At 39.1% G+C, this 101,488-nt stretch overlaps 6 protein-coding genes and 1 long non-coding RNA gene across 13 annotated transcripts; 3 read left to right on the top strand and 4 right to left on the bottom strand.

Moving 5' to 3' along the window:
- Positions 1–334: 334 nt before the first annotated feature.
- LOC122819755 (3'-5' RNA helicase YTHDC2) lies at positions 335–37,528 on the bottom strand. Of its 2 annotated transcripts, none has more exons than XM_044096746.1 (31): positions 37,409–37,528; positions 36,038–36,203; positions 34,430–34,520; positions 33,918–34,114; positions 33,424–33,626; positions 32,720–32,886; positions 31,817–31,919; positions 31,387–31,543; positions 29,821–29,928; positions 29,595–29,740; positions 28,330–28,465; positions 27,589–27,715; positions 27,298–27,363; positions 25,023–25,201; positions 23,004–23,100; positions 22,219–22,306; positions 17,119–17,199; positions 16,936–17,018; positions 15,821–15,926; positions 15,291–15,410; positions 14,885–15,157; positions 13,627–13,753; positions 12,804–13,009; positions 11,656–11,845; positions 9,998–10,089; positions 8,991–9,110; positions 8,745–8,896; positions 4,976–5,135; positions 4,407–4,616; positions 1,843–2,025; positions 335–1,392 (listed from the first exon to the last, which is right to left on the bottom strand). In XM_044096746.1, exons 2-31 carry the CDS (start codon positions 36,195–36,197, stop codon positions 1,321–1,323), a joined length of 4,200 nt encoding a protein of 1,399 aa, XP_043952681.1. In that variant the 5' UTR covers positions 36,198–36,203; positions 37,409–37,528; the 3' UTR covers positions 335–1,320. The 2 variants fall into 2 exon arrangements, with proteins under 2 accessions (XP_043952681.1, XP_043952684.1); XM_044096749.1 differs by having other exon boundaries at positions 33,942–34,114.
- A 1,208-nt stretch (positions 37,529–38,736) lies between these two features.
- Positions 38,737–52,158, bottom strand: dcp2 (decapping mRNA 2). 2 transcript variants are annotated; one of them, XM_044095792.1, is made up of 11 exons: positions 51,914–52,158; positions 50,045–50,196; positions 49,769–49,896; positions 48,762–48,860; positions 48,519–48,671; positions 48,316–48,428; positions 47,702–47,803; positions 46,413–46,521; positions 44,485–44,574; positions 42,202–42,253; positions 38,737–40,389 (listed from the first exon to the last, which is right to left on the bottom strand). In XM_044095792.1, the coding sequence occupies exons 1-11, from the start codon at positions 51,979–51,981 to the stop codon at positions 40,259–40,261; spliced, it is 1,197 nt and encodes a 398-aa protein (XP_043951727.1). In that variant the 5' UTR covers positions 51,982–52,158; the 3' UTR covers positions 38,737–40,258. The 2 variants fall into 2 exon arrangements, with proteins under 2 accessions (XP_043951727.1, XP_043951728.1); XM_044095793.1 differs by lacking the exon at positions 44,485–44,574 and having other exon boundaries at positions 51,914–52,141.
- A 2,270-nt stretch (positions 52,159–54,428) lies between these two features.
- On the bottom strand, positions 54,429–58,773 carry LOC122819299 (histone H3.3). The gene is made up of 5 exons (XM_044095922.1): positions 58,635–58,773; positions 57,550–57,681; positions 56,013–56,134; positions 55,459–55,533; positions 54,429–54,704 (listed from the first exon to the last, which is right to left on the bottom strand). Exons 2-5 carry the CDS (start codon positions 57,674–57,676, stop codon positions 54,576–54,578), a joined length of 453 nt encoding a protein of 150 aa, XP_043951857.1. The 5' UTR covers positions 57,677–57,681; positions 58,635–58,773; the 3' UTR covers positions 54,429–54,575.
- Positions 58,774–58,858: 85 nt separating this feature from the next.
- Positions 58,859–66,832, top strand: psmb10 (proteasome 20S subunit beta 10). Of its 2 annotated transcripts, none has more exons than XM_044095921.1 (9): positions 58,859–59,006; positions 60,412–60,607; positions 60,723–60,816; positions 61,059–61,156; positions 61,607–61,747; positions 62,832–62,947; positions 63,770–63,828; positions 65,901–66,052; positions 66,654–66,832. In XM_044095921.1, exons 1-9 carry the CDS (start codon positions 58,964–58,966, stop codon positions 66,763–66,765), a joined length of 1,011 nt encoding a protein of 336 aa, XP_043951856.1. In that variant the 5' UTR covers positions 58,859–58,963; the 3' UTR covers positions 66,766–66,832. The 2 variants fall into 2 exon arrangements, with proteins under 2 accessions (XP_043951856.1, XP_043951855.1); XM_044095920.1 differs by having other exon boundaries at positions 58,859–59,027.
- Positions 66,833–67,479: 647 nt separating this feature from the next.
- LOC122847132 lies at positions 67,480–70,049 on the bottom strand. 2 transcript variants are annotated; one of them, XR_006373342.1, is made up of 4 exons: positions 69,681–70,049; positions 68,612–68,748; positions 68,264–68,507; positions 67,480–68,174 (listed from the first exon to the last, which is right to left on the bottom strand). It is a non-coding gene; the product is annotated as an uncharacterized LOC122847132 (long non-coding RNA). The 2 variants fall into 2 exon arrangements; XR_006373341.1 differs by lacking the exon at positions 69,681–70,049 and adding an exon at positions 68,852–69,505.
- A 212-nt stretch (positions 70,050–70,261) lies between these two features.
- il6st (interleukin 6 cytokine family signal transduce) lies at positions 70,262–88,030 on the top strand. 3 transcript variants are annotated; one of them, XM_044144508.1, is made up of 16 exons: positions 70,262–70,357; positions 70,700–70,777; positions 74,888–75,193; positions 76,500–76,644; positions 77,199–77,365; positions 77,452–77,612; positions 77,916–78,078; positions 80,533–80,606; positions 81,073–81,313; positions 82,619–82,789; positions 83,788–83,889; positions 84,370–84,513; positions 84,596–84,739; positions 85,303–85,399; positions 85,670–85,751; positions 85,959–88,030. In XM_044144508.1, the coding sequence occupies exons 2-16, from the start codon at positions 70,708–70,710 to the stop codon at positions 86,565–86,567; spliced, it is 2,676 nt and encodes an 891-aa protein (XP_044000443.1). In that variant the 5' UTR covers positions 70,262–70,357; positions 70,700–70,707; the 3' UTR covers positions 86,568–88,030. The 3 variants fall into 3 exon arrangements, with proteins under 3 accessions (XP_044000443.1, XP_044000442.1, XP_044000444.1); XM_044144507.1 differs by having other exon boundaries at positions 70,274–70,414; XM_044144509.1 differs by having other exon boundaries at positions 70,275–70,414; positions 77,452–77,606.
- A 1,894-nt stretch (positions 88,031–89,924) lies between these two features.
- Positions 89,925–92,995, top strand: purg (purine-rich element binding protein G). Its single transcript, XM_044095799.1, has one exon. The coding sequence runs from the start codon at positions 90,234–90,236 to the stop codon at positions 91,269–91,271; it is 1,038 nt and encodes a 345-aa protein (XP_043951734.1). The 5' UTR covers positions 89,925–90,233; the 3' UTR covers positions 91,272–92,995.
- The last annotated feature ends 8,493 nt before the right edge of the window (positions 92,996–101,488 follow it).

Raw genomic sequence — 101,488 nt, 5'->3', positions numbered from 1 at the left:
TGATCATGTGAAACAGGGGTCCCCAAAGTTGGTCCTGGAGGGCCGGCATCCTGCATGTTTTAGTTCTCTCCCTGGTGGCACCAACAACCTCTTCAGCAGGTCAATGTTCTTCTTAGGTCTTCTAACGAGCCATCAATTGATTCAGGTCCGTTAAACCAGGGAGAGAACTAAAACATGCAGGATGAGGACCGACTTTGGGGACCCCTGAAACAATGCTCCTAAAAACAGTGAAACAGATACTGGAGCAGCTATCTGAGTAGAACTGGAGAAGTTGTAAAGAAAGACTAACGTACACAGTCACAGCAACACCTGCTACAGTGTTTCTCTGTCTTCCCCAATATCCTAAAACACAATCTCAATGCTTACAAGCTGTTCTTGGCCTCGATTAGTGGATGAACCTGGCTGGGGTGGTTTTAGAAAAAGTAGGACAACTGCTAAAGATGTAACATGTTAATTGAGTCTACTGACTCATATTTGAATAAATTTGACATATTGCTTATGTTAATACGGTAGCATTTAGCAAATCATTTTCTTAATTCTAACTGAAGCTTACTCATTTCATTTCAGATGATGGAGAGTAAAGATGCATCTGTCTTAACTCAGTGAAAGTAAACCCTATAGATAATGTTTCCTTATACTTGTGATGGGATTCGAGGAGAGATTGAACATCAGCACAATTATGTATTATACTCTGGCTCTTGGGGATAAAAGGACATTCACTCAATATTAGGACATCCCTAACAGGAAAGTTACATCTTTGAGGCAATAATAAGTCATAATTACAATACAGCATTTAAACAGATCTTTAATGAACAAATAAAGCAGACTTTGAGTATTCTCATAAAAATAAGTAATGTGCTTTAAATAGAAACAAGTCAGTTGGATAAAAACAGGGCAATTTCACCAATTAGAATAAAGCATAACATTGAAAAACAATAACAAGAATAAGGTTGCTGTCAGATGACCATGAATCCTGTTTACATCTACAGAGCCACATTCTTTTTATTGTAAACTTATTGTGTGGAGACCTTATACAACAAATCCCATTTCAAAAACACATTTAATGGAATAAGAAATAAATGAAGAAGTGAAAACTAAAGTTTGAACTGAGAGCAGCACAGAGGAGACATTTCTCTGGTTATCAGGTCTGAACTGGTGGTGGAGGGCACTTCAGGTGGAACACAAACAAAACATGGCACATGTGCAACATTAGTGCCCTGAGTGCCCAGTAAACATATTTCCTTCCATGGTCAGTAAGTTTGGGGATTCCTAGCCGGTCACAGAGTTAGAATACCTGTTAAGTTAATGAGGAGTCCAACATTAATGAAGCTGATTCCCAGAATTCCTCTCCCACAGAGACAGCAAGTGACTGCCAGCCTGGGGCTCCAACTCCTACACAACACAAAATATCCACATAATCACAACATCAGTTTTCATTTTATTGGCATCTTTATGTTTGCTTCCTCTGATAAAGTTGTCTCAAACTCCAGTCCTTGAGGGCCGCTGTCCTGGAACATTTACATGTGTCCCTTGTCCTAAACTATTGAATTAAATGGATAAACAGCATCACTAAAATGCAAACAGGTTCTACAAAACTCTGAAAATAAAATAATACTGGATCCAGGTGTGAAGAAGCAGAGACGCATCTAAAAGTTGCAGGACATCAACTAGAGTTTGATACCACTGCTCTAACACAACCTAAGCCTTGGTAAAGAGAAACTTTAACCACCTCATACTGTAAATCCCAACACCGCTTACTGTTTCTGGCAGTTCTGCCAGTCTGAGACGACAGAATCTGCAGCAAGCAGCTACAGTGTGTTTGAGCTTATGATGCAGTCTCACCTGTCCATCCCTGCTGACTTGAACTCGCTTGTTGTCATTCCATGGGTTCAGGATGTGCTGGGTGAAGGGGAAGGGAAGACTCTCTTTATGGATCCACTCTACACTGAAAACTCCTCCAAGGCCCATGAAGCCCCAGTCCTGGCAGCTCTCCTGGCTGACGACAGATGTCATGCGAGCGTAACCCTGCAAACCACACATCTTCAGTGGAATGCTTTTTATTAAAAAAGCTTACTGCAATGCCATCTTCATACATCACATTTCTGGGACAATCTTCACACTTATTTTTGACATGTAACAATAAAATTGTTATTAATCTCTTAAAGTGACAGCATGCAGTCACTAAGACACTGGATAAATTCTAGAAATGTTCCTGTTCTTCAAAAGTTTTGAAAATTCCAAAACCTTAAAGGGGACATATCTTGCAAAATCCACATTTTTAGTCTTCGGGACATTTATTGCATACTTTGAACGTGTCAGAGTGTAAAAAATGTAAATTTACTCTTTCCCGGTGCTGTGTAGATATCTTTATACTCTATTTGGGTTACATTTTTCAGTCTGTTCATTTTTCTCTTCTCCCTGTTGCATTTTCTTGCTAAACAAGGTCATGGACTTTGGGCTAACCAATTTTGTGAATCCGCCATTTGTTTTCTTGCAGCAATTTTGTAGTCCAAGTTCAGTTATACCAAAGTTCTAAGCAAACAAGTCAAAATGTTTGGTTGTAGCATGTATTAACGCACATGGCAGTAATAACACCACTGTGATGCATTTATTTGGATATGTGGTTCTGCAGGATGGTCGTCTTCATTCTCCTGTTCTGAGTCAGTGTCTGGCTCCAACATGTAAGGTTGGATGGACAAGTTTTTTGTTGCTGACATGTTTAATAAACTTTGGTATAAAAAATTTCTTTTCTGGTGGATCTTAGTATCCCTGCTATGATTTAAAAATGGCTTTGTGACCTGGAGGTGGGTGGGTTCAAAGTATTTACAATTAATATCAAACCTTACAGTTGCCTACCATGGACCTTACCAGAGGGGCCGCTTTTCATTGGCTGATGCTCATTCTACGTGGTCACGTGGTTGGCGGTCTCACAAACACACGCTTCCCGTTAACTAAGTACAGCATAATAGCAGTACTGATACAACTTCTGCACAGTCTTACGTTAGCTAAACAGCTCAATATGCAATGTATACTGTATGTGACATACACTAAAGATTTTATTTTAGCAGAGAAGGCTTTGGACTAAACTGTTACTCGTGTTAGCCACAATAGCACCAAGTGCAGCTGGTCAATCAACCATCGCTGTGTTCAGGGAAGCGCTGATTAATAATCGAGAAATAAATATCAAGCCTGGAAACTTGATATCGTAATGGACTGAATATTAACGTAATCTTTGCTCGTCTTGCGGGGCGCAGGCGGTTGCCATGGTAACAGGTGTGCTTAAACTACAAAGAGAGAGAGAGTAAAAAGGTACGAGTGGTTTTGAGTTGATCACCTGTTCGGGTTATTTTACCTTTGTTTACCTTTGCTGTGGCGCATTACAGCCGCTGTAGTTTTTAAACGTTGGACTACGTTGGACTCATTTGTGACTATACGTCATTCACGACAAATATTAAATAGAACAAATATATTTCATAAATTTTTAACAAACAAATGGCTTCTACCGCGATAATTATGTGAAATTAAATTAATTATATCCCAGCTTGAGAAGATTTGCCTTTACCTTAACAGAACTCTTTGGATCCTTCTATCAGTCTGTAGCTTCTCATATTGAAGTCATCAAACCAAAGTTCAGATCTACCATAACTGACTGACACCTGCTAGCCTCAGGTTTGCAACCAGCTTGTGACTGAGAAACCAGTAACTTCCTCCCAGATGATGATATGAACTTGTTACCTCCTCTGTCCATTGTAGTAGCTGATATATTGTGAAAATCCGGTAGAAATTATGCACTAATGGAGTCATTTTTACATAGAAACAACGCGCTACGAGGCTTTGCTTGTGAGACTTGTGGTCACGTGGGTCGGTTGTGGGCGGAGCTTGGTAAGGTCCATTTGGTTAGCCCTCTTCAACAGTTGACTACTTCCCCACAGGCCTCGTCGATAAACAATGACATGTTTATTAACATGTCATTGTTAATAAACAATGACATGTTTATTAAACATGTCATTGTTGCTGACATGTTTAATAAACTTTGGTATAAAAAATTTCTTTTCTGGTAGATCTTAGTATCCCTGCTATGATTTAAAAATGGCTTTGTGACCTGGAGGTGGGTGGGTCTTTAAATGTCTCATTCACATTTTTAAAAACCGCAAAAAGCGAGTTGCTCTGAAACGCCTCAGAACAGAGGTAAACCAGGGGTCTGTGGAGCTACAACAGCCAAGAATTCAGACCAAAGCATTGCAGTTCTACTTAATAGATCATAAGGAAGGATATAAATCTTCAAACTCACTGGCGGCCTCTGTCTCCAACAAATGGATCCTACCACAAACCTCTACACAACATGACAGTCTCATATTCAAAGACATGTACAGAGGAGACCAACAATGTCAACTGAAATCAGATACCTGGAAGTGTCCAGATCCCTGGACAGAGAAGATGAGGATTATGAAGCTATTTGCCAGGAAAGCTTGGGTGAGTTTGGTCTCGTTGCTCGGTGTAGTAGACCAGATGCCTTTCTGCTGAGAAATTTCTATGTTTCTGATGCTGTTGCTCTTCATAATGAAGTATCGGACTGATGACACAGTAGGCTTCTGAGACACAGACTTTAAGACCAGCTGGGAACAAAACAAGTAAAAGAAATCCTTTAAGCTCGCACAATCCTCCTTTTATCGAGTATACACTTTACATTAGTGAATGAGATTACAATGAGTAAAGTTTGTGTTGGAATATGGATGAAAATAAGATACTTTGTTTCAATTGGGGTAGGCAATTATCTCTGGGGCTACAAAAACAACTGCTGTTTTCTAGCAACAATAGATCTGTCCTCACGTCTTGCTCACTTAAATTCACACAGAATAAATACTTAACGCCTGCTTGATATCAAATTTTTATATCTGGGACACTGAAGGACATCTTAAAGGACCAGATGAGACCCGTGGGTCATTAAATGTCCTACGTAGCACCTATGTCCTACCTTTCCTGAGGGAGACTCGGGAGGCCCATCCAGAGTTACAGAGCAGGAAGAACTACTGGAGGAAGATGGATAATCCCACAACTTCTTGATAGCCAGTGAGACTTCATCTCTGCTGTGGGAGTTAGTCTTCAGCAGGTCAGAAGACAGCAATCGACGAGGCCTGTGGGGAAGTAGTCAACTGTTGAAGAGGGCTAACCAAATGGTAGGCAACTGTAAGGTTTGATATTAATTGTAAATACTTTGAACCCACTATTTTCTATCTGGCCTGGAGACAGACTTTTCTAAAACTAAAAAAGATCAGACACTGTAGAATACATGATGTGATCTCCAGCTGAATCAGACTGCTGCATTTTAGCAGTACGTTGAAAAACTGTCTGACATTTATCTCATGTACAGTTGTGTTCGAAATAATAGCAGTGCCTCAACAGCAGCAAGAAAATCACTGGTTTTATTAACATTTCAAACTCTATACCCCAGATAAGTTTCTGGGGGGTAAAATAAAGGTATAGAAAACCAACAAACCCAACAGGACAGCCATGCATACTGTGGATTCTGTGAAATTGAATGATTAACTGAAAAGGGTGTGTTCAAAAAAATAGCAGTGGTGAGTTCAATTAGAGAGGGCATCAATTAGGGAGGGTATTCTGGGAAAAAAGGGTGTTAACAGGTGATCCGTATTTAAGGATCAAGACAACTGGCATGCTGGCTGTGCATTTCTCCTGAAAAAACAATGAAAATGGGTCGTTCAAGACACTGTTCTGAAGATGAGCGTTTCCTAATAAAAAAATTGATTAAAGAAGGGAAAACATACAAAGAGGTGCAGAAAATCATTGGCTGTTCAGCTAAAATGATCTCAAATGCCCTGAAATGGGAGCAAAAAACTGAAAAACGAGGAAGAAAAAGAAAGACAACCCCTCGAATGGACAGAAGAATAGCCAAACTGGCGAAGACTCAGCCAATGATGGGATCCAAGAGGATCAAGCAAGACCTTCAGTTGACAGTGAGTACTGTGACAATCAGAAGACGTCTTACTGAGGTTAACCTTCCAGCAAGAAGCCCCCGCAAAGTCCCACTGCTGAGAAAAAGACATGTGCAGAAGCGTTTACAATTTGCCAAAGAGCACATTGACTGGCCTGAAAAGAAATGGCATAATATCTTGTGGACAGATGAAAGCAAGATTGTTCTTTTTGGGTCTAAGGGTCACAGGCAGTATGTCAGACGCCCTGCAAACACAGAATTCAAGCCACAGTACTCACTGAAGACCATTAAGCATGGTGGTGCAAGCATCATGATATGGGGATGTTTTTCATACTATGGTGTTGGTCCGATTCACATACAAGGGATCATGGATCAGTTCCAGTACATCAGGATCCTGGAAGAGGTCATGCTGCCATATGCTGAGGAGGAAATGCCTTTGAGGTGGACCTTTCAACAGGATAATGACCCCAAACACACCAGCAAGCGAGCAAAAGCATGGTTCCAGATGAACAAGATTCAACTGATGGAGTGGCCAGCACAATCCCCGGACCTTAATCCCATTGAAAACTTGTGGGCTGACATAAAAAGTGCAGTGCATGAGGCAAAACCAAGAAACGCTGAGGAATTGTGGAATACAGTGCAATTATCCTGGGCTGCAATACCTGTGGAACGATGCCAGAAGTTGGTTGACTCCATGCACCACAGATGTGAAGCAGTCATCGGAAACCGTGGTTTTGCAACAAAATATTAGTTTAGGATACTCAGCTAGGTTCACTTATCAAGAATTTCTTTGTTTGTACAGTACATTTTTGAGTTTCCAAGGAAAGATGGCAACACTGCTATTCTTTTGAACATGCCATTTCTTACTTTATTTGAAATATTATTATTATTATTTAAGTTTTGATGACTTTGCGCAATTGTTTTGCTTTGGAATAGAATGTACTGTGTCCCCAATGTATCTGTGTTCATTAAAGTACAATTTCTTTGAAGAATTTTGACATTTACTCATTTTTCTAAAGGCACTGCTATTATTTCGAACACAACTGTACATTGAGATGCAATTTCTCATCCATGTCTATCACTTGTACTTTAGTAAATACAGTAATATATTTATTGGTTTGTATGTTTATGCTGTCTAATTAGTGTCATTTTAGATGTTAGTTATAATGCCTCTTCTTCTTCTAGCTATTTGTCAGGCCAAAGTTGTAAAAAAACAAACAAACAAACAAAAAAAAACATTCTTAATGTTTTCTTACATTATTAATAATAACATGATTAATTATTATTTCAATCTGTTTTTAAATCAACTTATATCAGTTCTTGTTCCAAATTTAGGATACTTGGTTAAACAACTTTGACCTGATTGTTTAAAGCTCAGTTATTAACAATGGAGTGTGACGCTAATTACATATTACACAGATTTTAAAGCTAAAGAAAAAAACACAACTATATCCTCACTATCAATTTTGTTTTCTTGAGTTATTTTAATAAAGGGCAATAGGATTCAGAGGTGTAAAGTTTGTCCTAAATGTTCTGCATATTCAACTGTAATTTATTATCTTGTAATACGTATCAGTTTTCTCCTCTCAATAGAACATTTGGAACAGAATAATAACACGTTTCACTGTCTCTTCTAGAAAACAAAAATCACATTTTCCTGTAGGATGTTTTCCATTGATATACTGTTTAACTGGGTATGACCAAAACATAATCTGGATAAAATCATTTCTTCCTTTCTATTTCATCCTGTTCTCTTCCTTTGAGTGACATAAAGCCACCTGCCTGTTACTTCTTCTTCTCACCCTTGATTTTTCGTTTAATGACCGATTTGATTTCTCCTTTTGCTGAATGGTACCAACATGTAACTTTAACTATTTTCTGTTGATTACTTTGCACATCCATCCATCCATTATCTGAACACCCTTCTTCCCTAATGGGGTCGGGAGGGTTGCTGGTGCCCATCTCCAGCTGCGTCCCGGGCGAGAGGCGGGGTTCACCCTGGACAGGTCGCCAGTCTGTCGCAGATTACTTTGCACATTTATCTGTCAACTCATTTTCTTTTATTCCTATGTGTGATGGTATCCATGTAAAAGTAACTAATAAACACATTTCCTGAATTTTATATATTAACAATTGAATCTCTAACAAAAGCTCTCATCTGAAGTATAAATAATTATTTGTCAAGAAATATAATAATGAACTTGAATCTGAACAAAATCCTCTTCTTAATAGACGGACGTCCTTAATCTAAGATGTCTCCCATCATAAATCCCCATTATTGTTTTCTGATTTTTTGAAGCATCTGTATAAATTTGGACATAGCTGTAATACTTTTATCTAGGTAAGATTGGACTGAATATGGGTCTGAAAGGTTTTTTACATTCTCCAACAAAGTGAAATCAACAATACTATTAGATAACAGAGATGGATGAACTGGTGACTCAGGAACTGTGACTGACATTTATGTGAGATAATAAAAATTCTTTAAAAAGCCTCACTAGAATGCAGACAGGTCTGTAGGGCAAAACTATAGTCCAGCCAAAAGAATTTAATTACTTTTTTCTTTTTCCCATCTAGGTTTTAAAAACTCTTAAATTCAGCTTGCAGCAGGGCAACAGTGCAACATACTGTGAAGCCCCCATCATAAATCAGAAAATTGTAGAATCTAAACACCCAAAGCATGATTATGTCATTTTGTCACCATTAATAGTAAACTGAGAAAAAACTGAAAAATCAAAAGAAGAGAAACCAGCACAAGACACTACCATCAAATTGATAGTTATTGGCCTACTTGTCATTTGTGTTGTGAGAGGGCAGCTGGGGGCTGGCCTTGGAGTTCCTCCCTGATGACCTCGGCCCATCCTCTGATGTCATAGGCCTAGGCCTCTGACCAATCCCTGTAGGCTGCTGCAGGCCGGCTTCCTGCTCCTCAGCACCCAGCACCTGGAGGCAGTCAGCGTGAACTGCAGGCATTAAACTCAGGAATAATTCCCATCCGGAGGCAAACTGCAGAGCAACGATGAAGTTGACCACGTACAGACACTAAGGTCTGGATGACTGCCTCGTCCTGCTGAGACCAGGGTTTGGAAGGACAGCGGATCCTCTTTATAAACAAGTTCTGCCACTTCTGTCTGAGTTCAGACACCAGTGCTGCAGTCTGACAACAGTAGAGCCAACAGGAGATAAGCATAAGGACACGTCTGTTAGAGGCTGGGTAATCTAAACAAACATGAAGATTATATGATGAGTCAGCAATAAAAAAAATCTTCACAGAATGTTCTGATAACATACAAGAAAGTTTGTCATCCTATGCTATGATTTCAAATTTTTAAAACAATAAGAAGAATTCAATATTATGCTGGGTCCCTTCTGCCACATTTACATTTTGATTCACCAGACAAAACGTTTAAGAACCGATGAAACACATGAAAAACTCAACGCTACATGTAAAAGTTTTTAAAACTGGTCTTAAGGCCTCGACATGCTTCATGTGAAGTGCTGAAACCACTTCTCATTAACATAAACGCGTGATAAAAATTGTGTGATTTTGTTTGCAGAGAGGCATCTGCCTGTTGAACTCGACATCAGGCCAAGGTCAAAGTGTCTTCACAGAACTCTGTGCGAAGCGTTGTCTGATTGTTCAGAAGTTTTTTTACTGTACTTACAGTATGCAAATTAGGTATATTTGTACTATTCTTCACTAAATTATTATGATAATAAGACTGGTGGATGGTTAATCACTCCTGGCTATGAACCATCCAGGAGTTAATAGCCAGGAAATCCATTGTTCACAGAAGAGGCTATCTGGAGAAAAGTGCGACATAAGCTCAGTGACCATTTCCTAAAACCAAAATAGAGAATGTATGGTGGGAGGAGAGACCTCCACGGACAGAGGCGTGACGTGTACTGAAGCAGGAGGGCTGCCACAGGTGGTCTGCGCTGTTGCATGGAAGGTGTGTGAGAATACAACCAGTCCGAAACCACGTGACTGTGTGTCTGCTGTTCGGCTTTAGATGAAGTATGTCAGGGTCTTTATTTCTTCACCTCTCTCTCGAGCCCAAAGACAAGCCAGTCGTCAATCTTTATCTCCACTAAGTCTTCTGTGTCGCTGTCACTCATGTCATCAAGAGGATTTTCTGCAGAATAGAACACAGAAACCTGCTTAATTTGCAGAGGCAAGCTTTGTAAAACATCAGAACATTTGATCTTTTTAGGCTTTGGAAAAAAAGTTGACGATTTCATGGAGTAATTAAGAAATAGATACCAATTCTAATAGTTATTTTGTCAGCAATTTGAGACAGAAAGTTGATCAATTAAAAGAAGTGATTTTTGGCACACGGAAAAAATGCTTAACTTAAGAAGATGATGCAAAGTGATCGAACAGCATAATGATGAGAAGTTAATTTGTTGGTACAAACACCACAAACAGGACAGGTGACAACAAGCTGCCCAGATGAAGCTGTCCTTATTTAGATTAGATGGGAACTAAAAAGCCTTCACCACAGACCCTGGATTCATATAGTGGAGGTACCCCCACAAAGTCCCACACTGCTCAGAAACACAAAATACATGTGGATGGGACTATCAAAGTACCACAACCTCAGGAAAAACTCTACAAGGGAAACAGTTTGGTGTGCTATTCAAACACCTGGATGAAAGTCATCATTTATGCTTCTGTTGGCCAATCAGAGACTTCCTTCTACCAGTAGATCTGTGTAACTGTTCCAATCATCTATGCTACACTGAATAAGGTCAACCATGTCAGTCCAATAAAAATAGTACAATAGAGAAAATAAGTAGATACATTCAGCCACAAGAGGAAAGTGAAATTCTCAAGGGGCCCCAAGTCTTCTCTATTTGAAATGAAGAAATAGAGAAAATATGAGGAAATTCACCAACTGCCATTTTCTGACTGATCACTGATTACTGATGTTCAAAATGACAATTCCGATTTTGGCCAATGTTGATTTTTTTTTTTTTTGTCTGAATGTTGATAAATATAGCAAGAAAGTTGCTGAGTTGACAACCGTGGGTCACCACACAGTGGGTTATGTCTGCATGTTTCCAGTTAACAATAGTGACCTATTGTTAGTCATGTCTGCGAATGTGCAGACATGACCTGGTAGACAGGTCTGTCGGTGAAACCTCTCTCATATCAGAGCAAAAGAGGACAGTTGCTGATTTGTAGATCTTTGCAAAAGTAGATAATATCAGTGGATAAGATTCACATTTAAGCATTGGCCAATAACCAATCTCCCAAAATGAAGGTAATCGAGACTGATTTGACGGTGCACCTCAAATAAATATCTTTGGACATAAAAAGAACAATCAAGAGTCAGCAAAAAGCTTCAGTTATTAAAGCTAGAGACTAGTGATCAGGCCTGAAGTGATTGACTCTGAGGAGGCTCTGAGGCTGCCTTTTCTACATGGCTCCAAGGAGGAGCCATGTAGAAAAGGCAGCTCTTGGTCAGAGCAAGTATTTATGCACCCAGAATGGTTGCTACAGGAAATTAAAGAATTTCCCAAAAATGAAGGTGGCATTTCAGGTATGTTTTTGATGATGGAATGACATTATAAAGTGATGTAGAGCTCAAGTCAATTTTACATTCTGCAATTTTGCACCTTTAAAAAGGCTAAGTGCTTGAAATATACAACTTAAATAAGAAAAAAAAGATTTTAAAAAAGGTCTTTGATTTACTTACCATTTCTTTTTTGTACAGCACTTTCATGGAGTGTGGAGCTGAGAAGTTTGGTGCCACCTCCAAACATGGCCACTGTGATGGAGGTCACCACTGAGCAACAGCGGACACTGGCCATCCTGTGACCTCTGCTCATCTCATCATAGATCAACCAGTCTGTAGGGAGAGTCTGACCTGATTTGGAGCTGTTGTTCTAAACACAATGAACACAAAGAATCATATGCCTAAGAATCCTTTCTTTAACACAGTTTATATCTCATAATTATAGAACGAATGACTGACCAGTTTTAGATAAGCACATGCTCAAAAAAGTGCAGCCTGATTAAAACAGCTGAATATTAGGAGGAAAAGTTCACCATATCAAAGCCTTTCTCTGGACATTCCAGTTTTGTAACCTTAGACAGCCAATGAATCATTCAGGTAACAAAAGGAAGTCTTGTGTTTACAAATGAATGGAGAGAGAGAGAGAGAGAGGGAGAGAGAGCGAGAGGGAAGGGCAGCTTTAACATGAACAGTTGGAAGAGGATCTAATTGCCAGATTGGATATTTTGATTTTTAAATTAATTTGGAGATGTCACTGATTGAGGGGAAACTGAAAGTGAATTAGTAGGGGCAACTGGAACTGTAACAGATTATATTAAAGCAATAGTCGATAGAGGTTGCTAGTGGATATGTTCTATTTTTGAAGAAAACAAAATGACACGAGAATGTTACAAAAATCAGAGGATACAGATAGGGAGGAAGTGAATCTAGTAGTTTTGTCAGTGGTGGGATGTACTTGATTACATTTTTATTGTATCTGTAGTTTACTTGAGTAGATTTAATCGTGGGTACTTTCGATTTTTACTTCATTACATAGTAAAAAAACAGTAAGTAGCTGTACTTTCAATTTAACTACATTTCTGTGCAGCACTGCGTTACATAATACATCCAAGTCACATTGTGCTTTTTTTATTTTACATGCATAGGGAGAACATGCCAATTCCATGCAGAACAAACCCAGACTGGGATTCTAACCCAGGACCTTCTTGCTGCAAGGCAATAGTGCTTTAAACCTATTAACCTTAAACACATCAAAAACAGAGCGGCTGCTCCATGTCAACTTTCTCTCTCTGATTTTTGTGTTTCGGTGTTGGCAATTAAAGTCCTACCTCCTTCAACTGCAGCTGGCTCAGGACTGATGTAGGATGGAAATGAACCTTCTTCTCTCTGTTACTGGAGAGCAAAGAGGTCTTCTTGTTGACATGAACCATGTTTGGATACATTCCAGCCACCAGGGCTGCTTTCACGACAGCCCAGTTTTCAGAGTTCAGATTAACATCCCGGATGTCGCTGCCCCCACGGGCGCGCACAAAACCTGGCAGACCAAAGAAAAGGCTCCATTAGCAAAAATAATCTAAGTGCTTACAAAATTCATAAATATTGCATATGTCAACATGCCAGGGGCTAAAACACAAAGAAATGAACAGGAGGAACATTTCTAAGGCAAACTATTGCCAATTCTGAATTTTTGATGTTCCTTCTCAAGTAAAAAGTCAAAAATGCTTAAAAATTTAAAACTAATTATTTACTGTGTGAAATATCCATCCATCCATCCATTTTCTAACACACTTGTCCCTTAGAGGGAAGGAGGGTTGCTGATGTCTATCTCCAGCTAATGTTCCAGGTGAGAGGCGGGGTCACCCTGGATAGGTCACCAGTCTGTCGCAGGGGAACTGTCTGGAACAGTTCCCCACAATAATACTGCGACACCAAAGATCAGATCAGACAGTTCGACATAAATATCCACATACATCATTAACTTAAGATCACACAATGGGTCATGAAGTGTTCCTAGAGAAGAGATGCAAAAAACCTCAAATTACATTTTAAGGATTTTAAGGATTTTTGCTGCCACTTTTCAATGGTTTTCATTTGATTCTAACATTTTGCAGAGTATGAATAAAATGAGAGGAAAATAAAAGTCAAACTCACCAATAGCACGAAGTTGTCCTAACAGTTGTGTCCTCATGCCAAGAATCATGTCCATGGTAGACTGGGACAGGAAGTTCCTTTCACAGAAGGATCTCTCCCAGCCTTCACTGCGAGCTTTCTGCCATGCCTAACACAAGGGAGGTTTAAATTTCTCCCACTGTGACGTTCAGCTCAGCTTGACATATTTTCATCAAAGTAGACCAGAGATTGGAAAGACTACTAATAGTTGGTATGGTGGACCTCATCTCTTCTATGGGTAAGTTACTATTAATGTAACTGGATAACACGTCTGGTACAGTTTCTCTTCGCAACACACTTTTTGTTTGGTGTAAGAAATCAGGTCTTTTCAAGTTGAAGGGGCAAAATTACCGTGAAGTCATGAGTCATTGGTGGAAATCAATGACTCATTGATTTCCACCATTGATTTCCACATGAGTCATTGGTGGAAATCAATGACTCATTCAAAAGGACAATTTCTAAAACCTTGATGAAATTGTCATTTTGAATTTTGATTTGGTGAAATTGAAATTTTGAATGTATCCTTCGACTCTAACTCACATGACCCAAGTCCACATTTGTGCTGTTTAGCACAAAGGTATTCTGGAAGTTGTTGTCACACCATAAATAACCTCACTGACCCTTTACTCTTTACTGGCTGCCTTTGCCACAGTAGATGAGGAGGATTAACACATTAGTTCTTTAAAACATTTGGAGTTGTCCTGGCCAGCCGTGTAGCAGTAGAGATGGAAAGCTGCAGCCTATCTGACTAATTTAAAGGCTGTGAATCACTCTCAAGTTTTTTTATTAATGAGATCTATGGTCCATTACTACTCTTCAGCTCAATAATATGTCTACTGTGATTTGATACATTTTGTGTGGGCTTGGTCATGTGTCTCCCAGAGACTTTACATCAGACTTAAGAAGTTAACTTCAGCTGTTTTATGATTTTAAAAAGAAAAGGCACACATTTCTGACTTCTGTCCTATGCTCAGCCAAAATCATTTGTTTTAGGTTGAATTTATTTACATTCTGAGTTTAAACACACTTTCGGAGTTGAAACACAATTCATAATAATAATAATAATAACAAAACTTACAATACATGACAATTTTAGTGAGAGCATTCTTTTTAGCCAGAAAGAAATTTTGTTTTGTTTTCACTACATTGTTAATATGTTGGTATTCCCCCTGTACTTTATTTTCAATTGTGAATAAGAAAAAGATTTAGCATCAGTAGTGAAAAAGGCAAACATCTGTACCTGGAAAGCTCTGAGCAGGGCCATGTGGTCACTGAAGGTGTTGGACGTGAAACGTTTGCGGCTCTGCAGAGCAGCTCTTTTCTGGGAGCTTTCAGCAGGGAGAGTAAAAGGGTCACGATAGGCCAGAGTACAGGCAATGGTGAGAATGGGATCCAGACACTTGAGCACAACAGCGCACAACACCATTTTGCCCAGGTGAGGCTCCACAGGTAGATCAGCCAGGTGGAAGCCCAGATCAGTTAAGTCTTCATTCTGGTCCAGAGCATCTATTGTCTGAGAGAAAGGTTGACAAAAGCAATGCACCTTTACGGGCTGGAATACATTAATGGGCACACCGGCTCATTAGCATGCATTCACAGCCACTTCATTATCAGTAGAACGATGAACCTTGGGAAAAATTTTTTACCTTTAGCATCTGGACAGCACTCTGGATTGCATGTGTGGGAGGTGGTTGTGGAGCTTTAGATAAGAACTCAGCAACGGGGCAGGATGAAGGAGCCAACAGCTTGGTCTGTAGACACAATTCCTGAAAAACACAATGATACCTTTCACTTAATGCCCTGTCTGTTCTAGAGCCTCTGAGTTTCCACGACCTGCCAACAACTGCTAAGATACTCCAAACTCTCACTATCAGAGCTTATTCTTCATTTTTCATGACTCAGCTTTTCACATTTTCTAGTCATTTAGAGTAATTTTTACACCCTAGAAAAAATCTCTAGACATGACATTTCTTGTAAGGGGTCCGCTGTAAGCAAATATGTTTTAACCTTGCATTTTTCTGAAAATGTTCCTACTATAGACTTTTAATCTGTTGAGTAACCTGAATAGCCTTCACCACAACATTTCACACTTCCGCATGATTGTATCCCATTAGGAGCGAATAAAAGCACTGCTCAGAGTTGTTGCTGTGCTGGTAAATATAAAAGTAGTGTGTACCTGCAGTGGCATCCGCAGCAGCTGTGGAACCTGGAACTCTTGCATATTGTTGAATCTGAGACGACTGAAGAGATGGAAGCAAACCCCAGGTCTACAGCGGCCAGCTCTGCACAGAGACCAAACTGAAACTGAGCTGGAATAATTTTTCAATTAAAATGTTTACTATTACTATGCCTAGAAGCAATTATAGAAAGGCTGGATGATTCGTCGTGGTTTTGTATGAATCTTCTTGCTACTGAATTCATAACATCTGAATGCAGGCCCGGCGGCATGGGCAGGCATTGCACACCCACAGAGTCAGCCGAGCCCCACTGGACTGGAAGCTGTTTGTTGTTTTTACCTTAAAGTGGCCAACTCTCTTTTATTCCTATATTGATTTGATACAGTAGGACAGTGGTGTCCAAAGTCGGTGCTCGAGGGCCGGAATCCTACATATTTTACTTCTGTCCCTGGTTTAACTCACCTGGATCAAATGATAGCTCATTAGAAGGCCTAAGAATAACATTGACATGCTGAAAAGGTTGTTAAGGAAGTAAAAAATGCAGGATGCCAGCTCTCAAGGACTGACTTTGGGCTCCCCTGCAGTAGGAGCTTCCACACTTCCTAGCTTGTTGACAAGTATCTTATAGGCTACTGAGGTTCAAAAGTGGGCATTACTTGTTACTTGTTACATTCACTTGAGTAAATCTTTTGGAAAAAGCTACTTTTAAGAGCAGTTTTACTGCAATGTACCTTTTCCTTTTACTTGAGTAATATTATTATTGCTACGTAGATTCATTTTGCCCTCCCAAAATAAGCCGATGCCCCCCTGTTAAACTTGTCTGGAGCCGAGGCTGCCTGTGTGTTCCAATGAGTTGTTCAATCATGAAATCAACCCTTAAAAATAACATGTCAAAGTCACCAAACACCAAGTTGCCCACTTATCAGGGTGTTGGTGTATGGTCAGTAAAAGTAGTCAGTTATTACAGTCGGTTCATTTACTTATTAAAACTTGCTAGCTGAGAACAGATTTATGAGAGCAGCTCCTGCGTTTCTGTTTCCAAGTGCCAATTTTTAAGGTCAAGGAAAGGTTGAAATGGGATTCAGTCTAGGAAAAAGTAATATTCCATTCTTACCTTCCTTTTCTTTGCAAAACACTGGCTTTTGAGATCCAAACCGTCTTTAACATAGAAACCCGACTCAGTGTATCAAAGGACTTCTACAACAGAAAAACCCACACAAACAGCATTAAAACAAACTAAAACAACCAGGTAACCATTCGCTTATTATGTTTTTCACTGTTTTTCTGGGACCAGTACCTCTTTGATCTTTCCTGAATCAATAACAAAGACCACATCATCAATAGTAATGCTTGTTTCAGCAATGTTCGTAGAGAGAATCTGAAAAGAAAAGATGAGCAGAAAGGTCAGGCTACACACACACACACACACACACACAGGTTTCCATGGGGAGTGGGGACTAACTTTTTTAAAAAATCATTTGTGAGGACCACTCTTTCTAGTGGCTCTACAACCTCAAAAAAATATTTGACAATATTTATAGCTGTATTAACCTATACACAGCTTCAAATAACTCAATTTCAAAAGTAAGGTCATCAACCTGTCTGGACAATGCTTCATGGGGACTCTTAACTTTCTAAAAAAACAAGTCAGATGGAGACCAGATTTACATATTATTCTCATAAATTACACTTACTTACTTACCTAGAAGAGATCTTTGTTCCATTTCCTGACATATTACGTCAGCTAGATTTATTAGATTTTAACAAAATCATCAATAACTTATGATCGACATCAGAAAATGATTACAGAAAAACAAAACATTGCAGAGCACTTTTTTATTCAACTACAAGTACAAAGATGCCCAGTGGCTGTAAAAGAATAAAAAAGAAACCACCTTATCTTTGGTTGTGAAATGCAGTGCGGAAAATGCAGTGAGCAAAATCCAGTACGAAAAATACATTGCTGCAAAATCCAGTGAGAGAAAATGCAGTACGAAAAATGTAGTGCGGGAAAATGCAGTGCAGAAAATGCAGTGTGCAAAATCCAGTACAAAAAATGCTTTGCGACAAAATCCAGTGCAGAAAATGCAGCACGCAAAATCCAGTGTGGGAAAATGCAGTGCGAAAAATGCATTGCAACAAAACCCAGTGCGGGAAAATGCAGTGCGAAAAATGCAGTGAGGGAAAATCCAGTGCAGAAAATGCAGCGCGCAAAATGCAGTGCGCAAAATCCAATGCGGAAAATGCACTGCGAAAAATGCAGTGAGGGAAAATCCAGTGCGGAAAATGCAGTGCGCAAAATCCAGTGCGGGAAAATGCAGTGCGGAAAATGCACTGCGAAAAATGCAGTGCAGAAAATCTAGTGCGGAAAATCCAGTGCGAAAAATGCACTGCGAAAAATGCAGTGAGGGAAAATCCAGTGCGCAAAATCCAGTGCTGAAAATGCAGGGTGCAAAATCCAGTGCGAAAAATGCAGTGTGGGAAAATGCAGTGCGCAAAATCCAATGCGGAAAATGCACTGCGAAAAATGCAGTGAGGGAAAATCCAGTGCAGAAAATGCAGCGCGCAAAATCCAGTGCGAAAAATGCAGTGTGGGAAATTCCAGTGCGGAAAATGCAGTGCGGAAAATCTAGTGCAAAAAAATGCAGTGCGGAAAATCCAGTGCGGAAAATGCACTGCGGAAAATCCAGTGCAGAAAATGCACTGCGAAAATGCAGTGAGGGAAAATCCAGTGCAGAAAATGCAGGGCGCAAAATCCAGTGCGAAAATTTGCAGTGTGGGAAATTCCAGTGCGGAAAATCCAGTGCGGAAAATGCAGTGCGGAAAATCCAGTGCGAAAAATGCAGTGTGGGAAATTCCAGTGCGGAAAATCCAGTGCGGAAAATGCAGTGAGGGAAAATCTAGTGCGCAAAATCCAGTACTGAAAATGCAGTGCGAAAAATTGAGTGCGGAAAATGCACTGCGTAAAATGCAGTGCGGAAAATCCAGTGCGGAAAATGCACTGCGAAAAATGCAGTGAGGGAAAATCCAGTGTGGAAAATGCACTGAGGGAAAATCCAGTGTGCAAAATCCAGTGCGGAAAATGCAGTGCGGAAAATGCAGTGCGCAAAATCCAGTGAGGGAAAATCCAGTGCGCAAAATCCAGTGCTGAAAATGCAGGGTGCAAAATCCAGTGCGAAAAATGCAGTGTGGGAAAATGCACTGCGAAAAATGCAGAGGGATAATCCAGTGCACAAAATCCAGTGCAGAAAATGCAGTGTGGGAAAATGCAGTGCGGAAAATGCAGTGCGAAAAATGCAGTGCAGAAAATGCAGTGTGGGAAAATGCAGTGCGGAAAATGCAGTGCGGAAAATGCAGTGCGAAAAATGCAGTGCGCAAAATCCAGTGCAGAAAATGCAGTGTGGGAAAATGCAGTGCGCAAAATCCAGTGCTGAAAATGCAGTGTGGGAAATTCCAGTGCGGAAAATGCAGTGCGGAAAATGCACTGCGAAAAATGCAGTGCGGAAAATGCACTGCGAAAAATGCAGTGAGGGAAAATCCAGTGTGCAAAATCCAGTGCAGAAAATGCAGGGCGCAAAATCCAGTGCGAAAATTGCAATGTGGGAAAATGCAGTGCACAAAATCCAGTGCAAAAAATGCAGTGAGGGAAAATCCAGTGCAGAAAATGCAGCGCGCAAAATCCAGTGCGGAAAATCCAGTGCAGAAAATGCAGCGCGCAAAATCCAGTGCGGAAAATGCAGTGCGCAAAATCCAGTGCGGGAAATAGCAGCGCGCAAAATCCAGTGCGGAAAATGCAGTGCGAGAAATGCAGTGTGGGAAAATGCAGTGCGCAAAATGCAGTGCGCAAAATCCAGTGCGAAAAATGCACTGCGGGAAAATCCAGTGTGGGAAAATGCAGTGCGCAAAATCCAGTGCGGAAAATGCAGTGCGGGAAAAAACAGTGCGCAAAATCCAGTTCGAAAAATGCAGTTTGGGAAAATGCAGTGCGCAAAATGCAGTGCGGGAAAATCCAGTGTGGAAAATGCACTGCGAAAAATGCAGTGAGGGAAAATCCAGTGTGCAAAATCCAGTGCAGAAAATGCAGTGTGGGAAAATGCAGTGCGGAAAATGCAGTGCGAAAAATGCAGTGCGCAAAATCCAGTGCAGAAAATGCAGTGTGGGAAAATGCAGTGCGCAAAATCCAGTGCTGAAAATGCAGTGTGGGAAATTCCAGTGCGGAAAATGCAGTGCGGAAAATGCACTGCGAAAAATGCAGTGCGAAAAATGCACTGCGGGAAAATCCAGTGTGGGAAAATCCAGTGCGCAAAATGCAGTGCGGAAAAAGCAGTGCGGAAAAAGCAGTGCGCAAAATCCAGTGCGAAAAATGCAGTGTGGGAAAATCCAGTGCGGGAAAATGCAGTGCGCAAAATCCAGTGCAAAAAATGCAGTGTGGGAAAATCCAGTGCGGAAAATGCAGTGCGCAAAATCCAGTGCAAAAAATGCAGTGTGGGAAAATCCAGTGCGGGAAAATGCAGTGCGCAAAATCCAGTGCGGGAAAATGCAGTGCGGAAAATGCAGTGCGAAAAATGCAGTGCGCAAAATCCAGTGCGGAAAATGCAGTGCGGGAAAAAGCAGCGCGCAAAATCCAGTGCGGGAAATAGCAGCGCGCAAAATGCAGTGTGGGAAAATGCAGTGCGAAAAATGCAGTGCGCAAAATCCAGTGCGAAAAATGCACTGCGGGAAAATCCAGTGTGGGAAAATGCAGTGCGCAAAATCCAATGCGGAAAATGCAGTGCGGGAAAAAGCAGTGCGCAAAATCCAGTTCGAAAAATGCAGTGTGGGAAAATGCAGTGTGCAAAATGCAGTGCGCAAAATGCAGTGCGAAAAATGCACTGCGGGAAAATCCAGTGTGGGAAAATGCAGTGCGCAAAATCCAGTGCGGAAAAAGCAGTGCGCAAAATCCAGTGCGAAAAATGCAGTGTGGGAAAATCCAGTGCGGGAAAATGCAGTGCGCAAAATCCAGTGCAAAAAATGCAGTGTGGGAAAATCCAGTGCGGAAAATGCAGTGCGCAAAATCCAGTGCAAAAAATGCAGTGTGGGAAAATCCAGTGCGGGAAAATGCAGTGCGCAAAATCCAGTGCGGGAAAATGCAGTGCGGAAAATGCAGTGCGAAAAATGCAGTGCGCAAAATGCAGGAAAATCAGCGAAAATGCAGTGAAAAAATGCGTGCGAAAATGCAGTCAGTGCGAAAATCCAGACGGGAAAATGCAGTGTAAAAAATGCAGTGTGGGAAAATGCAGTAAAATCAGTAAAAAAATGCAGTGTGGAAAATCCAGTGAATGGGAAAATTCAGTGCGAAAAATTTTCCGCATTTTCCGCACTGGATTTTGCGCGCTGCTATTTCCCGCACTGGATTTTGCGCACTGCATTTTTCGCACTGGATTTTGCGCACTGCATTTTTCGCACTGGATTTTGTGCACTGCATTTTCCCGCACTGGATTTTGCGCACTGCATTTTCCCGCACTGGATTTTCCCACACTGCATTTTTTGCACTGGATTTTCCCACACTGCATTTTTTGCACTGGATTTTCACACTGCATTTTTCGCACTGAATTTTACGCACTGCATTTTCCCGCACTAGATTTTCCCACACTGCATTTTTCGCACTGGATTTTGCGCACTGCATTTTCCGCACTGCATTTTCCCACACTGCATTTTCCCACACTGCATTTTGCGCACTGCATTTTCCCACACTGGATTTTCCACGCTGCATTTTCCCGCACTGGATTTTCTCGCACTGCATTTTCCTGCACTGGATTTTCCCGCAGTGGATTTTTCGCACTGGATTTTTCGCACCGCATTTTCCCGCACTGGATTTTGCGCACTGCATTTTCCCACACTGGATTTTCCACACTGAATTTTCCCGCACTGCATTTTCCAAACTGCGTTCTTCGCATTGGGTTTTTCGCACAGTATTTTCCCGCGCACAAAATTCATTTTGGGGACCCGGAAAAGGTGGTAGCCCACCATATTTGGAAAAGTATGTGAATTACAATGAGGTGCAGTACCAATCTGAATCCTTAAGGGAGTAGTATCAGGTCACACACCCTAACACAAAAAGTAACAGAAAAACATGTGATATGGGCCATTGCTGAAACTTCACCAAAACCTTTAAAAGGGCTTATACGGTCAGTTAGACCCATCTTCCTTATGGGGACCAACTTTTAGGTCCTCATGACATGACTGTGTAAACAGATTGAAGTCCCCATGATGTGATAAAAAACAAGATCACACACACACACACATAAATATATATATAAGCTAAATGAATCATTAATCATTAAGTACAGACAGATAAATATAGATGTGCTTCCCTTTTCCCTTCATACAGCAGAGAGGAGTGAACAAAGTGACTCACTATCTTCCGGACACCAGATGGAGCTGGCTTCATGGCTCTTTTCTGATCCAGAGTCTGCATGTCAGAATGCAGAGTGAAAACCTGGTAACTGAGAGGTAAGACACATCAACCCCACAAGCAAGGCCTAGTGGTGCAGGTCAATACACTCAGAACAAACAGTGAAAAAACACCTTATACAGAAAGATTTACAAATACAGAGAACTTGTCCAATTCAGAGAAACGTGCCTTGTGCCACTAAATGTGTCTGGCTCTTGAGTCAAACTTTGGTCAGAATAAAACTATGTCCACAGTCCAGCATTTAACAACTGGCAAAGGACTAAACAATTAACAAAAGTATTCCCTAATCTGCAACAGTAAGTGGTAATGTCCTTTTTTCAAATGGTTTTGAGTTCATAAATTACAGCAGATTATAACCAGTTCAGCAGGTGATCAATTATTATTAAGTGAAGAAATTATATTTACAGACCTGCACATTGAATTAGTGCAGGTCCCTAATAATCTCTGTATAGTTGTACTTCTCCTATATCCTGGATGTAGAGAGTGGGTGCGCTACGAGTCCTTGAGGGAGTCCCAGTCTGTGTCCAGAGAGGCTACATGCACGAATCTCTGCAGCATAGCTGCTCATGCAACCATCAAAGCATTCATTTAGTACTTATTACTGCCTGACTAAAATCACTATGACTAAATTTAGTTAGATTACAGTAATAACTTTTAACAGTTTTTGACAGATTTTTACAGCTATATGGTATTATTAGACCTTTGCAATGCTTTCTTTGCCTTATTACCTCTCAGAGTGAGTGGAGAACCTCTTATCATCAAAGAGGATCCGATCCCTCAATGACACAATTTCATCATATCCAGGAAGAAATACGAGGACAGCACCTGCAGATCAAAAGTTAAAATTTCACATTACTGCACAGTTTATGTTGTGGTGACTGAAGCTGAAAACTAAAGGTAACTCACAAAAAAAGTATTCTTTACTACAAACAAAGAAAGAAAACAACTTCTAAGGGGAAGCGTTGAGAAAGAAAGTAAGCAGAACATAAAGTTAAATTGTCAGAATACTATACATAACTCCCACAGCCTTCCGAGTTCCCACAAACAATTGGAAAACTCAAAATCAGACAGAGGAAAGAACCAACTGGTCTAGACTGTGCCTCAGATTTGGGAGAAATTATGAACATTTTTGGCGTGCACCGATAAATTGGCCAGCAGAGAAATTTTCTCCAATTTCCTTAATTTTAGGAGCTTCGCAATTGGCTGATACATACTTACTCGCACCCGGACAAGGAAAGTGGCACTGCCAGTACTCTCTTCCTGCAAAAACTTACCAGAATAAGAGAGGACTCATGCCTGGTTGACTGGTTTTCCAGCTACCTCTTCGACAGACTACAATTTGTCAGGATAAAGGACATTATGTGTGACACTGTGGTCACCAGCACCGGAGCCCCTGAGGGTACAATACTCTCACCCATCCTCTTCAACCTACACACCTAGGACTTCTGTAACACCTTTGACATGTGTCACATCCAGAACTATGCCAATGACTGCCATCATCGGGTGCATCAAAGACAACAAAAAGACTAGAGGAGTCCAATGTGGAACTTTGTTGTCTGGTGCCATATAAACAGCCTGAGGCAGAGGCAGCGCAAGACCGGTTCTGACAGGAGGGGATGGAGTGGAGATCGTGCAGATCTCTAAATATCTTGGTCCGTGCTTGGACAACAAACTTGACTGGACAAGTAACACCAAGCAGCTATATAAGAAAACCCAGACCAGGATGTACTACCTGAGGAGGCGGAGATCTTTCAACATCTGCAGAAAGATGCTGAGGTTGTTTTATCAATCTGATATTGCCAGCGCCTTGTCATACATTGTTTTGTAAGACCAAGCTTAGCCAGATTGGTCAACTAGCCAGTTTGGCTAAGCTTTTAAAGCTCTAATGTTTTAAGTGTTTTTATGTATACCTAAGAATGTTGTATGGGAGACGGAGATGACAATTTTCCTGAGGAAAAATCTTAAATCTGTCTGGACATCTGCCTGTCTAGAGCTTATCCAATGATCTTATAAAGGATTTGAAAGTAAGCAACTGCCCCATTTTAAGAAGGCTGATTGACAAATCCGCCGCGCCCCCCCAAGTCTCATCTGCATGTAACAATAAGCACCCAACTGTTGCAACTTTGTTGCTACATTTACTGGCTCTTCTGACAAAATTTTTTTTATCAAAATTAAAATCATAATCTGAAGGTCAGGCTTTTTAAAGATCTGTGTTCAGCCACAAAACTGTAATCGGTGCACCCCAGAAAAATTTCACTGTGGTCATAAAGCAGATGAATGAATACTGCCTTGCATAGAGTTTCAAGTTTCACCATCTCAAGACCGTATTATTGCTTTGGTATATGAAATTGCCACTACAAAGCAATCAATACTTGAAAAGTGAAAACCTACAATTTTCATGTTTGTTTGATGAAAAAAACAAAACTGTACAAAGAAAACTCAGAATAAAAACTGTAGTCATGAAATAAGTATATACTCATCTTCTTTCAGACAGATTTCATCCTACCATTATTTTATGCACCCTGATTATGGGTGCATATAGTAGTAGAGATTTTTCATTATGTGCACATTGTTCAGTTTTTCTGCAGTCACAGAACATAGAACAGTCTCAGGCGTAACACTTTTTTACTGACTTGTAATACAGAGGTCCAAAAAGCAAGCTGTGAGACTGCAATTGAACCCAGAGTGTAAAGAAAACAGTTCAAACTGGATGGAAGGGGTTTGTCTGCCTCAATGCTAAACCTCACCCTCATTAGTGGTGGTGCAGATGTTGTGGAGCAACGTCATGATGAGATCCAGGTCCACCCGCTGGTCATCAAAGCTGTGGTGGTACTGTTTGAGAAGCTCTTGTTCTTCACTGCTCAGCTCTGTATGACTGCACTGTACCAATGCTGATTCCTCCAGGCTGCTCACTTCCCCCAAAGGTCTGCACAGAAACAAAATACCGTAACTTTTTTGCTTTTAACTGTTTATAGTATTTACAATTATCCTAAAACATGTACTGGTAAACAATCATGTGCTTCTGCAGGAACAAGGCTTGTGTTATGTTGATGTGCTGATGTCACTCCAGGAATCATCCCAGCAATATAAGAGGCAACTAGGGCAACAGGCATGACTAGTGCAGATCAGGGATCTTCAGTTTCTTTGAAAATGGTGAAATACATGGTTGTTGAATTTGGTTTGTTTTCACCAGGGTGATGGGGGAGGCAATTTTAGGAAAGGCCAGAAAACTGCTTTCACGCCCTTTACTTGAGAATTCCAAAACAATTAAGCTACAGTTATTCCAAATATGATTTTCATTGAACCAAGAAGTTTGTTTCTGAAAGGAAGGAAACGGGTATCTTGAAAAACATACGGTAATAAAGTTATGCGATGATGGTATCCATTTGGGAAAGAAAAATCATTTGTTTATATTTTATAAATTTAAAAAATAATAATTTATGTCCTATGCAAACAGCTTTGTTAGCATTATAACAATCAATCTCTTGTTATAATTGCATGTTTCCTTTGGTATTTTGATGGATTTATGTTTAGCGATGAGTTTCAAGTCTTTGAGGTTGGAAGGTCTCCTTGCCATCATCCTAATCTTTAGCTCAATCCACAGATTCAGTCAGTACACCGAGTGGACCACTCCGAAACGTTAATATTACTATTATTAGACCAGAGCAGTTCAGCATTAAGAGCCAAATATCACCGCAAAGAACTACACAACAATTTCAAGATTAGCTTTATACCATCTTGCTTGCTGAAACAGTTTTTTTCTTAGTCCCTAATGATTTAGTGGGACACCTGACAGTGTTCATTTTACAAGTGTCTTTAAATTTTTTTGTACTCTGCTATAGCTACTCGAAGCAACTCTTTGCATTGCTCAGATTTGTACCTATTTCAGAGTATTGTGGTGACCTCTACCATTTGCATATTTTACACTGTAGTTCAGGGATGTGAAACTCCAGTCCTGAAGGGCCGCTGTCCTGCAACTTTTAGATGTGCCTCTGCTGCACCACCTGAATAGAATAATTAGATCAGTAAGGCTCTGGAGAACTGATCTACACAAGGAGGAGGTAATTAAATCATTTCATTCCAGTGTTTTTGTACCTGTGGCAAATCTAAAAACTGCAGGACAGCGGCCCTTGAGGACTGGAGTTTGAGACCCCTGTTCTAAGATAAAAACAACAAACAGCGCCCCTGGATATGATGCCCCTTAGCGTCACCAGAACTTGTTGCACGAATTCTGACATACAGTACAGACCAAAAGTTTGGACACACTTTCTAATTGAATTCAATGAGAAGGTGTGTCCAAACTTTTGGTCTGTACTGTATGTTTGCTTTTATCTTGTGCAGCAGCAGCAGCTCTGCTTCATGTTAATGCTGCTTTTGTCAGTCCTGCCTTCAATGAGTGTGAGACATTTTGGTATCAAAATGATCCATCACAGAGCTTTCCTGTCAGCCTACTTTCATAGAAAAAGACCCCCTGCAGGGGTAAAAAAAAAATTTTTAAAAATAAATTGTGCTCTTTTGGTTGAATGTAGTCTATATTTCCACCTTGGTTTTATGTTGTGTTTAGTTTATATTCAAATAATTTTTTGTTAACGGAGACAGAGTCCATTTTATTTTTGGTTTTGTTTCTTTTGTTTATTTTGTGTACCAGTTCCAGTGCTAAGTGTTCTTTTATATTTAAAATGTATTTATCTTTTGCAGAATGTGCTTGCATTATTATGTCATTACCATTACATCAGTTTAAAATTGTCTTCAATCAATATTATTGTTTATCGCAATAATTTTTGAGACAATTAGTCGCTCAGCAAAATTTGTTATTGTGACAGGCCTGGTCACTGTATCCATTATAATAATAAAACTTACTAATGAAGCCTCAATAATGTGATTCTGGCAATAAATATATTGCTAGGGTACATTCATCATTCTGGTACATAACTATAGTTGAGTAATTCTGCTGGTTGTGACCTCTAATGATCCACTCCTTATGGACCGTTAGCTCCTGTCTACATTGTTCAATAGACTCACATTGAAGACTTGAGGATATCCATTGCTTCTGTCTGCTGGAAGTGTTTAGCAAAATCTAAGGCAGTCCTGAAAAGAGACGTAAAGAAAGAATCATATGTCTCAAACAGTTTATAAATATTTTCATCAAAGCAAATCTAATAGACTATTTGGGACAACATCTACTCCATTATTCAAGTTATCCATCGTCTGAGTTGGTACCATTGGCCTACTTTTAATTACAAATATTAAAATCCACTTTAATCTTTGTAATCAAAGCTTTGCATTAAAGGAAAGAAAAGTGTGCCTTCCTACCACCCGTTAGATGCCTTCATGTTGATATCAGCACCCATACTGAGCAGCTGCTGCATTTGTGGAAGGAATCCCCGCGCTGCTGACACCATCAGAGCCGTGGAGCCGGTCTCACTGTGCATGAAGTCCACTGAACCACAATTCAGGACAGAAGAGAGATCCTTCACTCAAACCTGCTTTCATTACGCATTACTTTACGTATAAGAGTGCATGTATCTGTTTTGGTTTTGTACTGACATCCAAGCGTCATCTTTATTCTACAGTATTAAGTCTCCATATTTACAATAAAATTGGTGTTTTTACACACATAACCTACGACTAAGGGAATTCTTGAAATAAAATTTATTAGAGAACAGTACATTCATAGTTCAGCTTACACATTAATTCACCCTATGCTGCTACTAATAGCAGCATAGGGTATCAAAATGATCCATCACAGATAAACAATGTAAAAATATGAATATCATATACCAGATGATTGTTGTTGCAAAAGCACTAAATAACATCCAGTTCTCTCTAGATTCCACCAATTCCAATGTTTCTAATTGAGATTTTATGTATTAATAATTAAGGCAAAATTTCTATTCATCAAAATCTGCTGTATGTGTGGACGGTCATAAATTTGCTTTAACCTTCCTTACTTCCACCCCTGATCCGTCTGTATCATATGTAATGTTATTAAAGCTTCAAATTAAATGTAGATTAGTGTATGTAGACAAGTTAGATGTGAAGAGAGAATCTTACCAGGGACACTTTCATTTAGAATGAGGTTGAAGAGCTGACTGAAAGCCTCCTGGTCTTCATGCAGGAAAATGCTGGAAATGCAGGAGTCCATCTCCCGCAGCAGCCACGGTTCAAGCTGCTCTGTGTCATTTTCGTTCTGTGACACATAAAATGTTCACAGATAACGTGTTCTGCTGACAGCACTTCACTAAGATGATGAAAAACATAAGGGAAATATGGAAAAATTGTTCAGGCTTTCTAGAGTTGTTTGAAAGTTTTACATAGGAAGAACTCACTGTTCTCTCATTTCCAGTGCAGTTTTAGGATCCATATTGTGCAATGCGCACATAAAGTGGACTTATGCTTTTAAATCCTTCCTTTTCAAATGTAAGTCATTCACTTACAATCTGCAATGCTTTGGTCTGAGTTCCTGGTTATTGTGGTTCCACAGACCCCTGGTTTACCTCTGTTCTGAGGCGTTTTAGAGCAACTCATTTTCTCCGTTTTTTTTTTTTTTCTTAATGTGACTGAGACATTTCTCATTTCTATTTTCTTTTTTGTTAAATCTAACAGGTAGGTTTAAAAACAGCCACACAAAATCCAGCCATATCTGACACAGGATGTAAGAATGGATCACCTTTCAGCGGATCATCTGAACTTTACCTTGTTTAAAAGCTGTTCATAAAACTGTGTTAAAGTTCTTTTAATAAACTGAATGAAAAATATCTGAAAAAGTTGTGACTTTCAAAAAGTCAAAGCTAATCATTTAGCTTTGATTAAAAGCTTGTTCCCTGCTAAATTGTAAACATTTTTTAAACTTTTTACTTTCACATTTAGCATCAACATATAGGGAGGTTGCAGTATTAAAGAAAATGGGTACAAGGACTGAGTGGAGAGCTGACAAGGCACAGGCAACTAATGATAAAAATCTCTTTAAAGTGTGAAAAACGTTTGGCTTCTTGAAAACAAAATATAAAGTATGATGCATCACAAAAAGACCTTTGCAAAGTATTGTAAACATGTTTTATTAAAAAAAAATGTGAGTAAAATCTTGTAAGTTTCATGGTATTTTGTAAACACCCCAAATAGTTTACACAAACCTCAAGTCTAAATGTCGTTTCTCTTACAGTCTCTTTATGTCAGTGTGAAGAAAAAAATGTTAAAATTACAATACATGAGGTGTCAAAATGCTAAAATGCTACAACAATCATCAGATCCTGTAGAAGAGGGGACAGAATGTGTGTTGTGGATGCTTCATAGTGTATAATGTTGTGTGTTTGGCTTGCCAGCTTGATGGAGCCCTCATCTTCTCTGTCCCCACAGCTGCCAGCATGAAGGAAGCCTGGAGCCAACATGTGGGTCCGTTTCCCACCAACAGAACCGCTCTCCACCGTCTCACACCACTCTGTCAATCGTTTCTGCTTCCCCTCTTCTGAATATCACATGGACAGTGGAGCTTAACATGAAATCAGTGAGAAGGCTGGAGGAGGTTCAAAAAGAAAAGCATTATACTTCTCTGAGTCTCTTCCTGATATTTCCAGATGTCCTTTCTATTAAAGCCCGTCTGCCTCAGGATGTCCTCCAGAAAGAGCTCCTTCACTTCAAATAGTTTTCCTTTAACTATAAACAAAGTGATTAAGTGATTATTAACACATTGCCATGGTGAAAGGAATTCTTAAATAAATCAGATTATAAAATCTTCCCAATTTTATAAATTAACTTTAAAACTTTTAGAAAGGCTGTGAAGGTTCTGTTTAGAACTGCCTGGAATTTTTTTTTCTTTCAATGATGATGGCTAATGATTTTCTTAATAAGTAGTAAGTAAGTATTTCAGAGATCCAGAAACATGGCAAAAGTACCAGGGGTTCCCCACAGTGGGACAATTCAATGTACCAGCATCAAGATAAGGTTATGTGTGAGAACGGATATTCACTCAAAGATAAACAATGTAAAAATATGAATATCAGTCTATGTCTAAAGAAACAAATATTATTGTACAGCTATTAAAAATGGTAGGCTTTACTTAAGAGAAATTTTCAACTAAGTAATTTACCGAAAAAAATGTTTTTTCAATGAACATACATAAGTATAAAAAACCACAGACTGCAAGAAGTGAAGCAAACTGCAAATAACAGGGATATGTAAAAAACAGCATGATGTAAATAACTCATTGGTTTTGTTGGTATCAGTGATGTTTATAAAGTCTGGAAGGAAGGACCTTCTATAACACACTTTTGCATTTTGGATGAAGCAATCTGTCACTGAAGGAGCTCTCCACTATAAGGTAGTTCATAAAATCTGAACCATAATTTTAGTACAAATGAATTACTGTAGCCAGTTATACACCTCTGTCGTTGCATTTTAAAAAGTATTGAGAAATGGGAAATTCCTGCAAAGGACTGAAGGCTGCTCTAAGTGGATATTTGGAAACGTACTGCTCTCCCCAGGAGGGAGCGCACTCTGCTGACATTGACCACATCTGCTGTTGGGCTGACACTTTCAGCCACAACATTGGAAACTGCTGCAGAAACAAAACAGGGGAGGTGGAGACAGACCTAACAATTAAACCCTTCCACATTCGAAAAACTAAAGACAAACTCTGGTTTCAAGAAAGTGCAAGGCAATTATGCAGCTCAAGCTGCGACTGTACCAAGAGACAAACTAAATGTCATTTAATCTTGGTTAAAATGAGAAAATGCATTCTTGACTCTACTTTTGTGGTTACAATTCCCTCCTAATTTGTAAATAATTATTTTATTACTACTACTAATAATACATTTTATTTATCATAGCTTTTATATATCCAACTGAAATCTCAAAGGGCACATTGACACACTAATTTCTGACACTTCTGACCAAAACAAGCAGGCAAGATGAAGTGTGATCCACCGATTGCAGGGCGAATGTTTTGGTTTGCAGTGTGGAGATCAGCCTCTTCTAAGAGTTTTTACATCAGCTGCTATGAGCTCCATTCATCAGGGTTTATTACACAGGAAACAGGCACCAACTTTCTGTTATCATGCAGGTGTAAGGATGGATGTTTAATTCCTGGAAAAATCAAACATTCACAGGACTTACGGTGGATCACAGGGCAGGAGCCAAAGTACTGGAGGAATAGATCTATATCCAGAGCTGCACTAGAGAGAATCAGCTTCAGTGTGGGAATCCTCTGGACAACATCCCGCATCTTAGTAAGAAGGAAGTCAGTCAGACCATCACGCTCGTGAACCTCATCCTGTTTGGAAAGGACAAGCCACAAAATTATGATGTTATTTTACTACAAAACACAAGCTGCAAGTCAAAAATTACATTTTATCCCCACTACCAGAACTATACCTACTCTTAAATTTGTTGTGGAAATTTGAGAAATCAAAAACCCACATAAAACAGTATGTACTGTTCTTCAGATTCCAAATACTGGCCTCAGACTGGAATAAAGCATCAATGAAGTTGCTTCAGGCTACAATCATGAGCTTGAAAATGCTACATTTATAGAGCTAATGCTCACCACAATGACATGGGTAACAGTTGTGAGGCTGGTATCCCCAGCCATCAGTGTTCTGAGGAGGACTCCACTTGTGCAGAAGGTTAGCAGCGTCTTGGGCGAGACCCTGAGGTTTACAAAATAAAGAGCAGCTGCTAAACATTCTAAGAACTCAATAGGGGTCTCCAAAAGCTGGCAGATGGCCTTTTGAACATTCTTCCCTCTGTATTGTATCGTCAAATTAGCCTGCTTCAGGAAACAATCTGTTATTTCTATGGGCTCCTTTCATTTCAACGTGTTTCAGATTTTTATATGCAAAAAAGGCGGGGGGGGGAGCATGAATCCCTTTTCTTCTACTTAACAATCATGGTACTTTGGGTTGGCTTATCACATGAAATCATAATATGCAAAAAGTAAGTATAAAAATGGAAAAGGTTTGCAGTATTGTTCCGTCCAGCTTTTTTTTTTTAAATCAATTTCTTTATTGAACTTTTGAGTTCAATATTACAGAAAAAACTGAAGAAATACATTCCCTTGCGATCTTCCCCTTACACACAGAACGCCACCAGTGAGAGATTCAAGTACAGTGTTAAAAAGAGGAAGAATAAAAACAAATAAAAAAAATTAAGGGTGTAAAAAAAACTAATAAAAGCAAAAATTAAATAAATATAAAATAATATTTTGTCTACGCTGTTACTTACTACCCAGTGACCACTGATCAGCTACATACGGTCAGAACATGAGGTTTTAATTCTATTCCAGATTATCTGGGAAGACCAGTTTCCCAGCATAATCAAGAAAAGCATCCAAAATCCCTTCAATAGATGTCTACTTTTCCCCAGGTTTCCTTCCAGGATTTTGCTCTAAACAGTTTTACAGCTCTATGTTTTTTCCAAATAGAATCTGACTAGTTTAGGTTAAATGTACCTGCTTTCCAGTCTGATGTGATAACCAACTGTCTGGCCAACACTCTCCCCTCTCTCTGCTGCGACTCTCTCAGCCACAGCGATGGCAGCCAGGCGCCTGGGCTGAGTACAGAAAATCCTGCAGGGTTTTCCATTCCTGCTACAATCATCTAACAAAAACTGGGGAATCTAAACAGAAACATTCAAGAAGTAATTAATATTTTAGAGACAATGGTTATTTCTACATTTCCTGACTGTCAGTCAGTAATGAATATGCGATTAAAATGATGTTTAGTTTATGTATTTTTAACAGAAATCCATCTCCTTTCACCTGTGAGCATGCTGTCAGGTTCTGTCATCAAGTATCATTTCATAGCTTAAGTTTTAAAATGCATAAATGTTTTTCTTTCACATATGAACAAATTAAACGTAAAAAAGCAGAAATATATTACGTAACATTTACATTACATGCTTTTTAAAAAAAGATAAAGATACAGATTCATTTAACTTGAAAACATCTATTGGTTTGCAAAGCCTCGCTTCTATATTACAGAAAAACCTGATCATCTGTCATACGAGCAGAAACTTAAAACTGATGCTCCAGGACAAAAAGCTTTCAATGAAAAGAAACAGATGAATGTCAAATATAAGAAGATTCTGAAGGGAGACGATAAGCCAAACAGAAAACTTTACTGACCGTCTAACTCCGCGTAAATCAACACTCACCTGTGTAGTTTTTCCAGAGCCAGTCTCTCCCAAAACAAGTACCACCCTGTTTTCTCTGATGAGTCGGACAATCTCCTCCTGGTGCTCATGTACAGGCAGGGAGCTTCGGAAAATGTCCAGTTCTGATGGTGCTCTCTTCCTAGGAACCATAGGAATGCCATTGTTTAGGCGCCCACTTGCTCTGTTCCTGTCAAAGCCGCTGTCTAAAAGAGGAGCAAGACATGATACATCAGATACTATGTGAACAAACACACTGCACATGAGTTGAGTTACACTGCCTGTCAAATATTTCAAATTTGTCTGAAGTTTTCCAGTTATATTTTGGTGTTGCACCTTGGATTTGGAGTTGGACAGAGGACTTTAACCTTGTCCTCTGTCCAACTCCAAATCCAAGGTGCATTTTATTCTCCTCTCGTCTCTGTATAGTGCCCTCCACAACATCAAATACAGACACACACACACACACACACACACACACACACACAGATAATCACTAGTTTCTGTAGCCAGAGACATGCCACTTTTGATGTTGGGATGCATGTCTGCACGTTCCTTCTTGCTGGTGGGAAATCTCTGCAGCAGGCTGCGGATGAAATATAAGGAGCTGGGGCACAAATCGAGAGATGTACTGGGCCGAGGTTTGTCTGAAACATCTCTCTTCCTGACTGTCAGAAAACGATTGGAGCCTTTTCTGAAAAAGTCAAATAAAAACATGTGTATTTATTACATTGTACGTACGTACACACACATATATGCTGTTGTGGTAGAATTCATTTATATATATATATATATATATATATATATATATATATATATATATATATATATATATATATATATATATATATATATATATATATATGTAGTACAGACCAAAAGTTTGGAAACTTTGGACTGAATTAATCATCAGAATAATCTATAGAATACTCAATTACTAACATAATATTTTTCAACAGCCCTAAGATTTTGCATCAGGAGCTGAAAGACACTGATTGGTTGAACTCACCCTTTGCTTTTGGAAATGTAGCCCAGGGACTGGGCCAGTCGATGAATGAAGGCCCGCTCAGTGCTGGACAGTGAGGATGGGAATTCCATCTCTGTGCAACCAGAACCAGAAAGGGCAAACATTAGCATACCAGGGACAAAACAATGTGGAGTATGCTAATGCTTACAAGAGTATGATGAAAAAATCAACCATCTTGTGCTCTACCAAAAACTTCTATTTACATCAAGCCAGAAATAAAAAAGGAAAACAAATGTAAAAGGGGCAGTATTATGTGTTTTATTGCCAAAGTGACATTTTATAGCACAATTAGGTAATTATGATACTGAAATAATGAAATGCATTTCATGCGCTTCAGCGCACAGAAAGATTTCATCTTTATGAGACGAAAACTGAGGAAAAGAACAATTTACATTGGAATGAGGTTTTTGCATCCTTTTATTTTTGTTTTCTTTATTTTATGTGCGTGTTAGGTTATTGTCTGAGGATAAATGCAGTTCAGTTCCATCATTTATGTTTAAACAATAAAATATTAATGTAATTAAAAAAATATCAAGTTTGATGCTTCTTGGTCTAAAAAACACAGAATGTAGTCAGATTTCAGTGTATTTAGGTGAGTTTTGATACGTTGTAGTTTGATAACGTTCACAGAGAAAGTTTGCGTGGCTGCCGCACAATTTCACGCCAGGGAAAAAGTGTGCGGACATTTACGCAAACTTTAACGCAAAGTTTATTTTTACACATGCTGACTTGTGTGTAAAATATGGCGCCACACATTTTTTGTGCGCACACACACTTTATACACGAGACCCCAGGAGTTTTTTAAAGAGACAGAAACCCATTTTCAACGCATTAAATTATGAAGTCGAATTTCTTTTAAGTCATATTTGATATATGTAAATAGAATTTTTATAACTAAAGTAACACACTTACTTGACCCATCCTCTCTGATTTAACTTCAGGCAGAGGAAAAGAGACGTGTGTGAACTTTTCTAACATTATTGAAAGATTTTCTAATATTGTGCAGCCCGAGTAATGACTCTCAATCACAGACAAAAAAACATTATTGTAACATTTAGATAAAAAAGTAAGATCAGATAAGTACAGATAATGTGATGACAGGAGTCCAGGTTAATTTAAGGTGCTGTTCGAGTCATAGCTCCAAAAGTTGACTTAACATCCAATTGAAAATTCCTGCATATTTTTATATTGCAATATAAACCACATTGTAAGAAAGAAATCCCAACACCAGTTTGTTCCAGTACACTGCAGCCCTATTTCATATTATACATCGTAAAGGGCAGGAGAAGTTCAAGTTTCAACTCTTGAGTGAGATCTTACAATTGTCAAAGAGAGGACATCAATAAACAAAATTAAGAGTGCAAAAGACAAGCAACTAAAATTCACTGGCTTTTTTTCATTTATTTTTCTTAAAATGGTGCATCATCTATTATGCTTATTATTTCAGATTTTATCTCCATCCCATCCAGTGGAAAACACACTGAACTTTAAACTGGCTTTAACTTGTTCCTTAGAGTTTCTTATGAAAAACACATAAGAAAACCGAGCTGTTTGTGCAAAAGGATGAATGATAGAAGTTTTTGTTGGTACCTTTTTCATCACTGTAGCGAAACCTCTCCAAAGAGAGATTCACTGCTATCTTGACTTCTTCACCAATGTGAATTGTTTTCGAGTCACTGGAACTGGAGCCTTGAGGTGACATGTTCTGACGCCTGGACGGTTTTTGTGACGTCCCCATAGCATTAAACATGGTGCACTGCAACACAAAAAGACATCATTTTCACTATTGTCAAATGATCTAAACTAAATACTCAACTGTTCACTTTTTACTTGTGAATAGTCAATATGGCTTCCAAAGTAAATGACCAGTATCACGTGCACTAATTGAACAAGTTGAGGATATTACTAACTCTACAGATAAAAAGAGATTTGCTGGAGGCATGTTCATTGTTCTCCAAAAAGCATTTGATACCATTAACCACATTTTAGTCAGTAGCTGGAACAATATGGGATCAGGGGCACTGACCTAATTGGGTGAAAAGTTACTTAAAGAACCACAAACAATTTGTGAGGACAGAAGAATATCAGTCTGAAAGTTTGAACATTGTATGTGGTATTCCTTAAGGGTCAGTGTTAGGTCCCAAATCATTAATCTTATACATTAATGGCACATGTAAAGTATCATCAATCCTATCAATCCTAAGACTTGTTTTATTTGCTGATGATACAAATATTTTAGATTCTGGTGAGAATCTACAACTTTTACATTATATTAAATCAGAGTTTATTAAAATTAAAAGTTGGTTCATAGCATTTACTAACAATAAGCAAAATTGTTCAGACTGCAAAAAATTTAGAGGGTGTTAACGTAGAAAGAGTACATCAAACAAAATGTATAGAGGTTATAATAGATGACAGAATTTTCTGGAAACGTCATATTAAATACGTCTGTATTTAACGTCTTCTGTTCTCAATAAGAGTGTGTTTAAACCTTCCAGCTACATTAAAGTGTCTAGAAGGTTTAAACTTTAACGCCAAATTTCATTCACTGTTTTTCTTCTCGGAAAAAAGACAGGATTCTATAGTGGAGCCTAGCTAGTAGTACAAAGGTAAAGGTAAAGGTAATTTTATTTATATAGCACATTTTCACCAACAAGGCAATACAGAGTGCTATACAGGAATTAAAAGAAATACAAACAAAATACCAAACCAAAAGAAAGAGCAAAAGAAGAAAAAGCTAATAATGTTGATCCAAAGTAAATAAACTAGATAATGCGTTTCATTTCACTGGTACCGAAACCTAAAACTAAACAAGCTAGCGTCAGGTGTGAGAGAAACGTGATTTAAAAATTAGCTAACTGTACGTTTAACCAAGGAATAAAGCCGTATAAAAACGATTTTAAATTTTCCTTATTGAGAGACCTGCCTCCTATTTGCACTACGGTGTTTGGGAGGACGTACCTTGGAATTAAAGGTCAGTGCACCTCCTAACTTCTGCCGGTTTGTTGCCACTACTTCCCACCAGGTTAGCTAGTATCCGGTCAGTGAAAGATAAGCGACTACCCATCCGCTCTGACCTCTTCAAAATAAAACTCATGAACTGACGGCTAGAACAGCACTAATACATGAATCAGTGCACAGGGACAAATAAAAAATAACTTGCTCCTATATTGTTTCCGACATCGGTTAAGCTGGGATGCTGGCCTTGCCACTGAGTTCATGTGCCTTTCCCAAAGAACAGCTTGGTCTTTTATCTGCCTTTCCTCTGCCCTTTCCTTTTTGGGACAAAGCTGAAGTTGGTTTTCGATTGCAGCTTCCGATTCGGGAAATGGCTCCAGGGCGATTTCACCTAATTTTGCACTACTTTTAACATCTTCAATCTACGCTAATTAAAAAAAAAAAAACTTAAACTCTTCTGGACTAGATTATATGACTATAATCTAGTTAGTAGGGAAATATTTAAAACCAAGTTTGTGATTAATGCAACTTCAATAATGGACTATTTCAACACTTTTTATGCATTTCTATCACACTGCTTCAGCTCTGTAACTACAACACCTAAATGGTTAACTGAATTTGTTCTCAACTCTCCTGGCTCAGCAGACAATAATCAAATGTGTTGTCAGGGACGAAGATGATCACAGGCTTCAAGGAAAAGGAGGACCAGATGCATGGACGTCTGAACCGTGAACTGAACATTAGGTTGAGGTCAAGAATAAGCTCAGCATCTTTCTCTCCTGCCCGGCCAAACTCTAAGCACACCATTAATGATTCCTGAGCAAACAGTTAGCACTATGCAGGGGATCAATAAAACTCCAGACCTTAAAGAGATCAAATCTGTTGACTAACATACATATACATACACTTTTTCTGAGGCAAAATCTAAGAAGTGCAGAGGAATTATAGAATATAGTCCAACTATTCTGGGCTGGATAACCTGTTTACAGGTACCAGAAAGTGGTCGATTCCATGAAACATGTATATAAAGTAGTTCTCAGAAACTGATCAAAGTTAATATCTATTTAGAGATTCAAAGCAATGCCAAATCCCCAAGTAGTTTTCTTGTTATACAGAAAATATTAGTAAAGCAAAGAGCAGACTGTTTTTTAACAGCCTAAAATTCATTTTTCCTTAGTTTCTGTAAAATAAGAAATGGGGTCAGATTTTCTTCATGTTTTGTTTTGTGTACCACAAGTACCATGTTGCCAATGTGTGTGAAAATGAATCCTTGCTTTTTTAAGGACACGTCTATTATGTTAAACAGTGTATGCTGGAAGTAAACCAGTTAATGTCAGAGTGAAAAACACTTTTATTAAATTCACCATTCAAAAATAAAAACTGTTTAAACCAAGTGCACTTGAGATAACATCTGTTACAAACAGCTTAACCATTCTAAGTCTTGTAAAACAATCACTCATGGTATGAACACAGCACTTGCTCAGAGTACGAAGTCACGTAGAAATAAATTTTAACATTCGGGGGGATTTTTGCATTGGAAGCATTGTTTTATGTATCACTATTTTCTCCAACGGAAATCAACCTGTGCCAGCTTAACAAGATAAATTGTGTGTCATGAACAACATGATTGGGAACGTCTAAAGTTTTTAAAGCAATACGGGATCACTTTGATCATACAAAACTTATAAATCACAACAAACAGGAGTGAGACATATATTGAAGAAAAGAAACTAGACAGAGAACTCAATGCTTCTTATGTTTTCCTGAAATATTAGATGTAATTTTTAAAACATTATTTTTCAATTAGTGGACATTACACAAGTTCAAGTAAAGCATTTAAATTTTGAACTTCCTTCCTTAAACACAATGAATGTAAAACTTACTATGTCAGTTTTTCTTTAATTATTTTTATTTTGTATTATTTTTATTATTTTCAAACTCATATTTTTCAACCTTAATTTAGTAATTTGTTTCTGCTTTAAACTAGAGAAGCTCCATGGATTCAGTAGCATGCTGTTTGCAAAACTCCAAATGCACAGTCAGCTTGTTCTTCAAAATTAAACACATATTATAAGTCCCCAAAATAATATCTTAATTTCAGAGAAAACTGTTAAAAGCCTAAACCAATCACCAGATAAATATGACAAAACAAGTGGCAAATTATGGCATCAAACTAAGGACAAATAGTTTCAGAAAAGCGTTTGTAGTTTAAAATTTATGTCATTCGCTGTGAGAAATGCGACTGAAAAATTCTGGTTTGTGGTTAGAACACAGAGGGACTGTCTGTAAAAGCAAATATGTGAAGCAAAATAGTGTTTAGTGTAAAACAAACTGGAAGTTCTCTGGCAGATGTAAAGCAGGTTAACAAAACTATAAAACTACAAACTCCAGAATTAAATGTACCTTCTTTAATAAAATCTAAAAATCCAGATGTCAAGTAATAATACTGATTGTCATTCAACAGTATGCTATCATTTCTTTTCACGTTGTTTTACATTTAGCACTTTCCCAAAATATTAGGTCTAAAATCTGAAAGTTATCAAAATGAGAAATATTTTAGCTCTACTGAATATATGCTAGCTTGAACAGTTGCCAGCCATTGGGTGCAGTAATGTGAGAAGTACGTGAAGTTCAGCTTGACAAAAGAACTGCTACATTATGAACCGACGTGAGAACAGTTGGACAGTAAAGGCAGGCAACATGAAACACTTTTCTACATGGTTAGAGAAATATGGACAAACTTTAGATGGATATGTGGGCTCACAACAAGGAAGGCTAAAGGGGAAAGAGCTTGTTCAGAAACATCCTTGTCCATGAACATTAAAAGTCACTGAATGTAGAGTTTGATGAACATCAGTAATCAAAACACTTCATGATGGCGTCTCTGTCAAATTTGAAATTCAGGAAAGCCTTGGAGGAAACCAACTGCTCAAAGTCTTTGTCTCCAGATGATAAATGGCAACTGGAACTGCTTGTAGCCATGTCTATAAAAAAAAAAAAAGAGATTTTTTAATTATTTAATATCTCAAATCATGAAAACACTAACATTTTATAACTACTGTCACTGAAATAGCTAATAGTAAATGTAACCCATCTATCTCAGTGTTTCACCACTAAAAATCATTTTATTTTAACCTGTTCATATGACCAACTTACAACTTTTCTCCTAGTGGTCATACTGTGCAGCATTAATAAACATTAGATTAATGCTTGTTAGCATTAGACTTAAGCATTAAGACTAATCAGAATTAGTATTTTAAATATCTTCCACTTCCAGGGTTCTTTTGAAAATTAAAGTTTATTGGTCTTTTTATCATCCAGCAAATTTTGTTATGTCAGGGATCATCAGGAGTTACTGAGGACAGAGTTTGAACAACATTGCTCTAACAAAAGAAATGAAAACCCTGTAAGTGTGAAGATGTTTCCAGATCAGCACTGGGAGAACAGATATCATCCAGACTGAACTGAGGCAGGTTAAATTTTGGGCTTTTTCAGTAACAGATAAAGAAGTGTGGAGAATTTTGCTGTATTCATGGTGAGGCGGGGAGCCCAGGTCCAGTCCTGAAGGCTACTAAACTGCAACTTTTGGACACATCTGTGCTCCAACACACTTGAATGAATCGAATAGTTTAACTCCCTCCTCTGCATAGCATTGAGCTACAAATGAAGCTTGTATTGAAAAAAGTTTCATTGTTTAAAACTTTTCAGCAAAGTCCTTCAGTGGCATCTGGTGACCAAATGTATGAAAACCAATATTATGACTGGTGCCGTAAGGTTTAATTCTGCAAATCTGAGTGTGAAGGATTCCAAAGTTCTCTTTCCAGGTCAAAGTAAAGCTTATATTCCATCTGGAAACCAACGTCTCAGCTTGGAGGACGAGTGGAGAGGCACAGAATACAAGTTGCTTGAAGTTCAGTGTGAGGTTTCCTCAGTTGGCGTCATCTGTTGATGTTGGTCCACTGTTTTCTGAAGTGTCAAGTCAGTGCAGCCATCTGCCAGGAAATATTAGAGTACATCATGCTTCCTTCTGCTGACGGGCTTTATGGAGAAGCTGATTTTATTTTCCAGAAGGACTTCATACCTGTCCAAATTGAAATGTACCAAAAAGCTGCTTCATTGAGCATTATAATATCGTTCTTGACTGGCCAGCAAACAAGAATCTACAGTTTTACAAAGTCAGGAGGAAGATGAGAGACACCAGAACCAACAATGCAGATAACATGAAGGTAGCTATCAAAGCAAGCTGAGCTTCCTGACCACCTCAGAAGAATCACTGGCTCATAGTCTCCGGGCCATGCTGCATTGATGAAGTAATTCCAAAAAAAGGAGGCCCAACATTCTTCACCTGGTTCTAGTCAAACCTGACTTGACAAACTCAGAGCTAGTCAGAGTCAAAACTCACAATGCACTGTGTTGTTTTCCTGACCCATTTGCTGGATCTTCAGCTTCAAGCAGACCACCACTACATTCAGTTCTGCCTAGATGAAGGAAGAGGCCTGGTAATGAGCCATTCATTTGGTCCAGGTGTGCTGGGATGCATCTTCACATTGCAGAGCAGTAGGTCTGGAGGACTGGACTTGGAAAACTCTAAATTAAGGCATCTTAAAGCCCACCCAGATCATAGTCCCAGGACAACCACACAGTGTGAGCCCCCCTGCCCATAATGGACTCTTTTGGTCCTATCCAAAACATGTAAGCCAGTGATTCCTGAGGACCTGGATGGGGTCCAGAGGCACAAGCTACACATGTAGACAAAAATATGATCTGAATCGGGCTTTAGTCTTTATGCAGCCTACCTCTGTCAAACATATCTTGAAGTCGTCTGGGCTGAGGCCATTTGTCTTCTTTCTGTTTAAGAGATGAAGGAAGGTTTGTAGTCATTTCATGCCCTCCCATACATGTTCCACCTCTGTATACTAATTAATGAAAGAAGAATGTTCAAATTTGAATTCTTTGAAAAATATTCAACATGTTGGAAAATAAGAAGCAAACCAGTATGAAGCAGCAGTGCTGCAGTCCTGCTGTGTCACAGGGACTGCTAGGTTTTCCTTATTATCTACTCATGTTTCAACATTGTAAGTTCTGACAGAATGTTAGACAACATACAGCTGGAAGTAGAAAGTCTCACAGCCAGCAAGAAAAAAACACCTTATAGTCTCTCTTAAACAAGTAAGAACCTCTATATGAGGTCGTGAGAAACAAGGAAATCAGGACCATAAAAATGTGACTTACGACTTTGATATATTTTCTTGTGTAACTAGTTGAAAACCGCTTTATTGCTTTTATTATATGACGGGCACATAAAAACATATCTAATAATTTAAAGGCATAAAAAGCAACCCTGCATTAGCTACTTGTTTTCTGCTTAACTTCTGCAGTACACCAGCAGGTGGGATGGGATGTTAGTCCAATAGTTGATCATATTTATTGGCTTCTATTTCTCCACCTGCTTTGCCGCTGTATTGAATTGCTTCTCCCTTTGTTTGCTTCGTTGATATTACATAATATGCTTACCTAAATGAAGTTAGCCCCCCACCTTCTTCAATTGAGAGAAAATTGGTCTCAAACTTTTGTGCTACATTTGTGCCGGTTTGTGCAGCAAAAGTTTTGTTTGTGCTGCTTTGGCTTTGGCTTTGATCAATGAAAATTTAAAGGTCGAAAGGTCAACCACTCCCCTTGCCCTCCACTTTAACAAAATCAAAATTATCTTTAACTTTCATTAATATCTTCAAAGCCAAAGAAGCACAAACGAAAAATTTTGCTGCACAAAAGTAGTTGAGTTGTTTGACACCAACTTTGTCTGATTTGAGGAAAGTGGTGGGCTGGTTGACCTTTCATGACCTCTGGAAATATTTCTTAATATCTTTAAAACGATAGCTGCACAAACGAAAATGTTTGTGCCACAAACCAGCACAAACGTTTGACCCCAAATTCGTCTAATTTGAAGAAGGTAGATGGGGGTCAGGGAGAGCACTTTGAACTGCAATATCACTGAAATATGCTACACAAATAAACTTAAGTACTGACAACAAATTGTGAAGAGGCTCAGGGTCAAAAATCCTGCTGATTGGTAGGAAACAGGTTTGTGCTCCAGAAGTCTTATACTTTATTCAGGCAACCTGACAAAAATAAGTAACTATACTGTTTTTTGTTTTTTGCAGAAGATGTTGTCTTCTGTCAAATTGTCTTCAACCTTTTTCAAATTTCCTGTGAGTAACTTTAAATTAAAGCATTTTAGGTTGACTTTACCTCTGTTTAGCCTCAAAATGATTTATTTTGCTCAGATAAACAATATCTTCAAAAAGGAAGGAAGTGGTGCTTAGTCTACATTCACACTGCAGCCTGAAGCGACCCAAATCAGATTTTTTTGCCATGGGAGTCTGAACAACAGATCAGATTTTTTCTAACACAACCCAGGCAGCTTGGATATGTGAATGTCTATGATACTCAACAAATGTCACTATTCTGCGTCCTGATACGCACAAGTAGGAAGAAACACAACAACCATGGCAGACCATAATGAGGATTAAGTTGCTAATGTGCTGGCTCCAATTGGATACCAACTTTAAAATTGCATGATATGCTCCACCAGTAGCATCCATGTTTACTTCCGCTAACACTGAGCACTTCTTTTTTATGACAGTTTGCAAAACACTGTGCACGCCCCTCTACATGTGCCAATACTGCGCCCGCCCTCTTGTGCACATGCGGGACACTTTCAGGTCGTTAAGAGTTCACACAGGGGATCATATACAAGTCGCATACATATTGAAATGTGAATGGCCATACAAAAAAATTCTGATCTGGTGAGCTGTGGTGGCGCAGGGGTGAAGCACAATACACATAATGGAGGCCTTGGTCCTCGGCGTGGCCGTCGCGGGTTCGATTCCCGGCCTGGCGACCTTTGCCACATGTCTACTTCTTCTCTCATTACCCACTTTCCTGTCAGTTAACTATCAAATAAAGGCCACTAGAGCCAAAAAATCTTTAAAAAAAAATTCTGACCTCACTAAAAATCGGAATCGAGCAATGTCACTGCAGTGTGAACGTAGCCTAAGTTTTAATGTGTCGCTACTAACCTGCTGGTTATTGGATCCATTTTCACCGGTTCCTCTCTTTACACAAGGAGAGTCCTGTCTTTTTTTGCCACTGCTTTTCAAAACCAGTTTCTGCAGAGACAGTATAGACCTTGAACAGCAGATAGTGGCTGTTCATTGAGTTTCATTGAGCTGTCACAGCTCAATGAAACTGAGCTGTGACAGGACAAGGACTAATTCTTTACAATTTACCATCATCATTTTTTAGCTTTAGAAGAGTCATCAATAAAGTCAGAAACAGCATAGTTGACTGATTATATATTATTAAGCTTTGCTGACTCTTATTTTATATTAATGACATTAGGACCGAAAGGTACATCATTTTTATAAACATAAGACCCTTCTGAACATCCACTAAATACTGATATTCTATCAGTGATGTGGTTTAGGACTGAAGGGTTTGGTTAGACCAACAGTAAAGCTGTAATTTGTTTTCCCAAACTGCCTGAGACGAATCAAATTAAATGTTTCCTGTTTTACATCAGTCTGGAAACAAACATTGTTTCTATTTGCTAAAAGCCAGAATAATGTCAGAAAGAGTATTTTAAAACCATTTTTGCATATATTTCTTCTAGTATTTGGTAGAACTGGCTTGTTGAAACTGACTGAAGGCTGCTTTGCTCACTCCCAGATTTTCAGTTCAGTACTTCCTACGGGACAGAGATCAGGTCTTTGTAATGGCCAATTCAAAACACTTTATATGGTGTCCTCAAGCCGCTTTATAACCAGCCTGGCCACATGCTCAGTTTCATTGACCATTAGTAAAACCCACTTGTGTGTATGTTTTAACTTCCTCTCTGAAGTCTTCTCCAGCTGGCAGCATAGCACCCACACATCATAATACTGCCACCAGCAAACCTGTTGTTCTCAAGCTTGTAAGCTTGCTTTATCCCCAAGGGTACCATAAACTGATACTGGATGTGTTCGACTCATTCCAGTGAGTTTCTTTAGTTTGGGATGCTGTCAGGACTTGAAATCTGTCCTTGGGACTTCCTAGTTGCACTCACATTCATAAAATTGCTGCTTTGTTACAGTAACGCAGACGGCAACATGTTGTTGCAACACATCCTAAGTGCCTGTTCTGCTCACTCAAGCCCAGGTCCGGCGGCATTGGGGGGCATTGTCCACCCACAGAGTCAGCCGTGCCCCCCCTGGACTGGAAGCTGTTTGTTGTTTGTTGAAGCTGTTTAACATGTTTTCATGCTGTGTTTTAGCGCAACATGAGTGCTACGACGCTCGCGCTGGGTTTACACCTGTGCAGCCTCGACGGAGACCTGCTGCTGCAGTGCAGAGCTCCGCAGGTGTGTGTTAGAATCATGCAGCAAACCAGCAAAACGCAAAGACCTTGCCACAGTTTTTCCTCCAAATTAACCTACTGAGATGAATAATGCTGTTCAATACAGGTAATGTTAGCTAAAAGATGACTAGCTGATAACAATACAGCGCCTTAAGCTTGTTAGCAAGTAGCCTGTAGACTGAAGTCTATGTTCAACTGTTTAGATTCATTTTGCCCCCCCCAAAATAAGTCGATGCCCTCCCTGTTAAACTTGTCCGGAGCCAGGGCTGCTCAAGCCTAACAAATCTTGGATGTTTGGTCTCAGATTTTTCAGTTTTAACACAACTACAGAAGGGTCAGGAATGGCCCGAACCCTGAGAGCCATTTTTCCCCTGGTGGAGCTAAATAAAATGTTTCAAGTCACAACTTAGTTTTATAACATGTGCAACAGCCAACTTGTTTTATGGGAATATTATATTATATTACATCAAAGGGAATGAACACATTATCGTCAATGTACCAGTCAAAGAAATGTGAAAAAAAATCATGTAGTTTGCTACTAAAACGATTAATAGGCTAAAGAAAAATGTTCCTCACTCTATAGCAACAGAACAGTACTCTGCGTGTTTCTGACCTGGTTGGGATCATTCTGGTTCGTCTGCCCCGGAGTCCTCTGCTGCTTGTGTTTGGTCCACCCCTCTCCTGGATATACATCAGTGCCTGCATTGTTTCGGCTCTTTGACCTTACATAGATGCACAATAATGAGTTTTGTGGAAGGTGGTACGTGGGAAGGAAAGAATGTGTTCTGACTGGATGGGTCAGGTCTGGATGCTTGCATTAATCTAACCTAACATGAAAAACACAAAAACAGCAAACCAGAAGATCATCCAATGCAAACCCCTGTATTGATTTGCAGACTTGCTGAGATTTAACAGGTTGCCCAGCCCACAATTCGCCAGTGAGCATGTGACTACATATTTTTTCAGAATTAAACATTTGAACCTTAGACTGCCTTATCGCCAATATGCACAAATTATCAAAGATTCAAATTACATAGAACATTTAGAATATGAATTAGATAACATTTTAACAACTGCACTTAGTGGAAATAAAAGAACGAAAATATGACATTTCTATACAGACAGAGAGTGATGAAGAGAATCATAATACTGCTACTTCACTATTTCATATATCAGCCCAAATGAGGTAGTGCAGCAGGACAGTGGTCTCCAATTCAAATTCTAGAGCATTGAGGTGAATACCTGTTCCAACACACCTGTATCATATGAATGGCTCAGCATCAGGCGCCTGTGAGACAGGATTAACATGCTGAAGAGATCATTCAGCCTGATTCAGGTGTGTTAAAAACAAGACGCATTTGAAAATGGCTCTTAAACCCTGGAGTTGGTGGATGTCAGGATAATAATGCATTTTTTTTTATAATGCCCATTTTATATCAAACTGAGACCTCAAAGGGCATGAGTACACCTGCAAGTATGTTCACAGCATGTATGTCTGTAGAAGTCTCATATTTGTTAACACATATTTCTAAAACGAAAACTAAGCCTCACAGTTTTGAAGGATTCTTATGAAAAAACAACAGCAACCTCTGCACATCACTTTGCACTAGGAAAGTTGGTTTTGTCATCTCTTCCACATCATATTCCATACAGCATGGCAGATAAATCACCCAACTGTGCCACCTGTGTGCAGGTCTCAACTTGAGCTGGGATGGAGTCGAATGTTGGCTGCCTGAATTCAATTCAAACTGCACACAGCTGCCAAGGCTACTCAGATAGCCCTCCTTCCTTCCAGTGGCTGTTCCTGATGCTGCTTACACCACTAAACTAAGTATTAATACTATTAGTTAGAGTAAGTTTTAGGTACCGGTACTCTAAGAACAGGTGGTGATTTATTTTTACCGAATGCCGTCTAAAGGTTTGGATGGAGTCATCCTGTTGTTTGCCAGCTCCTCATCACTATCTGATTCACCCTTGAGTCTGTTGATCCATTCACGCAGTGGTCTGTGAAAGAGCAAAGAGTTACATGAACAAGAGAGCAGGACACCAGTTATCTAGAGGAAACACACCGATATAAGGCTGCCTGTGATGGACCTGTGGAGGTCTGAACTCCATCAATACTATCAGCCGATCAGATTGGGAATACTGTAACTACTATCCAAATGACATTTGACATTTTCTACAAAAGTAAAACTTTGTGGTCATAGTTGCACTCTAAAGATCACAGAATAAATAATTACGGGTCTGAACCCAAACTGGGTATAGAAATCTCCTTGTATTATATCAGACCAAAGAACACAAGAGACGCTGAAGAGGATGATTTTTATTGTTTTAATTTGTACTTTTATGGGCACCTAATTACAATAGTTATTTTATTTGGTTACAGATAAACTAAAACACATGCCATTTAACTTTTGAAAAAGCTGGACAAACGTCTGGCATCTACATTTACATATTTCTGAATTAAGAACCTGTTGTATGTTGTATTAATAGAACTACATATAAACTGTTACTACCTGATGAATGGAATGGCCATGAAAAAACGATTAGGTGCTAGTCCCAGTTTAGACTTTGGGGTCATGTCATTCCTGTGACAGGGCAGCTTCTCAATGGGAAACCATTCAATGTTCTGAAAAAAGAAGAAAACAAGATTTGTTTGGAAGAAGTATGTCTTAACAGTAGAAATCAAGCACTTCCAAATGCTGAAAAGTTTCTCTACCCTGATCTCTTTCCGTGTTTTGGGGTTGAACTTTGTATCCTTGGATACTCCTGGGATGATATAGAGTCGTACCAACTGGTCAGTTATCTTCTGCTCAATGTACACGTCTTTGCAGATGCGGTTCTTGATATCAAAACCCGTCTCCTCCAGCACCTGCAGAGCAGTTAGATTATTCTGCGTGAAGCCCACATCAGAGACAGTTATACTGCTTTAAACTCAGCCAACAAGACCTGGAAGACTCACTTCACGAACTGCACAATCATGAGGAGCTTCATCCTCATTCACTTTCCCCTTTGGAAAACCCCAGCCAGACTTGGCCAGGTACCCTTGAACAAGCAGCGCCTGGAAGGAAAAACTTTGCTAGTTACATATCACACACACACACACACATGCACGCACACACAACGACACACTTTCACGGCCATGAGAAACACTGAATCGATTGATTTGATCAATGATCTAATCTAAACATATTTGTATCTTCACACAACAATACATTGTTTGGGCTAAATAGTGCAAATAAGAATGTCTGATAAACAGGTTTATTCTATGTGGAGAATATTTCATTCAGAAATGTCAATTTGTTAAATTAAGTTCCATTACCCTTATTCTCAGTATGCAAATTTTGTACATTATTTCAATGAGGCCTTGCATTATTTAATGATTTTTTCCTGTGATATGTAATATTTGAGTATCTCTGTTGATAGTTTTGTAGAATAATGTGACTGTGGTCTGAAAGATGATCGTTTGTATTATGCTCAGCACTTTAATGTCCATAATGTTATCAAGTTAAAAATAAAGAAAAATAAAACTAATTCAGTTTTATTAGTTTCTCCATGTTTGTTCCAGCCAAACATGGAGAAGCAGCATTCAGCTTCTATGCACCACAAATCTGGAATAAACTTCCAGAAAACTGCAAAACAGCTGAAACACTGAGTTCCTTTAAATCTTGACTAAAAACCTGCCTGTTTAGAGCTGCTTTTGAATCATAATCAATAAATTAAACAGTCAAAGGTTTACAGCTGTCAAGGAGAATACTACCTATTTTTTGTGTTTTTATGACATAAAATACATACTTTGAAACGCCTTGTTGCTGAAATGTGCTGTACAAATAAACGTGATTGATTGATGAGCTTTTTAAAGTGAGCCTGCAATGTTTTTAGCTATTAAGTAAGAAACGACAGACTGACAACAGCTGAACTGAACTAACTTCTTACTGTGATTTATGTCTACATACAAGATAAACTCACATTCTCCAGTGATTCATCTAGAATAATTGCCCCATACGTGGGTACACCCATCTTGTACTCCTTCCATTCCTCCAGAACCTTCTGCACATCCTCTCCATGTGGCAGCAGAAATGGACAATGATGGAAAAGTTTACAGTTGTCAAGAAGAAAATTACCTATGGCCATGAGGACTTCCTATTTATCAAACCCTAAAAGAGTCAAGAGAACACATCTGCACAACGGTTGTACTAAAATGACTAGAAATGTCTTGAGAGTTGACACCATTTGAAAGGATATCAGCTTTGGCGAAGTCTCTGATTCCACACTGAGGCGCTCCTGGAGTGTTTTGAATGCAGAAGTCCAGATAAAACCAGTGAGCCAGTTCAATCTGGAAGCACACACGAATAGCGTTGTCCCGCTCCTCGCTGGGGATGTGGAGGATGAACCGGCTTTACAAACACAGACGAAAACAAATCCTATCAGGGTTCCCAAGCATTTTTCATTACCAAATACCATTGTTGTCCAGATTCAAACTAACAGAAGTTGTTAATGGGATGTTTATAAACTTGTTTATGTTTATTTATCTGCCTTCATTTAAAGCAGCTGCAGGATCATCATGTAACATCCAGATTAGCAGTGGTTGGCATCAGCTGGGAGAGATGTCTTAATATCCCTGGCACTGAAACTTTATTATGTAAGAACATATAAAAGCCTCAGTTGTTAAGGAGTCATTTTAGTTGCCCATATTGAGACAGTTTCTTCTACTGTCACCACATGCTTACTGAAATGGATGAAATTTCTGGACTTCTTTAGATATAGGTATTAGTGCTGCGCCGATTGCAGATATCTTGTCGATTGCTGTTTGCTGATTTTACAAAGCATAATCTGCCCATTCCCATTTTGTCCAATACCATTTTTTCTCTGAAATGTTGCTAGATATAGCAAGAAAGTTGCTAAGTTATCAACAGTGGAGTGACTATTGTTAACTGCAAACGTGCAGACATGACCTGGTCATGTCTGCACGAGGGTTTGTCAGTCAACCCTCTCACACAGCAGAGTAAAAGAGGACAGTGGCTGATTTTTAGACCTTTGCCGATGTAGGTAAAATTGGTGGATAAGATCGGCTTCACATAAGTGAATCACCGAGCACCTTGTTCTGCCATCATTTGTTGGGGAAGCAGCTTCAGAGCTTTATCGGCTTTATCGTGTTAAAGTGTCCCTAACACGATAAAGCCACTTACATGATTTAAAAGATAAACTACTGCACTTTCATTCTGTGTACACAAAAGCTTTTAATAATAAATATTTCTCACAAAATATTGTAAATGCAGAGTGTCGCTGTTTTTGTCTGTAGTAAAGAACCAGCGTCATCTGGGTGCAGAGCAATCAGGTTACAGCAAACATAAACAACTAGGCTGAGTACACTGAAGTGGACGAAGTTGTGAGGATTTCAGTGAAGATTTGTGTTATCTGAGGTTTCAGAGGAAGAAGCTTGATGGAGTGATGAAGAAGAGGTAGCTGGTTTAACTGAAGGATTGCAACACTATTTAGTTCCATTGTTTTTTGTTCCCGCCCTCTCCCCCCTTTTATCCGACTGCCATACTGTGCGTCAGTCACAGACCTCTTCAGAGATCCTACAAACCAATAGCCAAATAAACTGAAGTGAATTGTAAATACAGGAGGATGGAGTCACATGGAGTTTACTTTACTCTGTTTACTTTCTCAATGTACTCTACTTTTCCAGACTCTGAAGAAACATTGGCATCAGAGCTGTGTTTCTTGAGTGATTGTGCAGCACTGAGGTCTGGCGGCGCACTTAGGGATTTTACTGTTGAGAATGTGTAACATCTAGAGTTATTTAATCCCTGCCCTGTCCCGCCGGCCTAGTTTGAATGAGCAGGTCAAGGGGACACTACAGAGGATGCAGGAAACCGAGAAGAGGAAAACCCCTGCAGCGTCCTTCGGGCTCCAGCAGTGGTTCTCAGCACTTCATGGAGTTTCCGACAGAAACAATAATGGCTGCGCACTGAACGCAAAAATGCCTATTCTGATTTAGGACATAAACAAATTAATCCATTGTAACACACTATACAAAACGGAAAGCATGTAACAACATTTAACTGCCCTAGAGTAGCAAACAGTCAGAGCCAGTGAACCGACTCCTACCTGCACAGATCGTCTAGTACGCTGGTGGGAATTTCCACTCTTTTGGCTTCCATGCTGGCTGAAAACATCACGCTTCTGTCTCAGAGTACTTATGTAACAAACATCCTTCGGTTATATTCCTACTGTAGTTGTAGTTGTGCCCTCCAACAGAAACTAAAAAGACTGAGCTCCGATGTTTCCACCAGGAAAACAGACCGCTACCCCTAGAGGCTGCTAAGCATGCGCAAACCTAAACAGTGTTTTCTTCTGGTTTCCGGAAGTTTTGTGAACTTCACTGCCCCCTATAGGTGAACTTTGGTATGACAAGCTTCTTAGGAGTTCCAGTAGGAGTAAATAGGACATTTCTTCTCCACTATTTTCAAGTTTCTATTTACTCATGTACATCTGACAAACTGTTTATCCTGAATGTTAAAAATTAAAAATGAATCCACACATTACAGGCTCTGTAGGCTGAATTTCTGTAAATCGTATTAAAAAATGTCCAAAAGCCTTCAGCATATCCCAAACACTGCAGCCAGAGTTCTAACGAGAATAAAATTAAATATTTCACTAGTTTTAGCTTCTTTTAACATATTCTCTGTCACCCACAGAGTACTACTTACTTTTTCTTCTTAAATATAAAGATTATTAAATATATTTACTAATCAAATTATTAAATATCTGATTGTTCCATATGTTCTAAAACTCTCATACTGCAAGTTCAATGGTGGTTCCTAGAGGTTCTTAAAGTAAAATGAGAGGCAGATTCCTCATTTATCAAGCTCCTCTCCTGTAATACTAGCTCCCAGTTTTAGTCGGTGAGGCAGGCACCTTGCCTATACCTTTAGGGTTAATTGACTTTCATTTTAATAAATCTCATATTAGACTGGGCTTAGATGAGGAGATCGCTCTGTAGTATAAAGAACAATAGTGCTCTTGCCACAGAATGACGCTGTGATATTATAATGCAGAGCTTTACAGAGCAGATAAGCTTATTGGTTTTTAAAAGTAATGTTAAATTGACTGACCTCTAATTGAGGGAGGAGTAAGTTCAATCATTTGTTACATCAACCTTGTTGCTCTTGTTTTTGTTACCCCTCCAAGGGGTCTTTTGTGGGCTCTAGCGTCCCTTATATGAAAGTAGGCTGACAGGAAAGAAGAAGGGGGAAGACATGAGGTAAATATTGTCGGGTCCAGGAGTCGAACCCGTGAAGGCCCTGTTAAGGACTCAAAGCCTCCAAACATGGGTTGGCTCACCACGGCTCACCCAAAATACACTTTGCATCTATTTGCAAAAAATGATATTTTAAATGTACATTTTAAAAATATATTACAAATATATACAAACAATACTTTTATGAAGTTGCATTTTTGGTAATATTTTCAAATAGGTTGTGTGTGTATTTAGAAAACTTTAATATATCTCAAAATAAATACATTTTAATAATATTTGTAAGTACTTGGTAAATAGTGACTAGGTACACTTCAGTGAAACACTTCTAGTGTTTACATACATGCTAACGAAGTCTACTTTATTAGGTGCTTCAATAATTTTACTTTTTTTGTTAAAATAGCAAAAAAATAAATTAAAAATAAACTATCCTTAACATAGGACTCACTGTATTGTTGTTTAACAAAGACATAAATCATTAATGCATGCCTCAAAACATCAAACACATGACAAAAAAAAGCCTTATAATTGTGTACTAAATCTAAGTATACTTTTAGTTATTCCCAAAAAGCATGTGACGGTACACTTCAGAGTGTGATTTTTTACAATTAGAATTAACATACATTAAGCACCAAATTAGCTGTTCCAAAATACCAAGTTGAAGTTAATTAACTTCAAGTTAATTAATCCTTAAATTTGAATTATATTGATGATTAGTCTGGCTTCAAGTAGACTAACATTTGATATACTTAATATATTTATTTTTCACAAGAGCATCCCAGTCTATAATAACTCTTAAGAATCTGAATTGAGTTACAACATTGGATTTCCCTTTGAGATAAAACTGTATTTTTGAGTTGAATTTGAAGAAAACACAGCGCCCGGTGGCGAGTCAGGAATTATGAGGCGACTGGCGAGCATTTGACGATAGCGTTGCTCAGGTATACAAATGTTTGATTTGTTTGCAAAGTGGACACAGTGGAATAAGTCCGCTGGGTACTAGTGAAAGTACGGTGTTGAACGGATGACTGTCAGATTGACGGCAGTGCTGAGGAAGCTGGAGAAGCTAATGGTGGCTAATGGCCGCTCTCGGTTTCTAAAAGGGCTGAGACAAGCAGAAAACTGAAAATCCACATACAAAGTTATAGAAAACATATTGTAGACGAAATACGTTTATTCTGATGAACAATAAAAATGTACACATTATTATACTTTTAGTAAAGGCCTTTAAAACAGTGAACTATGACTGAACCACAGCTGCAAGATACACATTTATCAACAGTCTCTCTGTTGTATTTTTTTACAGAAATAATGTGTCCACTTTCCAACTGTAAAAAAAAAAAAAAAAAAAAAAAAAAAAAAAAAAAAAAAAATCAGGTTGAAAACCAACTAAAAATCTGTTTTTAAGTTTCAACTGGGCACTGAATCAACACAGCAGAAAAGATGTGGAAATGGGGACCAAGCCACTAGTATCCAAATGCTGCTGGGATTCTCTCAGCTGTTGTGTGGACTTTACATGCGATCCACCCCACGGAGCCTCCTGGCCAGCTGAATGTCCCGTGGGAACACTGTGACTCTCTTGGCATGGATGGCACACAAGTTGGCATCTGACAGGAGCAAGACAAGAAAGGCCTCTGCAGCCTGGAAGCACAGAGAGAGAAAGAGGCAGCAAGTGATTAAATACTAGATGAAAGTTTACCATGCTCTGTAATATCTAGAATTTCTCTGCATTTAACTGCGTACAACTTCTTTTTGGGTTCATACAACACCTACTGTAAATGTTAAAACCAAATATCAATTTGGAATACTAAGTTTAGATGCAAGGAAATCAATTACAAAGGAGAAGTGTCCCGAGTATAAATGAATGATACGACTCCTGACTGTTATACTGATGGACATTCTGTATACTTCCATCCATCCATTATCATACACACTTATCCCTACTGGTGTCACCAGGGGTGCTGGTGCCCATTTCCAGCAGTCAGTGGGCGAGAGGTGGGATCACTCTGGACAAATTACCAGTCCTTGTATAATTGTGTTAACATTTTCTGATGTTATTATACCAATAATAAAAATACAAATCTTTCTGCTGGTATCTGCACATCTTGATTGTTTACAGTTTTATTGACACTTAATAAAGAATAAATGCACAAACAAGACGATATGGTACATTTCTTCTTCTACTCTGCTGCATATTCCTTTGAATCATGCTTTTTTTAATAACTGCACAGTATTTTGTGCTGTAATCTTCCCTTCCTGAACAGCATGTTATTCTTAATTCTATTTTTATATTTCAATGAATCTACATGCTTTGAGTGCATGTTACTTTGCTCTCACTGTAGGACTATACAGGGTATTTTTTATTCTAGTCTGTGTGTTGGTATGGACAGCTTACCTCCTGCAGAGCCATGAGCGCATAGACCTGCCACCGGAGAGCGGTTAGGGAAAATCTTTGACAAATCTCCCGAACCTGAGCCAGGGAGAAACACCAGAGGTGAGAGGAAACACACAGCAGAGACTTTTTCAGGCACCTTTAAAGATTTTGGAGTTACTTTATTTCACAAAATAAAGTGAAATAAATCACATTTTTATGTAATTTAGATGAAAGGGGAAAAAAACCCACGTTACCATGTGTGTTTGAGGACCTGGTTGAGATTCTTATTTGCATCAGGGTTTTGTTCTGGTTCTGGTTGAATAGCTTACCTTTAGTCAGGCTAAAATAGTGCGACACAGGATGTTTAGTGTGGTTGAGTAATATGTCTGATCTCCTGTCCCCCAACCCACTGTCTGCTGTGTGCAACCTAAATATTCTGTTAAAAAAACTTAACAAAAACCTGCAAATCTAGACTAAGAGGAAAATAACAGGCTAATTCCCTGTTTTTGAGCCCTACACACACTTAAAAAGTCATCAACAAAAAAATAGCTTGACTTGAAGCTCTCCTGACTCACCAGGCGGGCAAATGACGTCTTCCTAATGAGAAAATCAGTGCTCTTCTGGTACTTCCGGATCTCCATCAGGGCCCTGGTTCCTGGTCTGAACCTCCTCTTCTTGGGGGTCCCCACAGCCCGACCTGAAGAAGATGTAGAGTGTTCTTCGTTTGGAAGTTGAATTTTAAATCCTCATATTCACCATCCTGCCAGTTTTGATAAATTTAAGAGTACCCTACATTTCATCACAAATACGGGCAGGTCATAGATGGAAGTCATCACCCGAGCAAAAAACAAAAAACAAAAAAAAAAAAACCTAACTCTCTGTATAAACAGTAAAAGCTGTGTTCACTCTGAAATCTAAAGCCAGGGCTGCTTCTTGCCTTTTAGACTGATGTGTGAAACACTTCAGTCAGAAAAAAATGCTTAAATTAACTATTTACAGTGATCGACTAACAGAAGATACTGTCAAAGAATCTTCACTGCTCTAGTAGAGATCACCAGATTTCTATTTTAAATATTCTGATAATTCACAGAAAAAATAAGTGCTCAAATGAAGACTTTTTCTTAGTACTTTCATCAGCAACCTGATAAAGTTTTTAGAACTTAAAGTGTCTCATCTTCAAGAGCCATCCACTCCAAGAATCTTATTGCAACACAAATCACTGCACTAGACAATAAAATACATTTTTATTTTCCAAATTTGAAAAAAAGTAAAAGTTAATTTCTATAACTCTAAAAATGTACATATGGAAAATTAATTTAAAATTACTTCATTACTGTGTTGGTTTCTGTTCCAGGTTTCCAGCCATTGTGGCAGGTAAACATAAAACCTATGTCAGCCAATTATAATCCCTCAAAACAATAACTTTAACTTTTAAATACTATATTAGGATATAAAATTAATAAAACACGAGACAGTGTCGACTAGGAATCATGTTAAAGAAAGAATGTGGACGAAGGTGGAGGTTGAATGGCATTGTGCCTTGATTGGGAGAGACAGCTGGTGTAAAACTAGCTATCCCTGGTTTTACACCAAAGGAGAAGGCTCCAAACGCTTTCTCCTTTAAAACTCAACATATTGGAGTAGTCAGGCTTACAAAAAATAAAAGTAAAAAACACGTAAAAAGTGTATGAACAAATGTAAAAATCAGCACCTAGCAGTCATCTTTCATCTGCTGCATGACCATTGTTATGGACAAGCCACAACAATGGTCACCTATGTGTTGCATCATTTGGTGCAGACTGTCATGTTTTTACTTCTAAAGCTCCACTTTCTAATGTCCACACAAAAATGCAAAAAATTAGAATTTGGAAATCTTCACTTTGGTTGGAGTTTTTATTATTATTTGTTTTTAGTGCTATTAGACAGAGGACACATACATTATTAACGTAACGTATCTTCATTTTTATGTGATTTAGATGAAAGGGGAAAAAAGAATTCACAAAAGTCTATTTGGTTTATCATATCGTCGGCTACATGTGGACAAGACATAAGAGTTCAAAGGACAAAGTAGACGAAGTATTCTGCACCAGTCACTAGTTCTCTCTCACTTACCTTCAGATGAAGGTCCACTTCTCCTCGGGGAGAGAACTGCTGACTGAGGTGTTTTAGGGGCTGGCACTGGGGGGCGGTGGACAGGGGTATGGGCCTTTCTGCGGCTGACACGTCTGTGGCGAGTCATGCTCTCTGACACACAGGTGAAAGGCAGAAAAGGAGAAGACCTCCTTCAGATAGTCTCAATCTACAAAATAAACTTTTCTTAAACTTTTTTAAAAAGTTACGATGTTAAGAGTCTAAAGTTTCATTCCAACAAGGTAACAGGTTCTATATGTAGGTGTTCTGTATGTAATGGGTTCAATATATAGAACCTGTTACCTTTTCAACATTGGCACCACAGCCTGATGTTTGTATCAGCGGTTTTAATACATTCTTTTTATAACTTTTTATCCATTGTTATAGCAGTGGTTGGTGTTTTCCAAGGAAGACTATGCTAACAAACACTAGTGCATCATGAACTTTTTCAGTTTGTTGTTATATCAAGCAAGAAAAAAAAAGAAAAAGAAAGAAATCAAGGAATGTATTTGCATTTACCTTTAAACTAATAAACAAGTTTTCTGTCTAACCCAAGAGGAAGTCCAAGTGACAAAGAAGCATAGTTCTACATGTGCAGGTAAACTATGGACAACATTCAGGGAGAGGAATTCTTATAGCACTCCAGGCAGGTGCTAGCAGTCCCCAAACAATTTCTAAATCACAGAAACATATTTTCAGTCTGGATGGCTCCATTTCTCAGCATGTTGCTGAATGCTTTGCTACGAAACATGATCTTTTAGCCATATGATGAATAAATGATTAGCTCTATATCTGGTAGAGAGTTCTATGTAGATGTAATGAGAGAAGAGGGAAGACATGCAGCAAAGGTCACCAGGCCGGGAATCGAACCTGCGACGGGTTAACATAACCCCTTATGTTAACCCCTTAACATAAAGGGTTAAGCACAACCTTATGTGGGTTGTGCTTACCCCCTGCGCCACCACAGCACATCCCTTTGTTTGTTTTTTAAGGAAAAAAACTTAACAAGAAGCAGAACGAAACCGTCAGGGCTAAACCATCACATTAAACGTAAAACGTGTTCTTACCTTGTTAAACGGGTTGGAAAAATACCAACGACGGACACTACTCCGGTTTTCTCTTTAGTTTAATTCCACAGACAGCAGCACAGAATACAGCAGCTTTCAGTTCAAACGACGCTTCAATTTCTGCTCGACCAATCACGTTAGACAAAAATAAAAACAATAGGGGCGGGACATCCTGTTAGTTAGTGAGCTTCCTGTCTTTGTAGGGCAGAAGACTGAATGACGTATTTCTGCCATCTAATCATTTACAAATCGATCATTTAGTTAGTTAGCTGACCTGTCTGTACGCAAGCTACAAACATGAAGCCAGTCACAAACTTTGCGCTACACAAATGGATACTGTGGAGACGTTTTCCTCTCAGAGCCAGCCGAATTGTAAGGCTGCAATAACCAAATGTGAATCTTGTAATGATAACCACTACGTTTTATCTGTAAACAAATGCTTAGATACTCTTATTTTGTTCTGTGTTAAAAAGTAAGCCTATCCTTTAATATCACAATCTCGTTTATCATATGTATGATTTCCATTTAGTCTGTGGTAGAAATCTGTTCTATCTATTGTTTCTACTTTGCTTCTGTTTTCAATTCTTTCTTTATTGAACAAGTAAAAGAAGTAAAGGAAATAGCCAGATTATTATTTTTACATTGATAACAACAATATGCATAGAAACAAAATAGGCCAAAGTCTCAACAGCTGAATGGTTCAAATTATTATCTGTTCTTCTAAATTACATTCTGCACCATCTTTTCAGAGAAGGCAGTGATGAAGCGAAGGTTCAGTTGCCTTCAATGTAAGCCTGCAAACTGAAACCTTCAGTACTTAGATCAGGAAGCTACAATGTAGTATAGACACACACACACACACACAAAAAAATCAAAGTAAAAATAGAAATTTTCACAGACTTTTAAAATAATTTATGTGAATAATGCATGGACCAAATTCAAAAGCTTTGGTTTTGCTTTATGGAGCTGTAGATGTAACCTTATAACATTTACTGAAAAACAATATTTGATTCTCAAAACAGCTACTGTAAAAAAAAAAAAAGAAAGGTACTTTTATTTCTGAAGTCACAGATATGATTGGAAGTGCAAGAGAAGATCAACACATATGAAAGCACAGCATCGACATCAAAATGTAAAAAATCTTTACACTAAATTATAGAGGTGACATCATCCTGTTAGTGGGCTTCTGGTAAATGTCTATATAGTTTATAAAACTATATAAGAGTTGACATGGACTGTGTCAATACAGCAAATATGTTGCTAATGAGTTTTGGATTTCCTAACAGAACTGATTGGAAAAGAGAAGTTGCTTTTCACTATGCTTGTCATCTATCACTATCACTATCATTGTCAAAGGTGTGAAGTAATCCTCATGTGAAGTTAAGAACCCATTATTCAACAGCAATGAAGTTAATAGTCCTATAGATCTCATGTCTGACAATGAATTAAATGAATTAAAAAGGAAGGAAGATATCATTTTGTCTCCATCTGTAGAGTTAGAATATGGTTAAAAGCACCCTGAGTGAGCTGACTCACCAGGTTCCAGCTTTCCAGGTCACATGGAATAAATACACTGTAAAAAGGTGTATTTATTCCATTGCTGTGAATTTACTCTGTTGCAGTTCCTGGCTTATTAATTGTTTTGTTTTGTTTGATAATGATCAGAGCCACATATATGAAATTAGTTTCTTTGTTCTAATATCTCCATAACTCTGCTGAAAGTTAATTTCAACTGTGGAAGAACAAACAGTCATTCAGTTTGGTTCTCTTTTTACAGTGGTGCTCTGGAGGCTTGGCTTTCCTAAACAAGTGAAAGTAAAAGTAAAAACTGCTAAAAAGCACCTAGTCAGTCGGGCCTGCAGTGAGCCACAGCTTTGCTTTAAGTCTTCATCTCGCAACCTACTGAACATGCTTCACAGTTTGAACCCCCATCAGCAGCAGAATGGAGGTTTCTCCTTCGAGAACAGCCGCAGGTAAAGAAGCTCTTGTCCTTTAATGCCAAGAAAAGTCCCGGAAGTAAATGGTAGGGTAGCTAAATAAGATGTATGAACATCTCTGCTTTTCTGGGCGCTTCTTGATCTTTTCCAGGAATGCGGTTTTGGAGTCCAGTTTGTTAGAGGGGGCATACAAAGCTCCTAATCCCAGAAAGACAGGGACCACCATCGCTGGGATGGTTTATAAGGTAAGAGAGTTCTATGTAGATGTAAACTCCCCCGTTTTGGAGCTGTGCTGTGTGTACTTAAAGTGATATTTCAAAACCTAATAAAATCCATAGAGAATTTGACAGATTGAATGAGATGTGTTTGGTCAAATGAATGTTTGATGAAAGCCACATTCCTGGAGGCATCAGGTGACTGTATTAGTTTACTGTTCAGAAGTAAGCCTTCACGTCAGTCAGGTGGGGTTTCTCCTCCGCTGTTCCAGGATGGAGTGGTTCTGGGAGCAGATACCAGAGCTACTGATGACATGGTGGTGGCTGACAAAAACTGCATGAAGATTCACTACATCGCTCCGAAGATCTAGTGAGTACAGCTGATGAATACAGTTCTACTTCCCTTTTCTGACTGAGATTGAAGGATTTCTTTTTGTTGGAGATAATATGAATATATTTTAGATTACTCGTTTTTTACATAATTATTCAAGATGATTTGCTAGCCAGATAATGAATTAAACCTACTCACTTTGTAACTAATATCACACAGAAAAAACACACTACTTTAAGTACACACTCACACATGCATTTGTGGACGAGTAATCAAAATACATATATGAATATTCACATTCCCAACCTTCTTCTGTTGTTGTCCTAATGATTATTCTGCAACTTTAAGGATTGTATATAACCCTTTTTATTCCTCTGACTGTTCAACTTACATCTTCCTCTAAGTTGCATAAAACAATCTAAAGAGTAATTGAAACAAAAAGTGAATCTAAAGTACAGCAATTACCAGCTGTTCCTCTACGTTCTGCAGCTGCTGCGGAGCTGGTGTGGCTGCAGATGCAGAGATGGCCACACAGATGATGGCATCTAACGTGGAGCTGCACATGCTCAACACTGGCCGACCTCCACTTGTTGCCATGGTGACCAGACAACTGAAACAAATGCTGTTCAGGTGAGGTCTTCTATGCTGAAAGGGGACCAAAAGACAAGATTAATATATTTTAGCAAAACCAACTTTCGTGTCACTTTTCTTGAATTTTGGTTCTTGTTTGTGTGATAATTTTGGGGGATAATTTATTTAGTTTATTTTTCCATGTCTATTATTATTTTTAAGAAGATGCCAAATTAGTTCATTCCATGCTTTATTTCTTAGTTATTCGTGCTTTCTGTTTCTTTTATATTTGAATTTGTTTTTCCTCTGTAATTTTTACTCCATTCTTCCTTCCTAAACTGTTCCAACTCTATTGGTGCCTTCTGCTGAGAACCATCCTCAAAGCATGTTGACGCCACCACCATATTTCACAGTGGGTGAAACGTGGTGGTGGTGCATTTCACCATTTTGATCTCATCAGACCTAAGAACTTTCTTCCACTTCACCATGCTTGAAGGCACATGGGAAATGTGCCCACGTGCCTTTAAGCAAACCCTAGTCAAACCTTAATCTGAATTTCTTTAATAGTGGTTTCTCATTGACTGGTGAAAAACCAGGGCAACAGTTGTTCTCTGCAGAGTTTCTCCATCTCAGCTGTTGTCCTCTCTCAAAAATCTCTAAAGCCCTGAACGTGCAAGAAGGAAGAAGACTTCCTTCTTGCACGTTCAGTCCACTGACTTATACTTTTTATTAACCTTTTCTCTGACTTACTTTGAGTGTTGTTTAGTCTTCATGCTGTAATGGTAACCAGGAATGTTGATGATCCAGTGAATGGATGGTACCTTTTGGACCTTCTAAGCATACCTGTCTTTATACTAATATTGCTCCCAGGTGATCTCTACTTCACTCATTGTGAGAACACCAGCACCAATGCTTCATCATTTTAAATTGTTAGAAATCTTTAAAAATCACTTTTTACATTAGCATTAAAAATATTTGTAAATTATTTGGGGATAAAAAAAATCAAATTTTGTTTATAAAGAATGCTTTATTAAAGCTGGAAAAGGGTCAAATATCCAAGTAGATGAGTACTTTTTATAGGCCCTGTATGTAGAGAAAATATCAGAAAAAAGATACATATGATCTAAAATGTCTGATGTTTTAGGTACCAGGGACACATGGGTTCATCAGTGATTGTTGGAGGAGTTGATGTGACGGGAGCTCACCTATACAGTGTTTATCCACATGGCTCCTATGATAAACTGCCTTTCCTCACCATGGGTATGTTTTTTTTTTTCTGTTTGTTTTTTAAACAATGGTGGAAATTAAATTGTCTGGGGAGATGAGAAAACTCCAAAGGGAAACATTCTGTGAAACAACTTAAATAATTAAATTATATCAACTATTGACTATTTCATATCTTGGAATGCACCACATTTTCTCTGCTACCTTCTTTCTCTGAATGCTTTAATGCTCTTACACATCCTAACACCAATTTATCTGAGCTTGAAACCAATACTGAGAGAGGGGACAGAATGCACCTATACCACCTGTATGGACATTACATTTTGTGCATTCATGTGGGGATTTGACTCTATAGCTTTCTTTCTTTTATACCAGCCAATGCAAACCATAGACAAGGTTGTTTGGCAATTAAAAAAGGTACAAGTGCTTATTGATCTGTGTTTATTTCAAAGGACAAATGTATTACTAAAATGCATTTGTTGGTGAAGCTGCCGATCAAATGTCATTTTGTAGCCAAAGTATAAAAACTAAACTTGGCTTAAGCTTAATTTTAAAAGACGGTACGTATTTTGAAATGAGGAGCAACAATTTTTTTATAATAATAATGCATTTTATTCGACAGTGCCTTTTCAAAATACCTAAGGACACTTTACAACATTAAAAACACAAATTAAACAGTAATGTAGCCACTCTGGTAATTATAAGTGAACATGGGGTTATTGTTGAGTGTTTTGATACAAAACTTAAAGCTCAAGATGGCAATAGAGATATTTATAATGAATTACTTTGTTAGTGGAACAGTTATATGTTCTGAAAATGTCATGATCCTGTCTTGTGTTTTGTTGACTATGACTTTAGGCTCTGGAGCCGCTGCTGCTGTTTCAGTGTTTGAGGACAGATTCAAACCCAACTTGGAGGTACGATTGACAATCTGTTACCTTGTCAAAAAAGACATGATCTAACTTTCCATACATCATTAAGGTAACCATGGGAACAGTGCCACTGTTAAACTGGATCAGGAAGCATGTATGTAGGAAGTTGTAATGTTGTTTTCTGAGCGGATGGTGATGGGTTGGACTGTCAAATGACAATCACTGATCATTCAGTAGGTCAGCTGTGCCGAGCCATTTCCAGGTCTTTAGAGAACTACTCACAGCTATTGAACTTTTCCAAATTTTGTGATGTTACAACTATGAACTTTAATGTAGATTTAATGGAACAGACCAACTCTAGATATAAACCTAAGCTGTAACATGGAAGGAAAACAATAATTGTTTTAAAAATTTTAAAGTGTATTTGTATTTGATTCCCTTGGATGAATACTTTGTAGAATGGCAGTTAGCTCAAATTAAACCTGCAGGTCTTCGGGGGTTTGTCTCCACCAGCTCTGCACACCTAGATATTAATATTGTATGTTTGCCCATTTTATTTGCAAAGAAGCTTGAACTTAGTCAGATTGGATGGAAACTTGTTTTCAAATCTTGCAGCATATTTTCTGTTGGATTTAGTTCTGGACTTTGGGTCATAATACATGAATGTGCCTGACTCTAAAATTCCCCTGCTGGGAGGTGAGCCTTCACCCCAGTCTCAAATCTTTTGCAGCCTCCTACATGTTTTTCTCCAGGATTCCCCTTTGTCTAGCACCATTTATCTAGCACATCTACTGTAACCAGTTTCCCTGTACCTGCTGTGTCATTGTGTGGAGGGTAAGATAGGCCTACTTTTTATGCTACTTGTGATCTTTTGCATGAAGGCTGTAGGGGAGTAATTATTTTGGTTGTGCCGTTTTAGCCAGGAAGTGGATAAAACTAGTGTTCCAGGTTAATTACTGGGAAAGCTTGTTTTTGTGTACACCCTGATCTGAAAAATCAGGAGGGAGTTCAGATGTGGAAAGATAAGCAAATAACTTTCAAAGTGCTGTAAGGTGTCACGTAGTCAGTTTAAAATATCTCAGCTGTGAACAATTCCAGGAAACACTCACAGGACTCCAGCATGAAATGAGCAGAGAGCTCAGCACAAGTTGAAGGAAAGGATGGCATTGGTTAAAACATCCAAACACACACCACCAGATATGAAAGGTCTTGCAACATATAAGAAATGGCAGACTTTCTGTAAATATAGAATTTGGAATGTGTATGCAAATGTGCTGAATAAATCTCCCCTCGGTTGACATGATTGGAAAGAGAAATTAAAGTCCTCTGTAATGATTGTTATTCCATAGGTTTGCCACTTTCCAGCCCCAAGAAGGCCAGACAGGTTTGGTTTGACCAGAGAACCTTCTTACATGTGTTTAGTGAAGCAAACGTTGGGCACTCCACAGATGTTCCAACTTGAGCAAAGAAACAATGCAGCTCCCTCAGTTACCACAGTCCATTTTGACTGCTTCTCTGATCATTGTCCGAGCATTGGTCAGTTTACCTGGACAGTCATGTTTTAGTTGACTTTTTTAGTTGTACCAAATGGCTTAAGTTTTCAGAGCAGAACTCTGAGATGATTTTGTTATGCTTTTTGATTTCTAATGTTTTCTAAAAAAATAAATAAATAAAAAATCCCCTTTGTGACCAGAAACAAAACAGCTGTGTTTGTATTCGGGGATTTTATTTGTAGGTATCTGAGTAGTTTGTATAGTTTGTATGGGGATGGGCAATGAAACAGTCTTCACAGTTGTACACTAATTTAAGTTTATCTATAACATATGGACTTAATAAAATACATTACTACATTTCATCTCATTGCAACCACAGAAAGCAAAGTTCAAATGGTATGAATACTTTTCTGATTCACTTTAATCTCTTGTGACTGCAAACAATCAATAAATTAGAGCTTAAACAAATGTTAACTTTATCTGTCTCTTAGATGAGGAAGAAGCATCACCACTATGTCCCTGCAGTACTATGTCATAACACTGTCTCAAAGAGCACTTCCCTTTTCTCTTATTAATAGCAGCAATCATGAAAATGTTCTTCTTCTTTTCTTGTCTGCTCTTAAGCTGGAGGAAGCCAAGCAGCTTGTGAGGGATGCCATTGCCGCAGGAATCTTCTGTGACCTGGGCTCAGGCAGCAATGTGGATCTGTGTGTCATAACTGAAGCTGGAGTGCAATTTTTGAGAGGTTATGACAAGCCCACAGCAAAGGGTCAAAGGTGAGCGTACTAAGGCTGACTTCCTTTAAATCTCGACTAAAAACCGAGTTTAGAGTTGTATTTGAAACGTAATTAATTACGAATTTAATGATGGCACTTGACTTAATGTTGTGTTTTGATTGTTGATTCTATGTTGCATGACTTTGTGCTTTTGTGTTTGTTATGATGCAAAGTGCTTTGAAATACTTTGCTGCTGAAATGTGCTGTACAAATAAAATTTGATTGATTGATTTGATAAGGGATCTCTTTTATGCAGAGAACCTGTAACTTTTAGCTGTGTCCCTGGTCCAACACCCCTGACTCAATCAGCTCGATCACCTCCTCAGTATGCAGTCAGGTTCTTCAGAGTCCTGATGATGACCTGATTCTTTGACTCAGCTGTGTTGAAGCAGAGACACATCTAAAATCTACAGGACACTGGGCCACTTGGACTGTAGATGAAGACCTTTTCACTAGCTACACTCTCAATAGAGAGTACAAGAATTTGAAAATCAAAGCTCCATGAAACAGCTGAACTCAGATAAATTCGAAAGCTAATATCTTTTCATTCACAGATGAAAACTGACTCTTTTGTCTTGTTCTATTTCGCTCTTTCCACCAGAGAGGGACAGTACCGCTATAAGCCTGGCACCACAGCTGTCCTGACCAAAACTGAGACTCCACTTTCTTTGGATGTTGTTGATGAATCTGTTCAGTTGATGGATACTGAATGATATGTTTGAAACATGTACTCTGGAGTATATTTGGTGTCAATCAAATAAACTGAATTAGTATACTGACTGAAGAAGTGTTTTATATTTTATATTTTTGTTACAATCATTTTGTCACCGTTCTGTAATAATGGCCCAAGTCTTATTTCTTTTAACCTTTTGGCAGATAAGAGGTGGTGATTTTCTTTTTTCTTTTTCTAAAATCACTTTTGACAAAATGTGATTTAGGACATTATTTTAGGAAGGTGACTATTTGGAATAGGGCTGCATGGTGGCACAGTTGGTAGCACTGTTGCCTTGCAGCAAGTAAGTCCTGGGTTCGATTTCCGGGCCGGGGTCTTGTTCTTGCATGCGTGGGTTCTTTCTAGCTTCCTCCCACAGTCCAAAAGCATGACTGTTAGGTTAATTGGTCTCTAAATTCTCTCTTAAGTGTGTGTGTGTGCGCGTGTGTGTGTGTGTGTGTGTGTGTGTGTGTGTGTGCGCCAGCACTTCTCCCAACCACACTAGGGACAAGAGTGTTAGAAAATGGATGAACAATTTGTAATAATGAGGTTGCTTAGTAATACTATTACACATCTGCATTTGAGAAGTTTTTCTTTCCATGTTTTCTTCCAAAACTGAAACAATCTCAGCTCAAACTTTTGTACAAATAATGTCTCTTTTTTTAAATGTTAAGATAATTTTCAAAACGTACCTACTACATTCTTTGGCCTTTCTTTCCATGCACTACACAGAAAATCTTTTAATTTTGAACTTGTCAGCCAAAAATGCTCCTGTTCTGGTGTTAAGATTTCTGCCGATATATAAAAAGATGGACATTCTTCTTTGCTAAATCTCAGATTGAATGGATAGCATCTGTTTTTAATTCTTGCTATCATTATAATAGTAGAAGAAGAACCTCTGCCCCAGTTTTTAGTAGCCTCTGACATGATCATCATGACCATCTCGTCTGTACAGCATGATTCTCCCACAGGTGGTTTTTCTTTATTTCTGCCTCACATAGCCTTTACAAGACCAAAAGTCCAGTTAATAGTTTCAGTTGATGAGAGCACCTTCTTCCATGTTTGCTGTGTTCCTGATCCTCCCATCTGATCTGAGCTTCTCTGCAGTCAACATGGGGGGTCTTGGCTCTCTTTTTGTGTCAGTCATTTGAAGTAGTGTTTTCTTTTTCTCTACTTTTAATACAATACAATATAGGATCAATGTTATGCAAACCTGTGAGTTACATGTTGCTCTAAGCAATGTTTGATTTTGTGTCAAAACATTTATGTCAATGTTTTGGGTAGTTTCTTTGCCCACATGCAGAACACACTCAGTAGGTAGGTGATAAAAGATAAGTGTATTGTACAAAAGTGATTATGAATGAGAGTCTTCAGTCTGGGAGACCGGGGAGCCAGGAGTTTGGGATGGTACTGGAATAAAGTGGACAGCGGTGAGTGGCAGGAGACGACAGGGTAAAAAATTTTAAAAAAAAGTGTAGAAACAAAAATATGATTCTTACTGGTGGCGCAGAAAAAAAAATCTGTGGGGGGAGAAGGCTGACTGAGGCTGGAACAGGCCTGTGTAGGGAAGAGTCTTAGCGTCGGGAAGATCTTGAGATTGTCCAAAGGGACAACCGGTGGAGGACGGACAGGTTTGCAGGTATGAGGAAGAGGAGTTGGATGTTGCCAGCTGTGGTATGTGATCCGGAGGTAAAGACCAGAGAAATTTGAAGAGAGGAATCCAGGAACTTCTTCAGAAGAAACCTTTAAAGAAAGACACAGAGGTGAGTTGCAGAGCTAATAAAACCTTCACACAAAGAGTAACAACGGATGAACACTGGAGGGCTCGGAGTACTATAAAAGCTAACACTCGGGAGTCGAGGGTTAGACAACATCTCCTTTTATCCTCTGACTGATGAGCCCGGATGAATCGCAGGTGTGCCAGATGTACAGCAGGTCCATCCTCTACAGTCTATTGGCTCCCTCTGGAGGACATTGAGGAAGGCTTAAATAAATAAAAAAACAACAAATATGACTTTAGACTTGTATAGTTCTTTCCATCAAAGACTCTTTACAATGAAATCTGTAATTCCCATTCATGCACACACTGAAGATAGCAAGCTTCTGGATAGTAGCCAAGGGCAGATTGCCATGAGGCAGTCTAACAGAAGTTGATGGCAGGAAAGATCTTCTGCAGCTGTCTGTACCACACTGAATCTGAAGAAGCTGCTGACTGAAGATGCTCTGCTTTCCCAAGACTGTTTCATGAAGAGGATAGTCAAGGTTGTCCATAATTTTCTTGATCCTACGAAGAATCCTTTTTTGCATAATCATCTCCAGAGGTTCCACAGTTGTTCTCAGAACCAGCCTTCTTTATCAGGTTGTAGAGCCTTTTTAGGTCCCTGGTTCTGATGCTGCTTCCCCAGCAGATGATGGCAGAAGAGGAGATGATGCTCTCAACAACAGACTGATAAAAAATCTCCAGCTTGGTGCAAACCTTGAAGAATCTTAGCTTCCTGAAGAGATACTGTCTGCTCTGTACCTTAGACGGCTTCATTAAAGGCTCCAGTACTAGAAGAGGTATTCTCAACTGTAAGAGGGTACAATACCTTAAAACACATGCCATGAAGATGTAAACCAAACCTAAAGTAATAAGTAATGAAGAGCTTCAAAGTAGTGAAGCACATACAAAGATTTACATCAAGAAAAATGTGTTTGCCATAAAAGGAAACTTAGCAGGTCTGAGGTGGTCAGAGCGCCGCACTGACCACAATAACATAAGATTTCACTGATTCATGTAATTTTTTTCATGTTGTGTTTTATTTTAACCCTTCTTGTTTTCTTTTGAAACATCTCATTTAAGTTGTCTCGCACAGAATGTTAAATCAGCGACTAATATTTGCATAAAGTTCCTGTAAATGAGAGGCGGGGACATACCGGAAAGTCGCAGTGGGTTTCTTCCATAACAGTCAGCCGGTGTGACACCAAGCTAGAAGTCGTCTCCAGTAAAGGACAACGTCTCCCCCTAAATGGTGGGGCCTAAATGGAGGGGCTTTCAGCATCTTACATGAGTGGCAATCTGTCAGATCCACAATTTCATCATGCCTTCACCTTTTGACAATATTATTATATCATAAAACAAACTGGCGAAGGCAGGGTGAGTCAAATTATTAAAGAGTCAAATTATTTATGATTGATAGTATCTACAGATCGATATAAGCATAAAAATATTTTAGATGTTTATTTTAAACACGGAACCGTTGAAATTGTCGAAACGTTAGGAGCTGCAACATGCAGCACACAGCTTGCTATGCCAGTGTGTAAATGGTGCAGAGCCCCAAAACACAAACGGCTCAGAGAAAGTACTGGGTTTTCATTTGTTGAGCGTGTTTGACAGACAGTTATTTTGGCCAATAAAGTGGCAGTATTTTCCAGCAGGTTTCGCAGTTCTACCAGAACTCTAGCGCCCCCCGATTCTGATGTCGTTACGGCGTTAGGACGAGATATAACCTGCAGCCTAACGGCATTATTACGACACAGCCTGTTCCTTACGGGAAGTGGGCGGATCTCAACTAGAAGGACTGGAAGGGACGTGACAAACACGGTGGCTACAAGTAGGGCATGTTTTTTCTTAACTGGTCGATTTCTGAAGCTCCTGTTTAGCAGCGGGGGTAAGTTGGATTTTCTTTCTGTCTAAACGTATCCGTCGAGTTAACCGAAGGGACAGCTTTGGCTCGATATGCTAAACATGTGCTGAGTAGCTCTCGCGATCTTTTGCGATGCTATAAAAACTACCCTGATCGTGATATCTGTATTCATATAGAATAAAATGCTTTAGATTCGGTATTTCACACAGTAAGTCAGGCGTCAGTTCCTAAACTATGATCCTCTATGCTACTGTGCGAACTAAAATTTGTGATTTTTTTTGTTTTGTCCTGATCATCCTTTTCTTGCAGCTGTCGTCATGATGTCTTCGATGGTGCTCCAGTTGTTTGGACTGGCTTTCGTCACCTCAGTGCTCCATGCAAAACACGGTCAGTTTCGTTTCTCCAGTTCACCTCTGCTGCCAGCCCCCCTGTTTCCTGGGAATATTATCTTCCAGGAAGAGGAGCTGAGCTTTTCACTCTACAACAGAGCCGCGCAGGGACATTTTTAGGGGCCGGGCCTCCAGGTTAAAAATGGTCACATACAAAAAGATCTTCAAACACCACCACAACAACATAACAATAGATATTAGTCAAGAATATAACCTCCATGATATAACTACACAGTTTTTCTCTGTGTAGTTATCACCCTTCATAACTACACATAGTTAGTTATAAGCACCTCTGAGAGATTTAAATATGTAAAGTTGTGAGAGAAATTATATTCATGTGATCTTGACCTTCTTAACTACATCTAGAGAAACTCATCTATGCATTTATCTTTAGTTACATTGATTACTGCAACCCTCTCACGGGTCAACTTCAGCTGATCCAGAACACTGCTGCTGGTGTTCTGACTGAAACCAGGAAGTTGGAGAACATCACGCAGTTCTAAGTCCTTCCACAGAGAGAATAGACTTTCAAATACTGTTAGTTGGGGTGTGCTCCGGTGGTGTAGAGGTTGGCGCGCCCCACGTTTGGAGGCCCTCAGTCCTTGACACGGCTGTCGCGGGTTCGATTCCCGGACCCGATGACATTTGCCGCATGTCTTCCCCCCTTTCCTTCCCCCCTTCCTGTCAGCCTACCATGATAAAAGGGACACTAGAGCCCACAAAAAGGACCCCTGGTGGGAAAAAATAAAAAAAATACTGTTAGTTTATAAATCACTGAAGGGCTTGGTACCACAATTTATTAAAATGTCCTATAGGCAACAAATAACCTGCCTTTCCTTGGATTGTTCTCAGTCAGGAAACATTTTATAAGCTCCAAATGCTGTGGACCGAACCTTTCTTTAGCAGTTGAGGTTCTGCAGTAACTTCTATTCACAGTTGCTCTCCTCCAGCAATGACTCGTCTGGTAGGAGGAGTGAACTGGGGGCAGGCTGGACTGGGGCTCTGGGCAGTCTGATCAACTCACACTCAGAGTTTTCTCTGTGGCCGAACCATTTCTGTGTTTGGGGAGGAGTCCACTCCCACAAGGACAATAACTAAAGTAAATAAAAAGGTTTTTTCTTAACTTCAATACTGGACTAGCATTTTGTCTGTAATTTGATAGCTGGACGGCCCAGTTCTGGTCCGGTGTTCTGATAACAGAGGACATTGAGGCAGAAGCTCATCAAGGATGAGAATCAGTTCATAGTCATTATTAAATTGAGGGCAACCAGACCCATTTGTTAAGCTTAATTGTTATTGTTACTTAAATATTATTGTTGACAGGACACAGGGAGGCCTCCAGACACACATAAGAAAATAAAAGTTAAAAAGTCCTCAACTAAGGCACTTGGGGCATCAAGGACAAAAGGGGCTGGTGCTCAAGACTGTGCCTGACTCCACAAATATAATGACAGAAAAATAACGTGTCAGCTCACAGTCTCTATAGTTCTTTGGATAAGTTTAAAAATGGCTGATGCTGTTAGCTCTTCCAGCTGCAGTCTTAAAGGGTTTTCTGGTCATGACTACACTGCTTACCTGAAAGTCAAGCAGTCTTTTCTTTGTCTTACCTTTGAGTCTCAGGGAACACCATGGTAACCCACACTCTGACCAGTGTTTGTAAAACCACAAACATTTGTCAGAAGCTGTATTGTGTAGGTACCTAACTCCCAATAAGCCAAGGTTTTATTGAGCAGCTGTTTCCAGAGAGTCTTTTCTGCTTTTTGGTCTGAACTCACTCTGATTCACTGAAGTGAGAGTGCTGTGATTGCTGTTTGTGTAAGAAGTTTATGAGAGGCCCCATGGGCCAAAACTTAAAAACTTTCTTACATATACTATCAAACTCTCGTACTATCAAATGTAAGAATGAATAACAGAATATAGCAATGAGAACACTAGTAAATATAAGAGGGTTTGATGGTGAACGTAATAACGAATAGTGGTTTGTGTGAGAGAGTTCGATTGCAACGGAAGTTAACTTAAAATCTAAGTCTGATTGAACCCCTGTAATAAAGCAGTAGGTGGAGGAGACACAATATGGGATATTTATGGGATAAATAATAACACAGGAGCACGGTGGAAAAGGGAGGTAAGAAAGCGATCATTTCCGGCCAAAATGGGAGAATTAACAGGTATAACATTGTTAATCCTCCTACAATAGTGTCAGCATTATCAGAAGTCTTTGGAAATGACAGTAAAGCCAGTCCTCACTTCATTTTGACAACACAAGGCATTACAGCGCCCTCTTTTACAACCTCCTTTCAAAATAAAAGCACACCTCCGGTTTTTGTTTGATTCACACTTTGAGTTTACACTGCATTCATCCATACATATCTACATACATAAGCACAGCTTGGCCTGTTTTAAACTGACTCCATCTTCTGTTTCTTCTTCTAATTTTAGACTCGGTTTAAGTTGAGTTGAATAGCAGAAGTGGGTTTACAAATTATGTGGGATGCGTCTTAAAGAAATATCACTTCAGCATTTTTCTGAAGTGACAATATTAGGATTGTATGACATGAGGAAATCATGTTTGTAGTATTTACAGCACTACTGCTGAACATTGCAATAACAGTATTGATTATGATTCTGTTCGTGCAAATAACTGCAGTGATGTTGATATCAAGATGACAAATGCTAGTTGATGTATTTTCAGCTTCAATACAAACACACTTAGCTTGGAAAGGCATTGTTTTTGTCCTGTCTTGTCCATATAAATGTAATCATATTAATAATTTTTACTTTTAACTGAAATGAAAATGCAAATGGAGAGTTACCACAAGATTTAACATTTACTGTTTCAAAAGCTCTACAATCCCAACTATGAAGTTCACTGTAACTACAGTGTGTTTTATGAGATGCCTGAGTTTATTATGGAAGCATGACTGCAGTTTTCCCTCACTGTGGTCAGTGTAGAGTCATGCAACAGTCCTTCTCCTCTATCTGTAGCTGTGCACTGAGGGGCAGCTGGCTGAAGGAAACCTACCACACTTTTTATTCTCATTCAGCAAAGACAAATTTGTCTGATTCCATTTGGTTGTAAAAAATATTTTAATAATCCGCCAAAAGCTGTCATTCATATAACCTTTTTTACAAACTGCAGGTGACATATAAAGCGGTAAAGGAGCGGAGTGCAGGCTGGCAGCCAGAGCTTGGAGCCCAGCTAAATATTCAGCTATTATCAGCTTGTTCCACTGATTTATTTTTTTTAAACAGAACATAAAAACAATCATGTTGTGCACATTAAGCTGATTTATTCTAGATATACTGCTAAATGTAGCAGGCATACATTATATGATTGTGCCTATGTCTAATAAAAAAAGGAAACACCTTATCAATGACATTATTATAGCTGATATGATCAATATTTTAGCAGAACTAGTAAGAATTGTTATAGTTTTATTTTTGGATGAAAACAAGTGGATTATTTTGTTGTGAGTACTGTGAAACCATGGCATTGGGTTTAAAGATTACTATATCAGAATCTTGTGCTGACCTTTCTTCAGATGCGACCCAGTAATTTAGTATATCATCAGAAATTGAGTTTGCTAAATATGGCTTTCAATTTATGGAGACCAAAATATAAGAACATTTATAAAGTTAGAAAGTTTCTAAGAAAATGTGACTATTATTAAAAACAACCTGGCCTCTGCTCCACTGTAAGGGATCTATAGGCTGATCACTTCCATGCTACACTGCATTGATGCAATCATTTATGCCAAAAGGCTGTGCTGTACATGGACATGGCCTGTATTAAAACTTTTCTTTTCTTGCTATGATGTCATAGTAATATTTTGTGAGAAGCCAATATATATATTTTTTAATTATCTGAGCAGACGTAAAAGTTTGACATATTTCTCTAAAACTAACATCAGCCTTCAGCCATGTGTCTGGCAGACTGCTGTAGTAGTGTAATGCTTTTTAGGTTTTCAAAAGTCATTTGGAGAAACTTTTTGTTGTATTTTTTCTGATAACATATTGCACCGTGGAATTAATAATCTTACAGTTCAGAAATGACCTCAGAGGTTACTATATTGACCATGGTTTCAATGTTTTTTTTTTCCTTCTGCAGAATTTAGCACCCACCTGGTGACTGCTCCTCATGTTCCAGTGGTGGAGATCGGTACTAACTTCACGGCTACATGCGCGATCGTCAACACAGTTGAAGCCACTGCCGACAGTCTCTACTGGAATCTATCAGAATCATCCGTTGTACCTGAAAAGAACTACGTCAAGATCAATGAATCAGCATTAGCTGTGACCATCCTCATCAGCGGTGAAGAATCTGAATGGCTTTTCTGTATGTGCAAGAAAAAGTCCCCCTACGTTTCTCTGAATAAAAGCAAATTTATTCATGGGATCTACCTGAAGAAAGCCTGTAAGTTTACTCTGCTCAGTATGAAACTTGTCCCATGTTTTTTAATCATACATGGAAAGGGGTTTTTAATCAAAGATAATTTGATTACCAAAATTGATTTGGTAATCAAATGTTATAATTTCATTACCAGTTGATTTGTGTGTAGGTGTGGAGCAGCTAATTGTTGACAGTATAGGGGTGCAAATTTATTATCACAACATCACTGCAAGCCATATGCATGTCAAAAAAAAACATAGGTTGCAATTATGATAGCTACCAATTTAATTGTATAATGTTTACACTGCATTCAACCATACATATGCATGGATGAATGCATACATATGTATGCATTCATACATATGTATGAATGCATACATTCATACATATGAATGTATGCATTCATATGTATGAATGCATACATACAGTCTCTGTGGCTGTAGTATATTAGTGACGTTTGTTTTATGCAGGATTAACATGTTGATGAAGCCATTAAAGAGCTGATATGAAGTTGGTTCTTTATTAAAAAAGATTTTTCCGAACAAAAAAATGTACCCAGTTTTCCCACAGTAACAAACTGCCTGTGAAATGTTATTCATATTTTTGCCTCATGACTGAGAACACACCAAGGTAATGCAGGTTATTTGTTGCCTATAGGACATTTTATTAAATTGTGGTGCCAACCATTCAGTGATTTATAAACTTTAAAATACTAATAGTATTTTAAATTAAGACTTCCACTGAGTACTTCTCTCAGCCACTTAGAACTGGGTGATGTTCTCTATCTTCCTGGTTTTAGTCAGAACACCAGCAGCAGCTGTTGTGTTGCTTCTATATATTATGCTGCATATAGAAGCAACACAACATTCCTCAACATAACCATGGCAGATGAACGCAACTAAAGATGCGTTTGTCGCATTGATGAGTTCATAATTAGTGTCCATCTCTCCTATGGTCTTTTTAACAATCGTAGTCTCAGATTAATTCAGTTCTCCAGCTGCAGCCCCTCAACAACAATATTGAACCTATCAGGGAAACATACTACATTTACTCTGTAGATACTTGACTAATATCTGTTCTTACGTTGTTGTTGTGGTTGTGGTGTTTTAAGTCCTTTTTGTACGTGACCATTTTTAACTTGGAGCCCCAGCCCCTACAAAGGTCTTTGCTTGATCATGTGATTATCACAACATTTCCGGATATTCTCACATATAATCACCTTTTCTAATACTGTGCAGTCCTAATTTGTAATTTTGTTTTTCTGACTATAAACAAGGTGAACTGTAGTTGGTTCCTAATCTGAGGTCTTATCTTCTTGGCCCAACACCAGATCCACCTCGGAGAGTGGAGAACTTGTACTGTGTGGCAGAGCAGGTTGGGAAATTGGTCTCCAACAATTTAAACTGCAAGTGGGACGTGGTTGGTGGTCAGACTGAAGATGTCAAAACAAACTACACAGTGATGGTGCAATTTGAGTGAGTCTTGCATCGATGCTGCATGCCAGCATTATTCATTACGTCTGGTAGTAAGATTGTTTGTTTTGGAGAATAAAAAAGTTTTGAATGGTTTTTTTTATCTGTATGCAGATTATCTAATGATGATCTGAATATGTTCTGCATGTTTTATTTTGACTTTACTGTATTTAATAAGGACAGATAGAAGAAACAGATCAAGGCAACTTAATGCCAGCATCAGTGTTCGTAACATAACTACTTCAGCCACCAAACCTGACCATGCACCATGATCCATCATATCCCATCATACCCCACCAGCTCCATCATACTCCCCCATATTCCACCATGCTCCATTATACTCACCCATGCTCTCCCATACCCCACCATGGTATTCCTTGATTGTGGCAGGAAGTTGCTTTTGGACATTTTTAACCCAGTATTTCATCATGATTTTATATTTCATGCTTTTGGGAAGAATTGCTAGTAATTGAGAGTGAAAGAGGTGAGGAACTGAACATGTTATGCAGTACAACTTATTTCATATTCTAAGTTTTCTAAAAATGCTTTCTAAAAAGTGTCTCCAGGTCAAGCACATACAGAAGCAGCCCAACATTCCTCAACACAACCTTGGTGGATCTGGAAGTCTTCCCCCATTACATGCCACTGGATGTTTGGGTGGTGGCTCGTAATTTACTGGGAACAGTGGAGTCTGAGCATCTGAAACAGGACGCCAATGAGTTTGGTAAGTAAATGTTTGACCATCTTCATTTTTGAAGGTTTTTATTTTTGTTGCATTCTGAAATGGACTCTTGTGTTTCTGTGTTCCAGTGAAAACACATCCTCCATCCAAAGTGACTGTGATTCCAGAGGAGCCTTTCCCTAACTCCCTTTTAATTAAGTGGCAGCCTCCTATTGATGAAATACAAGTAAAACTGACTTATCAAATCCGATACTGCCAAAGTGGATCCCATACCTGGAGCTATGTAAGTGTATGTGATCTAAGCACTTTATGGATCAAAACTGTTTCCGAGCCCATTCTGGTTGAAATGCTGAATATTTTGATCACCTGGGGGAGAGCAGAAGTTCTGCTGCCTTTAAGACAGTTCTGTTTAATCCCAACTGATGCATGTCGGACCAAATGGCAGTTGTTCACCCTCTGGCTCGCTGATTCTTAAAGAATATATTTTGAATAAAATCCCACTCAGATAAATCAATTCTTGGTTTATCTGGTTCTTGGGTTTATTATTGATATTGAGTTTGTCTAAATTGACACTGGGGTTTTTATTTTACAGATACCTCTTGGAGACACCGACAAGGTCATGACTTCCTTCAGACTGCAGAATCTTCAGCCATACAGCGCTTATGTCATTCAGATGCGCTGCAGAAATCGAGACGGGAACTCGGGTCACTGGAGTAACTGGAGTGTCAATGAAACTAAGACAACACCAGAGGATCGTAAGTGTTATTGTTTCATACTTTGACTGTTGACAGAGATATGGAGTTATATGTGTGCCAACATTAAGCAGAATCCTGTCTGTGCCTGTTTTGGCACAGATGCACTGAAAAAAATGAACTTAGGGGGTTATCACATTAACAAAAGAATATCAAGTACTTTTAACTAAATAATTTAAAATCATGTTGGATAAACAAGAAACGTGATTCAATTTAGTCAGATTCATCTCCCGCCAAAAAAATTAACTTTTGGGGTTATTACATTAACAAAAGAATTTCATGTACTTTTAACACAATAATTTTATGTTTGAAATGAAAACGTGATAAAATCATGTTGGATAAACAAGAAATTCAACAACTTCACATTTATGAAATTTAATCATGTTGTGATAACATGATTCATTATAGTCAGACTGATCCTGTGCTGAAGCCGAGTGAGATCACGGGATATCACACGAGTTCACGCGAAACAATTGTTTTTGTCTCAACTTGAATAACGTATTCAAGTTCAGATAATGTGATTCAATTTAGTCAGATTCATTTCCCTCCGAAGAGGGTCTAGCGAGATCAGGGGATCACGAGAGATTATGGAAGATCACGAGACATAACTGTTTTGCGCCTGGGAAAACTTCAAAGCGGTTTTAGTTACACATTAAACTATAGATATTTGTTTTACTCTGTTGTATTTAATGGCTACACTGTAACAAATGGCTGTAAAAACTACAGCATCAAAATACAGTAAAGTGGCTGGGTTTTGAAAATACAGTTCTGTTGTACCTTTTCTAATTGTTGAGTGTTCTTTCGACCCTTTCACCCAGTCCTGTCTTAAAACACTTAATGTGATGTAACTTAAAAAAATGTCTTTGAATTAACGTAATTAAATCATGGAAAGGATTGTCACACGATTAAATAGCTTTCTTTCAACATGAGCTAACTTAATTTTCATAAGTTGGATCAACTTAATAAGTAGTGTGAAGGTATCACTGTAACATAAGTTGGTTTCTCCAGCGTACTGTGTTGGCGCAGGGGGTTAGCACACTGCACGTTTGGAGGCCTTAGTCCTGGATGCGGATGTTGCTGGTTCGACTCCCGGTCCTGGCAACCTTTGCCATGTCCTCACCCTGTCTGCCTACTGTCTCAAAAAATACGAGCCACTAGTGCCACAAAAACTCTTCGGAGAAAAAAAAAAGTTGGTTTCAACTAAATTGCCATTAATCTTAGTTAAGTAAATTATTTGGTCCAAAGCTTTGCAAATTAGTTGGGCTGGCTCTCTTAAATTACATTGGGCCCATCTATAGTAAATGAGTTGAATCAAACTTAATAAATTAAATTGAGCCAACATATTTGCTTTATATAGGAATAACCATAAAAAATAAGTTGAGCCAACTCATTTTATTTAAATTAGAATAACCATAATATATTAAGTTCAGCCAACAGGTTTGATTTAAAATCACCCATAGAATAACCATAATATCATAAGTTGATCCAACACAATTGCTTTACATTGGAATAACCTTAATAAATTAAGTTGACCTAATTTGCTTTAAATAGGAGTAACAGAATTACATGGTGCTGAAATAAAGCAAAGTAATCAGGTGGAAAACCTTTCCAGGATTTTGTTATGTTCATTCAAAGAGTTATTTTTTTCAGTGTGCGACGTTGGTTGCGACGATTGTAGGAGTTTGTCCCGTAACGGGCAGGTTTCTGGCTCAATCCCCTCTCCATCCGCCTCTGATGTTTTGTTCACCCGTCTCTCCTGCTAGTGGTGGTCAGAGGGTTCCTCAGGGCAGCTCTGGCCACTATCTAGTAGCTTATTGTCATCAGTGTGTGATCAGGCTTCTGTACTTTTTGGACATCACCTGCGCTGCGGTTTGAACGTAATTTCATTCACTGTTTCTGCCAATTTCTTCCACTTTTTCTTCTTCTATTTTATTTTTTATGGGGCTTCCATTTTTATAAAAGTATTCCCGGGAACAGTTACACTCCCCCTCCTCTTCTGTTCACCTCTCCTCCACCACAGGAGCACAGGAGAAATCCTGAAATTATTTTACTGTTGTTGACAAAAAAAAATGTAGCAAAGCATTATTTTACATGTAGCTTTTTACAACTGAAGCAACAGTTCTGCCTGTTATCCTATTTTTGTTAATTGACAGCATTAAACATTTAGAACTCATTTATTAACTCAGTTAATTAATCGTGATTAATTCAAAGCAACTCCAATTAATCAGATTAAAAATCTTAATCGTTCTACTGTCCTATGTGTATGCATGTGCGTATGTGTATAAGAATAGTAAATTCTTTTTCTTTCCTTTTCAATGATCACTTGTCATTGGCTCAGAAAGCCCAGATGGTCCATCTGTTAATGATGCTATAATCCTGCACATGTCTCCCTTCACTGTGCAGCTGAAGACATGAGTCATGATGTGATGCTTCCTGTTTTTTCTACCTCTGATTCAGGACCTAGAAGTAAACCAGATTTGTGGCAGTTGTCAGGGGGTGACCATGGTGAAGAAGTGCAGATCATTTGTAAGGTAAAGTTTTCATAATGTTGTAAACAAAACAGTTTAATAAAAAAAATATCCAAATCCAACATTACCAGATTGGAAAACATCAGAGAACAGCTGATATTCACTCACTAGACATATTATTGGGTCCAACTTTCTTACATGTACACTGGGCTGAACACTCAAGTTCTGGCTTCATTGGTTCTGGTCTAGATTCAGCCAGGTGTCTGAAATATTAATTTGGGTTGAGATCCGGCGACTGAGGAGGGCATTGGACTACACTGATCTCATTGTTACTTCTGAACAGCAGTTTGATTTTAAACTTTGGAAATGTGAAACTAAATGGCGTTGTAAGGATGAAGCTGGGTTTGTTGACAGCAGAATGACTCAGCTAGAGTGCAGGGGATGAACAGCTCAGTCTACGCCGAACAGATTCTCCCATTGATGGAGGCTGCTTTTTCATCCTGCGTGTGTATATGACTTTGACTTTCAGGATCCCAAGCATGCCAATGGAAGGATAACGTCATTCAGCTTAATTCCCTACACCAAGAATGGACCTTTGGAGCAGGAGATCATCCCGGCTGACCAGAACCAGAACTCCAGTGAGAGCAGAGTCATTCTGCTCAAGAAGATTTCCTTGGCTGATAAACAGCTTGTAAAGGTTTGTGTGAATGCCAACAATTCCAAGGGGACTTCTCCAGAGGCGTGTTTGGGCATCCCTGTCAGATCATCTGGTAAGAAACATAGCAGCTAGTGCATATGGAAGCCTTATGTTATGTTATGTTATGTTATGTTATGTTATGTTATGTTATGTTATGTTATGTTATGTTATGTTATGTTATGTTATGTTATGTTATGTTATGTTATGTTAAAGCTAGCCTACACGTGCAGAGTCAGTGTCAGCAGAATAAACCCAGAGCCTCATTAGGACTGCAGTTCAGAAAAGAATACAACTAATACTTTTATGCGCATTGTGGACTGGTGAGGTACAGTAGAAAAGATAGTGCAGCTGTGCTCTTGCCATTATGCATACTTAGTAAGCTAAAGAACCAGAGTATTTAAAAAGTCTGGTGAGATTTCAGCTCCCTTTCACAGTAACTCTGTCTGTACATAAATCTTTTGACATCATAGCAAGGAATGGTAGCACAACAACAACTTTTTAACAAGTATGTTAGCATGCTCATATGCATGCTAACATGCATAACATATGCATACAAATTTCCAGGTTTTCCTCCTGAAAACGACTTGAGAAACGAAGGAATGTCATTTTCTGATGGTTTCGTTGAACCAATCCTGAACGAAAGCAGTTGAGGATTGGTTCATTCTTCAACTCAATCAACCCTGAGCAGTGATTGGCCGGTTGTAAACTCAGAAATCCAATCTTTTTCAATATCTAAATACAACATGCTAAACTCCGTTCTAGTGTTATAGTCAAAGCCACTTAATCTGAGACCAAGTCAAGTCCAAGACCAGTGGAGAGAGAGAGACCCAGACCACCATAAACATAATAATGTAGTTGCTGCTGTAAATGCTTAAAGAAAATCTGGCTGTGGTGTGACATCAGCAGGACTCCAGCCTGACTGGTGGTAGATAGGTGCCCTGACCTAACACATAGCTGAACTCAAACCTGTTCGTAAACAGACCGCCATTTACAGGCTGACATTGACATTGGCAAATGTAATGTAACTAGAAAACGTTTCTACTAATATTCTTCTAACCCTAGTAGCTCTCTGTGTCAGAGGGTGTAGCGTCACCTTTTCTCCTATCACTCTTACCCTATGGCTCTTAGATTTTCTTATGATATATAGTTCTTAGAGACAATTCAGAATTGGCTAAGAGCTGGTCAGAGCTTTACAGTATCTTGAGTGCTGCTTCTTTAATGTATAATGTTGAGCAGCAGTTTTGTAAGCATAACTAATGTCCTAGGTGACTAGATGATTATTATTGTTTCAAATGTTGAAAGAAATAGAGATTCAATTAGTCCTTTAGTTGATGTAAAGCTATCTGTGTTGCTAACAGTGTGTGTGTTTCTCTTTCAGAACGACCAAAGTTGGAAGAGCTGAAGGTGTGGACCCAGGAGGGTCAGATGTTTGTGGAATGGAAACGGCCAAATAACACCGCTGTAACTGAATATGTAGTTGAGTGGGCAAGGCCTGGAAAAACAGACTGGCAGAGAGAAAACAAAACCACCACGAGGACCGCAATTAAAGGTTATATTCTGTTTTTGGCCGTTTAATTTTTTTGTTGTTGTTGTTGATCTACTGATTGTCCAAATAAAGGAGCAGGCAGTTATGTGATTGAGTAAAAATGGATCTGGTAGATATCAAGCAAAAGTAAGAAATGGGAAAAGTAACACTGTTTACTCAAATGATTCTCTAAAAATGAAATCAGTAAAATCTTAAATAAAATAAGGTGTCCAGCTTAATTCAGCCTAAGGTATCTAAAGTTAATCTGTTGGGGTGGATTGGGCTCAGACATAACATCTGTGGGCTTGGTCCGGTCTGGTTGGATTTTTTGTGCTCAATCTAAACTCTAGCACAGATTTCTCCTCCAGATGTGATCCAGGGGGAAATTATGAGGCTGTGTGTTCAGATCACAGCAGGTGAATCGCTCATAAGCGGAGTAGTTTAGTTTCATGTGTTATATGTAGTTATTGGGACCACAGTCAGTGTTTTTGTCACTGCAGAGAAAAAGCTAGATGTGTTCATCTTTATGATGTGTGATGGAATCCAGACTCTCTGTTCAACTTGTTGAATGTTAATCAAACCACGCAAAAATTAAATGCAACTAAACAGTCTATGTCAATATCATTTAAAAATTTAGGGATAAAAAGAGAATATGACAGAATGTTTGGATGCCGTCAGTCAAAATGACGGACAACAAAAAAGCCAAACGCAGCTGCTGACTGGGATGCTCATTATTGCTGCTATATCTCAACTGTTTTATATTTTTTGGGTTTGGTCTCGCTTGTAAATGAGCCAATGAGTCTTGAGATTTTTCCTGTATAAAAAAGGATTATATATATAACTAAATATTAAGTTGTGATTGAAGGCTGTAAACTGGCACTCCACACCTCATTCAGCTCTTTGTGAGCAGAGTGTGGTGGGATAATTCAACAATAATTCTATGTCATCCTTATAACCTGCAGCCCTACTGTTCATCTTTATTTAACCAAACTTTGTTTTTTGTATTCTGATGTGAAATCCAGGGAGCCTTGAGAAGTTTGTTCGCTACAACGTGTCAGTTTATGTCAGTCAGTCTGGAAGGATCAGGAAGCTGGTTCATAAAGAAGCCTATCTGGAGCAAGGAGGTAAGAGGAACTGGATGATGCTCAGGTTCTCGCTTTCTTCCATGTCTTCTTTTATCTGTTTACCTTTATTTACTCAGGGAAACCCTCGCCTTCTTTCAGAGAGCAGATGATGTTCAATCATTTCTCACTTGTTTTGCACTGAAACCAAAACATTTCATTTTGGTCTCAACTGACCAGAGCACCTTCCTGGCAGCAACAGGGACTTCAAATTTGATCATGACATTTTGTGGTAATATTGTCATAACATTAAAGGCAAAGATATGAAAACAACTAATTAATTCTCTGCAGTCATATTTGGCCTGTTATTTGGCCAGCACTTTCACCACTAAGCTGCAGATGTGAATGTAATACTGCTGTGGTTCTGGTTCTTTTACGATTAGGGAAGTTCCTGAGCGGATTTGGGTAACAGTGGATCTGTTTACCTGACTTGGATCCAGTCTGGTGTGATCAGCTCTAATAATGTTTCTGCTTTGGTTCCAGCTCCAGACCAAGGCCCTACTATTAGCAAGAGCTACCCAGCATACGATAATGCTCGGCTGGTGTGGGATGAGATTCCACGGGACAAGAGGCGGGGCTTCATCACAAACTACAACATATCCTACAGAAAGGAGAACGAGGCCCCGAGTACGTTCCTACCTGTCAGAACTGGCTCTTTACTCCAAAGTTTTCACCGTCTTCTCAACCTAACTTGTTTGGTTCTCTTCAGAATCGATTCCTGTTCCAGCTAACAAAACCTCCTACACGCTGACTGAACTGCTGGGCAACACCAAGTATGAAGTCTGGATCAGCGCTTCAACCGTGGCAGGCTCAAAAAACAGCAACCCTCACTCCTTCACCACACTGAGATATGGTGAGTCTGTCTGCAGGCAGCGGCTTCACATCAGCTAAACAAACAGGACATATTCATTCAAAGCCCTAATAAAATAACAGCAGCAGACTGTGAGTAAGACGTTGAAGGCAACTAGATAAACTGCAGAGCATGTGGGAAGAGATGAGTGTGTCTGTGCACACACACACACGTCTGCTTTTAAGCTGCACTGAAGGAGGGGAAAGAAGTGATTGATGATGGAAAATAAAAAAATGGTGTTGACTTTCTGAGAGACGGACAGGTCACCAGTCCATCAGGACAGACATGTCCGACCCATGAACCAGTGTACCAGCTATGGTTAGGACTGGTTCACAAGCCGGGGTTTTGCTTTTTGGAAGGCCACAGGAAGTAGAATCCTGTGGTCGAGTCGTTCATCTAGAATCTGGGTTTGCATGTTGGCGCAGAACAACAAAAAAACTATCTGGTATTAATAGTTTGCCAGCATTAATAAACCTTTATTCATTAGCAAAAAACTGAGTGGAAATAAAGGAAAGTGTGATGGCCATGTGAAGAGTTGCTGATCTGTTGTGCTGTCTTCCTGTCAGCTCCAGGAACGATTGAAGGCATCGTTGTGGGAGTCAGCCTGGGCTTCCTGTTCGTCGTTCTCATGGCTCTCCTGCTGTGCTTCCTGAAGAAGGATGTGTAGGTGGAATTGTCCTGTCTGTCTCCTTCCTTTCTTTATAAGATGTAACTCTTCATAGTGTGTTAGCATGTCAACACATACTTTATGAAGAGCATTCATGCTGTAAAGTTGCTCTACAAAAGCTCAGTGGAGGTGGGACTGCTCCAGTTTCTGCTCTGTAGTTAGGCCAGATCAGACTCCTTTCAGGTCTTGTGTTAGAGACGTGATGTGTGTTGCTGTTGGTTTCCTGACAGATAGCTGTGTAATGTCAGAGTTCTGTTTCCTTTCAGATTAAAGGAGAACTTCTGGCCCCAGATTCCCAACCCTGGAGAGAGCACCATTGGAAACTGGTCTCCTGATTATCCTCCAAAGGTAAACCTGCAGTACTTCCGCCCTGTCTCTCTTGTTTTCTGTGGGTTCCATACGAAAGCTCTGACTCTTGCTGTCAGGATTCGGTTTTCAATTCAAAGTGAACTTTTGTATTTATATTTAATATAGGCCTGACAAAACCTTGAATTTTGTATTGGGGTGAAATTCTTTTGGTCTGAGATGTGACAGTGATCTTTTGTTCCTCTGCAGGAAGAGACCCCAAAGGAGAACTGTGTGTCTGGTGTGTCTGTGCTTGATGTTGGGGTGTGTGAGGTAAAGCTTGGCTTTGAAGAGGACAAGACCAGTCTGTCCCTGAAGAAGGGCAAATACCTGTCTGAGGAGCACAGCAGCGGGATCGGCGGCTCCTCCTGCATGTCCTCACCGCGCCAGAGCGTTTCCGACAGCGACGAGGGCCCTGACCTCGCTGACTCCACGGCCAGCACCGTTCAGTACTCCTCTGTTGTGGCATCCAGCGGTTACAAGGGCCAGACACCCAGCTCCCATTCGCAGCATTCCATCTTTTCGCGGTCCGAGTCCACGCAGCCACTGCTGGACTCAGAGGAGCACCCAGACGTGTCGCTGCAGGAGGGATGCAGGCAGGTCCAGCCTCCTGCCAGGCCGTCACTGTTTACTGGTGCAGAGAACCAAAACAGCAGGGAGTCTGATGACTTCAGGCTGCTGGGGGTGGAGCATCATGACTTCTGTCCCCTCAGAGAGGACACTGAGCTGACCACTGAGCCAGACAGCCTGTCTGCTGACACAGAGTCAGCAGCAGTGTCCAGCTACATGCCACAGCTGGGAGGTTACAGACCGCAGTAAGAACATGTCGCACTGTATCGTTTTATTTTATTTTAAGCCTTTGACACAATGATTTTAAAATTGTCTCACTCATTTCCGCTTCAGCGCATGTTTACATGTGCGGCTGTATAATTCTTTGTAAAGTATTATGTGAATGACAGACTGTAGCAGTAATGCTTGGCGGCCAGAGTGTACCTCTCTGTTCCTCACCAGACTGATGGACCTGCAAGCTTTGAGTTCTAACTGCCAAGACCTTCAGACTGAATTTATCTTCTCAGAACATTCACGGATGAAGATTTTGTCAAGTATTTTCTGCTGAGAGTTAAAGTTGCCTGGTAGCGTAGCAGTTAACTAACTCAATCTGAAAACTGATTTAACAAGGCTGTCCCACATATCAAACATGTGACCTGTGGAAGGACGGAGGCTCACTGTCAGGTCTGCCTCCTTAGTAAGTACTCTCAACATTTCTTGCAGAGGGTGTGAGCCCTTAGATAAAACACACTGTCATCAGCATGTTTGCAGATAATTAGTCATTTTCTACAGTAGATTGCAGGACCACAGGAAGATGGAAGAGAAACTGTCTTTACAGTCAGCTTGTTCTGAGCTGCAGGCTGATGTCCAGAGGAACAGAAACCTGTTCCTGAGAGCAGATTGCTGTGAAAGTGGTCTGCAGCTTGTCTGTAGCACCAGAACTCAAATGGAGGCTCTTCAGGGCAGAGTGTCCCCTCAGAGAGGACACTGAGCTGACCACCGAGCCATTATTGTTTTTGGAAACAAAAATGGTATTAGGTGATATGAAACTGACAAATATATTACAGAAAGAATGTGGTGCTTTTTTATCACGCGACGCCAGTTAGAGTGGAGATGTGTTACTTTGATATTGTAATAGAAACAGAACTACTGCTTTTTGGATCTCTCCAAAAAGTGCTATTTATGGCCCAACAAGTTTGTTACTGACAGAAAAGTGCTGAGTGGACATATGTCTCCACTTCTGCTTTATAGCCATTGCTATTTTTTCTTTTCTCGTCTTATTACCTCAATTCTGGCTCTACATAGTTCATCCTGTGTTCATTTCAGTTCAGTTTCTTTATAGAACAACAATTCACAACGTGTTCTCTCAATGAACTGGTTCAGTTAATATCCAATTCAGTTTAGCTCCAATCCATTTCTTTCAGTTTTCTCATTTCAGTTCTAGATTAAGACATGCTGTACACACTGACGTGTTGAGGTGACATATAGCTGAACCTGGTGAAGAGTTTGGCTCTGTGGGATGGAAAGCTCAGTTTGGGTTTGTCCTTCCTCTTCTTGTTCTGTGCATTCAGTTCTGCAGAAATGGGATGTGCATTGCTAGGCATTATCATTTATTACATAATGTATTTTTTTTAGCTTTAGTATATATGCTGCACTTGAATGTAACCAAGATATCTTTGTTAAACTTAACCTGTACTGTGTATCAATAAAGTTTCTTTGAGATGCCTTACAAATCTGAGCTACATGTGGTCTGTAGGTTAAAACAGCTCAAGTGATTTCTGGACAGACATTTGACCTTTTTCCTTTATTCAGGAGTTTGTGACAAATTGGCCTGACACTAAATTGTCTGCAAAAATGTGGAGTCACCTTTCTTGATAAGTATTTTTTCAGATGTTTTTTTCTTCTTCTTTTTTTAAAGGGGGAGGAACAGGAGTGACTTGTAAGCTATTTGAAGTAGAATGGAAGATTTTTCCTTCAATGAAAACTATATAATTTCTAACTGATTATAATGAACAGTTTGGATTTAGGTTAACATTTAGGTTTCTAACAATATACATATCCAATATGTATAGTGTTACCAGTATACATATATATATATATATATATATATTTATGTATATTGATAACAATGGGTCAGCAGTTAGAGACTTACTTTACTATTACTGTTCAACTAAAGAAAAATAAAGTTGAAGAGGATTCATGAGAATCAGCCACAGCCCTGCAGTCTTGACCCAAAAGGTTTGGTGACTTGAAATGTAGTTTTGTGTCATCTGCTCCCTCCAGGTAAAGAACAGGATGTACTGTCTGAGAAGGGTGGCATCTTTTTGGGGTCTGCTAAGTTGTATATGTTCTACTGGTTCATTGTGTCCATTGTGCTGTTCTGGTGGTGTGTGTTGGTGAGTGGGGCACCACTAAGAAGAATACTGAATTAGCTCATTAAGAATACAGGTTCTGAGGTGGGACTGGGCCTGCACTCTGTGGAGAAGGTGGTGCAGCAGGGGACGATCTCCAAGATCAGATTGATCTTGTCCAATCAGAGTCACCCACTGAACTCACCAGTTAAGTTTAGTGAACACCAAAATTCCTTATGGTGTTGTGCTCCACTGAGAAACTAGGGATCTTGTTTGTCTCTCCACATTGTACTATTTGTTTCTTAATACTCAGTGTTTTTATCTGTTAGGTCTTTGGTGCTTATTGTTTGTATAAGTGGCAGTGATGGGCTGCCACATAATTTCCTTTGGGATTAATAAAGTATCCATTTATCTTGTGTAATGGAAGGAAGCAACTGATGATGAAATGGTGGGTTGCAGTCTTGTGTATTGTGCTGTAAATGGTGCGCTGAACTGTTGTGGTGAACAAAGATCTCAGCCACAAGAAATTCTAAAGTTCTCCCTTCTGCAGTTTGACCTTCATTCCTGGCAGATGCTGATGGGGTGAAGCTGTAAAGTAGCAGAGAGCAAGAGGAGGGTGTGAGCAGCTCATACACAAGCCTCATGGACAGACCCTCTACCTGGCTCTGATTGATTGGTTGTTTCTGATAAAGTCATATCTGTAGTTAGCACTGCGACCAAGCAGAGGAGGTTGACTCTTTTTTTTCTTCAAATTATCTGTCTCATCTCTCATCGATCATAACAAAGTGACAGTTTTAACAAATATGCAAAAAAAAAAAAAAAAACATTTTGTCTTATAAAAGTTACATTTTCAGTGCTGATGATGTTAACCCATTGGAGAAGAAACGGCAAGTCAGTCTTACAAGCTAGTAAACCAATTAGCAGTAAATTAATGTCTTTTGACCATGGCTATTTTTTTTTTATAAATATGTCTTTATGGTTGAAATAATTCTTCAGCCATCAGGAGGACTGTGAAACGACTATGATGATGATGATGATGATGATGATGATAATGATGATGATAATGAGAATTTTCTGCAGAATAATGTCTCTTGTCGCAGAGGAAGAAAATCAGCATCCTGCTTCACATGTTCTCTTCAGGAACATGATGTTCGTCTGAATGGAGGGCAGGAGTCGGTGGATCCCGCATTACGCCGCCATAAATCCGCGCAGTGGAGAAGAGCTGCAGTGAATGCAGCCTTCAGTCACTGCTGACGTCGCGTCTCTTTAACTGAGGGGTTCTCAGGACGGGAGGGGCTGGGGGTGAACGAGTTCATCGGGTTCATTCCTGTATCGCAGGTCGGCTGTTCCCTGTTCCCTGTGTTAACGAGAGGCTGCGGCACAAATCGCTGATGAAACATGGAAGCAGTCCGCATCGGAGACCGGATACATGGTGTTTATTCTGGACACTGACTGGATGAGTTGATAGCTTTAAAGCACGCAGCCATTTTCAGGTGAACCTGTGCTCTTCCAGCCAGCTGTAGCCTATATGTTGGGAATGGAGAGATCGCTTTTTCCTGTGCAGGCTGCTGCTGCTGGAATATAAATGATGATGATGATGGCTGATGGGTGCTGCAGGGGAACGGAAAGAAGCAGGGGTAAGATCCCGTCCGATTCTCTGTCCAGACACGCGTTTCCCCAGCAGTACATCCAGGCTGGAGCAGCGCAGCAGGGAAGTGACATTCAGGAACTGGCCTCAAAACGCGTTGACATCCAGAAGAAACGCTTCTATCTGGATGTGAAGCAGAGTGTACGCGGTCGCTTCCTGAAGATAGCCGAGGTGTGGATCGGGAGAGGGCGTCATGATAACATCAGGAAGAGCAAGCTGACCCTGTCCATGTCAATGGCTCCGGCTCTGCGATACTGCCTGGGAGATTTCATCGATTATTACGCCCGAATCGGACTGCGGGGGGGCCTGGCCCAGACTCCCCAGCTGGCAGAGGAACACGGCAGCAACGGGCAGGGCCGCGGGCATGATGCTCGCAGAAAAGCGCGGGAGCAGCATGCATCTCCCACCGGCTCGGTAGGCTCCGATGATCATGCACACCGAGTTCTGAAGAGTGAGTTTATTGAGCGAGACAACAGGAAGTACTTTCTGGACCTCAAGGAGAACCAGAGAGGTAGGTTCCTCCGCATACGACAGACCGTCAGCAAAGGCCACGGCTCCATGGGCTACTATGGCCAGGGCATCGAGCAGACCATCGTTCTGCCCGCACAGGGGCTCATCGAGTTCAGAGACGCCCTGTCGCAGCTCATTGAGGACTACGGGGACGAAGAGGTGGACGAGCATGGCCGACTGGGCTCCAGGACTCGCCTCGATAACCCCGAGCTACCGGAGGCAGCGTCCTTCCGAGTGGACAACAAACGCTTTTACTTCGATGTGGGCTCAAACCGCTACGGGGTTTTCTTAAAAATAAGTGAAGTGCGCCAGCCGTACAGGAACACCATCACGGTCCCGTTGAAAGCCTGGGCTCGATTCGGAGAAAACTTCATCAGGTATGAGGAGGAAATGCGGAGGATCTTCTCATGCCACAAGGAGAAGAGGACAGAAGACCGACAGGACAGCATAGAGCAGGAGGACTGACCTCTGCACCCTCCAGACACATGGCCCAACCTTCCACATGCCATGTACTGTCTCCACAAGTAGGCTGATTTACCAAGGGCTGGTAAACATCTACCCTGCCAAGAAGTGATCCATTCATAGCCTTATAGCAACACCTGATTCATCTACTGCTGCTGATGCACTTTAACCAGGAGCAGCCTGGGAATGATTTGGGGCTCTGTGGACTTTAACCCACATTTGCCTTTTAAATTTAAGAATGCACTGTACAGATGGTTATTAATCAAGAAAGTTACAGTGATGTGGTATTACTGGTAATAGATGAGCTTTAGAGTTGACCATTGTTAATGTTGGCACACTAAACATTACCTAATATTTTTGTGGCAAGCAAAAGTGCAGAGAAGTGCAAACTGCAACAAATCAAAAGGGTCATTATAAACATAGAATGAATATCTATATTTAAGTCAAATCAAAAGTTGAGGTGAGTTCTCTGAGAAATTTGCTGGGTTGTTGGGATATCCTGATGGTTGGGCCCTTAGGTAGTCCCATAAGTGCAATAAATACCAGTAAATGCTTACAGCCTCACTGACCTGGGGAAAAGTATGGTGTAGTGAGCTGTAGGTGTTGATTCAATGGAATAATATATTTCTAATTGTCACAACAACTAGACAAGAGAAACATTGGTGTGCCGATGCATGCTGCCAGTGAAATGGTTATGCTGGTGTTGTGACTTGTTTTGTTTTCTGATGTAGAGTTTAGTCCTTCAGTTGACTGTTCAAGTGTACATGGACAGCAGAATCCTGGCTTTGACCTTGTGTTTCTCCTTAGATCAGATTATGTTCCGGTATTCTTACGTACTGTTATCAGTGAAGACATGATCTGGTCTTTGCCTTCTCATGTGCACTGGAGAATTGCAGGGTGTGTTGTGTTCTCCAGATCATTAAAAGCAGAGTTCAGCACCAGAACAGTCCCAACATACAAGGATTGATGTGTGCATGCAGACACAGTTCATTGCTGCTATGTGCACTGGCAGTTTAGCATCCATCAAAAGATACCAAAACTGCACAGTAGATGACAGATCTTCACATTGGCAAGCTCTGGGTCAGTTTAGAGACAACTTTTGCAGTGATGCAAACCTGCAGAGCAGTCTATTGAGTGCAGAATCACTGACCAGATGTCACCCTGCTACACTTAAAATCCATTGGTGCTTAGAGTTGCACCACTAGTCAGTTTCAGAAAGAAAACTGATCTTGTGAGCAGTCCAGAGTGATTTTTAATGAGCCAAACTGCCAGTGCAGTTGTTGCTGAAAGAGCCAACAAGACTTTAAGGGGGCAAAACAAATCTATAACTGTGAGGCTTGAGTAGGTTTCTTGCAATTAGTATATGGAACACAGTGTAGTCTTTGGATGATGCTAGTCTGATCCAACTTTGGGTGTCATTGGGCAAGGCTACATCCATGCATATTGATATTTGAGGCATTTTTTTGTCATGAAGCATAAAACTGTCAAAGAAAGAATTACTTAGCTGAAAATAACTTTAAACATAAAAATGTCATGAGAGATGGCAAAAGAAAGACGTAGCACAAGCAGCTACATATTGTCTTTTCAGATGTGAATTCTGCAGTTTTTCTACATGTCTGCTGCTAGGCACACCAACATGATCAACTGGAAGCAAATGTAAAAACAGCCCTGGAAAACACGAAGGAAGCCACACGTTTCTGCTGAAGGCAGATTTAGGCATGGTTCATTCATTTAAAAGATGAAAATGATGCATGATAGAAGAAAGATTTTTTTAGGTAATCTAATGGTAATCACTTCTAATGTTCAGACTGCAAATAATTAGTATAAGAGACGCCATGCCACCTGGTGCAGTGACACCTTTAATTACAACTTTGTATTATTTTATCCTGAAAGCCTCTCCTTATTGGATTTTACAATCATTTTAGGTCACATCCCTGTGTGTGGGCATTCATTGTTTGACATGCCATTTGATGCTTCACACACTCAGACTCAATAAGTTCTTCTTGTCATGTGGGAGATGTGTGTAGAGTGGCGATGCAGACTGATGGCTACTGCATTGAACAGCCCACACGTTGCGAACAAGAAGACATGTTTATTTTGATCTAATTATTCTGATTTTGGTTTAATCAAGGTGAATTTACATTAGTCATCTTTTTTATATGATAATTGAAGTAGATGTAGTGGAATGGAGGCTAGTGCTGGATTAGACAGAAAAAAATATTGCTTTTTATTTTCCATCTGCCTGAAGACATTCAGTCTCTTGCATCATGAGGACACAAATTTACATTTGTTGTACCTCAAAAAAATTATACTCATCAGTCACCTTATTAGATATACCTTGCCAGTACTAGGAGTTCATCTTGTAATCTGTTTGTTGCCTGTTAGAATCCTGCTCCGTCTCTCTCAGTCGTTGTGTCTTTGGGGAAGATGCCTCACCTACTGAGTGGGAATTTGAACTTTTGTTGCTTGCTTATCTTCCTTATCAGGAAGGTATTTTCATCCATGAAATTGCTGCTCACTGAATATTACTTTTTGTTCCCTGACAAATTTCTATAAACACAAGAGATGGTCATATGGGAAAATCCCAGTAGACTGGTCGGTAATACTCAGACCAGTCTGTCACCAACAGCATGTCACTCTCCTTTCTTCCCCACCCTGGTGCCCTCTTTGATCTTCAACAAGTCATTTTAATAGCATCTAAATGCAATGAGATACTGCGATGTGACTGGCTCATTCATGACTTGTGTTTCAAGCATTCAAACAGGTCTATCTAGTAATGTGGCTAATGACTGTATGCTCTTCATGCTGCAGTGGATTATGTATTCCACTGTTCACATTGTGTTTCCTGTGTAAATGTATTCGGTTGCTGGACATTTTCCTAATATAGTGTAGAGTGGGGAAATCTTTTCTTTACATTTAAAGTAAAGGAAGAATCTTTGGAGCTCTCTAATTTTCCACAGTCCAGCATCTTATAATTTAAACAAGGAATCTAAAAAACACTTAGCTTTTAAAATGAGGTGAAGGACGTTTGGCAGAAAGTGAAAATGAATGTGGTTTTGTCATAACATTACCGGTAAGCTCTTTTTAATTTAGTGCATTAAATCAACTTGTTCTGTGTAGTCTTACTCTGTGTTTTGTTATTGAAGCACTTCTAAGGTTTTTCACCACACTGCTTTCAGTGCTAACCCAGCACTGGAGCTGGAGCCAGGTCTTACCAGGTTCTATAAAAAAACATGGCATAGAACCTACTTGGTAGCCAGAGAGCTTCCATAGAGCCACATCATTACATCACTTAAAGCAAGTCTTCCAGTAAATTTTGGATTGGATTCCAGTAGATTTTCTGTCCAAATTGGACTATGTAAATTGTAAAAGATGTTGCACTTAAGGTCCAGACAGACATTTATGAAGGAAGCAGCAACTCAAACACAACTTAGGCAGGATGTCTCAACCCCCCCTTTTTTAAATCAGTATCAGCTGGGAATATTGATAAAACCTAACAATGTTAATTAAATGGAGGGCCAACTGGTGTTAAATACCTGGCTGACTGCTAAAGTAGCTCTATGCAGTACTTTGATCTCGTTTTATGACATGTAGGAAGAGGTTAAAACAGAGAGAAAAGCAACACTGAGCTTTGCTGTTAGATGAACCAGAGTAAATGCAGAATTACCTCAGTGCTTTGGAACATAATTTTGTTTGCTTGTTGGTTTCCATGAACCCACCTTTGGCTGCTGTAAAAAAATATCTCCTTTCCACTGGGCCCAGGAGTTGTTGGAGTCAGTGTTGGAGCTCTCTGATGGAAACAAAAAGAACTGGTGCTATGAAACCACGGTCAGTAAATCTGCTCTGGATCAAATATTGTGGATGGAACAGAGCCATGTTAATGGTTAGGCTCACATGTTCAGACCAGTCAAAATGTCTGCTGTGCAAAATATCTTCTGATGTAGTTCATTCAGGTATATAACAAACTAATTGGCACCTTTCATTTTAAAGATTAAGTTGTTTTATTAGACTAGATCCTGTTGACCCCTATAGTCAATAAAAACTGAGGAATATTTAATGTTTCCTGCCCTTTTAGGAGGGTCTGGTGAAGACTGCCAACTTATTTTCAGTAACTTGTTTTACTTTTTTATATAGAGAGACATACGAGATATATCATACTTTGTATAATTCAAAGCACAATCTATTTTAGAAATTAGAAACAAATTTTCCCCAAGATAATTCTTGTCTAAGCTAAAATTTAATATAAGGAATATGAAGTGTACACTGTAAAAATAAAAAAAATCTCTAATTTACAGTAAAATACCGGCAGCTGTGGTTGTCAGAATTTTAAAATCAATTTACCATATAAATTGATTTATATGGTCTTCGAAGTCGGAGCTGGAAATGAAGGTTTGACAGTTGTAATTTAGCAACTTTTCCTACATTCTATATGAGTGTAGCCGTAGTAGGTAGTGAATGATGGTTGCTCTGCAAATGTTCCAGTCAGACTTTTGAAAATCCAACTTCTGAGTAATAGAGGATCACATCAGTAGTAAAGTCCTGGAAAGGCAGGACAGTCATCAGTTTGGTAAATGTGTGCTATAGAAAACACTTTAAAGAAAATCTGCACTTTTGTTGAAATTATTTCTGGCAGAAGGACCACTGATAATTCTAATATTAGCATAAATTGACAATCACTGATCACAGCGACTATAAGCTGCACACAACCCCTCCCCCATGATACTTTGCTTCTTTATGACGGTTGTGCCTGAAAGTGTCAACCTGCAGATAAATTCAGCTCATACACAAGCTGTTTTAAAAGGACCAGTTGAACCAATTAAGGGCGGTAGTTAAACCAGCAGGAACATCTAGAGCTGATGTACGCTTTCAGAAATAAAGCCACCCTCAGAACCACAGGACTGAAGCAGAACTCTGTGGTCGACATAGAGAACTTCTTAGACCATGTGTTTCAGACGTCTCACATACCAAAGGTTACAATAAATAAGAGGTGTACTGTGTTATTTCTATCGCCTTATTTCCAATGATGTGTAAGGCGTGTGGCGGTGGGGTTCAGTATGCTATTTTGTCTGTTTCCATTGTAAAAGCGGCCCATACAACCCATACAGCACTGTTCACTGTTCCTGGGCAGTCTTCAGTTGTAGGTCTATAGGAAAATGATACAGTACAGATATGGTGTTACACTGCACTGTCCGTTGATTGGGTGAGGGGACTGACCCTTCCATCTTAACCTGAACCTGTGAAGCTGGTTTAAACTTTCATCACTATATCATTTTGCAGCTCATAAGCCAGCAGCTCTCCTTGCCTCCTTGGTCCTTTCAAAACTCAAACCAGAAAATGCTCGGTCCTTTTGTAAAAGGGACTTTAGTTGTAGATTGAGTACACACTTTAAAAGAAGTAGTGTTTCATAATGGGAGTGGTCTCTTCCAGCAGTATAACTTCTCTATGAAGAAATGAAACGTGGTTGGTTTAAGAAAAACAAGTTTGAGGAAACAAGCCTGAACACCCATGGCTTTTAGCTTCTACAAGTTTAAATACTTACCACAGATTCACTGAAGAAAAAGAAACTGAGTCCAAAAAGATCAGATGCCTTTAGATTGAAAAAACCCCCCTCAATATTAGGCTGTTGGTCGTAATGTTATGGCTGATTAGTTTAAAATACGGTATTGTTTGCAGTTTTGAACAATTTGTAGATTGTTTGATTATAAACAAGAGAATTGCACTTAATCTGAAATTTATACAGCTAATTAAGACATATGTTAGTCTGAGTTGATGTGTCCTGTTCTACACAATCCTAGTTCATGGAATAAGAAGAATGTGTTTGGAGTCAACTGCAAATATTGAATTAAATGATTGAAGCAGTGAATTTGAAAATATGATTGTGTAAAATTATTATTATTTTTTTTACATCACTTAAAAGAGAAACCCACATGCTATTTTTAACTTTTTAGAAATATTTGTTGCTCAAACAGAGCAGGTCTTGGTCAGCCTGTCTTTAGATTCGTTGGTTTTTAACAATGGGAAGAATACACAAAGACCTAGATTCTAAATTTGAAAGAAGTTTATTAAACCAAACCATGTGCATGTATAGGGCTAACACTGATATCACAGCTAAAGGTTCGACTCTGGCCAAAGCTGCTAAGACTCCTGTATGTGATCCATCCAACTTATCAGTCTCTAAATACAACAGATAAAATTTTATATTTTTGTAAAGTCTTATTATTCACATTTATTATTCATATTTTAATCAAAGGTACGTCCACTTATAAGCTTCCTAAATAAATAACAACAGTACAAGTACCAGAAATCAAATTCTGTAATCTATCTAAAGACTAAAAATGTCCCTGTAACTGTCTGGTTCTTGTTTTCAGTGGACATGACGTGGATGGCTACGGGATTCTGAACCCTGAACTGCTGATCTGATGTTTTCTAGTTTTGATGCCTTAAAGGTCCTTCTCAATTCATCTCTGCTCACTTTCATTTTGTGCTTTTTATTTTTAGCAGACTGAAACATATTAAAAATAGCCAAAGGCAAAATAAAAAGAGGAGCTCTAATCAATATATGTGCCATTTGTCACATCTAGAAGGAAAATGCTGATTTTTTTAAAGGAAAACTTTAACCTGACAAAGTGTTTGTGTTCATGTGGGGTTGTGCAGAGTGATGTGAACATAGGCGTACTGAAGAAGACATTCTGCTTGTCCTGTTGTATTATGCATTTGGTTGTAAACTGGAAAATGTAGAGATGTTGATGTTTGGCCTTCTTTAAAAAAGCAACTAAGAAAAATAAAGAAAAGATGAAAAGGTATACATTTAGATAAATGTAAGACACTGGTGTGTTCTGTAGTTCTGTAAACTATGAGTTCTGAAACAAGGAAATGTACTCTAGCACTTTCTTTAATGTGTACTGTATTCAGTTCAAATTTACATGTAAAGTACTGTATGAATAGTCATTACTTGCCTTGTGACATTTTAATCAATGCTACATTTAGAAATGTTATCTAAGAACATGATTTTAGAGTGTATGCATGCTAGTGGTTGGGTACCAGTGTAAAAGGATAACTATGAAAAATGGTGCTATGTAATAATGGTGCTTTTATGGACCCCAGCCAAATGCATGCACAGAGGATCTATTAAAGGATGGAAAAAAAGAGAACATGTCCTACTGCTGTCCTCAAGTAGTGCTGCTTCCCAAAGATGTTCCAAGGATTGGAAAAATCCAACAGTCTCTTAAAGTGCAACAACCCTTCAACGCTGGCTTACAGTCGGACGTCTGACAGTGTGTCAAAGTTCTCTGCAAACACTCAGTGTTTTCTCTGCTTCTTATCCTTCCAACATGTGTTCATAGTCCTCTTAGTCTGTAGGCAGATATTTTACTTAAGCAGAGAACGTTTGTGTTGTACAGATTTTTGTTTATCTGAGCCTCTTCACTGAAAGCCATTGAAGGCAGGTATTTCAAATCTTATTCATATGGCATAGTATTTTTAAAACATATAGCAGTGGCAATTCTAGACCAGGGAAACCATAGTGGGGCCAAAAAAAAAAAAAAAAAATCAGGGCAGTATTTAATAGTTTAATACTTTAGGTGAGTTAAATAGGCACTTTTGGCTCTGGAGTTGTAGGTTGTAAACCCCTGACCTGACTTATAAAAAGTTTGTCCAAGGGACATTCTGGTTACGCTAACACATATCCTCATAAGACACTGATCTAGTATTGTATCTCAGTACGGAGATCATTACAGCAGCCAGAACCAATTCTACAGGGTCACTGGCCCCTGTTGGCCCCTATCTAGAACCACCTATACCCATAGTAAAGGATAAGTAACTTCTAGGATTGCTTACAGTAAGGTGTGCCTCTAACTGCCATTCCAAACTTCCTCCCGTTCTTAGCAAAACCAGAACCAGGATTAGCTCAACCAGTCTGAGTCACTGAACGTTAATATGTACTTTAAAACCAAGAGGCTCTCAAACTGTTGGGCCACCCAGTTATGAAGTGCCAAAATCCATCAGGTCTAATTATAGATGAATAAGATCCACAGACAATCTGATGACGTCATTTTGTACTTTCCATTCTTCAGGTCGTGTGATCAAAACAATTTTTATGTAGCACAGTTACTGAACTACAAACATTGCAGTGTTTAAAAAGTAAAACATGTTTGAGCTTGGGAACCTTTGTGTTGATTATTGATGTAACTTGTTTGAAAGAAGAAAATGTGTACATTTGTTAGCTGTACTTATCAGTGCTCCCTTTCTGTTTCTCAGTAATTAAACGGTATCCAGCATTATTGCTACTGATGCCACATTACTGTGTGCATCTGTTGTGTGTACTTCATGCCTTTACTGTGCAAACTGCAATGTTGAAGAAGGTTTTCATTTGTTTGTGTGTTTAAAGGAAGATTTTGATGCTATTATTCATCAACTTGGTGAAAGGGAAAGAAAATATTTTTATTGCTTTGCTGCATCAATTTGTTTTCATTAGAATGGCCAGTCAAATCATCTCAGAGTAAAAATATTTGGTTACCTCACAAATTCAGCTTCACTGAAATTATGCTTAGTACCTGCTTTTAGTTGTTTTCAAAAGATACTTTTAATCTGAGAAATTAGCATTTTTAGGACACATATTTGTATTTGAATGACCTCATACAAATTCATAGTGCACTGTATTCACATAAGCAGTTCAATGTCATTCTCTGTTGGTTATTAGTTTTCCAGTTGAATTAACTACTTCCCATTAAAGTTCAGCAAATTTTCTTTCCAGTTAACTAAATTTCTCTATTGATGAAAAATAAAGGCTATTTCTACTCTATTCTATTACTCCAAATAAATGACATTATAGGTAAAACTTGAGGTGGAAAGTGCAAGATGTATTTTTTTTTATGAGCTGAGAATATCTAATTAATTTAAAGTCAGTCCAAATCAGTCCAGGTTTAAATTTATTCACATTCAGTGCAGATAAACTACTATAAGCCACTGCTTAGTTTTTTTCCCAGCTAGATTTCTAGTTGAACACACCATTAAAGAAATGTGGAGAACAGTCAGCACAGATGAATGAACGGATGGATTCTTTTGTAGCAATAGTGATCTTTATTCACAGTTGTCAAACAGGAAATGACCAGTGATAAGTGAGGAAGACATTCAAAGGTCCAGCAGTTGTGAGTTGAACCCTAGAGACTGTGTCAAGGACCAACAGCCAACATGCTAAACCCTGTGCCACAACAAGCTCCATTTTAATACCAAAAACATGTACAGAGAAATATTACTTTAAAGACATTTTAAGCCAGATATGACCTGGTTAAGTTAAACTGAAAGTAATATTTGGAAAATGGCTTACAGAGAAACTTCAACCGCCTGACTGAGACTGAGAACATCTTACCTGCACTTTTTGTCTTCCAAAAACATAATCGGTAAGTTAGAATTATCTTTTAAAATAAGAGTAATCATGCTTGGTAAATGGAATGGTGAGTACAGCTTTGCTGCACATGTATCTGCCTTATTCTGTTTTCTTTCCCACTGCTGACCTCCATCGCAATTTTCAGTGTTTACTGTGAGCATCAGGGCATATAAATCAAATCATGGCACTTTACAACACTTTGGAAATGCACAAAAACTTTATTAACCAAATCAAGGCATAAACCACCAGAGCTACAAAATTGGTCACCTTTGGTTTGGATTCATTAGATTATAAATGTTATGTAGGAATAGTGATTTGAATTCATATGGATTTTTGACAAGACCTCTACATTCCTGACTGTTTTGAAACATTGCAGTTTTATTGTACTTAAAGTAAGCATGTATTGTGTGGTTTTGTAGACTTTAGTTACCGTTTCTCTTTATAAACCCTAGTTCCTGTTCTCATGTGGTGTTATCCTCTTGATAGAAAAAGCAAATAACATAGATAACACTCCCTTAATGTCTGTCCTCATAAAACAACTCAGATTTACCCAAGGGCAAAAACTGAGAGCTTATCTAGTTTGGATCCAAACCGCAGAAGATTTTTCCCACTTTGTAACACCACCAACCTCAAAAACATTCTGGCAATATGTATGAATGCTTACAATCTTTCATAGACTTGCTGTTAAACTTACAGTAAATTACTGAATCCAGTACTCAATGCTTAAGAAAGCATTCAATGAGACACACATTCTCTGCCAAACACGGTGTGTGACACATGAATCACTATCTGATACAAAAGTAATTTGGTGTAGAAAACAAAAATTTAATGGTGG

The sequence above is a fragment of the Gambusia affinis genome, linkage group LG17 (genome assembly GCF_019740435.1).
Source record: "Gambusia affinis linkage group LG17, SWU_Gaff_1.0, whole genome shotgun sequence".
Taxonomy (NCBI): Eukaryota; Metazoa; Chordata; class Actinopteri; order Cyprinodontiformes; family Poeciliidae; genus Gambusia; species Gambusia affinis.
This window is presented reverse-complemented; position numbering and strand designations above follow the sequence as displayed.

Coding starts and splice junctions, on each gene's coding strand:
- LOC122819755 (XM_044096746.1), bottom strand. CDS start 36,197: ATGTTTAATGCTATGGGGACGTCACAAAAACCGTCCAGGCGTCAGAAC. Junction 23,101..25,022: donor CTGCACCACCACTAATGAGG/GTGAGGTTTAGC, acceptor TTTGATCTGCAG/GTGCTGTCCTCGTATTTCTT. Junction 10,090..11,655: donor TGCTGTACAAAAAAGAAATG/GTAAGTAAATCA, acceptor TCTATTCTGCAG/AAAATCCTCTTGATGACATG.
- dcp2 (XM_044095792.1), bottom strand. CDS start 51,981: ATGTTTTCAGCCAGCATGGAAGCCAAAAGAGTGGAAATTCCCACCAGC. Junction 49,897..50,044: donor CAGAGACTTCGCCAAAGCTG/ATATCCTTTCAA, acceptor ACAACTGTAAAC/TTTTCCATCATTGTCCATTT. Junction 48,672..48,761: donor ATGATTGTGCAGTTCGTGAA/GTGAGTCTTCCA, acceptor ACTGCTCTGCAG/GTGCTGGAGGAGACGGGTTT.
- LOC122819299 (XM_044095922.1), bottom strand. CDS start 57,676: ATGACTCGCCACAGACGTGTCAGCCGCAGAAAGGCCCATACCCCTGTC. Junction 56,135..57,549: donor AAGTGGACCTTCATCTGAAG/GTAAGTGAGAGA, acceptor CATCTTCTTCAG/GTCGGGCTGTGGGGACCCCC. Junction 54,705..55,458: donor CGCTCATGGCTCTGCAGGAG/GTAAGCTGTCCA, acceptor CTGTGCTTCCAG/GCTGCAGAGGCCTTTCTTGT.
- psmb10 (XM_044095920.1), top strand. CDS start 58,964: ATGGATACTGTGGAGACGTTTTCCTCTCAGAGCCAGCCGAATTGTAAG. Junction 60,608..60,722: donor TCCTTCGAGAACAGCCGCAG/GTAAAGAAGCTC, acceptor GATCTTTTCCAG/GAATGCGGTTTTGGAGTCCA. Junction 63,829..65,900: donor GATTCAAACCCAACTTGGAG/GTACGATTGACA, acceptor TCTGCTCTTAAG/CTGGAGGAAGCCAAGCAGCT.
- il6st (XM_044144508.1), top strand. CDS start 70,708: ATGATGTCTTCGATGGTGCTCCAGTTGTTTGGACTGGCTTTCGTCACC. Junction 78,079..80,532: donor TAAGACAACACCAGAGGATC/GTAAGTGTTATT, acceptor CCTCTGATTCAG/GACCTAGAAGTAAACCAGAT. Junction 85,752..85,958: donor CTCCTGATTATCCTCCAAAG/GTAAACCTGCAG, acceptor GTTCCTCTGCAG/GAAGAGACCCCAAAGGAGAA.
- purg (XM_044095799.1), top strand. CDS start 90,234: ATGATGATGATGATGGCTGATGGGTGCTGCAGGGGAACGGAAAGAAGC.